At 40.0% G+C, this 142073-nt stretch overlaps 6 protein-coding genes and 1 long non-coding RNA gene across 15 annotated transcripts; 4 read left to right on the top strand and 3 right to left on the bottom strand.

Annotated features, from left to right (window-relative positions):
• Positions 1–24332: 24332 nt before the first annotated feature.
• On the top strand, positions 24333–43359 carry LOC109983360 (protein shisa-like-2A). The gene is made up of 3 exons (XM_020633050.3): positions 24333–24615; positions 32759–32895; positions 38178–43359. The coding sequence occupies exons 1-3, from the start codon at positions 24434–24436 to the stop codon at positions 38363–38365; spliced, it is 507 nt and encodes a 168-aa protein (XP_020488706.1). The 5' UTR covers positions 24333–24433; the 3' UTR covers positions 38366–43359.
• Positions 43360–53576: 10217 nt separating this feature from the next.
• On the top strand, positions 53577–59303 carry c6h19orf44 (chromosome 6 C19orf44 homolog). Its single transcript, XM_020632463.3, has 10 exons — positions 53577–54018; positions 54105–54281; positions 54366–54463; positions 54629–55133; positions 55471–55795; positions 56284–56363; positions 57700–58144; positions 58452–58541; positions 58705–58871; positions 58994–59303. Exons 1-10 carry the CDS (start codon positions 53911–53913, stop codon positions 59093–59095), a joined length of 2097 nt encoding a protein of 698 aa, XP_020488119.1. The 5' UTR covers positions 53577–53910; the 3' UTR covers positions 59096–59303.
• A 420-nt stretch (positions 59304–59723) lies between these two features.
• akr1a1b (aldo-keto reductase family 1, member A1b (aldehyde reductase)) lies at positions 59724–68283 on the bottom strand. Of its 3 annotated transcripts, none has more exons than XM_020632475.3 (9): positions 68145–68283; positions 64873–64968; positions 64272–64391; positions 63511–63662; positions 63203–63398; positions 62884–63083; positions 61039–61111; positions 60773–60859; positions 59724–60031 (listed from the first exon to the last, which is right to left on the bottom strand). In XM_020632475.3, exons 2-9 carry the CDS (start codon positions 64951–64953, stop codon positions 59966–59968), a joined length of 975 nt encoding a protein of 324 aa, XP_020488131.1. In that variant the 5' UTR covers positions 64954–64968; positions 68145–68283; the 3' UTR covers positions 59724–59965. The 3 variants fall into 3 exon arrangements, with proteins under 3 accessions (XP_020488131.1, XP_020488155.1, XP_020488139.1); XM_020632499.3 differs by having other exon boundaries at positions 64873–64988; positions 68145–68273; XM_020632483.3 differs by lacking the exon at positions 68145–68283 and adding an exon at positions 65980–66106.
• Positions 68284–71206: 2923 nt separating this feature from the next.
• uhmk1 (U2AF homology motif (UHM) kinase 1) lies at positions 71207–84853 on the top strand. The gene is made up of 9 exons (XM_020630631.3): positions 71207–72522; positions 72703–72832; positions 73822–74008; positions 74089–74286; positions 74850–74944; positions 75050–75126; positions 75212–75310; positions 75408–75496; positions 76121–84853. Exons 1-9 carry the CDS (start codon positions 72216–72218, stop codon positions 76265–76267), a joined length of 1329 nt encoding a protein of 442 aa, XP_020486287.1. The 5' UTR covers positions 71207–72215; the 3' UTR covers positions 76268–84853.
• A 1785-nt stretch (positions 84854–86638) lies between these two features.
• Positions 86639–95773, bottom strand: mep1ba (meprin A subunit beta a). Its single transcript, XM_020630735.3, has 15 exons — positions 95638–95773; positions 95474–95501; positions 95135–95185; positions 95001–95044; positions 94071–94149; positions 93868–93985; positions 93540–93718; positions 93221–93439; positions 92082–92231; positions 90356–90571; positions 89066–89322; positions 87900–88110; positions 87237–87413; positions 86900–87150; positions 86639–86788 (listed from the first exon to the last, which is right to left on the bottom strand). Exons 1-15 carry the CDS (start codon positions 95677–95679, stop codon positions 86747–86749), a joined length of 2064 nt encoding a protein of 687 aa, XP_020486391.2. The 5' UTR covers positions 95680–95773; the 3' UTR covers positions 86639–86746.
• On the top strand, positions 88117–89544 carry LOC114920268 (uncharacterized). Its single transcript, XR_010666554.1, has 2 exons — positions 88117–88614; positions 89033–89544. It is a non-coding gene; the product is annotated as an uncharacterized lncRNA (long non-coding RNA).
• Positions 95774–97754: 1981 nt separating the features above from the next.
• On the bottom strand, positions 97755–116589 carry s100p (S100 calcium binding protein P). Of its 7 annotated transcripts, XM_065956062.1 has the most exons (7): positions 116500–116546; positions 116202–116329; positions 115602–115767; positions 102684–102789; positions 100760–100930; positions 99800–99995; positions 97755–98888 (listed from the first exon to the last, which is right to left on the bottom strand). In XM_065956062.1, exons 2-7 carry the CDS (start codon positions 116214–116216, stop codon positions 98604–98606), a joined length of 939 nt encoding a protein of 312 aa, XP_065812134.1. In that variant the 5' UTR covers positions 116217–116329; positions 116500–116546; the 3' UTR covers positions 97755–98603. The 7 variants fall into 7 exon arrangements, with proteins under 7 accessions (XP_065812134.1, XP_020488428.2, XP_065812135.1 ...); XM_020632772.3 differs by lacking the exon at positions 116202–116329 and having other exon boundaries at positions 116500–116589; XM_065956063.1 differs by lacking the exons at positions 115602–115767; positions 116202–116329; positions 116500–116546 and adding exons at positions 109265–109388; positions 109631–110201.
• Between the last annotated feature and the right edge of the window lie 25484 nt (positions 116590–142073).

Raw genomic sequence — 142073 nt, 5'->3', positions numbered from 1 at the left:
GAGACGGGGAGGAAGGACAAATCATACCAAGTGATATCTGATGCAGATTTGCTTGATCGTGTCTGAAAATGTCGGATCAAAATTATGAATAATAAAAAAGTTCCAGACGTGTTTAACCTGACTTTCACTAAGCCTGTCATCTTCTTCTTCTGCTGCTCTTTTGTCTTAAAAGTTCCCCTAAACTTTAAAATTATGCTTTTCATAATAAACTTTGATATTAAAAACAAAGCCTATCTCTGAGGCTGTTTTATTATTTAAATTATATATTATATATTGTAATTGCTTCCATAGTCAGGTGTCACTGTCAGGTGATTGTTGAGAATGAGACATGTCAAGTGGGAAATCAGTTCAGCTCGAGTTGACTGCATGAATTAGCTCGCGTCCCCTCGTTTATGTAATTATTCTTGATTCACTGTAAATCTCAAATTTAGACCAATAAGAACAAAATTGAACTGTATAGCCATCTGTCAATTAATATGCGTGTATCTTCCTCTCTCTCTTTGTCTTAAGACAAAACTGACATGTGCTGGCAAACACGATCACAAACAGCACGGGAAGATATTAAAATGTTATCATGAAGCGAGAGAAACCAAAGGGACTACAACTTCAGAGGCAAAGTATGGAGAGGGTTGGCAAGAGTGGGATGCATATTTCTTTTTAATCATTAATCAGAATCACGTTATGTGTATCAATTTAGCAATTGTTTTGTTAAAGATCATCAGTATGTTTTCTTGACAGATTATCTCTGTGTTTGGAGAGAGCAGGTTCGAAATTTCTCCAAGTTCTCCAGAATTACCAACCATGCCTTAGGAATAACACATTTCTGTAAGGCTCGAGTAGGTAATTCTTCACACCGTTTACTTCTTTTTTGTCATTTGTCCAAATTTCACCTAGGTTTTGAAAGAGGAAAATCAGCACTACCTTTATGACGACAACTGCATGCTGAAAAAATACACAGTTAAAAGCCCAGTTATCATGCCACATATTCAGAGAAATACACATTTTAAATCCATTTTCCCTGCAGGGTATCAATCATCAATCTTTCTTTGTATAGCGGGAATTCATAACAAATTGTAGCTGAAGACACTTCCCAAAAGAGAAGGTACAGGACCATCAAATATAACCTTGCCAAACCACATCAAGAGTGAACACTGAGAAACTGAGGAGACACCATGGGACACTGAGGGGACACTGAGAAACCAGGGGACACTGAGACACCATGGGACACCAGAGGACACTGAGACACCATGGGACACTGAGGGGACACTGAGAAACCAGGGGACACTGAGAAACCAGGGGACACTGAGACACCATGGGACACTGAGACACCAGGGGACACTGAGGGGACACTGAGACAACATGGGACACTGAGACACCAGGGGATGCTGAGGGGACACCGAGACACCAGGGGATGCTGAGGGGACACTGAGACACCAGGGGACATTGAGAAACCCGGGGACATCGATATTCAAACATGTCTATGCAGTTCTCACAATGTGAAGGGATGAAGTGTTGAGCTATAGATTGGGTAATTATTGTCCCACATGGAGGGAAATTGGCAACAGCTAATCTGTGCTGTTGTCTATTGTCCTGAAGTGAATGCAATTAATTCAGTCGATCTTGCTCCCTGTTCCTTTTAGAAAAGCTTTATCTCAGAGAGAACAGGGTGCCCGCTATTAAAACTGAGTGACTGTTTATCTGAAAAGGACTGCAGCAGTGTGCAGAGAGGAAGTCTGACTGAGTCCAATGACAATCGGTATACAGTATAAAGGATCACATACCTCTCCTGCGTGGCAGGGAAGGGCGTGCATGAAGGCTTTACAGTTCAGATGGATTTCATTCAGTAATGTATGTATAAATGCATTTTGAATAGCCAGGGGGGATTAGCACAAATGCATTTGACTTGACTTTCACATAGATGTACAGAAGCGGTCAGACCTGACATGTAACATGAGATCTATGACAATTTCTCTCATTTGTTGACAAAGCTGTCATCCACTTTTGATAACTGTGGCAGGATGTAGGGTTGTTCAAGTTCGATTAGATTCAATTCTCATTTATAACAGGGGAAATAAGTAGATTTAGCATAAAGATTGTATGCTAGCAGCTCTTTTATATAGCATACATTTGTAATGTTACTTGAGTTGTTTCAGAGATAGCCTTTTGTGAATATTGCAAATAAATTAAAATATTAATTACATATAAAACAACTTTTCTAGCAAGTTTTAGTGAAAACAGCTGCATGATGATAACTGCCAGCATTAAATCCTCTTGAAGGTCAGAGGGCCCCACAAAGAGTTATTGGGTTAATCTGCTGCCAGACAAGAGCCAGATTTATTAAGCAAATGCTAGTTATGACAACAAATGTGTTTTCATAATGAATATACAGTTCAGGGTAATGACAGCTGACACTAAAGACTGTATACAAAGTAAATGGTTAATGGAATTGAGCTTGTATGGCGCTCTTCTAGTCTTCTGACTGCGCAAAGCTCTTTTACACTGAAGGTCACACCAGCACATTCACACCCATTGTGACAAAGTGGGTGAGACGCTCTTCTCTTCTAAAGGGGGCATCTGTGGCTCAGTTGGTAGAGTAGGTTGTCTCTCAACCGGAAGGTTCGATCCCCAACTCCTGCATCAACATGTCCGGTGTGTCCTTGTTCCTGTTCGTCGACATACACAAATGTGTAGGTGTGATCTGCAGTGTATGAGGGCTTTGAGTAGTTAGAAGACTAGAAAAGTGTTATACAAGCTCAAGTCCATTTACCATTACTTCACCTAAATCTTCATTTAATATCAAATGACATTATTCTTTACAGTTGTGTATTTTGCTCTAATTGATTTATGCTTATGTAACATTGCAGCACTTACCATCTCGGGTAAGCAAACACACAGTCTTGATTTAGTTCAGTCATTTTTATCTAATTGTTGAGAGCTGCTGTATTGACGTCACGCTGCATCCGTGAAAACGAAAACAGACATTTAACTTTATGATAAAATAGCAAAGGCCCCTCAGGTCAGTACAGTCCACAGCAGAACAGACTCCTGTGTTGCTTTGAAACAGTCATTCAGGAATATGGAAAGTTCAGTGATTCTGGTGTTCAAGTCCGTTGCGTTTCCTCTCATTGTTCCTCCTGTAGTCATGACATTTTATACCTTTTTATAGCATCAAATTACATACCCAGAAACCTCTCAGGAATAGATAATTTGAACACAAATAAGCGTGATTACTATCGTTTGGCTTAATGCGTGAGATCAATGCATTAATAATTTTTAATTGCATTAATCGGCTTCTTTATCTCTCTCAGGGCAACATCATTAATCCACTGTAGCGTCCTCCTGCAGCCAGAGGGATGGAAATACAACACCACCTTGAATGGTTCATTTCACTTTCAAACACTCCTAGGCAACTCAGTTGATCAAAATAAATAAAGTAATATCCTCTTTGGGACATCAAACCTTTCACTTTTATACATTCCCCCTTAAGATGTGTTTATTTAGGCTACTTTTGATTGGTAGTGACTATCTTTTTCTGTGGTTAAGGTAATGTCTTAACTTTCAATCTATTAGAAGTTCCTTATTTTATTTCAAAATAAAGCAATTTACAAATAAATCTAAATTAATTACATTAAATATTGAAATTCAGTGAAAAATTGCATTTTAAATGTATGATTTTTATTATAATGACAAAACCAGGTTTGAGGGAAATGTGTAGTTTGATTATATTTTGACCCATGTCCACCTGGTAATATGGAGGATGCAGTGAGTCAGAAGGTGAAGCTCTAAATCTATTGGCTTTAAAGAAGACATATTATGAAAAATCCACTTTTACAGTGTTTTTGAACATATATGTTACATTTAAAGAGACACACCCACAAAAACGGAAAGTTCTGAGAGAGCTGGTTTATACAGGGTCACAAACCTCCTCTGGTGCTTGAGTCATGTTACATTTGACCACATGACCAAAGCTCAGCACAGATGTTTCATTTAGACCACAGGGGCAGTGGCGGTTCTAGACCACTTTTACTGAGGGGGCCAAACTGGGGCCAGTTGTTTTGTCAGAGGGGAACATTAAACCCAGGTGAAAAATAGACAAAGATGATCGCTTTAAAAAATATATATTATGCCAAATAATAGGGTACATCATTAAATACCACAACATAAAATACCATGATTTATATTTGTTTCAGTAACAGAATTAAATACTAGATTGTGAGTCCAGTTGTTGGGTCAAATACTGTGTATGTGTTATGAGGGTGGCTCGTCCTTTTGGAGGGGTGGCCACAGGGGGGACCAAGCTCAGTGTTACAGGGCCCTGTCTAGAACCGCCCATGCACAGGGGACTGTTTGAAAATGTAGAAAAGAGGTATAAAATGTCCTCTTTAATTGAGGCAAGGTGTTGGGCTGTCAGTTCTTGCAGTCTATCGGTAAGACTGACAAGTTAAACTCGTTTGCAATATGTAAAGGAAGTCAGGATTGCATACGACTTCCTGCATTGATGACATTTTTCCTCTTCATTTCCAAGTCGATGACACATCTCAATGTAAAAGTTGAAGAAAATGTTTCATTCAGCTGTTCAATTAGTTGTCTTAAGGCCTTGCTTTTCACAAACATCTGTTTACTTATTAGACTGAAGAAGCTAAGAGAGATTGGGAAACATCAATGGCTCTGCTCAGTCCCATAGAAAAAATGCAGAAGAACCATACAAACTGGATCCTCATCAATATGCCTAACGTTTGCTCTGCAGCCAACAACAAGCCTGACTGCCATGCTAACCACAACTAAATCCACGCATTAGTAACACTGACCGAGCTTACAAGCAGGATACTCCAAGTAGAGACGCTGTTGATTGCTTATCAGGGCCAACCAACTCACTCAGATTTCAATCTGAGTGAGTTGACTTAAAATTAGCTAAACTGTCCCTTGGCAGAAACTTAGCAGCAACCACCTTGATATGCTTTAAATAGCTCAATTGGGGCATAGTTCTATGGCTGCCTATGTGGTCTACATGCTTTTGCCCTGGAGATTGCTGCTTGTCCCTGACCAGTTGCCAAGCATGATACCATATGGCATGATACTCAAGCGGACACAGTGTGCCTTCAACCCTCACTTGAGAGAATACCAAAATAGCTTCAGAGAAGGGAGAAGCAATGTAACCAAGATTCTGGCCCCTATGGAGAATCATCGAGGAAGTCAAAGAGCAAATTGGTTGCAGTCCTGTGTTATAGATTTCAAAAAGCCAGTTGACTCCAGCCATATGGGTATAACGATGGGGGATACTCAAGGCCTAGTGTTCCCCCAACTAGTTTCAGGTAGAACTATGTATATGGGCACAAGAGGTAGGGTTTTGTCCCCAGGTGACATCAGCAAGGAGTTTGGCATCCAGCAGGATGTTGCAAGGGGTCACCCTCGCCCCCTTCCTGTTAAATATAGTCCTGGACTGAGCCCTAAGGCAGGCCATCAGTGTATGCGAGCAGGAGCTCTACCTCACTATAACACCAAGGAGGTGATGCGTCCATATGTAGTCCTAGACAACACCAGCCCACTATGTCACCGGGTGTAGCAAGCACAGGAACTTCTGTCCAGAGTGGAGATAAGAGTGCCAAGGTTGAGCTAAATGCCCAGGAAAAAAAGGTCATCCCTTACGCCATCCGTCAATGCCATCTGGGCCTGATTGATTATGGCTATGAATGCTTGACCCTAAATTGACTAGGTTGAAGTTGAGGCTGACGATCATTGCAAAAGGCACATGGAGCTCCCAGTTAACTGCACTGAAAGCCAACACACAGGCAACGACCACAAGTAAACCTCACATTAAAATAAGTGGAGTTTCTGAATGGAGATGCAGGAACAGAAAGCTATGAGCTCAGGTGAGCAAGCCAGGTATGTGGAGGGTATAGATGACTGAAGACTTTGCTGGACTCCCATCTGAGGACGACCAAATGAAAAAAATTATGATTCAGCAAATAGTTTGATCATCCTGAGTCTTGGAAGCATTTTGCAGTCTTACTATCCCTGACTTTGAACTAATTCGTGCAGTTTGTTTTTTGTTGTTTGTCTGAAAGGTTGGATCCATGAGATATTTTTGAAGACAAATTCCCAATGTATATTTGCAAAAGTGCAGCAATGAGCAGTGACGTCTGATGCACAGATTATTTAGTTTATGTATTCAAGCCAGAGAGGAATTTTAATCTTGCGTTTGGCCAAAGCTCCGATGATTGAGGTCGCTTCGTCCTTCACAGTGTGTCCTCAGGGTGAGAACGTGTGCAGCAGCCAGGTCAAACAGATTCAGTTTGTCAACATGATTCACCCTCCCATCTTTTTTCAGATGTGCATTTCTCCCATAGGGCTTGGGTTGTAGTTGGAATCATGGTTTTTCTACAGCGGAAAACACATCCCTCTTACAACACACAATTACACACACCCTGCTTGCATTTGCTCATGTAACATACGTAAGAATCATGAATGGAAGCCTGTGCATTGGCATGTTGTCTTTGTGTGCCAGCCGAGAGCTGCGTATGTGTGAGTAAAGTGTGTGCTCGTGCTGCGATCACATGTTTTGCCAGACTCCATGGTCACTAATCTCTCTCTTTTGCCAATATTCCCACTCTATCTGGTTTCATCAGGCAGGGATTACACAGGATTAGACAACCTCCCAGAAACTGACATGCATTCATTCATTCATTCATTAAAAACAAAACCCAAATGCAGTTGCTCACACGCCCTCGATTCAGACAAATTGCACTTATTATCCCTGAAGCAAAAACATGGCTTTACATGTTAAAATGCCTTTTATATATGTATGTGCAGTTATTACAGTGAGACATGCATGTTCAGTCTGGATTGTTGTCCTGTGTGCTCTGAGATTACATAAGATCGTGGTCATATAGAGCCCGGATGTCATCAGGGTGGGTGTTGTATTGTTGTAGTTTAACAACCTTATTCTGCCCTTTACCTCAGAGCAGCATGCGGGCAATCAGTCTGCAGAGAATGATCAAGCTGCAAAGCTTTTAAATGAAGATTACAGCTCTAGAGCACTTTGTTCAAGATACACACACTGTACATACTCCACAATGTGGCTGTATTAAATAAACTCTGTAATGTTTTGATTAACCATACTGACAACTTAGAGTGAAAGTTGCATATTGATGTCAATGGAAATTCTTAAAATAATACAAATAAATAGTTTGATGACCTTTCTGAAACATATGGCTTTTTCATGAGGAGGATGAACTAGTTTGGGTGCAAACAAGACTGAACTAGGTTGTTTTCTGTTTTTTCTTATTTACAAAGCCACACTCTCATTGTGCTTTGCTAATGCTCATTAAACATCTGTTTTGGACAGATGTCATTTCAAGTAAGCTGCACACCAGATGATTGACATGCCTCTCCTTCAATCAGGCGACAGAACAAAACTACTGACAGCTGATGGGATAAAGACACCACTACATGCTGAGACTGGCCTTTGCTTTCCAGATTTTCAGACTGCAATAAACATGGAAGTGCATGGCAAATTTGTCATTCAAATATTTTTGGCAGTGCTTACAAAAGTTTGGCCCCCTAGTGGGCCTTGATAGTTTTGCAGGCGGGGTACAGGAGGGCGTTTGCAATAATAAAAGGTTTATATTTTTGAAAATGTGCATGTTTTGTTGCTTAACAGATTGTAATGTGAATGTGGATGTTTCTTTACATGGCTTTGACCTTATTTCACATGGAATCTCTTATTAATAAATTACAATTGTTAATATAAGTGTGATTAAAGGTTTGGCTCCCAGCGTTTAAATAAGGTCTGTGGTATTCTCAAGTTTGGGAATGTCTTATCTACCAGAATCCGACCATGCAGCTGCAGAAACCTTTTTTTTCTTTAATATAGGCCTATATATATATATGTATATTGTATTTCCTAATCTTAAATCCAATTGACAATAAAATCTGTCCTGCTCAAGCTCTGCCATTCACCATATGCTGTTTTTATTGAAACAAGATTAAGAGTTTGCAGCCATCCAGCAGCTCTCTGCCTGTCCTCACTACTTAAGCTAAAAGCCGAATACACAGAACAACAGAGAATGATAATAATGCTTTTCTTTTTGGAAAGTATTCGAACACAAATTTGACACAAGACGTGAAGAGGATGCTGTGCGTCCTCCCTGAAATTGACATGAACGTTTGTCTCAAATTCCATGGTATGGCTTGTTACTGGTTTCCTGCAAAACCACAAATGCTTCTCACAAGAAGAATATACAGCTGATGAGCAAAGTTAGCCAGTTCACTCCATCAGAACTTGCAACATGATCAAAAAGCTTCAGAAACCATGGTTAGATGTGTCTGATCAATATTGTAACTTGAGCAAAGAGCTCACCTTTCAGCACGATAAACCAGCATTCTGACTTTAGAAAGGACTCTGGGTTTAAAGTTTCTCTCTCTCTCTCTCTCTCTCTCTCTCTCACTCACTCAATTCAATTCAATTCAAATGAGCTTTATTGGCATGACAGAGCAACAATCCATGTTGCCAAAGCAGTCCAGAAAAAAATTTGATCAACAAATTATTACAATATATAGGGTATACAAATATAAGAAATATGATTAAAAGAAATTAACAAAAATATGAATCATTTTTACAGTGTATTTCTAAGAAACATTCAGTGTATTTTGTCTTAGTATGCGACAATCATAAACATATTTAGCAGCTCGTACTGCACACAGACTTTTCTCTCCACATACATAGAGCAGCTTCTGAGGATCAGGGAGATGGATAAAGTCAGGATATTTATTATCAATGTCATTAAAGAGAGCCTCTCTTAAATCTTTATGTCACAGTGGAGGAAGTGAGATTCTGTCTCCACTTGTCCTTGATGACGTAGTGAACACAGCCTGGCCTCTCTGGGTAACCAGTTCTGTCTGTGACGGCCTGTTTCTATGGCCAGACTATGTCCACTCAGTCTCTCTCTCTCTCTTGTATTCATTTTCTCACTGGCATACTTTTCTTTTCCTGTGAGCAACAGAGTGCAACACTATTGATGCTCTCCAGGAGCCCTGATCTCTGTAGTAAATAATATTAGGCTACATGAAGGCCATTTTTTTACTCTGCCTTTGAGTTTCTGACGTTGACGAGCATAATCCGGCTTTTATTCTCTGAGGAACATGGCTGCCTGCATTCAATTTCATAGTATTTTTTAATAATATGGGCTGAGATATTTCAGTCTACGTTACAGTGATGGATAGATCGACATCGAGTGATTGACCTGGCCACCAAATTTATATTAAAAAAAGATAAATATGTATTTTAGACTTCTTGATTCCATGACCATTCTCTGTGCATTGACCAACAGGAATGCTAATTTTTATCTGTCAATGGCTCATGCCAAAACTCACAGCCCAAACCCCTGTGGGCCTGGTTCACAAAAGGATTGTGCAGCTTTTGCAACGGCTTAACCTGAGCAAATTAGACGCCAAATTCATAAGGCACAAAGGGTGAAAAGCATCACATTGGCACACACAAACTTTTCAGAGATAAAGATAACAATTCAGCCTCTGTATGACTCAAAAATAAACAACACATATTACTTTGAGATTACTGTTATTATTTGAATCGGGGTGAAAAGAGTCTGGGGCTGGCAGTCAGGGTTATAGGCATGATGGGTATGGGAGTGCTCTTTTTTAAAATTATCTTAACAAGCGGCTCCTTTGTTGTGAATGTGGAAACTTGATTCACATCTGTACAGACTCAGCTGGAAAGTAAAAATGTAAAAAAAAGCCTCCCCTCCCTCTCCAGCTCATCATCTTCATGTGGACTGATCATATGTCAGGATGTCAGGATGACAGGATGTAAGCACACAGTGTACTGATGACTTTGCTCTGACCTCACAGAGAAGAACAAGTCATGGGTGTGTTTGTGCTGATCATTAGCACAAAATGTTTTCTGTATTGCACCTTGAGATGGAACAGAAAGCGAGGGAAAGTGATGCACATTTCATAAAGCTATTAACAGCTGTGATCCAAAGACCTTATCTAAGTGAGTGAGAAACAGCATGTCAAGATAGCTCAGATTTAATGCTTAAACCTGTTTTTTTTTTTGGGGGGGGGGGGGGGGGGGGGTTAACCAGTGCTGACAAAATGCTACCTTGTACTTTATTTATCTTTCCTTAATCTAAACTCAAAGTCCTTAAGGTTTAAATCTCTTTTTCCAGCGAGACCTGACTTAGAAAGCACAGCAGGTACAGGAGACGACATGATTTGATTGAAGAATCTTCTGCAGTTTATTCCAAATCAAGACAGCAAAGTAGAGAACATCTTTGCTCTCTTTGAACCTGTAGAGGACATGACCTGGTGGAGCATGGATGAAAACTGATTGAATTATGAGTCTGGAGACATGATGGTAGGTTAGAAAACCATGTAAACACAAAAATAAAAAATATGATGACAAAATTTCATGATTCAAATGGAGAAAAAGTCAAACATAGAATCTAGTCAGACATTGTGTAATTATGAACACTACGAAATCAGCATCTGTGTGACATGCATTGTTTGAAATCACATGCCCACAGAGTTACATCAACATGTGAAGGGCCTTGATTAGTGATTGGATGCACCTGTGGAGGTAACCACATGTAGACAAACTCAACATGCATGTCTCACTTGAAAAAAGTCATCGATAGATTGAAATGCCTGCACAAATCTTTTTTGTCTGTTCTGCCCAACTACGAGTCAAAAATATTGTTTTTCATGTAGTGTTTGGAGAACATTTCTCCATGTTCTCCTCAGCTTGAGAAACTCTTCATCCTGTTAAAAGTCCTCCTCACCACTCTCTTAAGGGCTAAGACACTCTGTGCATAACTTTCATCTTTACAAGGATCTAGTCCTAACTTTGAGGGGAAATTCTTAGAAAATGTCCTGAGAGTTTTCTTAGACTTTTGTCACTAGGAGCAACTCTTAGTACTTAGGAGACTTTGTGACTACTGCTCCTGGGTGTTTCGCTTTTTCTTAAAGCCGCAAAGGGAAAGATCAAGTTGATAGTTCGTTCCACCACCAGGAGGCGATAGAGGAGAGTCTAGAGGCCTTGTTGTGAAGATTGGATCAGACGCCTTTCATTGACACAGCGTCGTGGGCAGGAGGGAGTGAAGACCTGGATTAGAGAGCTCAGGTGAGGAGGAGCTGTTTTTGTCGCTGTTTTGTAAGCGAGCAGCAGCTGTTCATAAAGTTTACAATAAGAAGTGCAGGAATCTGTCAGTGTATTGTGGTACGCATAATCTAAAAAGTGGTATAGTGAAGACAATATTAAAGTATGATTAATACGGAAAGAGCCGACACAAGTATTTCCCTGGCAACCATATTTAAATCAACTTTATTTTGAAAATAAGATTGCATACTTAATCTTTGTTTCTTCAAATGATTTGGAAAAGTTATCTGAAAGAAAGCTTGTCACCTATAAGTGGGTCGTCTCTCAACCAGAAGGTCAGGGGGTTTGATCCCAAGCTCCTGCGGCCAATGTGTCCAAGCTGCTCCTGCTGCTTCGTCAGCAGTGTATGAATATGTATGAATGCGATTAGATAATACTGATGGACACATAGCAGCCTCTGCCATCAGTGAGTGAATCTGGTGTGACTGTGTAGATGTGACCCCCAGTGTAAAAGCACTTTGAGCATCCAGAAGTCTAGAAAAGCTCAATATTAGCTCAAGTCTATTTTCCTTTTACCATCTTTTTCAGATAAACTGTACACTTCAGTCATCAGTTTGTTCAGATTGAGCCTTTCCATGTCCCAGTTAGCTTTCTGATCCGTGACAACACTTTGTGTTGACAGAAGGAAGTCCTGGTGTCTGAGCAGGATAAGAGAACATGTTTGTTGAACACTTTCAGTCAACTATTTGTCTCAGCGAAGAAAAGAATGCCAAGTGATGAGAAGGACTTGAAATGATTGAAGTATCTCATCATTAAAGTCCTCCATGCTGGCCAAAGATATGATGGAAAGATGTTTTTCTTTCATGTCTTCAGGCTTCAGTATGAATAGTATGAATAGACATACCTCATTTGGTACAATTCTTAGATCCTGAGATCTCATCGAAGCCTGGAGGGAATATATTTAATTTGGTCTCTTGGGTTGAAGGATGAACTCATTAGATTTTAGTGGTGAAAGATCAAAGCTTTACTTCAGCTAATGAAAATAAAATGTTGCTGTAAGTCCAGAGATAATATACTAATTATTGAGCAATTATGAATGTCCAACACATTAAATGGACAAAGAGAAGACAGCCTTTAGCCAAAATGACAAAGGTCAACTACACTGAGATATCAATTTATCCAAATTAAACACTTTTCTGGTCATTAGTCTCGTCCTTTTTGCCATTCTTTTATATGTCATGAGCCCTTGGAAGAAATCTAATTCTAAATGTTGCCATTATTATGCTTAATTAAATAACAAAGACCCCTTAGAGACCCTTAGAGAGGTTTTATGTCAAGTATTCTACTTCAAAATGTGAGCCTTGAATTGCTAACTCTCTGTTTCATTCACCCATGGAGCTATAAATATTCATTAATTTCAGGAAGCTGCTTTCATGTATTGAAATGAGTGTTACATACAGGATAATAAGGCTATTCATGCTTTCATTGATGTTCTATGCTAACAGAGGATGCTTAAAAACTCTTTGTTTACCTTTTCTAAGATGAACGCAGCATTATCTTTTAATGAGGGTCAAAAGTCCAAAAACATTAGTGGTATGAAAAAGCAGTACGGCCAGAATCATTTACATTTTTTTGCCGGTAGAAAATTAAGAAACAGTTTTTTCCCCTTGAACAATCACACTGCAAGACATCAACACTGAGCTCCATAAACCATCCGTGTTGAATTCATTGTATTATATGATATACGGTGACAACAACAGGAAGGACAATGTGTCCACTGTCAGAGCCAGCTAATGATCTCAGTGGAATTCAGTAGACAGGTAAAGTAAAAAACAAAACAAAAAAAAAACAGTGTTATCGTCTGTGAATGATGGAGGAAAAATAACAATGCTGCCTCTGAGCCGACGTGTTGTCAGAGGTTTCATTTCAAATTTCAGCAGGTGATGAAGTTATACCTGAAAGGCATTTTGTCTTAACAGGAATATACGAAAATACAACATTAAACACCATCATTTCTCAATAATTTATTATGTGGTAAAGTGGTGTAGAAGTGTTTTCCTTTCATATGTTGCATAGCCTTCGAAAACATGAATGCTTGGGGGAGGACTTCAGTTTTCCAGATGGCTAATGATGCGTTCTATTTACCTCGTATCTCGGAGATGGGAATGAAGTCACACCCAAGTTCACAGTTATCCAGATGCGAGAAGGTAACAGGTCGGACAAGCAACATGAACGCCTCAGGAGTACCTTTGTTTTGTTCGCTTATACGAGGTGATAACAACGCACTACATGATGGTTTGTGCGTGAAAATAACATGACAACATGTCCACAGATAGAACTTGCAAAATACTTTTGGTGTGATTGACTTAATTACGCAATAAAGAGTTGCTAATAAAAACAATAGTGACAGCCTAAAGGTTACTGTTGATGCACGTAGCAGCCATGTTGGATTTTAACTAAGGCTACTGAAGGTTCTCTGAGTTTCCAAGTCGGAATCTGACTTCAGGGAGGCGCTCCTCATCACGGATCAGACCTGAAACTCAGAAATTCTGACGTTCCAAGATCAAATTGAATGCACCACAAATGCTATATAAAAATCTTCAGCATGCATATATACTAAAATAAATCTTTAGCTTTAGTAGTATGTGTCAGGGATGTCTGTCTCTGGCTTGTAGGCATTAATTCAGTAAGAGCCTGCACAAACTAAAAAAACACAGTGGTAAGCTCTTGACTCTTCACAAAAGTTGACTTCAGATCTTTGGATTTTGTTTTGCCATTTACAAAATGTATTGTTATAATGAAAAAAGTCAAATGGAGTGACCTGTGCATTCAGTGCTGAAATTGTTTCCAGATCAAAAATCTGCAAGACACAAAAAAAGGATAACTTCAACACCTGTCCAAGAAAGAGAGTAATGCTTATATGCGTACCAGTGGAGACGGGTATGGCCCTGGTGCTCTCTCGTCTCGTGCTCTCGTCTCATGTGCTGTCGTGCCCCGCTCCTCCAGAAGTTTACAAGGGCAAGTGCGTTGGGTCAAGAAGCAGTTTCCGGACTCGCGCATTGATTCAAACATTACCACCACGCCAAAAGAAGACGAGGGCATGTGTGAGTGAATATACAGCACACAAGAATGGCAATATTGCTTATTTTTTATTTAGTCTTGAATGTATATGCATAAGCACCAAGTATGTTTGTAATATATCACGTGACAATTCAATTACATGATTTCTGGAGCTTTATTTTGAAAATTAAGTAAAAGTTACACGTTATTGCTTTAAGTTGTGAAATAAGCTTTAGCTAAAATTGCTATACAAAATTCTTACCTTTAGAGTTTCTATTTTCTCTAAAGTCACATGCACAGAATTGTTTTTCAGGTGTTTGTATATTATAAGTTGTTGTTGGATTAGTGAAATCATGATTTGATATCTTGTGAGTGCTTCTAAATCGGAAAGTGTGCTATATCTTTCTTTCCAAGTTATCTAGGTTTTTAATCACAGTTTTACAGCTGAGATAAGGATTGTTAATGATCATTGATCTTTACTAGGAGAGCTTCTGTCTAGTTCTGAAGACACACTCAGTAAAATCATTATGTAACGCTTTCCTCCTTTGCTTTTTGCATAGCATGACCTTTCTCAGAGCCAATGTTGTGCCCTGAAAAAGGGTAAAATGAATAAATGGACTCAAGACACGATGCTTCCTCTGTCAGCGTCATGCAGAATGATTTAATTTATCTTTTTCAAAATGATCCACATAGTCACAATGGTGCTTTCTTTTAACATTTCTTTTCACAGGCAAATATGAAACATAACAGGTAAGTACAATAAAATAAAATTATCAACTGTGTTGAAAATACAAACAAAAATATCTTGTTTATCACTTTGCTTCATATTTCTTTCTTTAATTTCTCATTCTTCTGTTGAACAATTTCTTCCTCACAAAAAAATATATATATGCTCACCGACACGATTAAACATGAATATTCTCAACCATGACTATTCTTATAAACACTTTCAGATTCTTAATAATCTTAATATGCACATACATCCAGACCTACACACACGCTCATGCCAATACTGACCTCGTGGTGACGTGTGCACGACATACAACACGGAGCTAACCTAGCTTAGTGTCTCACTGAACTTCCATCAAATGTAAATACAACGTTTTAAACATCAACCTTTCTGTAAGTTCCTAACAATAAACACGAAAACATCCCTAGAAACATCCTTTGTAGATAAACACAGATATATATTATATTTTTACCTGAAAAAGGGTAAAATGAATAAATGGACTCAAGACACAATGCTTCCTTTGTCAGCGTCATGCAGAATGAGGCATCACGGCTGAGAGCTCCCCCTTCCGGCCTCGGCAGGCATAACTAATCAATCACATGCATTATCTCTTGATTGCACCTGTTTTATGTCACTAAAATCATATTTATTTCTCCATGAATTTATTTATAACTTCTAACTCAAATAAATGACACCTATCACACCAACACATCCCCTCTTTGGACGCTGCTATCGTAAACAGCTGAGTCATATGGTATTTGATGTGGATCACAACCACTACATTACTTTGTGGTTAGAAATTCTGACCTTTATAATTAGCTCCCTTTTGATGGATTCTTATTGTTGAAGGCTATTCTGCTGTTTTTGATGATCCCTTATATGGCCACAGAGCCTTTTTCACTTCCACAATGTACCAGAACACAGAGGGGATTCAGGTTGTCTTTTTGGGCTGAGAATGAAAAAGTAGTGAGGTTTTAATTAATGTTTTTTCCTTTTTATTATCTTTTTATTAGATCGGACATCTGAAGAGAGACAGGAAATGTTGGGAGGAGAGAGTGGGGGATGACATGCAGCAAAGGGCAGAGGTCAGATTCAAACCCACAGCCACTGCGACAAGGACCTCAGTCTCTGCACATGGGGCGCACAACAATATCGTTAGGCTATCAGAGCTCCCCCAAAACAAGCAGTGAGTTTTGATGTGGAAAAGTTCCTGTGCACAACACTGATGAATGATGGCCAGGCAGCTTAACACAAAACTCACTATCCAGAGAAAGAAATCACAGCAGCGTGACCAAAATGTTTGAGGGGTGGCACAAGGTTTGTGTATCTACAAGCCAAGCATGCCAACTATCTTTGAAGTTCACTATGTTTTCTAACACCTGATCCAGAGCACACCTAGAAGTTCTGCCAGAGAGCAAAGATGTTGGATAAATAATTCAATTCCCTCCAGAGGCAAAGAGCACATCTCTTCTTCTGGATGGTGAGCTATTTAAGTCAAGTCAGGTTGCCTTGTCAGGCTGATGTATCCGTGCTACAGTTCAAGAGGAACTTGGATTATGTTGTAGCCGGGAGCGTGACCATACATTGTTGAGTTGGAGCTGCATGACAGGAGTACACACACACCCACACACATGTTTAAATGATAGCAGCTATTTGTTTCCACAAATCGTATAAGTCTAACAGTAAGACACCATCATTATAATATATAATCATTCATGGCTTACAGGTAATGTCACACACTTGAACTGCCCACCTGGTGTGTAAGAAAGGTTTTCCTTCTACGTACGCTACACAGCAAATATCAGTCTCAGATTCCATCTACATGTTTTAACCAGTTTTGTGTTTCATTTTTAAAATCAGAAACAGTTGTTGTTCAATATGATGCACTAACCGACAAGGAGACATGCCCGGTGTATTCATCTCCAGAATTTAATCTGACACCGTGTCCTAACTTCACGCCAGTGTTATATGTTGTGTTCTGTTGCGCAGCAACGGACGCTCGCTGTCCACACTGCATGCCTTAAATAGTTTATTGAATTCTATGCTCTGTAAATTTCAGTATCCCCCCTTGCAAAGAGAATAACAACTAGTGCTTTTGTACTGAAGCTGGACAAACGGATGTGTGGTACTTTGTTTTAACGAGCACCTGACTCAAATATCAACTCAGAGGCTCGTCGGTAAACAGCTCACTGTGAGCTGAAAAAAAAGTTAATTTTCCTGTGTTGACACAAGTCAATGCTCAACATTTAAAGGGGTCATATTATGCTTTTTCTGGTTTTATATGCTCGTTATAAGTGTCCTGTGCATGTTTAGGCACATCTATTTGCAAAAATTCAAAGTCCGCAGAAACGCGGCTTCTCCTACGTCCTCCTGTTAGCTGCAGCATTAGCTGCATGTAACACTCGGTTCTAGCCCCCCTCGAACAAAATTTGCCAGTGTGACGTCTTGTCAGTGTGAGATCACTGATCTAAGCCCATTGGCTCGTTGTGGCACGCCCATTAACTTCTGTAGCACGCCCACGATATGCCGTAGCCTGCGGTAGCACAGTAGTGCTAAGGTGCTAATGTTTATGCTCCACTCGGACGGAGCCAGTGGCTGCATTCCCAATATGGTAAAAGGGGCGTGACATTTCCGAGAACCGTGCTGAGCGACTGACCAATTACGGCACAGCCGACAGGCCGACCAATCAGATCAGACTTGGCACACGTGGGGACTCTGAACGTGGGCACTTCAGAGCCTTAGAGAGAGAATCAGAAGCGAGCCGGTGCATGGAGCGGCAGTACATGAAAACAGACACTTTTTTATAACTTTAGCTATTGTGAACATACTTTAGTAGGAACATAGATTAAATATACGAACCCCAAAAAGGGCATAACATGACCTCTTTAAATCAGGGATGTGGATATTATCAATGCACCGTTATTTCCCCTTTTGTAAGATGAGCTACCATGCTCTGTAGAGTGAGAAAAGCGCGTCAGTGCCCTGTAGAACCCCCTTCGTTACCTGTCCGTTGACATGAGTGACAAAGAGGAAACCCCTCCAAACATTGAAAGTGACAGCTGACACTGATCCTGATACTCTCATTAGCTAAGGTTAACTAGCTAATGTTAGCTAAAGCATCAAGTTAATTGTCTTAGCTCTGGATTGGGCTGTGGCTCAGTTGGTAGTCAGTCGTGTCTTAACCGGAATGTCGAGGGTTCGATCTCCAGCTCCTGCAGCAACATCTTCAATGTGTCCTTGGGCAAGACACTTGACCTCAAGTTGCTCACACTGTTTCAGTGGCAGCCTATGAATGGGATTACTTCTGATGGTCCCTTTACATAGCAACCTCCACCGTCAGTGTGTGAATGTGTAGGTGTGACCTGTGGAGTAAATTCACTTTGAGTAGTCAGAAGATGAGAAATGTCTATACAAGCTAAAGTCCATTTATCATAAAACTATAATCATAATTTCCTTCATGTTTCTTGTTTTCTATTTGTCTCTGGTATTCCCTGCAGCTTTACCTGTTTTAAGATTCTCTAATAAAGCTCCCTATTCCCACACGCCTTGACTGGACTTAATAGCTCAGGTAATGAAGCAGGACCCGGTTTAATAAACCATAGGGACATCCAAACTTATTTCTCATATATAATCCATCTCACTGCAATCCACGGCCCCTAATGGTCAATTATGAATCACTGCTCCCACACATCAAGATGAATAAGTACTGTTTTGAAGCCACATATGGTTTGATTTATTTATGCATCCATAAATTATTGTTCACGGATTCAGTTCCATATGTGCAGATAGCCTCAACATCTCATGTCACTGAATGAAATATGAACATGTGCCTGAAATGAGCTGTGCAGTGCGTAATAATAATACCTGTCAAGTATTCAGTTAATTAAAGTAACATTATGTATTGGAAAGCGCATACCAGAATATTGAACAAGGATATGAATAATTACTATTCAATCTGACATATGGGGTCCCACGTTTTAATAACATCACACTGAAGCACTCTTTGGAATGTAAATGGACTTGATAGCGCTTTTCTAGACCTTTAATTACTCAAGGTGTTTTTACACCGCAGGTCACACCTACATATTCACACACTGATGGCAGAGGCTGCTATGTAAAGTGACCATCAACCCATTCATATACATTCATACAGCACCGACAAAGCAGCGGCAGCAACTTGGCGTTAAGAGTCCTGCCCAAGGACACATCGACAGTGTGCTGCAGGAGCTGGGGATCGAACCCCTGACCTTCCGTTTGAGAGCTGACAAACTCTACCAACCGAGCCACAGCCACCCTCTTTAGTACACCTGTGAATCCTAAAATTGAATATGGAGATGAATCCTATAGATCAAAAGTATGCTGACGCTGTCTCTGAGTCTTTGTTTGGTGTCAAATTAATGTATCTTTGTCTCGGGTCTTTACATTTTATGTTGTAAAATAATCTGCCGTAATGTAAGGCAAATTTCAGACTCTGTCTTTGACCAATGTTCTATCAATCAATAAATCAACATATGGTCCCATGTGTTGAATGTCTTTCAGCAATAGAGACAATAGATTTACGTTTAGCTACATATCATCACAATCCAGTCTCTACTTTATCCTTTCACTCTACACTTTGCTGTTGGTACTGCTCTCTTTGTGATTTGCCTCTGAGGAGAGCGAGCCAGCTTGTCTCTATGCTGACTGCATTATCCTTATTTTCTCACTGTCCATATGCCATTAAGCTCATTAGGATGGATTGACAGTTGAGGACCATTACCAGAAAAAAAAAAAACAGCAGCGAGGTTTTGCAAATAGAAGCTGGTCGTTAGCGATGATCCTGAGACATATCCATGTGTGTCGCATAGAATATATTTTCTATTTTCTTACTACAGCGACCCTACGTCACAAACTACAATCAGTCCTTCCTTCTTTGTTATGATTGTACCTGCAGGGTTGCGGATTTCGTAACAAATGGTAAATGAGACCGGATGTTGTGGGACATTCAGTTGTTGTTTTTTTTCAAACTTAATTGGCATACATGTATTTAAATACAAATCATTCTGGCATATTGAATAGTATGGGTGATGAAACATAGTCACAGGACTCTGGTTTTTAAAAAAAACATATTCTCTCTCATTCAGTTTTTGATTGTTTGCAGCCAATAGAGTTGCACTCTTAATGTCTTTGTATGCTGAGCTTACATGACACTAAAGGCTTTCTGATTCTGATTCTGATTCTGATGATCAAGTAATCAATTAATCACTCTTCACAAAAAAAGTTATATCATGACACTTGACAAAAGCAGGTTGGTATATAGCCTACTCCAGTGGTTCTCAAACTATGGTGGTACGCAGGCTCCCTGTGGTGGTACGCAAAGGAATCTCCACAATATAAAAAAAATAAAACGTTCAGCATAAAACGCCTTTTTTTTGTTGTACTCTTGTCTTATCTGGCTCGTATCTATTGGGTTGTATTTATAGCAAATATGTTTTTCTCTCTAAATTAATCTAGTTTTTGCAACAAACAACTTTTATCTTCTCAATTTATGCTCACACACGCACAGACATAAACACCACCAGGAGTACGCCTCGCGTTTTGAAAAGTTCCACTCGATATTCCGTTATTTATAGGAGTTCAGTACTGAAACAACAGAAAGCAGCTGTAGGCCTACATTAACAGATATTCTGTTGGAGTTCAGCACAGAATCGGTTGCAAGCACCTGTACATTAACATTTTTATAACAGAGCCAGAAGATGCTTCCGTTGTGATGCATTTACAAGACTGTACGGACAGTCGCTCACCCTCTCTCTCGCTCTTGCTCTAAAGCTAAAAATGTGATTCTGCTCTATTTTGCTGTGTCTTATATGCGCAGGGGTCGAGAAGGATTTTTTGCTATGTTGAACAGGGTTCATATCAGCCCTATGTTCCCACAGCCCAATGGTCCCACAGTTCTAAGAATTTTCTCAAAATTAGGCCCTATGTTCCCAGAGAGTAGGGTTAGGGTTAGGGTAAATTACCCTAACCCTAACTGATAAAAAGTTATGAAAAAGGAAATGTGGGAACATAAGGCAAAGAGCCTGCACTCTCTCGCACGCCTACACTCTCTCACGCGCTCTCTCTCTATCTCTCTCGCAGCAATTTTATGAAAAAATGAACAGGTCGGAAATATATTTGGGCCCAGGTATCATGTTTTTGTGCACTAAATAATCTTAAACAGGTTGTTGGTATAAACCTGTCATTTTTATTGTGCTGCACTGAGATTTGGGCAAATGTCAGAGTTGTGTGGAGTTTAAGTGCAGGTTCTAGCGCTAGCCCTTATTAGTCCTATAGTGTGGCTGCCAACAGTCAATAATAAATAATATTCTTTTTATGAATATATTTGCCTCCTGCGTAAAATGTGTGTAGAAATAGGTCTACAGTGTATTTTAACATCTACCATAATGGTGGTACTTGGAGAGCCAAATATTTTCGGAGGTGGTATGTAGTCTAAACATTTTGAGAACCTACTCCAATTTGTTATAATATAATGGGGGCCTAACATAAATCCATCATGAACAAGCACTTGGCCACAGTGACAAGGAAAACTGTCTTTTAACAGGCGGAAACCTCAGGGGACTTTAAACTCCTCTATTTCAGCCCGGCTCAGAACAGGCTGTTTGTGTGCCGCTTGGTTTTGACAGGCAGACGGGTGGTTCAGATATAACTGATTCTACCCGACCTCTGTGTCTTAAGCTCAACAAGCAGAATCGTGGAAAAAAAATAGGATCAATATTGGAGAAGCTTTTGAAAATTGGCGAGAGGTTGGAGCTCAGAAAGGTTTCAAGACTGATGCAGAGCTGGCTAAACACTGAAGCTTCCATGGCAACCCCATTGGGCTTTGACTCTAGCGAGTAGGGGGCGGGGGAGACGGCTCTCTCTAATATTTTAAATTTAGACTGCAGAACCATTTTTTAATGCTACAAGTCAGCGTTACATATTGCTTTTATATATTATATAATTACAGGTATGACTTTTTCATAACTAGGTAATTTCTTGAGATAACAAAAACAACTTGTATTAACTCGTTACCACAGGAAAACCAGCGTTGTTATCCATATTACCGAGATAATTTAGTTGAGAACACGAGAATACATTTTTAGCGTTATAACGGGAAAACAAATTAAACTAGAATTGGCAATTCCTGAAGAAATTGCAGTGTGAGATCTGGCATAGCTGTGAGTGGAAGCAACTATACGATCACAGCCATGGCCTTTGCAGCCATCGCTACCACAGTCTCTTTTGCAGCTTTTTCCACCTCCAAGCAGAAGCTAACATTGCAGCTAGCCTTGAGCACCACCTGTAGGTCACCTGTTGGTGACTGTTGATACCTTCATAAATGAGACAGCCTGCTACGTTCGGGAATCGGAACCACAACCATCAGATTACCTGAATAGCGGTTTTACCCACTGGGCTACGTAGAAGTCACAACACTAGCAAACAATGTCACACTATGAGGCAATGACAAATCACTGGAAGAACTTTTGTTTTTAGACCTTAAAAATTAAACACTTTTACTTTCAAAATGTTGAACAGAAATGTAAAAAATATAGAGAAGTGAACTTCCAAGTTGAATACAGCTTGCAGCACAGCAAACAATCAGTATAATCCAAGGACACGCTGTGCAAATATTACTTTCCTAAGGCTGATGGTAAACGAGTTATGAGCCTTGAACACAATACTCTTGATGACTGACCAGATGGTAGCGCTAAAGGATAATTTATGAGTATGTTGAGCATTGTATTATAAGTAGCCATATGGCTAAGTTTGAATACTATAGCACTTTTTTGAGATATCAGCTTTCAAGACCTGCTCCAATTGATATTTAATATTTGAAAAAAATAATTTAAAATCAGTCAAACATTTGGGTGTTGAGAAAAGCAAAAGCCCTCACAACACACATGAACTGGAGTCTGCCTGCTAGTGAGTAGTTTATGTAGTTTGTCGGGAATTGAACCCAGTATCTTCGAGTTAGGTGTAGTTGTCAGCAGCCTAACACCTAACTTCCACCAGATACGTGTGCATTGCGTGTCTGCTCCGGTCCGTTTCGGCTCCATGCACCCTCGTCACAGAGAGAACAGCTGTCAGCTGGAGTGCCGAGACAAAGGAATTCCTGGTAATTTAACAAACTAACTCGTGACAGTATGAGATAATACGATGTTTGTGGTATAAAACTGAGTGTTTTGTTTTGAAAATTAACCGGATGTTTTAATGTTGCTTCGGTGTCTGACTTCCCGTCCCGCTTGTTCTTTTCTGTGCCAAATTGATGCGTCAGGCTCCAGCATCCGGCAAAAATAGAAGCCCTGCGTATCGGCTCCAGAGGGCTCTGGACTGCCCAAGCTGAGACGCAGCGCAGCGAAACCAGTGGAAGCACACACATTGAATAAAGTAAAAACCTCTCACCTCCGCTGCCAGAAAGGAGCGGAGACAGACCGAACACGCATCTGGTGGAAGTTGGCTGTAAGCCACTGCGCCACAGTAAAGACAAGGATTCAGCAGCACTTTGACTATATGAGGCAATGACATTACATGGAGAAAACTCATTTAAACTTTAAATGCATCAAATTTTTAATATTTTAAATAAAATCACACAATATCCTGATGATTTCCTGAGGACTGTTGACAAATTTGGTGACGTTTGATCAAACATTTTGTGAAATAGAAAATGTTTTTACTGATTACAGTAAAACGTTTACTGTCTTTACAGGCACATCGTTTAACCGATCTTTACAAAATTGGATATGTGGGGTGTGGAGTATCAGACCGATTTTGGTATGATTTAGGTAAAGGCTTGATGAGTTACAGTAGTTAATTGATTATGCATATTTTGAAAACTATAGTGACGAATCTCTGAATTGACCATAGGTTGCAGCACGGGAAACGATCAGTACCATCCAAGGAACACGCTGTGCGAATATTATTTTCGTACAGCTAACTGTTAGCAACTTATTAGCATTTAAAGCAAAACGCTTAATATTTCACCACATGTTGAGCATGTTACCATTAGGAACCATATTCTGAAGTTTTAATACTTTATTAGTTTTTGAGTTATGATCTTTCAAAAATGTGTCCCATAGGGTTCCATTAATTTTTTTATAATATTCATATTAAATCACTGTAACATTTTAGCATCAATACAAGTAATAGCGCACTTCTCCTCACCAAGCTTTACCATTTACATTAGTGTGAGAGCTGCCAGCTGTAACACTAAAGAGCGAAGATATCTAGAACTAGTTGCCAGCTCTCACACTAATTAAAATGTAATAATGCATGTCCTCTTAGGGCTTCCATAGCATGTATGTTATTTATTTAGATACATTTCTCGTGGATAGGGTGGGTGGGGGAGTGAGTGAGTGAGTGAGTGAGTGAGAATAAGGGGGGATCCGGAGAGGCACGGTGGGAGTGCAGTGAGTCTGTGAGTCCTGGAGAGTGACACACACTGACGGAGATGAGAAGAAGCAGCATCGCCAGGAAGATTTAGTGCGAGAGTCCCCTGCTCCGTGTTTGATATGAGCTCGAGCTGCGAAAGTTACTACAGCAAAGAAAATGTGCTCGTGGGGGGCTTCACGTGCCCGAAAGCGGACAGTGACAGCACGGCACTTTTCTGCTGCGGTTTCAGTGACTTGAAGTACTGTTGTGATGACCCCAACAGCTTTTTTCCCTACGAATATGGATACATGTGGTGGTTAAGGTAAGATAAGAAAACCGCAGACAAATAAGTATGGTGCATGGATTTCGTTTTACAGCGGGACATAATGTATGGGGGAGGTAGATGCACCTGTGCAGTGTCATGATGCAGCATGAGCATGGCGCACCTCGTCTCTTCATGCTTTCTTCTGCATCATCAGTCAAGCTGCTCAGACTGGACTTGTATCATATTCAAGACATTTTAACCATTGAAGATGTTTAGTTTGCTTAAAGAACATAGGCTACATGTTCGGGTTACAAAAACAATAGTGCTCGCAGGAGTTTCTCATTAGAAACCAACCTGTTGACATTTAGATGTCTTTTATCTCTTATTGGTCCAATTTCAAACAAAATCATAATAATTTTAGTAATTAATGTTTAATTTTGTCATGTTGGAGTTCAGTGCCATGTAAAAAAAAAGAAAAAAAGAAACACACTGTAGGGATGCACCAGTCCATCTTTTCATCTTCAGACATGGTGACCTTAAGGTGACTTCCATGCAGGACTCATGTATAGCTCATGTTAAAACAAAGGTGTCCAAGAATATCTTTGTTTTAAACAAAGTAAAGTTTCTGTTGGAATATAAGGTACTGAGGATTTTGTATTACTCACTTATTTTGCCTTCTCTTATTTTATCTCTTATTTCTTATTGTTGAAGTGTGGGGTAACACTTCAGTTACAAACATGAAACCATTATTTATCTAACAGAAAAGAGCGGTAAGAATCATTCACGAAGTGGACTATAGAGAGCACACCAACAGGCTGTTTTTAAGGTCAGGTTTATTGAAACTGAACAATTTAGTTGAAGACACTAGTAGTAATGTTAAGAGCAAACAGCAGAGCATAACCAAAAACTCTCCAAGAGATGTTTGTTTTTAGTTCAGAAGATGAAGCACATGGGAGAAGATTTCATAAGATATTGGATTTCAGTTGTTGGAATAAAATTGTGGAATCCTTTAAACAATGACTTGAAGAGCAGTGTGAATATATTTCATTTTAAGAAAACGTACAAGGAGAAAGTTATTAGACTGTCAGAAATTGGCAGTTACTGTGTTTTTGTGTGTTTTTTCCTCTTTATTGACGTGAAGTCTAAGACTGGACAGACCATCGAGATATCTCTTGTTTTCTCTTTGAGTGATGGGCGAGCAAAATCCTCCCCCTGCTCCTTTCCCAGCATCGACTGGGATAAATAATTGTGAATCGTTTTCTGTGAACGTTGTGTGTTTTGACATGTGTGGAACAAATAAGAAAATGAGAGTAAATGAAATGTTTCTTAATGAAAGTCATTGGCCCATTTGATATAGGGCAATATGACATCAGGGATTTCAACAGGGTCCTCACATAGCTAAACATGAATATCTTCTGTCTAAAAGAGGAAAATCAGAGGAATGCAAGAATCTCTTTTTAGTCTTTATTGTGAGACATTTACAAGCCAATGAGAAAGAATTGAGACAATCATCAAAGCAATAATTGAGAGGGCTCATCTTCTTCTCATTTCTGTCTCAAGTGAATTTCTGCGACCAACATATGAAATCTTTGATCATTATTGTGGATCTCGTCTGTTCAGTGTCTTGTTTTTATCTTAGTTATTGCTCTCACTCGTGCTGCTGCAGGTGCTCTTTGTTTTAAACCTGAAATCTTCAGATTGTGAGGCAGCATTGTTAACGACTAATGCTACAAGCTCCAGATCAGATTCAGTGTTAGAAGATCACTAAATGGAGAACCACTGAAAGTTAGAAGGGTTTTCTACAATGACTTTCCCAAGGTGCACTATGGAGTTTTGGTAGAGGAATGTGAAAGTTGGAGAAATGTACAGATTCTGTGATTTATGTTCATAACTCTATACACAAACTGACCTCAGGGGAACATTTGGTCCCTGTAACACTGTTTGAAGATAAAATGCTACACAATAAGTTATGGCGGGGGGCCCGCAACAGTGAAACCATAACGCTCCTTTTTTTTCTTTGAATAAAGTTTATGTATTCAGACCAATTCCAGATATTTGTCCATTGTGTCCTATTAACCTAATGCGAGAATGGGACAAATTACATTTCCCATCTGACACCAACCTCTTCACGTTGGGCTTTACAGCTGTCAGGTCTATGTGCACGCATATTTTAAAGTCAGGTCCCTACAGTATCTGTCAAGAAAAACAAACATCCCGTAAATCAATCCTCAATCAGGGCTCGCTGTGAGACAAACAGTCTTTATGTCTCAGAAATGTCTCTGACACAAATGACACAATGGACAAATATTTTGATTTGGTCTTAGATACAAGCTCAGTGTTCTAGGAGACTAAAAAGAAGACATCATAAAGATCTTATCCTAAACTTGACTGTACTACGAGATGTCATGACAAAGACCTAAACTGTACCAGCACTCAAGTGTTTCCAATCAGTGCATCCCGATGAGAACTATTTCTGCTAGTCTACATGTGTAAAGATAGTGATGACAAGACTTTATTGTGAAAATATATTTGTTTGTAGAAAATCCTTGACTTGATGAGTTTAAAGTTCAAGACAAAATGGAGAATGTAATCTATTTTTTCATCATGTACTGGTAGATCTGGCAGAAAGTTAATAAAGAAAATAATTCAGTTCAGTTTGATTCCCTGAATTCATAAATAATAAAATAAATAATCAAATTAATAATCCCTCTAGGGTTGTTTGCCCGTGTTATGAAATCTGTCTCCAGTATTTGTTCTGCAATTTTCATTCAACGGAGGAGAGAGGGAAATAATAAGTGGTGCTCACAAAATTTCAAAGTGGAATTAAGTTGTAAACTTCAACCTCTTCTCTCAGAAATCCTGTTCTGTTAATCAATATGAAGAACAGTAATTATTATTATTGATGTTTTTGTCTACTTTGGATCCCAATTAGTGGTTACCACAGTAACAACTATTCTTTCTGGGGTCCATACCCCATACACAAAGAAAACAAAACAGAAAAAAACACCCAAAAAAAGCAAAATTTTCATCCTTAGTAGTGAAAAAACTAGGGCTGGGCAACGATTAAAAGTTTTAATCGCGTTAATCGCATAAGTTCCTGTGATTAATCGCGATTAATCACATTGTTATACGCAAAATCCAACAATGAATTAAAAAGTAGTGTACAGCGCACTTTTATTATAAATGTACTTCTCAACTTAAACAATGTAATCAAAGCAAATAAATACAAAACTAAAGCTTATTGCATTCGTTGCAGTCTGGACGCAGAGTGTGTGTGGGTCTCCTCTCTGCTTTCTGACTGCAGCTGGGTCTGCTGTGCGAGCCTACACTGACAGCCTGTGAGTGCTTTTGGAAGGAGGAGGGGCTCACGGCAGCACCCGCTGCTCGTTGAGGACAGTAACTGCAGAGCAATATGTGCTTTCACGTCAGTTTCTTACACCAAAAAAGTCTCCAATATCACCAGAAAAAGTCGCTAGATTTGTCACTAGTAGCTGTAGATAAAAAAAGTTGGGAGTTTGGAAAGTAGCCAGATTTAGCGAGAAAGTCGCCAAGTTGGCAACACTGTTTCCTCTTTCCTGTGAGCGCCGCAGCAGACATGCGCAGCACTAAGCAACATACTAGGCTCGCTCACGATGGAATTTTACAAAATAAAAGCCAGTGAGCAACAGACTTTTACAATAACAAAATAACGCGTTAACGTGCCCAGTCCTAGAAAAAACAAATAAAAATACATTCACAGACGAACCAAGGACTGAAACTGTTCACGTCATGAGCTCATACAGTAGATGGTTAAAACAGCAGTTTACCTAATAAGGTGTCACACGCCTTTTTCAAGCTGGCAACACTAGACAATTTTCAAATCTGAATCGATTTTAAAAACTTGGGAGACCGCTGACTTTTACTGATTTTTAAATATCACAATGCTCCGATAGGACACGCTAGACAACTCGGCCAAACAGGGAGAGACCACACACCTGCAGCTTGTTGTAAGATTTCACAGACACGAGATCTCACAGAAACTCGTGCGATCCAACGTGACTTCAGAAGAAAAAAAAAAAATAAGGATGAGTGACATCGTCAGCTGGCTGTCCTTCTGTGTGTGTTTTGTTTTGAAACCTAAAATGAGAAAATACAGATGAAATCCTTGCTGAGAAGATGGATTATGTGCAGCTTTATAAAATGTGTGGCACAAGCTGAGGGTGAGTTGTTAAAGTACGCAAAATCCGGTTGGTGACGCTTCCAAGTCTGCTTGGTCTCATTGGCTGCTGCAGGTATTCCGTTGGAGGCAGTCCGACCAGTAAATATCATATTTATGGGCAAAAAATAGGATACGGCAAGCCTTGAATCGGGTCACACCGCCCCTATCGTTCTGGGGCAAAAATCTAGTATGTGGCAATCAAATATCATTCACATTCATAAACAAGATGTTACATGAAGAAAAACTGATTTATATTTAATAACTGCGCTCCTTGATGTCTTTTTTAAAACTCATCTTATTAGGGAGCTGCGTTAAGTGAAGCAACAATGTGAAAGCTGGGAGTAAGTATGCAGGTTTTCTAGAGATATAAATGTTTTTTTTAAACTGGACCAGGCTACATGTAAGTCTCTTCCAACCTGATCCATGCTGCCTTGCATGCATCCCTTCCACACTGTCCCTCATCGAGCAGTGCAGAACCAGACGGAACCAGAACCACGTTGGGCTTTACAGCTGTCAGGTCTATGTGCACGCATATTTTAAAGTCAGGTCCCTACAGTATCTGTCAAGAAAAACAAACATCCCGTAAATCAATCCTCAATCAGGGCTCGCTGTGAGACAAACAGTCTTTATGTCTCAGAAATGTCTCTGACACAAATGACACAATGGACAAATATTTTGATTTGGTCTTAGATACAAGCTCAGTGTTCTAGGAGACTAAAAAGAAGACATCATAAAGATCTTATCCTAAACTTGACTGTACTACGAGATGTCATGACAAAGACCTAAACTGTACCAGCACTCAAGTGTTTCCAATCAGTGCATCCCGATGAGAACTATTTCTGCTAGTCTACATGTGTAAAGATAGTGATGACAAGACTTTATTGTGAAAATATATTTGTTTGTAGAAAATCCTTGACTTGATGAGTTTAAAGTTCAAGACAAAATGGAGAATGTAATCTATTTTTTCATCATGTACTGGTAGATCTGGCAGAAAGTTAATAAAGAAAATAATTCAGTTCAGTTTGATTCCCTGAATTCATAAATAATAAAATAAATAATCAAATTAATAATCCCTCTAGGGTTGTTTGCCCGTGTTATGAAATCTGTCTCCAGTATTTGTTCTGCAATTTTCATTCAACGGAGGAGAGAGGGAAATAATAAGTGGTGCTCACAAAATTTCAAAGTGGAATTAAGTTGTAAACTTCAACCTCTTCTCTCAGAAATCCTGTTCTGTTAATCGATATGAAGAACAGTAATTATTATCCATGCTGCCTTGCATGCATCCCTTCCACACTGTCCCTCATCGAGCAGTGCAGAACCAGACGGGCAGCTCTGTTCAGAGTGAGCTGGATCCTATTCAGCTCTTGTTTCCAAGCAATGGTCCAAACTTTTGCACTGTTGCACAGTAATTGAGGTGAGACTAAAGCATAGACTAAAGATTGTAATATTTGTTTTATCATGTCTCCTTTTAGAAAATAGTCGTTCTTTCTGATATTGGAAATGCCTTTTTTTGCCTTTTTTGCAACTTTATTCTTAATGTAAGTTGTCCATGAAAGTTTTTCATCTATTGTCACATCTAACAGTGTGGCCTCTTTACCCTGCTCAATGGGTTCCCAATGTTCAAAGATGCACAGCTACTAATCTGTCTTCAAACCATGTCAGGAAACATACATCACACGCTTTGTTTTTGAGATGCCTGTTCTCCTAAACACGTTCAGAAACCAGCATCAATTCTTCCTGAAGAATTTTGTTTAGATCCTAGTACTTTTCTGCAGATACATAAAGTGTAGACTCATCGCAATACATAGCAAATTTCTAACCCTAACCCTATACATATGAAAGATCATGTGTAAATATGAGAGAGGTCCCAAAATGCTGCCCTGGGGAATTCCACATTGCAGACAAGCTTCCATTAAACGTTACACATTGGTGTCTGTTGAATAAGTAACTTTTTATCCCATTAACAGCTGAAGGTCTCACTTATCCAGAGTTAGCAGAGAGAGCTCCCATGATTCCCCTTCAGCCTCGATGTCATCTTTTTCTCTCCAGGTACAGAGTAGGTGTGCATATGATAATGATAAGGCATGAACACAGAACACATCTTGAAGCACACAAGAAAACGTAGTGGGGTAGTGACAACAGTACATGTTTTAAACATTTTGCATATCTTCCAGCATAATTTTCCTTTTTGTTTCAGCTGGTTGAAAACAACAATCTTCCATGCTGTTGTTTTGCTGAAATTACATTCCAATTTTCTACATTGTTTTCTCGCTAATGAGAAACAAAAATGATCCGTCATCACCAATATGCATGGGACGATAAGCATGAACAGATTTAATTTAGCAGGATGTTGTTTTTCTTTCATTCGGTTTCTAAAGAGTACAGCAGGAGGAGAAAAAATATTATTTTCTCTGTTTGTGCAGATGATTCTCAAGTTACCATGACATGTTCCTGTAAAAGAGATCTACATTCTGTAATTTGTCAAGTGCACCTGGATATGCGGGAAAATATCATATTATTTTCCACTGCAGCAGAGAGTAGACAAGCAGATGATGCCTGCATCACAAATTCAACTCTGCAAGACTAAACTGAACTAGGTCTTATTTTTACCAATAGTGTGACATGACAAGTAGAATCAATGCAATGTAAATGTGATAACTGTAATAGGCCTATAAATACAAGAGCCTGACCAATTAATCGTCCAGCCAATAATATCGGACGATATAAGCTTACTATCATATCAGCTAATTTGATCACAGATATGTACTGATATTACTAGATTTACTCACCAGTCAAATAGCACTTCATTTGAGTGTTTTATTGCATTATACTAGCAGTTCTCTTTCACCAGCAGAGGGTGCTATATGGATTACAACAAGCATCATCACTCTCTAGAGTGTAAGGCGGTGATGCACGAACATGTGCAGTTACTTTCCAGTTTAGTGACCATCTTTTGTTAGTTATAAATCTTTTCCACAAATGCTTGATAACTGCACTAAAAGGATCAACCCAATAAATGTGTAAATCTATCTCTATGGATAGAATAAAGATATTGGACGATATATAGGTCGGTTGCTAATCCTAAAATTTAAAAAAGTTATCCATTCAGTAGTAGTTCAGGTGATTGGGTCTCAGCATTACCAAATATGCATGCAAAAGTTAAATCAGCAGCCTTGTTGTTTTGCTTTGATTCTGTCCGGAAGGATTGACCAGTTTAAGTCCTTTCAAAGACTTGATGAATGAGGGAGCCAACTTGACTTTAACCTCCACTATAATTTAGAGTGAATTTCTATTTTCTGTACACGCGTTCTAGATTTTCAGCATGGGAAGCGTTCTGGTTTTCGTATGTAGTACATTTGTAGTCCGAGCTGTATTGAACAATTACGTTTCTATGCTTTGGTGTCCATGTGTTACTGCCATGCTTCTTATCTTGTAAATATTTAAAATCTTTGTTTTTTTTATTGTTTTGCTTCATCAGTGGCCAAAAAAAGTGTATACATGTATTGTAGATATTTATGAAACTGATGCAGTGTGACACATGTTGATGGTGTGTTTGATCAAAAGTGAAGTCCCTGGCTTTGGGAAACTTTTGCAAGTTTGATCACATGTGTATTCATTTGTATTAGTAAAACACCCTGTAAATAACTGCCTATTCATACATTTAAACCACACACTTCCATATGTGGTTTCATACCCTCCCAGGAGGTGCACACAGCTCAATTATAATCTTTTGCAGGAACTGTGTTTCTATTAACTTTTCTGCCCCTTTTAAAATACCTATTTCTCATAGCAATTGCAAATGAATCAAAATTGTGCAAGAGGGTCAATTCATGTTGCCCAGCTCAGTTCTGCATCTTTTCATATACTTTGTATGCAAACTGAGCTGGAACATGTTGCCTTGAGTATGGTCTGATTTTATTTTATGCCTCTACTTCTATCTCGCTGATGTTGTGACGTTAAAATGATACTTCTGCTGTGTCTTTGTTCTCCGTTTTTTTCTAGTCTTGGAGCTCTTGTGGGTCTCTCTGTAGCAGCTTTGGTTCTTCTGGCCTTCATCATCACTCTCTGCGTCCTCTGCTATCTGTTCATCACCACTAAACCCAGAGGCCTGGACAACGGGCTGCCGCTCCGAGCACCAGGTACCCACAGATGTCTCTCAAACCTTTTGGCTGACCAAAAGGTTTGAATTAAAGAAACTACCTGTATCTACTAAACCATTTTTTTTTTTTTTGCCAAAAACGTAGTGCTAATGCATTCAATGCTCTTTAGTGCAATCAAACAGCTTTGTTAAATATTTTACTTTGTTCATCTAAAATGTGTTTTCATATTTATTGTCCAACTCCAAAGATTAGGGCAAGTTTACCAAAAAAGCCATTTTCATTTACTTTTTTGAGGTTTATTTTTGGGCTTTTTATGCCTTTTTTTTAGAGACAGGACAGTGGATAGAGAGAGATATCGAGGAGAGAGAGAGTGGGGAATGACATGCGGGAGAGGAACCACAGGTCAGCTTTGAACCCAGCCCTCCTGATTGTAGGACTATAGCCAAAGTTCATGTGGTGCGTGCATTAACCGCTATGCTACCGGCAACCCAAGCCATGTTCATTTCTGTCTGTTTATCTTTTATCAAAGTAACATCAGTATAGAATGGACCGAGTTAATGAACCACTCTTGAAAGTAGCCTGATGTTGCTAAGTATAGGGAGAGTCAAACAGTATATTTAACCAGCAGGTATAAGCGAATGGAAGTTGCACTGCTCTCGCGGGCGCTGGTAACATAGTGATTAGTGCATGCATGCCCCATATACAGAGGCTGTGGTCCTCCAGGCGGCCAGCCCAGGTTCGAGTCCGACCAGTGGCTCCTTTCCTGCATGTCATTCCCCACTGTCTCTCTCTCTCTCTCTGATTTCTGACTCTATCCACTGTCCTTTCTCTACAATAAAGGCCCAAAAAGTCCTCAAAATTTACTTACAAAATATTAATGTAGAAAACCTGATTCTCACTCAAAACAAGAACAAAAATATTTTTCTGATGTCTTTTTAAGAGACTTATCACAATATATTTGGGCTTATTGTCAGCAAATAAATACTATAAAAAATGTACAATTTAAAAAAAACTACAAATAAAGAAGTTCTTAATACTTTGAAACCGCCTTCTTGCTTTCACACTATAATTGTTATTTCATCTATTCATTGCAATACTCAGTATTTTTACAAGGACAGTTAAATTAGACCATGAATTGGATTACCTTCAATGTATCTGTATGGAGAAACAATTTATTAGCAGAAGTATGCCTGACCGTCAGCTACCGATGTGTCATACCAAAATATAATTATGGACAACTTTACAGCTCTGTTCATGTTTTTATGTCGTCGTATGCTCCCACACATTTATGCTGTTGGACTTCAGGGTCAAAGCCTGGCACAGGAGCTTTGGAGTTTGTAGAAAACACCAAGGCCAGATTAGGGCTGATTGAGGTGAATACGCACAAGAGTAAATCCACCCCCTACCCCGTTATTTAGGTGTGTTAGTCTCACTACAAGATACTCAACTGAGTACAATTTTACACAGACGTGGGTGGCCTGTGCACAGCACTGTCAGTCCTTATGTCATGGTGCAGGTGATAACAGGAAACATAATCTGGACAGAAAATGAGAAGATTAACCGCACAGCAGAGGACTGAATTTCTTATTATTATTTTATTTAATTGCATACTTAATACACACAAACAACGCATTTCACCTTTGCTGGTTTGTTCAAGTATGTAATTAAAACAAAAGAAGAAGTAATCCAGCCTTCTTGTGTGCGGTGAATCTTGTCATTAGTACATTTTTAGCCGAATTTACATGTGTACATGTACAGTATTTCAGAAGTCCAGATTTAGTCTGAATCATACAATAAATGAACTGTCGCAATGTTGCAAGGTTGGTGAAATGCAGGAGATGTAGACAGGTGTGATGTGATCAGATGTATTAAAAGAGGGTAGTTGGGTGTATTGGAGCTGTTGTTGAATGGCATGGTATGCTGGAGCTGCACGTTGTGTGCAAGCAGGTTAGATAGCGCGCACGCACATAAGCAGGTAGGCGGGCAGAAGAACTGTGATCCTGAGCACAACAGTAGGACATTGAGTATAATCTAGGAGTAATTATCGATCACTATACACACTGGATGACTGACACATGTCTCCGTGCTGTGGCTGAGACAACAGTCTAGCACCGTGTGAGTAAAAATAAAAATACTGCAGGGTTGATGAGTAGCTGGACCGCAGGAAGACATGTTTGGCAGGTGTGCATAATCAGCAGGGATAGAGAAGCGAGGAGAGTCTGGATGGTATTCAACTCCAACACTACATAAATACTGATACAGTGAGATAGATAGATGGGGGACAGGGAGAAACGTGAACTGCAGAGGGGATTAGGTCCACCGAAAAATAACCCTAATCCAGTGGTTTGTTGAATACAATTTTGAAGCATCAATTTTGGCATTATGGCCTTTTCCTTTTTTTTTGTTGGAGCCAGTGTGTCCGTATTTGGATAAGAGGTTGAAGCTGAAGAGGAGCAAGGTGATTACAAATATTATGTTTTGAAACTGTACAGTCTTTGACCATGGAGGTTCATTACCTGGCTCATTAGTTGACCTCAGAGTTTACCACAGGATGAGATTTTGTTTGTGATGGTCATTCATTTACTAAACTATAAAAGCACTTTTTAGAGTGTGGTGTTGTGGCTGTTTTATGACACAAACAATGTCACTTAAAAAGGACTTTTCATCACAGGGCCTGTGGGGAACAACAAACAACATTTCCTCGCGCCAGCGCGCTGTCACAAATAAATCTACACGAGTAACTCAGAAAGGGCTAACAAGCCAGATTCTGCAAGCACAGACGAGACACCTTCCTAGTTAGTGCTTACATAAAACAAGAGAAGGCACAAAAGTATTTGGTGGCTTAATTAGCTTGGGTGACACCTTGCAGAGACTGTCAGTTAAAAGAGTTCCTAATATGCACAACCGTGAGCCTTGATGTATTTCAAGATACATTTTATTTGTCCCAAAGAGAGAGAAATTTGTCTTGGGCTCTTCACCCATGCTGCAGCCATAAAAAGACAGCAATCAACATCATTCACATTAAAGATAAACTTTGAATATTATTAATTAAATGTCCAGAAATATTCTAAAGGAAGAATGTGAGACTTTTTGATCCAGTAGATGTCGCCCTTGGGCACCAGCACTAAACCAAAGCAGTCTCCTGTTTGGCGACACTTCCGCTCTCCTCTAGAAGCACACCTCCAACCCCCCTACACTCACAATCGCACAAAGGAGTTCTCATTTAAAACGCACCATTAATCGCAAGCGGTTGACAAAATTGTCCTTTGCTCGGGCTGCAATTGCCGTGACCTTCATTGTTGTGTTAGCAGGCTAATGTTAGCACACTTTGGTTAGCTCGTAGCTTCACATTGCACATAAAGAGACACGGAATGACCAAGGTCTAAACACACTTACTTGACATCCAAATAAGCAGTGAGTATGTTATTCTTATATTCTTATTTTCTCTAGTCCTTGAAAACAGCTTTATAAGCAAAAGCCTTCATGTCCATGTAAACATGAAGTATACACAGCTCCGACAACAACACAGCTGGCGGGACTCAAGCTTCTCACTCATTGTAGACAGTCATGACTCAAAGAGACATTTACAGGATATACTTGATTTCTGCTGTATTTATGGGTAAAATGTTGCACACCAACTCTCTCTCTCTGCCTGCCTCTCGCTCCTCTTGCTCTCTCTTTCAGGTATTTATTGTGTTTTTGGTGTTGAATTGTATACTTTTCCTTTGTATCAGAATGACAGCTATAGGACATGTTTTCTTGAAATGTGTCGGAATAATCCCATAAGGGATGGGTAATATGAGGCCAGAAATGAAAATAAAGATGCATTCATTCATTCATGAGGAGACCTGTTTAACAGTTTGATGGTGGCCTGTGGTCATCGACTCATTTACTTGCTTGTGTACACAGCTGAGTAATTCAAACAACATCCCTGTTACAGTGGGGCGCCAAAATCAAGATAAAAGAAAGTTCCACACAGCTGATATGAATGATTCATTTTATGTTTGATTTTTGTTTCTATAGTGAAATATGATGTCTTATATTACCTCCATCCTTGCAGCAATTTAACTGTTGAATTGTTTGACCAACTTCACATCATTCACATTTTGTTCCTGTTACGCCGCCTGAGTCCAGCCCTCTGTTGGGCTCAGGATAATCCTCATGTTTGGATCAAAGTCATCCCAATCCTGATCAGAAGCTTTGAACAACACAAACTGCACATCTAATCAAGTTCAACCAAGATTCCCTAAACTTATCTGCTTTCAGAATCCTTTTTTTATTCTTATAAACAGCCTGATATCAAGATGTGTTCCTCTCTTATCATTTTAACCACATCAGATTATTCTTTCACAACTGGGCCTAGGCTTTAAAAAGGTTCATTAGTGCCTCCTAAGGTGACTGCAGGAATTGCAGTTTTTGTCACTTCCTTGACAGCTTCTTTTTCACTAGCCCATCATCATATATTGTGTCTTTCAATGTCAGGTTGTAAAAAGGCAAAGAAGAGGACCCAAGTGCAGATAACTAAAAGTAAAAGATGTATTGCAACAATAGGCAAACAAAGAGTACTTGTTTGAAAAGTCCAAAAAGAGAAACAAAAAGAGCCACGAAAAAAACACTGGGAGGTAAGAGTCGTATCACAGGAGTAGTACTTCTTCTGCTCTGGTATGTTAACAACAGTCCAGTCAAAGTTAAATATTTAACTATTCCTTTCCTCCCTTGTGCATTCTCCGCACTCCGAAACACTTAACATTGGCTTCCACTCGTCCTATTTTCTACAAACATGACATCATAACTTTCCTCTCCAGTATGAATTTCCTGTATGATATGAGACTTTGCACTACCCTTTCTGTCTGACTACAGTTATCACACGATCCGGTCGGATGTTTTTCCATTAAGTGGAGGATGCTGTTCAAGTTACTTTGTCCGATTCTCAGCGGGCTTACTATTAATTAACAGGAGCAATAGATGAAATTAAGTGACAACAAGTGGGAATGAACGCTACTAAATAGAGACCGAGGTAATCAGACACAGGTGAGACTAACGACACAGGTGAAGACAATCAGGGCAATCAAAGCTGGAGGGAAACCTGACAAAGCAGGAAACACAAGGATAAGAAATGACAAAATAAAACGGGAAACACTAAAGACTAAACTTGGAAATAAAGCAAAAAAAAATACACACAAGGGAAACAAAAAAACACCAAGGAAGACAGAGACCAAATTAAACAGGAAATCAAATCAAAAAATGAAAATAAACTGCTTTAGGAGAGGCAGTCACGCTCTCTACATACCAGGTAATTATGTTAATTTTGTCTTTTCCAGGCTCGACTCTGAGTCCACATTCACCAGGGCCGAGTCATATCAGCGCCCCTGCTGAACCGCAACGTCCCAGGAAACACTTTTTCAGGACAAAGCTGGACTGTGACAACCAGCCCCCGGACCCTGACCGCCTTTTCCAGCGTTGTTTCATGGCTACTGTGACGTCTATCAACGTTGAGGGTCCTGCATAGACCGGTGAAATACACATGAGCAGCTAAATGAACATTGATAAAAACCATTTGGTGACAGCCTCCTTGCTGCTACTGTGCAGTATTGTTTCTCAAGATGCACACTTTTGGAAAAGAATAAGTGAATTGGGAATGAAAATGTGTTCACTGTGTCTTGGTGAAACAGAACAGTATTCAAGCAGTGTGAAGGACCCCCAGCTTAGAAAAGTGCCACACTTTTTGCGTATACAATCACATATTATTATAGTGGTTAAAAAAAGCAGAAGAAGGTCTTTACATAATGATTTTTTCTAACTGTCAAGTACGGAATACACATCATTTGTTTGTTAGCACATGGCGCTCATGCATGTAAATGTGTCTTGGCTCTGAATCATGATTACACATTGACATCACAGACTTTGAAATGTCTCTGTCGAACCTGAGAGGCAGCGCTGTGACAAGTCAATGTCTGGCTGTGGTTAAATCTCGGGGAGGGCGACGAGTTCACTCACATGCTGTCTATTTGATTCATTTGTTCCTGTTCCTTTTTTCGCCTAGCGCAAACCCCTGAGTCCAAGCTCTGCTTTTTCAGACTGATGGGGAGCAGTGGTTAATGACAGAGGTTGGACAATTGATAGTTTGTGTTTAGAATAAATTAAGAGACGATAAGTGGGAGTTTGTTCATGCATAAAAGATAAAGAGAGCAACAAAGACTAATGCAAGGCAAGTTTATTTACTAAGCACATTCCAGTAAGGGCTGCAGGGTCGTACAGTGGTTAGCGCTGTTGTCTCATGGGCGAGGAGGTTCCTGGTTTGAATCCCCGTCAGACAGGAGCCTCTCTGTGTGGAGTTTGCATGTTCTCCCTGTGCATATGTGGCTTCCTCCAACAGTCCAAAGACATTCTTTTAAGGCTAAGTGGTGACTCTAAAATTGCAAAAATCCGTTATATGGTTTGTTCTCTATTAGTGCCCCAAACTGCTAACTAGTAAATGTCTGACATACTAGCATGCTGACCACAAAAAATAATAAAAAATGTCTTAATTGTCAACAAGAGCCTGTAGGGGCGCACTCAAACTAGGGCAAAGTTGTCCTGTACCGTAATTAAGCGCAATTACCTTACCGCCCTTCCATCTCCTTCTCATGTCTCGAAAATTGAGGAAGTAGCAAATATTTTATTTAACATTTAGGTGTCACAAAAATGTATGTGCTTTTTATAGCTGCTGTCAGTTTGCAAACGGCTTATTTATCCAACTTCATTTCACTCATCTGACTGTTTTAACATCCACTAACGACAGTCTCAATTCGATCGTGTTTCAGTCAGTACAGTGTGTGTGTGTGTGTGTGGGACTGGGGTTGGTGACTCGCAGTCTCGCATGTTCACTGAACTGTAGTACTGCAGGAGCCCTGATTCTCTCTCTCCCGCGGCATCAGTCAGTCATTGGCTTATTATTCACCACCGGCCATTCTCAGTACGATCGCGAGCAGAACTAAATGTTCGGCCGTGTTTCAGCTTATTAAATTCTGATTCACAGACAGAGCTGGGTGGAGCATTGAACGATTCGGTGAACAAATCTTTTGAACGAATCATTTTACTGAACTGATTCTACTGATTCAGTACACTGAAAAGAACTGCTTTTCATATCACTTGTGCTCGTGCATTAACTGTACCGTGCAAAAGCACACCTCTTTGAAGCGTGCCAGGGCCAAGGAAGTGTATCGAGCTTGAGCACAGATCGTAGCACTCACACTAGTCGAACGAACTGGACTTTAGGATTGAAGCGTACTTGGGCACAGAACAGATTAGAAGTAGAAGTAGACTAATAACATTTATCTTAAAACATCACTGTGCCTTAACACAGCTTCATAGGGGTTAGCATGATGGCTTTATATTTTTCTTTTAATCACACACTTCTGTATCGTCCACTTTGTAGTGAGTTCCCGTGTTTGTTGTGCTACACTGAAGACTACATAGGCTACTTTGTTGTGGACGCAAATCATTGAGTAATGTAATATGAAACGTTGTGTAAAACCAAGCTAACCGCTAACCAAGCATTAGGTTTCTTACCATCCTGTATTGCACTGAAAGAAAACAAAGTGGCGACAGAATAAATAGTGCTTTCAAAATGACTAGAGGAGTGTGGTATTTTCATATAAAGACCTGTTGCTTGGTGGTAGAGTCAGTGGACTCTCAACCAGATCATCTGGGATTTGATCCCCCGGTTCTTGCAGTCGATCACTTGTCAAAAAAAAATTTGGGGGCGAGATTCTGACCCCCAAATAGCTCCTGCAGCTTCATCAGGGATATGTGAATATGTATGACTGGGATTTTTTATGATGACAATTTACAAAGCAGCCTCTGCCGTCGGGCAGTGCGTTAACATGGACTTGAGTATCCTGATTTTTCATCCCATTTTTTGTGTTCGTGTAAGTAAAGAACATATCCCGATATCAGAAACTAAGATCAGCTCTCATCTTAAATTTGAAAAACCTGATTTTGCTACCTGGGGAACTACAAAATACAGCCGAACACAGTGGAATTTATACACCACGGTACCCCCGGCTTCTGACGGCTGCTTTATATCTGCACAGCCTCAGCCAAGTGAATGTGGTGTGAATGGGTAAGTGTTACCTGGTGTTGGTAACACCTACAGTACCCATTCACACCACATTTACACTGAGAAGTGCTTTGAGTTGTCAAAAAGACTAGAACAGTGCTATACAAGCTCAAGTACATTTACCTTCAACCTTATAATAATCTTTATAAAACCTCCTGGCTATGGTGATTTTGGAAACAGATTGAATGCTAGCACTTAGTCTATGTTTAAATTGGATGGTCACATTAAATAGTGACATTTTAAGGCCCCGACACAAATCAAGGAGATTGTCTAGTTTTTGCAGTGTGTCCGGCTTCGTCGCTTCCCGTCCGCACCCATCCGCACCCGTCCGCACCCGTCAGCCTTTTTTTAAGCAAGAGCCACAAAACAATGGGACTGATGTCAGAGACTGCACAAGCTTTAGTGTTTTTTAAAACTAAACTTAAATGATGGTTATATCATGTGGTCATGTGTTTAATCTTTTGAATAAGATTCAGATAGGATGCTGAAGAGGAGGAGACGTGCAGCACAGAAGGAGAGGCTGTCTGTTCATTCAATCCTCAGGGTACGACAGGATTTGGGTGAGTTGAGGCTCATCCAGGAGCTGCTTGTGAAGTATAACGACCGCTTCACAAGCACGACCCACATTTCTGCAGCTGTTTCAAACACACCTGGTACGTCCATATGTTGGACATTTCTTTTCAGACTAGATATTTCTCTCCGATGTGCCAGTAGCGATTCGCCCAAGTTAAAAATGTTTTAACTTTCTCGAAGTTTGCAAGAACAGCAACAAGATCCTGCGCTGGGCTCAACTCAGTGGCGCGCAGAAATACTCTTATGCGGAGCAACACAATAGACAATGAACGGGCCTGACAGCGGCATGCAGCGCCCACCGCATCCTTTCTGAAAGGTCCTCAACAGAGCACAGTAGAAAAGAAGGTTCTGGTTGCTTGGAGTTGTAGCAGTTTCAGTAAATTTGTGGAACTAGTTGAGTTGGTGGAGTTACAATAATCTGTTGTTGATTTCAACTTTCAGTATTGCTGATATTCAGTTCAACATCACTCCCTCTTGTGTGATATTGCTTCAATAATTGTATTTTTCTTCATTGTTGCTTATGGATTTTAATTTTTTGTATTGCAATTTTTTTTTTTTTCAGATCTTCATTGGGCCTGACAGATGTGAAATAGCTTTATAGCTAACTCTGGCCAAACGTTTGTGTTGTGCATGTCCAATGTCAAAAAAACCCAATAAACTTCATTGAAAAAGTCATTGAAAAGCAGCTTAAGCCTGGCTCAGACTGTAGGATAATCGGGTAGCGGTCCAATTCCTCCTTCACGACAATCGCAGGGTCGTCCCAGAGTCAAGGCTGCTCGGAACCGATTATCTTCTCAGATTATCTTGTAGTGTGAGTCGTATAAACATCCAATCTTAGCATCCCCATTTATTTCAAACATGTTTAATATTAAGTATTTAGGGTGTTGACGATTACGACATGAAAGGGATTGGCGGATGTCGAGTGTGACTACAATCACGAGACCTCGAGAGAGAGTCGAGGGAGAACAGTAACTAGTGGATGCACAAGACAACTGTAATGCATATGACATTTACAATCTTACCCCCAGCTCTCACTAAAGAATATACAATTCATGTTACGCGTCTCCCCAGACACTTCATCACCCAAAACTTGTTGGCTCCATTGTTTGGGTGAGGTCGCGTGAGGTGGTGCTTTCCTCCTCCGATCAGGATAATCTTAATAAAGTACTGTAGTGTGTGATGTGCCATGGTTTTCATATCTTGTAGTGTGAGCGTGCTTGAGATTATGGAGAAAAAAATCTGTTCAGATTCCTTTTCATGTGCGTGATGCTACCTGAATTCAAAATCGGGAAGGATTTTAAAACTGCTGTAGTGTGAGCCAGGATTAAAGGCTTCCAAAACTGCAGGTCCTGGTGTTACAATCAGTTGCAAAGAAAGAATAAAGAATAAATGTACCCTCAGATTGCATATGTAGATTAGTGTGAACAATGGCTAAAGTCCCCACAAAGAAGAGAGAAAAAAAGAGAGCTCTTTTTGGGGGAAATTAAATGAATTCATTAAAATGAGTTTCTTTTATATTTCATTTGAGCAAGTTTTTGTTTTTTGGGGTCATAATCTGAATGTACTCATTTTTAAATGTGTGTTTTCTTTTGATGGTATTGTAGATGACACCATTGTTTCATGTTGAAGCGGTAAAATCTCATGTTGTCTAATCACTGCTCAGTATGAAGACAATATATTTGCAGGATATCTATTTGACTGAACTCACATGATAATGATGGACCTGAATTGTCAGGGCTAATTATGGCATTGTACTTTAAAAAAATACATTTTCAAGTGCCTCTTACTGATGAGTGTATTTTTCAAAGTTATTAAAGTGATGATCTACACATGCTTTCAAGCTGTCTTTTGTTTTAAACTTGCTCTTCTAGAAGCAATTTCAGAATTTTAGTCAGAAGTCAAAAATGCATTTTTTTGTCTAAGCCACAAAACCTGCTGTTCGAGCTGCACATATATTTACATATATGAGCCCATCTGCACATCCAACAAATCAACATATCTCTACACAACATGTCACTTACTTCGTATCACTTATTTCAGATTTTTTTTTATATCCCAGATGAAAATCACACACACGCAATGCTCAGTTACATTGTCAAATCTTCCATGTTTGAATCTCAAGATAGAAGATTCACTGAAGTTGAAAACATGTCTTTTTGAAGCAGTAGCTGGGTACATCTGTGAACGATTATTCCCCCCTCAAAGCCCCCTCTTCAGAGACTCAATGTTCAAGATTGAAAACACCCTGCTTGACATTGATCCAGTGTAGTTTTTGGAACATATGCATCAATTTTCTAAAGTAAGCGAGAAAAAAGGAGATGAAGGCTGGAAGATATTTTTAAGACCACCAAAGAGACCTAAAATCAATCCAACACAAGAACTCACTCGGAGGACTTTAGAACTGATACGCGGGGGATAATGAATCAAGCAGAAGTCTTTTCATCTTGTTGCGATCAGTGTCCCATGGTTAATGATAAATGGTCTTCTGACTACTCTAAGCAATTTTTACACCGACCCATTCACACCCATTCACATACAACAGAGTTGTGAATATCTCCGGAATCTCTCTGAGCTGTTGAAAAAACAGCCTGTTGGCATTAAGTTTCCAGTAGATGTCGAGGAGGAGCTGCTACGTGCTACGTACTACGGATGAGCGTATTGCATCATTTCCTGTCCTGTTCTCCGCTGTACTGTGTTGCTCAGTAATGATCGTTAGAGCTAAAAGCTTAATTGTTAATTTTGCCTAGTTTCTTACGACTGTTGTTTCCAACACACTGTACGTTCAGACAAACAAAAGTAATCGAAAAGCACTCTTTCTCTCGAGCGACAAACCTGCTTAACAGTTTTGTTTATTTTAGCTACCTACTCTTAGCCTAGCTTAGCAGTTAGCTTTATTTACAATGGCTTCTTTTTCTGTCTCTCCCTCTCCTGCTCTACGTGTCAGATGTTAAGTTACTCCTCGTCCTCCTTTAGTGATAATGATACATGTAAGAAATGTAGTTTATTTTTAGCTTTGGAGGGTGTCTGAGTTAGAGAGACGGCGCCGCACCATTGAGTCAGAGTCATCGTATGCAGCAGTAGTTAGCCAGCCACCTGTAGCCGGTGCGGGCCGACACAGCTTGGCTTCCCCCCCGGTAGCTCCCGAGCAGCCAGGAGGCAGTGGCTGGGTTACTGTCCGAGGGAAGCATAGTCAAAAATCGAAGCACACGGTTCCCCACCAACCACTTCACGTTTCGAACAAATTTTCCCCACTCAGCGACAGAAAACTCCATAGTCCGAAACGTGAAGGTAGCGAAGTCAGCGGGCATAGTTAGGTGTATACCCGGGGCCAGAGCGGGCGACATCGCATCTCATTTAAAGTTGCTGACAAAGACTAAAGGTAGATTTGATACAATCGTAATTCATGTCGGCACTAATGACTCCTGACTACGCCAGTCGGAAGTCATTAAGGTTAATGTGGAGTCGGTGTGTACTTTTGCTAAGACGATGTCGGACTCCGTAGTGTTCTCTGGACCCCTCCCAAATCAGACCATGTCCGGGGTCCAGGAGGCAAACACACTCTGTGTGTAGACTTAACTTTCCTTTTTGATCAATCTTATAGTTAGGGCCGGTGCTGGTGTAGACCAGCTCTTAGTTATGCTGCTATAGGCTTAGACTACCGGGGGAACTAGCACCTTGAGCTCCTCTCTCTCTCTCTCTCTCTCTCTCTCTCTCTCTCTCTCTCTCTCTATCTCTCTCTCTCTCTCTCTCTCTCTCTCTCTTGCTCTCTATGCATATACAGTACATCATATTACTGCATGTATCTATCTGTAAATCTCAGTCACTAACCACCTACTTTCCTGGGAGCTCTTGAGCTCTCAGGGTCCCCGAGATCGTTGGTTGACGGCCTGCCAGAACCCCCCCCCCCCACCGGATTGTTGATGGACGGCTTGCCTCCCCCCACCCCCTTGCTCCCTATCTCTCTTCCTGCATCTTATCCCATTTCTCCCCCTATCCCTTTCCAAGCCTGGCACAGTCTAGGCCTGTGAAGGCTGTTTCGGCCGAAGATTTCTGCCTTTTTAATAAGGCAGTTTTTTCTTACCACTGTAACTTTTGCTGCTTTGCTAAAGTGCTCATGATGGATAGGCCGGATCTTTGTAATATAGCAATAAGTAAGGTCTTTTACCTGCTTTTTGTAACATAACAATGAGTAAGGTCTTTTTACCTGCTCTTTTGTAATGTTAACCGACAAAGAGTAAGGTATTTTACCTGCTTTTTGTAAAGTGTCTTAAGATATCACTTGTTGAGTTGACGCCATACAAATAAAAAATTGATTGATTGAGTAATTGCTACTGATGGCAGAGGTTAAGTGAGCCAGCAGGCATTGTCCTGGCAGCAGAGGCCGAGCTATCGAGTAGACAGAGCTCCCCCAACCTTCAGTGAGGTGATCTGGCACTACTACCACCCGGTGTCCCTGACCCTCAGCCACCATCATCGGACCACCGCCGTCCTCAATAATGCACAGCCTGCTCCGACCTCCACCTCAGCTGCAAAGGAAGTGTGGACATTAGATCGGGAGGAATACAAAGGTTGAAATCCTTCCTGCATCTTGTCCCATCTGGTAAAACAATTTAATATTATGACCATATCTGTAGAATAAATGGACGCTGTTTAAAAGAAAAAGGTTCTAGTCATTTAATGAGCAAAAGAATGGATAATATTCAGCTGAATGAAATATCTCACATTTGCTCAACTAAAACAACGTACCAAAATCAGGTCATTTCTTTTGCCCTTGTGACTCAGAAAAAGTCAACCATGCATTAATCTCTTCCAGACTCAACTCTTGTAATTACCTTTTATTAGCAAGTGTAATGTCCAAAGACTGCATTTAATTAAATATGCTGCTGCCAGGCTTTTAATCCTTACCAAGAGACATGACCACATTACATCCGTGCTTGCCTCCCTTCACTTGCAACCTGAGAAATTAAGAATTGATTCTATTTTGTATTGCTTGTTTTTAAAGCTTTAAATGGCGAGGCCCCACTTAATATCTGTGACCTCCCAACTCTTCCTGAGATCCTCCTGCATGGCTCTATTAGCAGTTCTTAAGACTCGACTGGTCACCGCGTGACCATGTCTTTGAAGGTCAGTTCTGTGCTGCGGACGGAGGACGCAGCCGGTGGGTGTTGACAGACGAGGGTGCACGGGGCCGAAACGGACCGGAGCGGACACGCAATGCACACGTATCTGGTGGAAGTTCGGTGTAACCCGGCGTGGGTGAGCTTGAGCATAAACTGACTTCTCGTTTGATCTTGGCTGCATTTTTCAAGACCAGAGGTCGCCGTTTGGCTCAAACAGGTCGTTTGGAGATTTTTTCTTCATGACATCTTCTTCCTCTCGCCCAACTAGGTGTTTTGCTCTCTGAGTCTGCCTTCTCCCCTTTAACAATCAGGCATTGTGCAAGAAAGCCCCCCCCAAGCCCTTCCAGAGAGGGGGCGTGGTCAGACACAGCTCATTTACATTTAAAGCTACACAGAAACAGCCTGTTCTGAGCCGGGCTGAAATAGATTGGTTCATGTGCATGATCAAATACAGGATCAGAGTGGATTTAGAACAAGACACTTCACAAACATGTTTTTGGGGAGCTCTGACTTATTTACACTTGTTGAAAAGGAGGAGAATATGTGACCTTTAAGTTAGGAAATGCAATAAAGTCAGCCGGAAACAAGAAGCATTCAAAACAACAGTTATGACCTCAAAAATCATGTTAATTGTTGGGAACTGTGCATCAGACAGGAAAGATTATGATATCTTATTTATAATAAACTAATTAATCTTGTTTTTGAGATGCTGTGAACCAATTAGTCTTTCCAGGGAACAAGGAGAGAGTGTGTCTCATACTTGAGTTTGGTTTTGATTTTAAAATTACAGCCACTAGATAAGGAAATCCTCAGAGGAAATGAAGACAACCTATTTATTGCATTGATTTCGAAATCCTTTTTTTCTTCTTCTAATCTTCTCATGGAACTATGTGGCCCTTGAAGTCATGCGAGAATAATGAAAGTCCCCTAGTCTGCAATGGAGGTTTAAACCCAGCAGCTTTGCAGGTTATATTTGTAGGAAAGGTTAAATTCAAGTTGTGTCTCTTGAAGAAATCTTTCATCACCTTCATCTTGGAAGATAACACATTGTGTAAAGATGTCAGCGAGGAGAGAAAAAAACAAGCTGCTTGTTGTGATTGTTTGAAGCAGCAGAATGTAACTAGAATTAATTATTCATGAAAGCCTCAAGGTTAAGGTGTGAAGAGGACTAATTGCTGAGAGTCTTCCACGCTTGTCAACTTCTCAAAACTGTTTTGCTGCAGCTGTGGTTCCACTTCAGACGTGTGATAAAATGAACATAGAGCTTGGAGTATGATCACTTCTGCTGCTTCTATACTTCAAAAATGTACAGGAAAGGATTAGGAAGATGCTTCGATTAAAGTGAGCTCATAGACATGAATCAGTGACTACTATTAGAAACCAATGAAAGAAAAAACTCATGTTGGCCACAATGAAATAAATATTTATGACTCCTACATTCTAACATCACAGGTCAAAAAGGAAGTGAAGTGCATAAGCCAAATAGTAATGTTGTAGTCAAGATCCACAATGCTCACACAGATCCACAAATGCATGCACAGATCTGCAAATACAGTATGTACATCAATTTTGAAATGTTTACTAGAAAGTTATGAACACAGTGACCTGCTGTTGTGCCTTTATCACGTATTTGTGGATCTTTTTTTTTTACATTTGTGGCTCTGCGTACGTATTTTCAAATAGTTTTGCCACACTAATGCCGCCTTACCATACATGGGCGGTTCAGTTGGTTGAGTTGTTGTTTCTCGACTGGAAAAACAAGGGTTTGATCCCCAGCTCTGCAGCAACATGTCCAATGTGTCCTTGGGAAAGACACTTGAAACCCTTTAAATGGTGCAGGTGTGTCACTGTGAGGTGAATGAGATGCAGTATGAAATGTTTGTTTGTTTACATTATCATGAATTAAAATTGCTCCCGCTGCTTTGTCAGCGTTGTATGAATGGGATTAGTTACTTCTGATAGTCTCACTACATAGCAACCTCTACCATCAGGGTGTGAATGGGCATCTGTGGTGTAAATGTGCTTTGAGTAGTCAGAAGACTAGAAAAGCACCATGTAAGCTCGAGTCTGTTGACCATTTAGCATACTGGCCACATGTTTCAATAATAGTGGGTGAAATTAGTGCATAATTTGGCTTTTTCATATTAACAATCCATTTGTTTGATTTAATTAATAATATGACTTGATTGAGGTCTGACTGACATTTTAATTAATTGCCTGTTTTACTCCAAACTGAACCGTTTTTATCAAGCTGTGAAGAAGACGTGTTTAATGAGGCAATCATTGAATTTCCTGAAGTAATAAATCACCTTCTCAAAGACTTTTATTAATCAGAGGTTTGGCACCAGTAGACTCGCTTTGTGCTGATCATTAGAAAGAAAGGCTGATTAAGACACTTCAGAAACTTTGGTTAGGCCTTTACATATTTTTAAATCATTCTTTAAAAAATGGATGAGGTGTTGGTGGCCTATAGTGCTTAGCTCACTGTATAGGGACTGTTGTTCTTGAAGCGGGGAGCCCTTGTTTGAATCGGACTCTCTGATTGCGACTCTTTTCTTGCATGTTATTCCCTCATTTCTGACTCTATCCACTGTCCTGTCTCTCTACAGCTGTTTTCACACATGCACTGCTTCAAAAAATCTAGAAAATGTGGCTGTTTATAATTAGAGCTCCTCCTGCAAATATAAATAAAAATGAGGTTTTTTTTAGAAGTTATCTGCAAGTGTGAAAGTCCGTCACAACAATTACTCATTAAAATGTGGTTGAGAAATGTATGAGCATCCCAGAGGATGTTTTTTTCTGATTGTATTACTTTGTTATTTTAAGGATCCCTTGACTTTACCTCAGGGGGATTTGTGTCAATGTGTCAACAATAGCCCTCATGTTTGGTTTTATTTAAAATGAATAGTGATCCCTTTGCAGGTTGCGTTAGAGAGCTGCCGGCCCTGTAGGTGGTTCGCTCAAACTCGTGCTGTACATGGTTTGGAAGCCTTGCTCATGGTGAATATGGCCATGTAAACCAATTCAAGGTTCAACCAATACAGCAGCCACCATCTACGCATCTGTCAGACCAATTACTGTATATTGACTCCCCATCTGAAGTTTCTGTACTTTTTGAGGTGAGGGGTTGCATAATACTCCAACAAAAATGATACCTGCTTCATCGGAAAGAGTCTCCGCAATCCAAATTCAGAGAAAGATTTAATCCAAAACACATTATACCAATACAGGTTCTAAGATTGCTTCAAATGTACTGCCTCTGTCCCGATATTTTACTGTATTTCGGTAATATTTCATTTTTAAAAAGATTTATTTCGCCGCTTCTGACACATGGCAACCGCACCTAATTTTGCTAATTACAAACTTCCATTTGCTTTTCCTAGCTTATAGAAGCCAATGAGAGGCTGAGTTGAAAGGAGGTGTCTGAACCTATTCTGACGTCTGTACACCAAGACAATTGCTCAAGAATGTGCTGACGACTGATGTGTCTTGTAGCCAATGAGATCCTGGACATGTGAATATGTTGCTTTAATCAATACCTCACATCAGGAAAGAAGGAAGACGTTTTTAAAAGGCAAACAGACGACCGTCTGTGACAAAGCCCTGTATTATATCAACTACAGTTTACACATTTAAAGGATTTTTGGAAGAATTTCAACACATTCTGAAACAACAAGATTATTTGCTTTAACGAAAAACATATTTGTGCTTGTAGCACGGTTCAAGAACAGCAGGAACTTCTGTAACCATACTGTATTTCTGGGTATGGCCGGTTTTTACAGGATTTTGTTTTCCTGAGGTCCCTTCACCAGGTCAGAATGACAAATTGTTTAGTTCTTTAGTACATGCAGGCATACATTTTCATTGTCAGTATATCATTGTGAGCATGTTTGTAACCTTTTAGCACTTCTCAGCCTGAACACAATCTAACACAGCTTCCCATATGGCTTTAGAAAAAAAATGTTCAACACCCTCAAGGCGCTAAATCTCCCAGAAAATAAATCTTGTGACCTTGCTGACAACACAGTGTATTTTCTTTTTGACAGTGTATTGGTCAGGTGCAAGGACAGGTGCAGGGGGCGGTTTAGCAGGCTGGTACTGAGTAATGTGAAGGTGGTGATAGGAACAGGCAATAACAACACATTGAATCATTTAGGAAATGAAGTGAGGATGATAAAACCCTGTGGAGGGAATTGCCTGAAGCCTTAAGCCCTGAGCGAGAACGCAAGCAGCAGGGACATTGATGGCATTGACGTGATTGTTGATGGCAAAGTAGAGCTCAAACAAGGTCATTGATTTTACACAGAGGAGCAGACTCGGAGCACTCAGACCAAAGTTCTATATAAAGAAATTCAAATGATAAACTAATATCATAATTTACGACAAAAGAATACTTAAATACATACTGAAACTACACGCTAATGAGATACAATGTGATTTTAAAGTTACACAGACTGCATGATTTCTACAATGAGTGAGGACTGTGGGGTCTTTATAATGTCTGCGCTCAGGAACCAATTAAGTCCTCATGTGCCCCTGAAGCTGGTGGGTTGATTCTGCCAGTTCTGTTGAAGGAAGACAATAAGCTGATGATGACTGACTAATCTTTTGAGTAGGAAGCATCCAGTTTCCTGCACACATTTTTTTCCCACATCAATAATACTGTACTGTACATTTGACATTGTCTTCAAACAGTAGTCTGACATTCCTCTGGTGCCACCTTCAGGAAGAACTTTGCTCTTTTTTTGGATGGATTCTTATTCACTTTTTATTCTTAAAATGTTTTCATAACATAAACATCATTTATGTCTGACTAGAAAAGAGTGTGCTTTATTTATTTTTTATATAAAACTGTAACTGCAAAATAAAATAAATATTGTGTAAATGAAATGTATCAGAATGAGACTTCAAAATGTTTTTTTATTTTTTTATGAGGTGATGCAATAACATGATAAGGAGTGACAAAGAAAAAACAGGAGTAAGATTATGAAGACAGAAACAACACCATTGAAGGCCAGCTGCACTTGATGGAGTTAAAGCAATCCGGTTCACACTCATTACTTTCTGTGCGAAAGGAGATCCTTACAGGTGTGTGGTGTGAATACTGGTTCCACATGTGTCAGAGAGCGTTAGAGGAGATAAATAGATAAGTGAACAGCTAAAGAGAGTTATTGAATGATCACATCATAATAACAACAAAAAATGACTATGACACAATTATCAGAACGAGAAACAATTAAAAAAACCCTCATACACAAACTCACAAACACACACACACATTACACATACAATGAAATCTCATGTTTTACATTATGTTTGTATTTAAAGTCTATATTTGATGTCAAGATGCAATAGTTTTGAGCAAAGATTCAATATATTAAGATTAGGTTTTATATATATATATATGACAGCATAGTTATGAGGTAATGATATAATCATAGGGCATTAGCACTCATACTGTGTTAAAGTACAAAGAACAGAAAAGAATAATAAGAGGGTAATAAAGTAATTATATGGTAATGGTGTAATGATGGTGTATAATGACCCCCATGATGCTTCAGAAATTATGATTGAAGGAGCCCGACCAGGCCTTATAATACATCTTCAGATCTTTATCAAAATGTATTTTTCAAAAAATATTGATTTATATTTGATTTTTAATTTCATGTTACACTGTATTCGTGACTTTTCTAACTTGAGCAGTCATTGTCTCTCTTTGCTGGTCTTTGAGTGTTTCTCGTTGGTCTACTGTTGGATATGTTAGAGAGCTTCAATATGTTCAACCTTCAATCAATTCCTTAGGCTATTTAAAAAAACTCAAGAAAAGAACATTTTACACTCCCCTAAGATGTCTTGGTGATTCGTTGATAGCAGCAACAAATAGCCTAATCAGTGTAGTGCAGGGTATATGCAGGTATATGGAGTTTACCCACCTCTAAATCTCTTCTGATTCCCACCATTTATTGATTGAAAATATTTAGTAGTTTGCTGCAATTATTTTCCAAGAATTGTGAAGGGATGACCTTCTTACTCTTTCTCTAATTGACTAGTACGTACTAACTGAACGTGCATTAGTAGTCTCACATGTCAAAGCCCGTTTTTCCTGTGCTGGACAGGTCACCAAAAAACATTTTGGGGAAAAATTAAGAGTATACCCACTTCATCAGCCACCACTACACCACTGCAGATAATCTATGTTTTTTTTACCGGGCTTCATGTGATTTATGGAGTAGAATTAAGATAAAAGTTATAGGGTCGATTATAATGGGAAGAGTTAAATCACTTTTTAGAATCAAAATGCAAAAAATAATTCTCATCAAAATTACTTTGTAGTAGAAGGGAACTATAAAGCCCTTTACATTTCTAAAAGAAGATGGACAAGATAAAATGATTTTATTCATTGTATTATTATTATTAGGCTATTGAAGGCTAATTGGGTCTGAATTGTGGCCCACACTCATAGTAGGGAGCAGTAATGCAGAAGGAGTGAAGGGAAATAAACAAACAGTGGGACGAGTAGCCTACGGAACAAAGCCAAACTGTCTTTTAGAAAAAAAGAAAAAATTAGCCTATAATAATTGTTTTACCTATTTATTTACTTTTTCCTTGTACAAAGGGCAGGTTTATACGTGTAGCTTCCTCCTGCACCTTTTCATTCTTTGCAAAGGCAAAAAATGAAGTAGGTCTTTTTTTAACATCTTAAAAGGAATGAAATAAAACAAATGAAATGAAATGAAAAGGGTAGGGTGTATTATTTACAGTCTCGTATTATCACTTTCCTGATGGCGATTTTGCTCGACACACAATTATTATACTAAATGTAAAATGAAATAGGTTAGGAAATGAGGGAGAATCTAAAACCGCGAGGTGGCAGCAAATGCAACCAAATGGATGCCGACCGCCAACATTTTAGCGACGAAGAAGAAGTGGAGAGAAACGCTTCCATGGAGACGAGAGACGCCCGAGTGGTCGTTATGATAAAGTATTCAACATCATGAGCGGGTTTTTTGTTTCCTAATTGATGTGAAACTGAAGATTTCCGTGAGCAGCCTCAACGTGGACTCATGAAGTGTGTTTTTCCAGTGTACAAACTTCAGTAAGCTGGTTTTGTTATTGGTGTTTAGCCTATAGCTAGCTAACAATACTGTCCCCGACGCATGTTGTAAACTGGTCTGTACTTGTTAAATTAGCGTTTTAATAACGTTCAAACATGAAGGCTATCATTTAAAGTGTAAACTGGGAAGAGTGGTCAGGGTAAAGATGTGGAAACGAGGCGGCCGAAGCTCTGCTCTGGACCGAGCTCAGGCTCTTCTGTCCGCCAGGAGAGAGTCTGTGCAGGAGCCTGCAGCAAAAACACGGACTCATACGGTGAGTTTCAAGATGTACACATGTCTCAGTGTTCATTTTGGAGCTGTATTAACATCAGCATGTGTATCTCCTCTTCTGCTCTTAAGGATAATATGGGTGGGTCAGTGCTAATAACCAGAACTGCTCCCCCAAACACTCAAACTCTGCTCTCAGATCTGAGTGACCTGTCCTCGGTCAGTTTAGCCCCTGAGCATGAAGCTGCCACTGTGGGCTCTGCTGCTGCTGCTGGAGGGACGCAGGGAAGAGAGGGGGACTTTACCAGGGTAAAACAACGTGAGATTATAATGAAGTATATTACATTAGGGTATGGAGCCTGGAACACATTACACTTCTTTTTCTTCTGACAGAATCTCCGACCTCAGAGCTCTCTGGGTGGAGGAGGGAGCAGGTTCTTGAAGAAGGCAACGCAACCTGCAACAAACAGCAACTATGATCCTGATCCCAGGTAAGGTTCTCTAATGTGAGAGATACCATTTTAAATTTAACACCAGTTTTTTTTTTTTTTTTTGCATGTATCTGCGTCTACTAAATATTTCCATCTTCTAAACGCACCTCTGCTGCTTAAATCCATTCTTGCGTTTTCCTCCTCTCCTCTTTTGACTCTGGTCAGATATGTGTCATCTTCACAGAGAGGCTCCCAGAATGCTGCTTTGAGCAGGCTTGCTCAGATTGAGAGTCGTATCCGTAGCCGTAAGCAGGCTCAAGAGCAGGCTGGACAGGGGTCAAAGAAATCTGAAGAGGAACTAACCTCAGACCTGGGAATCTCACCACCACCACCACCAGCGGTCCCATCCTTGGATACCGCTGAACATATCTCAGCACAGTCCAGCCTGGGAGGGAAACGTTTCCTCAAGAACAGCACAGCAGCTGCTGTTAGCAGTCGTGATGTTAGGCCTCTAAACGACCCAGATCCTGGTGTCAGGTCCAGGTCCAGAGCTGCCGCTGAAGTTTTCCCTTCAGCGAAATTGAAAGCGAAGTCATTAGGAGTAGTGAGTGGTGTGAGCCTGGAAAGTGATGAAGAGGACATGAAGAAACTGCTCGGAGACTCGCTGGGTTCAATGGAAAACAGTTTCTTAATACCAGAGAGAGCCTCTTTCAAAAGGACAGTGGACAAGGTACCTGTAAGCTTATTTTAAAATGCTTAGTGTCTATAAAAGTTTACATTATTATTTCAATTCTAACTGTATAAACACTATTTCCAAAGATCTCCTTTAAATAAGAGAAACAGCAAGTTGGTTAATTTGGGTTACATCCGGCCTCTGTGTCTTAATTGTAGAAATCAATATAATAAAAAACAAGTCTAGCTTATAGTCCAGTTGTTTTTTATTTATAATTTTAAACTTAGGCCACAACCTAAAATAGCATTTCAAAAGTTCTAATAATAGTCTACTTTGTGAACCCTGCAGAAGTCCAGACACTGTTATTTCAATACTATCCTGTCCTCCCTGACAGATGTCAAAGATTGACTTCGCTCCTGCTGCATCGCCCTCCAATGCTGCCCCTCCTCGCTCTCCAGCCTCTCCTTCTCGCCACAGTTCCCCATTTCGTTTCACCGGCCAGCCTCAGGCCCACTTCAGCCCCTCTGCACTCTCCCCGTCACCCTCTCCTCCACGTGTCTCCCCTTCTCCTCCAGGGAGGATGAATTCCTCCCACAGGAGGTCAAGTCCAGTGCGATCCCTCTCCTCGTTGTCGGGCCGCAGCGAGGTGATGTCCCTTGAAGAGATCTGCCCTGTTAGGTCTGCTGATGGAAGTGAGATGAGTTCAGTTTCCTCTGAAGGTGAGAGAAGTTTATCAGTAAGTGGGGCATAAATATCAACAGTGTTTTCTCTGTGATTATAATTTTTAACCAATGTCTTCAAATGTTCTGCCTAAATTTATGCATACAAGAGAGGACACATGGTGATTTTTTTCATTAACCAAGTTTTTTTATTCACTCCTTTACTTCATGCATCCTAGAAGGACAACAAGGTAATTTAACCATCCCTCTGTAAAAAAAAAAAAAGAAGAAAGGCTAAAGCCATTTTCCCCCATGTAATAACCGTTGTCATGCTTTCTCATAATGTATTTTTTTTAATTTGATTGACACCACTAGATTTGACTCAATCAATACTAGCAATAAAGAACAACACAGATTTCTAGCTTTGCTTTGAATGTTTTTTTTTTTTTATATCTAATGCATTAAAAGTAGTAGCTGCTAAAACGACAGTTCTTTGGATGCTCATTGTTGTTCATGAAATTTTATTGTGCTCTTGTGTTTTTTCGCAGACTTTAAGATAAATGTGATGACATTAGATGATCTTGTTCCTGCTTACCTTGGAGGTCCTGATGATACACCAGGAGAAGAGGTGGGTAATGTCAGGAGTTGATGAAACATTGTGGAATAATGTAAAGATGCTTATTAGTTGTTGTGGAAAAAGTAAAGCTGTTTGGCTGTGAACTATGATGCCATAATAAATTCACAAGTTTGACAATAAATCAAAAGGGAACTCTCCACCCGTAAGGAAAAAAAAGGAAGCCAGTGTAAAAAAGTACAAGTATATAAAATTCCACAAGGGTCCACTCAAGGCAGGCTTAATAATAAACATAATAGTCTGATTCAAAAAACAAGTTTTGGTATCGATGATCAAAGGTGATTTCTTTATTGGTTTACACAATGTGGGGCGGGGGTGTTTTCAGTCATCAGTTTTGAATATTTTCCACTTAAGAGTTTAGTATACATTTGTGTAATTGGGAGCGTGGTTATGTTGATTGTAGCTGCTATGACATTGTAGCTGTTTGCCAGGAGGCTAAAGATCAGCCTCTTTTCCCGTTTGATCTGATGTGAAGAAAGTATTTATTTATTTTTTAAATGACGACCACCATTGTTTGGCTTCATAAGGCCTCTTTAGAAACCAATGGATGATGTCACTGAGACTACGTGAGTGGTAAATGGCACTTGTACTTGTTTTCTAGTCTTCTGACTACTCAAAGTGCTTTAACACCGCACGGCACACCTACACATTCACACCTATTCACACACCGGAGACCATCTGAAGTAAAGAATCCCGTTCATACACATTCATAAGCAGGAGCAACTTGGGGTTAAGCGTCTTGCCTAGGCACACATCAGAACTGTTGCTGCAGGAGCTGGGGATCGAACCCCCGACGTTCCGACTGAGAGACATGTGGCTGCCTCTACCAACTGAGCCACAGCCGCCCTCATGGTTATACTGTCTGCATAAACCCAGAGAGTAATCCTTATAAACTGGAGATCTTCTTAAGTGAGCCAACCTTTCAAACAGCCTGAATATTAAACATTTCTACATATTATTATTTGTGTTTAGGGAGAATGATAAGTTTTGCATTACAGTTTTTTATTTTCTCAGAAAAAACATTGTAAATCATAAAATTGTGACATGTATTTGGGTCTAAAACTCGCAAACCTGTTTTCATCTGAAGAAGTAGATTGCTGAAGTACTTCATGATAATGCAGTTTGTTATTTTGTCTTACGATTATCTTTTACACTAAAATAGAACTTAAACATATTTAGATAATATGGTAGAATTTTCAGATTTGGTTTTCCTTTATCGCTTTGGGGTTATTGTTGTGAGAAAGAAACCATCAGTTATACTCACACCTTCACTAGTTGGGGGAATGTGTAATGACTGAAGTGTTTGCTTTATTCCTGCTGCCTCCAACAGAGAGAAGCCAAACACAGCCACCTTCAACAGCTGCAAAGATTGGAGGAGAAAGAAACAGAAGCACAGCAGCAGATGGAGGAGGACTACCACAGTGACTTTGAGAGTGGGAGTAGGACAGATCCAGATAACAGCGCCAGCCAGGTTTCTGAACACTTGCAAGGACAGGGAGACGAAGACAAAGTATCAGAGGCCTGTGAGAGGACTTCGGATTCAGACGTATCCCACGGCGGGACAGATTATGATTACTCGAGCAATTTCTCAGACACAAGTTGCTCCTACAATCCAAGACCTGCAGATCACAGTCACTCAGCCAGCAGAAACAGGACCTCTAGGTCTTCCAGGTCTTCAGTATCAGATGGCAGCAGGTCAAGAAGGCGTGCTTCATCTGGAAAGGACGAAGCAGTACGAACTCCGCCTGATCCACTGGCTGACACATTGCCTGCTGGTCAGTATGCCCAAACCATCACGACCACTTCTAGCCCTTTTCAGACTGCTGGTTTTTCCTTGCGAAAGTGCCGTAGCTAAGCTCAGCTGTCATGACGTCTTTGTACATTTATAATGATGTCCCGGTCTGAGTTTGGTGGTAGTCCAGCGCGGGCAGGCACGCACGCACGCACGCACACACACACACACACACACACAGTCTGAATAGGGATAATGTTTCAGGCTTCATTTGGACATGTGACATGTGGAAAGATGTGTTGGAAGTGCTCAGTATTGCTCTTCTTTGTCTTTTGCTCCCCTCTCTGTAGGTATGCCGTCTTTGGGTCCTGCAGGAGGGAGGGCTTACATGTATCCAAGCCCAGTGGTCACTCATACCGTCAGTGCAGAAATGGTGGAAGGTAAGACGTGTTGAAAGAGAATAAAATACAACTTCACAGATTAAACCAGTTCCCACTCAGAGCTCGTTTTCTTGGCTCTGAGTGGGAACTTCCAGTTTCGATCTGATTCTCATACATATGTACCAATACTTATTCTTATATTGTGTTTATGTCCCTCCTTTAGCTCTCAGCGCCTTCAATCCAGCTACGTTTGCACTCAATGAAATCCTGAAACAGCAACTTACAATGATGAGACGAATCATCGAAAGCAACAGACAACTTCACTCCAGCCTGGTGCAGAGCCTGGAACCGCCAAACTACAGATACACCACACTGGAGGACACCAAGGAGGTAACACATGCCTACACACACACAACCACCAGTTAGGGGATAGTTGTTGGAAAGTTTGATTGCAGACATTGACCTATCAAGAGAACAAGTTTGTTTACAACATTTCTGCATTGTTTCCACAGTATATTCACAGACACAGAGCTCCCAGGCTGACAGTGGAGGAAGCCTTAGACGAGGTGATGCAGGAGATGAAGACGACGACCATCATCACAGCTGAGCACTGACTGAGAAAGTGTGCTGGAACATTTCATCACTAATGTGTTAAACAAAAGTCTTTTGCTCTGTCCTTTTTCTATCATGAGTTTTTTACTTAATTGTTGCATGATATTTTTCTACTTTAGGAAGGAACAGTTATTTTTTTATCAGTAATAAAACTTGTCTCAAAACGTTTTTGAAGGTCATTAAACTTTCAGGTGTCAAAGTTCAAATCAAGCCATGTTAAGCATTCTTGTTTAAATTGGATAACTTTGTGAAACAGATTAAATCATCAACACTTTCAATACAGAAAACATAAACTGCATAAGATCAAAACTTATTTTCAGTGTTATAGAATATTTCAATCATTAATAATTATCTGAAAACACATTCAACTCCAGATCTTTCAATTTCAATAATTAAATGTTACAAGTATGACTCAAATATCACTATCTGATATTGTGGCACAATAAAATGGCTTTTAACATATTTCCCTTAAAAGTTTGTGTCCAATGTTTTGAATTTGGACTGCAGTACCAATTTTAAACACTAGGTGTCAGAGTTACATATTGCTCCTTTAACTCCATATTGATGTAAAGTATTTTTTTTCTAACATTAGACAGAAAACTAACAGCAATCAAGTTTCTAAACAGACAGTGAGGTAATAAAATGTTTATTAGAAAATTAACGTACAGTGAGTATACAGTCATACCAGATTCCCATGATCCTTCATCACCAACATTAACTTGAAATATTCTAATGATAAGCGCTTGATTTGACATAATCTAAAGACAAACTGTGATGCAGGGATCTGAGAACGTATACATGATGTGGGGAGATGGACACGTGGTCATATTGAGAGTTGTTGAAGGCACAAATTCAGGCTGTAGTGTGAGTGATCAGTAGGGGTCGTTGAAAGGGTAGTAAGGATGTCCTGCATCCCTGGGAACACGTTTTCCTTCAACCTGCATTTAACGATCAGCTGTTAGTACATTTCTCAGGGATGACTAGGAGTGTAAACACTGTAAACCACTAAGTCTCTAACAATCACACTTAGATCAATCAGAACATTAGGACCATTCATTACTCTTAAGTTACAGGCTAATGTTTTGTTAAAGGTAGAGTCAGTAGCTTTTCCCTAAAAAATTAAATATAGACCTAAAGTAATGCTGCTCAATCATCACTTCTGGGCCTCCATGTGTGGTGGTGACTGTCTGCAGATACTTTGTCCTCTGTCTGGATTTTCATGTTTTGATTGACTCAGGACGTTTCTGGGCAGGGAGCTGATGTGTTTCCCCGAGCCAATGACGGTGCACAGGTGAGTTTAGGAGTAGATACAATTCAGTGATTGGACACGATTCAAACAGGAAAATATGACGGATGTGGACGTAGCAACAAGGAACAGACATGGAGTTAGTCTTCTTTCTGTTGGACTGGCACATGCAGAACACCGGTGGTTAGCTTGTGCTAGCGTGCGGCAGCTTTCAGTGATGGTACAAGCAGTAAACGTACGCACCATTTCCTGCAGTGAGTGTGCACCTCTGCGGGCCCAGTTTGTTTACTGCAACAGTCATTGCCACTGACTCCACCTTTAAGTTGTATGACTTGAGCTAAAGTAACGTTTCCAGTAACGTGTTGTGTGTAAATAAAACACAGGACTTTCAAAGACAATCATAACAGATAAGGTGTGCATAAATCCTACTCACTTCAATCATTGGCACGATGTAGCGCCACCCTTTGTTCAGTGCTGTTACACTTTTCATTTCCTCTGCTTCAAGGGTGAAGTCAAACACCTGCAAACAAACGAGATGATGTCAACACCTCACAATGTCACTTGATTATTGTAAAGTCGTACCACAAAATACAAAACATGTGCAGGACCTCAATTTCCAAAAATCCAAGACTCTGTTGAAAACACAAATAAAGCCTCATGGTTTAGAAATGATCTGCAATGACAGAACGTTTACTCTACCTGAATATTCTCTTTGATGCGGGACTCTGTCACGCTCTTAGGGATGGTTACCACTCCTCTTTGTGTCTGCCACCTGCAAATACAACAAACTATGAGATCACTGTTGTTACTAAGCATGCCGCTGGTTTTCATTTGGCTAGTTATTTTTTTTGTAGAGTCAGACTGATGCTGAGGTTTTTAGGGACTGACACCAACAAGGGTATGCAAAATAAAAATCCTTCCTGCATATTATCCCATATGCTCTTTTGTAAAGCATCTTGAGAGCTATACAAATAATGATTGATCGATTGAACAAAGATTTTCATAAGGACCCCCTTCCTTTTAGCCACAGAGAAATGTGACTGAGCTCAGTATGTGCAGGTACCACATGTTGAAGTTAAATCATAAACTCTGCTCTCTATGGGGATGACATGTACAGTATGTTGTTTATGTCTGCATTAAGCTAAAGAGGATTTATCCTCGGTCTATATGTTTTTTTATCAACAATTCATTACATTAAATAAATTAATACTTCAAACATTTATTAAAAGTAACAACATGTTAATAAAAGTTAATTTGATGAATGCCAACAGAGAGTGATGGAGAATAAATGATGAGCTTCATACATGGTAATTAAGTAATCTTAGCCATTTACCCGAAACAGTTTAAAGCTCAAAAGCTTAAAACGTTCGACCTTGTTAAAGTGTGTAGGGTAACATATTTGATATGAGACACTGTGTTTATTTTCAACTATAACAGCACGGTTGTTTTTCCTCTTTTACAGCTAGTTTGTCATTTCCCCCAACAAACGGAAAATAATTCAAACAGACCATTTGAAAAAGGTAATGTATATGTGGAATTCAATGGATCTGTAATACATTGAGTCAAAACATTTTTCTTGTTTTAGGATCTCATATTGGAAAACTCTACAATTTTTCTCAATGTAAAGAAATCTAATTTTAAAGATCACCTGAGAGATTAAGGGCACACTCATAATTGACTGGTCCAAAGCACGTTTGACCCACAAAGTCCAGTTCGTTTGACTTTTGTGAGTGCTCCGTTACATGCTTAAGCAAGGTACACTTCCTTTGCTCTGGCACGGTTGGAAGAGGTGTGCTTCGACTCTGTACAGTTGCTCTTGAAGGAGCACAAAGCACAGACACACAACGTGGATAAGAAGTGTAATCTATCCCAGCCTTACATTATCAAGAAATCCTGAAGTGTTACGGCTGTATGTGTCTGACTAAAAGGCTTCAAAATAAGCCACAAAGTCAGTAAAGTAGCAGTCATGTTCTCTGTGTTGTTCTCTGATGTGTGGAAGTGAAGTCGTCCGCGATTCCCTTTTTTTTTTTTTAAATTCTGGATCGCCTGTCTTGTAAACTAAGCATGCTTTGTGATCACATAAAGCCATGCATGTGTTGTATTAGGATGTAAGCTAATTTTTACACACGTATAGGCCCGAAATACACACCTGCACAAGCAGGACCTGTGGACATGCACTAATGAAGAGATGTCAGAGTGGGGCTGCTACACACTGCTATGGATGTTTGGGGTTCAGTGCCTTGCGCAAGGGCCCCTAGGCAGTACACCGAAAGTGACCTGTCACCTCTCCAGCTACCAGACCAACTTCCACAACCCAAGTCCCTACAGACTGAGCGGCCGCCACCACCCAAATGTACAAGAGGTAACCGTGCTCAGACCTGATAAGTTACTGTGTGAGTGCAGGCCAGTAGGGGAATGGGAGGGCGGCAATCGTGCTCCAACAAGGTACAGGGGAACAGAGCCTAGTATGAGTGTGTTTCCTAAAAACACCCATATTTAGACAGGTGGATACAATCTGATGAGTCAGCTGAAGAGTAAAATCACCTCAGGATTATCTGGGCAGGAGATTTTTTATATTTCTCTGCCAGTGAGGCTAGCACCGGCTCCTGAAGCAGGACAGGCTCATCAGGATGTTTCCAGGCCCGGTCAGGAGAACCCAGAGGGCTGTAGGCCGTCATCACCAGGCCCTGGTCCCGGCAGTGAGCCAGCAGCTCTACCTGGGCCAGGTAAGGATGGCCCTCTACCTGCCAGACCAAAACACAGAGATGCCTGCATTAACTGAAATACACCAAACTTGAAACATCTCCTCACATTTCACCTGTTTGGAGTACGGTAGTAAAAAAACAGTAAAAACACTGTGTACCTGTAAGACAGTGGGTTTGATGCTAGCAACAGACAGAATGTCATCAATCTGTCGACTGTTAAAGTTAGACAGGCCGATGGATCTGACGAGGCCCTTCTCCACCAGCTTCTCCATGGCAGCCCAGGTCAGCTTGTAGTCTATGTTATCATACAGCAAGGTGCCATCCTCCTTTCTGGGGAAAGCAACGTCTCCTTGTCTAAGAGGAAAAAGAGGAAACCACATAGTTAAGTTTAGAGGTAACAAAGGACAGGCAGAAGTGGAAGACAGAAAGTTGTCTAATATTAGACACAGAAGGAGGTGTAGCTTACTGGAAGGCGTAGGGCCAGTGGATGAGGTAGAGGTCCAGGTACTCCAGCTTCAGGTCCTTCAGAGTCTTCAGGAGGGCCGGCTCCACGTCCTCAGGGTGATGTCGGTTGTTCCACAGTTTGGATGTAACGAACACGTCCTCTCGCCTCAGGGCCTGGTGCAAAGACAACATGTCGGATGTAGTGTGTTACATTTCAGGGAACAATAAAGTTTTGTTAAAGATGGGTTTTTTTTGTCCTTTTTTTTTTGCCTTTATTGGATAGGACAGCTGAAGAGAGACAGGAAACGCTGGGAGGAGAGAGTGGGGGATTGACATGCAGCAAAGAGCCGAGGTCAGATTCAAACCCATGGCCGCTGCAAAAAGGACTAAAGCCTCTGTCCATGGGGTGCGCAACATAACCGCTAGGCTATCAGGCGCCCCTGGAAAAATAAAGTTTAGACACCGCAGAAAACCGAAAGACAGAAATCCCTGACCAAAGAATCCGCCGACTTCCTAAATATATTTTGTCATTTTGCATTATGGTCTAGAAGAACATTTATACGGAAAGCTTTAGTTTTGATTTTAAAAATGGACGAATTAGGAGCGTGCCCCATGCATGGAGGCAACTGACATCCAGAGGGGCGACCCGGGTTCCAATACGACCTGTGGCTCATTTCCCGCATGTCAGTCCCCACTCTCTCTCTCTCTCTCTCCTCGATTTCTGACTCCATCTCCTGTCCTGTCTCTAAAATAAAGGCGTAAAAAATGATGAAGCAGTTTTACCTTGGCAGGGCCGAGTGTCTCCTGTAGAGCTTCTCCTATCTCCACCTCATTTCCATAAATGGATGCACAGTCAATGTGGCGATAACCAGACTCCAAGGCCCAAACAACTGCCTGTTTCACCTGAAAGAGTGGTCAAATAGGACAACTTCTCAAATAGAACAAAGACTCAAAAGGTTGCACAAAGCAGACTTGCAGACATGGCCATTCATTTGCTGAGTGTTCAGATCAGGGAGTTCACATTTAACCTTCTACAAGTATTATTATTATTCATTATTTGTCCTGAAAACAGGAGAAAACACTCATTTGGTTTTGAAATGTCATCGCTGGGAGCCTAGCTCTCTACCGAACCAACTCAAAACCAGAAACCCTTTTAATTTATCACAAACTCTACAGGAAACATTTATTAAAAACAATAAGTCTAGCTTTAATTTGAGAGGAAATTTCAACAATCAGACTAAACATGAAGAAATAAGTAACCAGACAGCAGAATGCATGATTGTTTTTCTTATTATGACATTCATGTAAAGGACAGAAATCATATAGAAATAGTTTTTTTTCATTCAGGATTTATTTATTTCAAAGACTGTAATGGTATAATTACCTGTCCTGGTTCACTCTTCCATGTCCCCAGTCCAAGGAGGGGCATCTTCCGCCCCGTGTTGAGAACTGCAAAGTCATTCATGCCTCTCAGAAGCACCTTAAAAGGATAAGGAGAGCCTGATTCAGTCAGTGAGCGGAGCTACCTCTGATGTTTAAAGCTGCAGTACCAAGAAAGTTGTAAATAAGACAAAAACATTTTATTAGAGCTAAAGGTCACATGTTATGCAATGTACACTTCAGCATGTGTCCTTAGTCTGTCTACAAACCCCCCAATTATGACAAAAGTCCATCCTCTCCGTCTTTTGCCTGCTTCACTTTTCAGAAAATGTGTGCTCAAACAGGCTGTTTGGAAATGTTCCCTTCATGACATCACAAAGGGCAGTAACCCCTCCCCCAGGTGGGTGACACTCCCACAGCTAGGTGTTTGTTCTGCCCTCTGAGTCTGCCTTCTCAACCTAAACAATAGGGCATGGAGCGAGAAAGCCTGAGCCACCCAAGCATTTCCAGAGAGGGGCGTGGTCAGACACAGCTCATTTACATTTAAAGCTACAGACTGTAAAGAAAACACATCACCAGGATCTGGAGGTGGCTGTGTGTCAAGCTCAACTGGATTCATATCCTGAATCCATTTTTATTTAGAAGAGACTGAAGTCCTGAGAGATACAGCTGTGGGAGGAAATGTTTACAACCACTCATGTTGCCATATTGCAGCGATAGATATCAAACTGCATTTAGATTGTTTTCAAAGAAGCTGACTAATTCATGCATGGGAGATTTTCTCATCTCTTTATCCAAACCAAAGACCGAGCAGACTTAAGGAGAGCAAAACACCCGAAGGCCAGTGTAACCAACTGACTTTCCTAGAAATAAAATGTTTAAAACAACCAATGAAAGGACTTTAACATGGATAACTGTCAAATCCCAAAGCAGCACATCTAAGTGACTTCCTTAAAGAATCAATGTTTAAACTTTATAGCTGCAGCTGAAGAGCTCGAGTCAGGAGACAGAGGCATCAGATGCCGATGTAACAATGAAATAAAGGACTTACATAAGCAGGAAGTGTGTCATTGTGTAATATAAGTTTCTGAAGTTGCAAAGGTTCACTCACAGTATCACCAGTCCGTCTTATCCTGGTTTAAAGTTGTTTGAATAAGAATTTCTCTTTGGCCTGAACGACAAAGGAAGGAGGAAGTGCTGACTTGCATTTCCCTCAAAGTCAGGAGACTGAACTTTTTATAAAAGGTTCAAAAATGCTGTAACTATTCAGCATGCTCTTAAAGGGGCAGAGAAGAATTTCTTTCAATCGTACAAAGATATATACAGTGCATAAGAGAGGAATCTTTGCATGTAGCAACAAATACAAAACATTAAATGTTTATCTTTTAAAAAAAAAACAATAAACGACTAAAAGCTAAGTGAGAAATGTCTGATGTGTTTTTGGTGTTCACAAACTCAGGTCTGAGTTCAAGCAGCCACATCAATCATCAGTCACTGAAAACATTTGACTAAAAGTGTTATCACGATAAACAAAACTGTCATATCAGTCGATATCGATAATTATCACGATAAATGTCGACATTTATTTCAAATTGAAAAGCTCCTGAGTGAAAGCTGAAGAAACCAGATGGTTAAACGAACATGACAAACTGTACTTGAACCAAGGAACATAATAATCATGTCACAGCGCTGATGTCACAGTTTTCTGCTGTGCAGTAACACGTACTGGCCCGGTGTTAGTTGAGGGTCCACTAACACTCGTTTGGGATGTTTTTTCTTCTTCTTTCCTTTGCTTTGTTCTAACAGGTGATATTGTTTAGCCTCAAATGTCTTCTGCTCTAATTAAAGGTGTAAATCGATCAAACATTTGTTGTATTTATAGTGAGAAAAACTACATCACGATCATTTTCGTTATCGTTTTCTCACTCAGGCCTAGGTTCACGTCCTCGTCATGTTAGATTAAATCATTTACGCTTTCATCTCCAGTAGGGCAGACTTCAGCAGTGAGTGCTTCTTTTGATTCTAAAGGGCCTATTTCTACACAACAGCCAGGACAACTCACCTACACATGCTATATCTTAAAAGTAGATTAACCAAGTTAGATGTTAATGAATCAGACGGATATCTGAAGTGTTGCACACAGTTTGAACCAGCTTGACCATGACATAAAACGACTTCTGCAAACCTTTTGATTGTTTTGTGACACCCACCATCAGAAATGATAAGACTGTGTGCCCCCTCATCACCGGTGTAACATGTATACAAGACGTGAATAGACGTTCATTTGCATGTGATTTACCAAAGAACACGTTAAGAGGTAGTTCTGAAGTCATACAAGTTTCTAATAAACATCAGAGACTCCCCCTCACTATTCACCTTCAAGAAATCCCTAAAAACTCACCTCTTCAACATCGCCTACAACCACTAACAAAATGTTCTCATCCTCTTTCTTTTTTGACTATTTCTTATTTGTTTAGCATCTTTGAGTACTCAGAAAGGTGCTATAAAAGTCTAATGTATCATTCTTCTTATTATTATTATTATATAATTATATAATTATATAATAATAATAATAAAATTATAAAAAAAATATATAATAATAATAATAAAACTGTAATATGTGCAAATAAAAAAGCACAGTATGGTGGCAGAGATGATTTATTTTCAGCTTCTGGTCTCCTTTAAAACTCAATAAAACTCTCCTCTGCTGCATGTCGCCTGTGGTTCAATCACATCTCTGCTGCACTTTAATCACGTCACTGTATTTGCTGCAGTTCATCTCAGCACTGCATCTGAATTGAAAGTGAAAACACAGACGACAGAAAACCAGGTCTGATGTGGAGGAAATCTGAAGCGATGTCAAGCAGCACTCATGGCTCCTGACATCTCTCAAGACAAACATAAATAAAGCATATTCATGAGTTTTTTTTCCCTGACATGTCAGCAGATTGAATGTGAAGTCCAGCGGTAGTCTCACCTTTTCAGACACTGACCTGTGTCTAAATAACAGCTAGCTAGATTTAGCCTCACCTGGAAATGACACTCAAACGTACTCGCATTTGCGTCAACACAACAAAGCACCCCTAAATCTTCAAGAAAAGCCATTTTCAATCCCGGGGACACTCACCGTCCTCCTCCTGCCCGGTGTCAAAACATAAACGACGGAGTATCTGCTGAAGGACCCGACCACTGAACGACTGTATGATCGTTTCCGCTCAGTGTTTGGATATTAAATTAAAACATTGAGATGTCAACAGAGACCCTCCCCACACTTACTGTTTTCAAGAGTTCAAAAACCTGCGTCTCTTCTTTCTCTTCAGCTGAGCAGGACGAATATGCAAATGTGCAAGGCTGCTGTTTTCTGCTCAGTGTTCAAAAACACCACCTCATGTCGGTGACGTTTCCCTTTCCGGGATGATCATTCCTCCATTTCCGGTAAAACATTTCACCCCCCTCCCTCCCCTCCCCTTTTTAAATGACATATTTTCACAGCAAAGGATAAAAACATTAAAAACAAAACATTCATGCCAAGAAACTTGATATTGTAAACCATTGTGAAAAAATAAGTAATACATTTCAATAACACAAGATCATCTTTACTGCTCCATCATCATTACAACTTTGATATTTACAGTCTCAGCAATGAAAGTAATGAAAAATAAAACAATGACAATAATGATAATAATAAAAGATAAAATAAGGATAAGTATATAGGCTATTCATTTTCACCACTATTATATGTGCTTTTATTTATTTAGTTTTTAGTTTTTATCTGTACTATTTATATTTTTGTTCATCTTTAACGTCTCTTCCTTGCACCTCGAAAAAAAAAATGAGGATATAGTCCAGGTACACAAAAACAAAGAGCTCGAGCATGTCCCTAAGAAAGTCATTTACAAGAGCTTGGAAGACGGCTGGAGCGTTGGAAAGCCCAAATGGCATTGCAAGATTACATTTCTTGGGTCCAACTTTTTGAAGATGGATGCACCCTGCAGGTGCTCAAATTCAGTGGACATGAGAGGGAGTGAGTAGCTGTTCTTCACCGTGATCTTAGTAAGTCCCCTGTAGTCCCCTGTCCATCTTCCCCACAAAGAAGAACCCCGCCCCAGCTGGTGACGTAGAGGGGAGAATCAGTGGTGTATAGTGCAGGGTAAACGCAGGTACTGAGTATACACATTTAATATTTCAGTCTCTGTAGAGTATTCCCACTTCTAAATCCCCTCTGATTCACACCATGATTGATTGACGATATTCAGTAGTACGCTGCTGAGGACAAAGGAGAGCAGACATAGGCAGTCTAAGTTTTCGTGTTAGGACCAAGTCAATAAAACTAGCAGCTGCCCCTGAATCAACAAATGCTTGTAGGTTGAACCGGCCATTACCCCAGAATAATACCAAGGGGCAGGAAGGTGTGGCGGTTTGCTGCCCAGGGGAATTTATTCAGACTCTCTCTGTTACGCTCCTTCTCTCTCTGTTGCGCTCACAGGTTTGGTTGTTGATCCGAATTTCCAAAGAGATCAACTCCTGCAGTGAATCTGGCACATCGCGGGAGTCTAACTCGTCTTTAACCATCTCTCACAGGGAGTAGATGAAAGTTGGTGTGAGAGCCTCCCAGTTCCACCCAGACTCAGCAGCTGGGGTGCTGAAGTGAGTGGAGAACTCTGAAACACTGAGCCCTGACATAACCCAATAAAATGCTTCTGCGTGATCAAACATTTTCCTCATTTCGGCCATGAAAAAGGCAGAATCAGCACAGGCTGGTGTCTGCCTGTCCCAACTGGCTGTGACCAAAGAAAGCTTTATCTGAGATATGGAAAATTATGTATGCTACCCGGGTTCGTACAGTGCAAAACATAGAAGGTTGCAAGCCAAGAAAACAGGCTCCCTTTTCTGAGATATGGAGAAATAAAACCACCACTGCCGAGCAGCTGATAGGCAACTGAATTATATTAAATGAGAAGAACAACCAACATTTCTACAGCTGAGACACCAGGCCCGTGTTTAAACAGAAACACATACAGTAGGCTAGGTCCAGAATTCCCAGTACCAACAGACTGTACTTTTAGACCTGATGGAAATAGTAGATAAGTCAAGTGGTGCTTATTCACTTCTAAAACGCACATGAAGAACTGAGAGAACCTTTCACTTTCTCTGATGGTGAGTCAATGAATCAGCACAGACCACTGCAACTCAAGGGAATATATAAGCTGGGCCACACCTGGGCCGAATCAGAGCCAATCAGTGACTCACACACCTGACACTGACAGAGAAGTGTGAGCTTCCTCACAATCTAATATTGTTTTGATACCCATTATTTACAACTAAAAATCATACTGAATCCATTAAAAAAACAAAAGTTGGATATTGAGTGATTACACAAGATACAGAAAAGATAGCACCACTTCAAATAAAAATACATTGTATACATATACATAAGCATTTACATATACATAGCCTATATAAGTAAATCTATATGCCTAAATATACACACATTTTATACATACAAGTTGATTGAAAAAACTGAGCTCACATTATGGTCATGCTTGTGTTACAAAGTCTGACTGAAGATGGGATGAATGACCTGCGGAAGTCTGTAAATGAAATTTAAAACAAATATAGCTTAGTGCGTTTTCACAACTTTCTCTGTCTTAAATGATGGGGCCGTGTAGTAACTGATCTTTTTTTAATCAAAGCTCCATTGACAATCCGTCCTTTTCATATATTATTTCAAATAATCAAAACCAAATGTAAAGTGATATAACCGTCCTTCATCTTGCCTTTCAAACATGTTAAAGTGTTTGTTCCTGTAGTTTGACTATTTGCCCTGTTTTTCACCTTATGACCATCAACCCATAATACATTTAATGAATTTACTTTATAAAAAAAAAAAAAAAATTTCATTAAATTCATTCATGTTCATTAAACAAGGTTGAAATAAAAAAATGAGAAGTGAAATAATTGGAAAAATCAAACAGTATTGTAGGCCTAGTCGAGTCACCAAAAGAAGAGTCAGAGTGGAGTCATCATTAGGCTATGAGTGATTTGACCACATAGCTTAAATGATGTTGAGCAGATGTTGTTTCTTTTTCAATTGTGTTACATTGATGTGTGAATGTCTTCTTTAACTATTTACTTTAAAATATTAGAGAAGCTGTTTAACAGTTATTTTAAATGCTTAAATGTGTGCAGTTTAGGCTATTTTATTTAAGGCAAATTATCTTGGGACATTTCAGCATCAAAAATAAAACCTGCTTCAAACTCAACCGGACAGAGGAAACTCTGCACCTCCAGATAGGACTGAAAGTCCACATCTTAAATAGGCTCATGTTTTGAAGCCCGATCCGTTGGAGCTGCACATTTCATGGAAATTCCATGGCTGGTCGTGTGATAGGCTACTTTATGAATGTGGGTAGAAAACACATTTAATGTATTAACATAAGTTTCTGGAGATTTAAATTACAGGCTGAATGAAGTTTTGATTAATTTTAGGCTATTTAAAATTAATCACATGAGTTTTAATTTTGACCAGGGCTTACTCCAGACTTTGTATAGGATATATTATAGGCTATTTTCCTCATTCTTTATCAAAATGAGCAATTCTAGCCTAATAACCTATGTCCCCAATACATAAATCAAATGAATGTGCATGGTCTTAGATGAATGTTTTCTTGCACAGTAAAACAAAACTATCACATGATTGATCAAATAATTGTTTTAGCAGTATGTGTTTTAGATATTTGGGGTGGCCAGAGTTTTGTGAAGTCAAAGTGGGCTCACTCATTTAGATGACAGAGACTCTTCATGGACCCTCCTGACCGGCAGGGGGCAGACAACAGGACACGATAGACCGTAAACATACAGGGAGGAGTGCAGAACCGGAAGTGAGATGATATCAACAACCTAGGTGACAAGTTAGGGAAAACTTTCCTTAACTCGAAACCTATATGCTTCCTAAGTTTTACATACGACATGATTTGTCGTGATAGTAACAGGTACGTTATGAGGGAAGTGTTTCCCTTTGTGTGACGGAAGTTGTAGCTTAATACTCAAACTCAGTGGTTAGTGAAGCCTTTTGAAGCCGCTCGGTAAGCTCACTGTTATCTGTCAGCTGACCCCTGTGACTTCATATCAGTATATAAACATTGGTCTAATATGCACAGGTGTAGCTCTGCGTGGGGATTTAGTGTAGCTGTATTGTCTGCTCGCTGTCGTTGACTCGTCCAGGTAGTTTTTATGTGTCTCTGACAGAGCAGCCACTTTGCAATGGTGCTGCAGCTGCTCCCACCTGTCAACTAGCTGGCTCCTCTCCTCCTCGTCTCCTCTCCTCTCCTCCTCTCCTCTCCTGCAATGGCCCACTGCGGATCTTCCGAGCCGAGCGCTGCTAAGGTCCAGACTCCGCGTCCCGACAGCATGGCGTCGTCGCAGGGCAGCGTGGACCAGAGCATGAAGCCCGTGTTGTTCGAGATCTTCGGGGAGATGTGGACCGTCCAGTCCCGGCTCGGCCAGGGAGTGTCGGCCTCTGTGTACAGGGTCAGCTCGGGCACAGCCTCCACCGCCGCTGTCAAGGAGTTCCAGGCCGACACTCAGGGAGGAGACTACGGGTATCACAAGGAGAGGTCCGTGCTGGAAGACATCCAGGGACATAAAAACATCGGTACCCACATTATTTCACCAATGCAATCAGAAATATGATCTCATTTCAGTAAACAGAATGTGTGTAATTGTGATGTCTCACTTTGTAAGCGTTGGTTACAGAAGTAATGTGTTTTAAAAATGAAAACTTTACCACTATACAGAGCATGAGATGTATTCTGCCTGATGTGTTCTCTCTTAGTGACGCTGTACGGCGTGTTCACCAACCACAGCTGTACGGGTGTCACCACCCGCTGTCTTCTGCTGGAGCTCCTGGATGTCAGTGTGTCCGAGCTGTTGGTCAGAGGCAACAGTGGATCTCAGGATGGGAGGTAAGTGAAGTGACTTCCTACCTGTCATGTAGTAAGACTCTGATGAGGGGCGGGAATCACAGATAACTGATGTATTGACGATCATAAAATGATACAGCACAATAGCTGATAAACTGAAGAGTAATAAATGGCCCTAATAATGTAAACCCCGGGATGAATGTATTAACTTTCTGCGTGTCCCAGGCACAGCGGTGAGGGTGACGTGCAGACACACAGACAGATGAGCACACTGGAGCAGTTTGGATTGATAGCTGTATTTTATCAAATTGAAATATACATTTTTTTGGCCCCAGCGATAAGGTAATTGTATCACAGGAGTCACAACAACAAATATTGCTGTATCGCTTCCCCCCTGTGGCTCAGTGGTAGGGTCGGTCATCAGGGGTTCGATCCCCAGCTCCTGCAGACACTTAATCAAGACATTTACTCTTTAATTCAGCCTTTAGTAAGTTTCAGAGGTGGTTCTTTTATTGAGCCTACCCTCACTGATAAATCCATATTATGAATGTAACCTTGTCAGGACACAGTCAGACCCTGGTGTAGTAGTACACTACATGTTTATTTGGCCATTTAATGTTTTATTTAACCTTTTATTTAACCAGGAAAAAGTCTCATAGAGATTAAAAATCTCTTTTTCAAGAGCGTCCTGGCCAAGACAGGCAAACAGCACAATTACAGGGTTTCAGACACAAAACACTTAACAACAATGAACATAAATACAGGAATCACAAAAAGAAGCATTCATCAGAATCTGTCATAAGTCATTAGCAACACAAGACTTTACAGAGATGAGACGGGTATCTCTCAGTCAAACACACAAGATGACACACAGGCGCACTGACAGGTAAAGATGTGCTGCCATCTTGGAGATTTCTTTTTCAAAGGGAGGGCCACCCTTTGAATTGAAATCAGTAAAGGTCTGTAGGATGGTCTTTAAGGATAGCTTGAGCTTCTATTAGATTAAGAGTGTAATTTCTTTTTTTGGGCAGGTCCCAGCAGGGCCATTCCATGTGGCTCGTCCAGCACTGTGCCCGAGATATCCTAGAGGCCCTTGCCTTCCTTCACAGGGAAGGCTATGTCCATGCTGACCTCAAGCCACGCAACATCCTCTGGAGCGCTGACGACGAGTGCTTCAAGCTCATCGACTTCGGCCTCAGCTTCAAAGAGGGAAACCAGGTGGGTGTGTCTGAGGATTTGTAGGGCTGTGAAAGTTAACTATTGTATTTCTAACTCTCTACCCACCTCGCCTCCTCCAGGATGTCAAGTACATTCAAACAGATGGGTATCGCGCTCCAGAGGCTGAGCTTCAGAACAACCTCGCTCAGGCTGGGGTTGAGATGGAGGGGGACTCGGGCTGCTCGTCCGCCGTCGACATGTGGAGCCTCGGTATCATCCTGTTGGAGATGTTCTCAGGAATCAAACTCAAAGACACCGTCCGCTCGAAGGAGTGGAAGGTAATGACAAAGCTGTTCAGAAATCAAGTATGTCCTCTGTAAATATCGCTGAGTCATCAATGAGTCTGTCTACAATGAGTGAGAAGTGTGAGTCCCGCTGGCTGTGTTGTTGTCGGAGCTGTGTTTACATCATGTTCACGTGGACTGGACGGCCGACTCCTCCCCTTGTTTATAAATCTGTTTTAGACAAGGACTAGAGAAAAGCTTGTTTGGATGTCATGTAAGCGTTTTTAGATCACGGTCATTCTGTGTCGATTAACATGCAATGTAAAGCTACGAGCTAACTACAGTGTGCTGACTCGCTAACACAACAATGCAGGCCAAAGGCATTTTCAGCTCAAGCCAAGATCCAAGGTCGGCGACATCTACTTGATCAAAATGTTGCACATTCTTCCTTTAAGTAGAAAAACTTCGGGTGTATTAAAAGAAGAAGAAACAGAACTCAGGAAAAAGTGAAAGAAATGAGTTGAATGAGCTGTTATCAGTAAGAAAAACCTAAAAGAAATCGAAGCTTTATGAAATAAGACAAATGATGAACTTAAATCTGCTTCCTTCTCTTCTAGGATAACTGTGCTGCCATTGTCGACCATATTTTTGCCAGCAACAGTCTGGTGTCTCCAGCCATCCCTGTCTATCACCTCAGAGACCTTATCAAAAGGTACAGTGTTTCACTCAGAGCTGGGCAATCAGTGCAGTTCACATTGTTATGATATGACCACATTGCTTCATATTGTGTTTTGACCTTTTGTTACTCTGTCTTCAGCATGCTCCTCAACAACCCAAAGCAAAGATGCACGGCTGAAACTGCCCTGCTGAGCCCATTCTTCAGTATCCCCTTTGGTATGTGTCAATATTTGAGACCTTGAACAAGATGATAACACTTCTCAGTGGTTACAATATTTATGTGTGTGTGTGTGTGTGTCAGCTCCTCACATTGAGGACATGGTCCTGCTGCCCTCTCCTGTCCTGCGTCTGCTAAACCTGATCGAGGACAGCCACCTGCACAACGACGAGGAGTATGAAGGTACCTCTTCATAATTGTTTTTTTTTTTTCATGTCATTGAAGTGCATCGGGTTTAAAGTACTGAGAGTGAATTGTCTCATGTCGTTATTTTGCGCAGACATCCTGGAGGACATGAAAGAGGAGTGTCAGAAGTACGGCTCGGTGGTCTCTTTGCTCATCCCCAAAGAGAACCCAGGAAAAGGACAGGTTAGACTGTGTGCCCTTAACTCATTGTAAACATTTCCATTACACTGAAACTACAAACTCATTTTTACACACTGCTTTATTTGTGTTGTACAAAATACAACTTTAGTTCATACAAAAATATAAAAACGGCACGCACATCCGAGAAAGTTTAAGTACTGGGTGCTGAACAAAAAACATCCAAAGATAGAAAAGTACTGAGTCCGCACACCAGAAGCTGCTCCAATTAAATTAAGTTTAATGGAAAAATCACCGCATGTAACATGCGGGACGAGGGTCAGTACATCACAAGTTTCACCGTAGGCTGAGAGCTCAACTATTGTACTGTAGCTAGTAGGAGTGCAAACTCCACAGAGTGAAAACAGATGGTACTAAAAGAGCGACACAGCTGCTCAGAAACTGCAAAGGGTAGACTTCGCTGAACACAATCGAAACCATCACAAAGGAATACTTTAAACTTTTTTCTCTCTGGGAGACCTCCAATATCAGACTGCATCTTATAGACCGGTCACTTCATATTTAAAGTCATGCTGTATTACCATTACCCGTGACATCGCCCAACCCTTTAATGCACACATGGAGTCATTTACCATCTCGCTCATCTGCCTGTCCTTATCTGTCCACCAGGTCTTCGTCGAGTACGCCAACTCCAGTGACTCCAAAGAGGCTCAGAGGCTGCTGACAGGCCGCACCTTTGATGGAAAGTTTGTCGTTGCCACCTTCTATCCTCTCAGCGCCTATAAAAGAGGTTACTTGTACCAGACTGTGCAGTAAAGTCCTGAAGCTGAGTTTATACCTCTGCACTATTCACGTTAAATAAAAAAAATACGTCTACATATAGCAGCATAGGGGAGAAGTCTTTATCTCCCCATATACATGCAGATCATTTTCAGTGAATAATGTGTAGTTAGAAGTTCTGCATGCTAGCTCTGGTTTTCTGCAGTACATTCAGGCTTTCATGCAGAGTGTGAACTGAAGACTTCATTTCTGCTGCTTCCAGTGCATTACTCTTATCAGTGCACAACCTTCTAGTGCTTTAAAGGTCACATGTTATCCTCCTTTTCAACCAGTTCAAATAAGTCTCAGAGCTCCCCAATCATCCTGTATTTGATCATGCCTATAAACCCCTCTATTTCAGCCCTGAAACACATCGTGTCTGTAGCATTAACTGTAAATGAGCTGTTTTTGACCACACCCTGGTCCATGCCCTGTTGTTAACAGTGAGAAGGCAGACTCAGAGGGCAGAACAAACACCAAGCACACGAGGGAGGAGTTACTGCCCTTTGTGAAGTCATGAAGGGAAACAGCCTATTTGAGCACACATTTTCTGAAAAGTGGAGCAGGCAAAAGACGGAGGGGATTGGCTTTTTTCCTCATAATTGGGAGATTTGTAGACACACTATAGACACAAAGTGTATTTTGCATAATATGTGACCTTTAAGGTAACCTGCACTTTTCTAACTTTTCACAACTCTGGACCCCGAGTTTGTAATCTGGGTTCAGCAGTTCACTTTCTAACTACTATTTCACTCTCATTTATTCAGAAGTTAGCAGGCTGCATGATAAGGACACACAAATCTTCCCTCATGAGAGTCGCAGATCAAAAGCCTTTGTCCAATGTTCAGTGTTAAGAATTTGGAAATGTGCTTAAAGTTTTGATGAAATATTGCTGAAACTCTAAATATCATCAGTTAAGTCAGGGATGTGATTACAAACATGTAGCAGGATAACACTGAAGTCTCCCAGCACTGATGAATCAACTGAGGGTTTCCTGTGGTGATGAGTAGTTTTGTTATTTTATTGTTTCCTATTTATTTGAGTTCTATACATGTTAATGAGAGTATCAGTGTGGTACAGCAGGATCTGCACTTATCCTCTGCTGGCTTCTCAGGCAGGTTTCAGGGAGATCCTGCCTCTTATCAGGTGGTAGTTTTTTTACTCACGGTCTCTCTGCCTTCACCTGAGCACAGGCGAGGCCACAAGGCTCTTAGTGCCCTGTTTGGCATTTTGACTTCAGCACTGAATGGGAATGTAAGGAAGTGAGATTTATTTTTGGGCTTTCTGTGCCTCTATTGTAGAGATAGGACAGAGTAGGAAATCAGGGACAGACAGAGACAGTGAGGAATGACATGCAGGATTGGAGCCACAGGTCGGATTCGAACCTGGGCCGCCTGCTCGGAGGACTAGAGCCTCCTTTTATGGGGCATGCACACTTACCACTACGCTTCCAGCGCCCCAGAAGTTAGAATTGTTATAAGCAAGTTGAAAATGGTCAGATTTCTCGTAGATGTGCAGTCAGGAAAAACGTGATGCTTGAGTAAAAATGTCCTTTTCCCAAATGGAAAACAAGTCCTATGAACAACAAAATGAACAAAGTAGCTTTAGGTCCATCAACAATAAAAAAAAAAATACTTCAAGCAAAGCTTTTATATGATATATATGGTGGAATATGAATGAGGGTGTATAGAGCCGTGCATGCAGTTCCTTTGCAGTACATGTTCAGCTGTTTCTCCATCGTGTGAGGAGTTATTTAATACCACTTAATGTAGAAGATTTTGGTTTCTGTGCTTCTATCACTCTTGGTCTTTAAGTAAGTTTGTTCATGAAACTATGCTAATAGCATTAGCTCGTATTGAGCCTAATCTATCACTAATCTGACAGAAATGTTATGAATGCTGTGCAGTCTTGAGACACACAAAATGGTATAGTTTTGTGACATTGGTTCTTAAAGGACCTGAAGACAGGTTTACTGTCCAGAAAGAAGCTGCATGATTGGGTTTGATAGCGGCTTCAGATTCAGCCTACTTCGTAGTCTTAGGTGATGTTTTGTTGGAAAATCCTTTTTGTTGTAGAAGCAGACATTTGTTTAATCTCTGGGTTTGTTTTTTTTTTTCCTTTTGGTTCCTCAAAATAAAATGCATTAAATATGTCCCAGTAACCCAGCACCCTATCACAGGGAATTAAAGACGATTTCTACACAAGTGCCCTACGACATTCAAGATAGCTAACCAACCAACATGCTGCTAAAACAACCACCGGTGCTACACCAACATGAGTTTTTTCCTTGTGTAGCCCAGACCGTTTTATATGCCTTAGAGAAGAGTTTCCCTCCCAGCAGATGTTTTTCTGTTCGTTCACAAAACCAGACTTCTGGAGTCACGAGCAGTGAGCAGTCATGTGTTGGAGTGTCTCCATAGAGACGCTAATTATCTTTTTTTACTGATTTATTGTGAAAGAAACATGCAGCTTTTTGAAGGCCTGTGGCTGCTACACCTCAAAGCGACACCGACATCATTATGCTTGATGCAACCAACCACAGAACATCATAATCTGACAGCGTTAGATTTAATGACTAAAAACCAAACAAGCTAACCACACACTCAACTAGCTTCAACTGCTTCTTAGCATTTATCAGGACTGTTCAGCCTAACGCTGAGTAAAGCTCGGTCGCAACTCTTGACCCTACCATTTAGCCCTGTCTCTGCATTTTGCACGTTCACATCATGGGGTAGGATGTCCTGATTCTTGTTGGAATGGAGGAATGGGTGACGTGTTGGGCCTGCATTGACCCCCAAACTGAGACTCTCCATAGAAACACTCCAAACCAAATGTTATTGAGAAATCTCCCAGAATGCCTTTCCGGTAACGTCTGTTTACATAATGCCATCGACGACTACTGATGATGCTTCAGGGGTCTTAAAGGGTCCTCTCATTTTGTGAGGGGAGATTTCACCACTACCCCTTGTAACTCTGTTCTGAGGGGCAAAGGGAGCTTAGAAATGATGAAGATTAGACTGAGCCTATAGTCACATCTACAGAAGAGAAGAAGAGTGAGAGAGCTAGCACAATGACTGAATACCTACATTTGAGTCATAGTTACTTCAGTTAACAATTATTAACTACACGGCCCACAGTCCTGCTCTGAAGTCCGGTGTGTGAAGACTTCAAACTGGTTCACTTGTGTTGTAAAGCACAAATAGGTTCAGCTCTGTTCAAAGGGTTATTGTAATTTGAGTGAAACAGAGAAGTTCTTTTTATATAAGACTATATTAAATACTTCTAAACGTGTGAATCGAGCTTCGCCTGAGACCAATTTATATTAAATAATGTGCGGCTGCTTTCTCCGTTATTAACATGTTTAAAAACAGAAACTATAAGAAGCTGTGGTTTTGTCTTCTAATAAGTTCCACTAAAAACATATTTTTCTACGAGCTTTATTTGAATGTGCCTAAAATGTGAATTCCAAAGTTTCCTCTCGAGGGTAGCTGGCCTCAAAGTCCGTACAGCACTTTGAAATCGGTGGTCAGCGTCGTCCGTTTGTAACCAATGATCATTAAATGAAACCCCCCCCATGTTTAAAAGTAAAGAACAACATTTTCTTCCAAAGTTACTTCATATTTTTTTCAGTTTGTTAACGATGGTACAGAAAGTTGGTCTTGGAAAATGTCCAGAAATCCCTTGAAGGTATTCAAACTTTGTTTTTGGTGTTCAAATGATTTTTTTTTTGTAGAATATATTTAATAAGAGCGTTACATTCTGTAGATCACAAAGAGCTACAGGGAGAGTTTAGATTGTGAAGAGAAACACTTTCTTTGTCGGTAGATGAAGCGTGATGACCAATGAGTATGTGCGAGCTGTGCTGTGTTGTTGTCATGGTGATGATGAGATGTGAGTGTGTGTAGGACCTGAGCTGAGTTGTCATGGTGATGATGAGATGTGAGTGTGTGTAGGACCTGAGCTGAGTTGTCATGGTGATGATGAGATGTGAGTGTGTGTAGGACCTGAGCTGAGTTGTCATGGTGATGATGAGATGTGAGTGTGTGTAGGACCTGAGCTGAGTTGTCATGGTGATGATGAGATGTGAGTGTGTGTAGGACCTGAGCTGAGTTGTCATGGTGATGATGAGATGTGAGTGTGTAGGACCTGAGCTGAGTTGTCATGGTGATGATGAGATGTGAGTGTGTGTAGGATCTGAGCTGTGTTGTTGTCATGGTGATGATGAGATGTGAGTGTGTGTAGGACCTGTGCCGTGTTGTTGTCATGGTGATGATGAGATGTGAGTGTGTGTAGGACCTGTGCTGTCAGCTTTTAGGCTGAAAATGATGTGACCTATAAGGAGGTTTGTTATGACTCATCACTTCCTGCTGATTGGAGCTCTGTGATGAAGATTAAAAAACTAGAACTTGATTGTTGAAGTCTACATATTTTTAAATGAATGCACCACTGCTTGAAAATGTTCCTGATGAACACAAAAAGAGGACACATAACTAAATCATAATTTCAAAGTGGTGCAGAAAGCCTTAAATTGTGCATAAATATTGATCAAATCGAGGGAAAGATGTTTCTGGTGCTAAAACTGTTCAGAGGGAAAACCTCCAGATCTCCTACAAAGATGTTTTTCAAATAGATTAAACTTGTCAGCACAGTTTTTGTGCATTATAAACATTATACAGGGAAATAAGTTTGGTTGAACTGGTCAGTAACTTGCAAATTAGTCTTAAGATCAGTATGAAAAAAAATCGTGATAAAATCGTGATCGTGATTTTGCCAAAAAAAATTGTGATATGATATTTTTTCCATATCGCCCACCTCTACAATGTGGTCGTCCACATCTTACACTTCCACAGCTCAGTCCTGTGTCGTCTGCTGCCTGAAAAGGTTGCAGGTGCAGGCTCCATGTTTGTTTGTTCTGGCTTATAGCCGTCATAAATCTCTTTGGAGACATGAATGATATAATGAAAAACATGACATTAAAAGGTGACTGAAGACCCTTAAATCATGGCACAGGTCTTAATAATATGTTACACTACAGATTGAATGTTCTGTAACATGATCAGTCTATAACAGGTTTATGGATTGGCTCGATGATGGAGGATGGTACTGCCTCTCAATCTAAGCAGCACAAGCATTTGGTGTGTATTCATATTAAAAGGATGTTTTTGGTTGTGTATGGAGTTGAGGTTTCTACTGTTTTACAGTTTACATAGAGAAGGGAAGAGCAGGTTTCTGTTGTGACGGCTGCAGCTTAGAAGTATGATGTGACCGCCCTGCCTTAGTGGGTGAATGAGAAGTGAACGCACTGATTCATCCAGAGTTTATCAGTTCTTCCCTGCAGGTCAGACTTGGTCAGCTCGGCTTTATTCCCTAAATTACCTTAACACTAATGCACCTAGCGTTTTTTTCTGAGTGCCAGCATCAATTGTTTGAGGGAGAGCGTGTTAGCAACAGAAAGCGGCCGCCTGGAGAAAAAGAGCAGCGCCCAGCTCCGAGCGTTGTTGACGCCGTCAGCACTCCTTTCCAAATGAATAATATTCACTGTAGTTTTGCCTCCTAGCGTCCGCCATGCTAACTGGCAACATACATAAAATGTGTATTTCATCTTCTTCTCTTGTCATGTAATGGCATTAAGGTGCGTTACCACCACCTACTGAGTTTGAATGAACAACCCTACCACACATGTTCTCTAAAATTAAAGCACAGCATAGACTTTTTTCTACCCTGGCAGACATCCGTGACTCACGTTTGGGTCCTGACCCACCAGTTGGGAACCATGGCTTTAGAATATTTGAAATATTCAGTTTTGTATTTATTCAGCCTGTGAGTATCACTTTTTGTTTCTTTTTTTTTGCCGTGAAAACATGTTCTTTCTTTAATTCATCAGAGGGCGTCGTGGCTTTTGTTCTAATGGAGGAGTGTTGTGTGCAGGTGAATGAATAAACCTTCCACCTGTATGAAGCTGTGTGCACACAAATCTAAAACCACACTGTATATAAAACACCTGGTGTGGTATTCATGTGTATATTTGAATTGATCTCAGTCGTGTTAAAGCTGTATAAACAAAGTTAAGCATCACTTGTAATATGAACACAATGATCCAAGATCAAATATTTAACATTTTGTCACCATGGATACATTCTTGTGGTCAGACAGGTGCATCATTTGATACAAGTTGGTGACGATATGCAAATTAAGACGGTCACTGTTTTATCAGCAGATACAAAGAATCCTTCTACTACTAATGGGATTTAAAAAACTATCTTTGTATACACTTCACATATTATCGTCTGATAATGTACCTGAAACCTGATGGTTGTATGTGGGCTTGTGAATGATTGTACTGGTTCAGTTCATTGAATAGCTGACTGTAACTGACTACACAATCAGAGGCTGAAACAGATTCTGGTATTGGTGTCGTAACATCTCTATTTTGGATCTTGATCTGCCTCTTCCTCTGTTTGGTTTTAAATTCTGTGTGAATAATAAGGGGAATGTGTGCACACACATCTGAAGAGGACTCTGTAAATGTTTTTGATTGAACTGGCTTTTCAAAGTCTTAAGAAATCAAACAATTACTTTGAGCTGTGAGTCAGTTTGTCTTCAAGTATGTGTCCTCCAAAGCAACATGTTTATGTCCTCTCTGTGGTATGGTGCCTCACAGTAGCTCCTTTGAGCACTGACAGATTGAGGCCTGTGTTTGTCACAGCAGCAGGTTTCAGCACATTGTGAATAAGTGTGTGTAGATTATTTAGACCAGGTGTGTGTGTGCACTTACGTTGAGGTTAATGTAGCAGTAACAAGCTGTGTTCATGAAATGTGTGTCAGACTATTTTCCTCCACCACAAAGTGTGTGTGTGTTCGTGTGTGTGTGCGCGTGTGTGTTCATGTGTGTGTTTAGTGTAAACGCTGAAGTGTTTGCTTTCCAAGGCAATCTCTATTCATTTATAATCAGTCAGCGTAGAACCAAAGAGTGAATATGCAAAAGAGCAGCCAGTAGCTCATAGTGTGACGTCTGTAGTGTCCATTCCTAATAACAAAGCACACGAGATTCAAGGCTGCTGATGAAACTCTGAACACCACAGACGAGAAGAAGGGAAGTGGCGTGCAGAGAAAGATTGAATATGAAAAAAAAAAAAAGTATTACTGCTTTTCAAGTTGTTCTAGCAGTGAATGTGAAACATATCGACCAAGTACTGAAAGTTCAAACATCAGAACGGTAATTCCATGTGATCGACACACTTTCTGTTTTTCTTTACCATTGGGATTAAAAGGTGTAATAAGTGATCGATCGTTGCCAGAAAACCAAACGACACTAAGTTTGGAGAAAACTCAACTACATATGACTAGTTTCATGTTACACATAGTTCTTTTATCCATTTCTTATTTTGAAAGATACATGTAAATAATGCAGCTTTAAATATCAAGACCCTCTGGTCCAACCTGAGAACTGAATCAGGGATTTCAACCTAAATCTGACCTCACCACTATTTATTAACCTGCACAAAAATCTGAGGGCCAAACATTTTCAATTGAACAATCAAAGAATGAAAATAAATTAAAAAAATCAATCAGCAGGAGAACTTGCACATGTATTGCTGTAAACATTCAGAGTCTGATTATCTGCACAAGTCTGCAGTGTAATATTTAAAGGAAGAATGTGTGACTTTTTGATCCAGTAGATGTCGCCCTTGAGCACCAGCATAAAACCAAAACAAACTGCTGTTTGGCGAGACATCGGCTATTCTGAAGCCTCCGCTCTCCTCCAGAGACACACCTCCAACCTCCCTCCACTCGTGTTCGCGTGAAGGAGTTTAGAGCAAGTGGCGGACAAAATCGTCCTTGGCTCGAGCTGCAATTGCCTTTGGCCTGCATTGTTGTGTTAGCGGGCTAATGTTAGCACACTGTTAGCGCGTAGCTTCATATTGCACATAAATTGACACAGAATGGCCGTGATCTAAAGACACTTACGTGACATTCAAATAAGCAATGAGTATGTTCTTCTTTTTCTCTAGTCCTTGACTAAAACAGCAGTAGAGGAGTCGGCATCCCGTCTATGTAAACATGATGTAAACACAGTGCTAACAACAACACAGCCAGCGGGACTCAGGCTTCAGTCATTGTAGAGACATTTATATAAGACATTCTTGATTTCTGTTATATATATGTCTCAAATGTCGCACATTCTTCCTTTAATCAATATCAAAGACAATCCTTATGACAACAGTTTCATTTTCTGTTTGTTGAATGTTGTGCAAACGTTTGATTTTGATGGTTCAGAGAAAAGTTTAACAGTTTATTTTAATTTCCTTCCTCTTGTGTTAACCCATCCTCTGTAAGACGTCCTTTATTTGTAATGTCCCACTGATCTGAATGAAAAATGATTTCTACTTTTTTTTTCGTGTGACAATCTGCTTAAAGGAAGCACACCATGTGAGAAGGTGACTGTGTGTGAGACATGAAACATGTCCGGGCCTTTGTGAGTTTTTTTTTTTCCATGCTTTACAGCCTTTTCTGTTGAGAGTGAGTCATAGCACTTTTCTGTTGTGTCCGAATATCTCATAATAAAAAAGATGCTTGACTTGACCTGATTTTTGTCTGGTGTGTTTGTGCCATGTGTGTGATTGTTAGCTGTAATGGTGAACATCATGTAAACACCATCATCTTTTTTTAAAAAGATTTATTTCTGGGCTTTTTATGTGTTTTTCAGAGACAGGACAGTGGAGAGAGTCAGAAACTGGGGAGAGAGAGAGAGAGAGAGAGAGCGAGAGAGTGGGGAACGACATGTGGAAAAGGAGCCACAGGTCGGATCTGAACCCGGGCCGCTCGCTCTTGAGGACGATAGCCTCAGTACATGGGGTGCACTCAATAACCACTAGGCTACAGGTGCCACAACATTGCACCATCATTTTCCTCAAATAGAGAATATTCTAGTCACAGAGTAAATAGTTCAAAGGCCTTTATTCTTACTGGCAGACCTGTCATATGTTGATGCATCTTGAACATTAGAATTTTATTTCAGTCAATGTTGAATTTGATCAGCGTAAAACCGTTTAGAAAAAACAAAACTCTGAAATTAAACAAAATAATTTTAAGCAAAACCTATTTAACTCTTCACCAGTTCATGTTGAGGTTTAGACTTAATGTGTTAGATGTTGCTTCTATTTCACTATTTGGCTTTTTTAGAGTTAGAATTTAACAAAGGGATCAGTCAGTGCCGTGGACTGAAGAGTCCGACCGATGAATTGGCCAGCAGACAATATTGAGTGATATTAGCATATCAAGTGAATATGGGCATCGGCTAATTTTATCGCAGATATGCACCGATATTTATGGATTTATTCATCAGTCAAATACCATTTTATTTGCCTAGCAGTTCTCTTTCTGGTTGTCACCAGCAGAGTGCGCTATGTGGAGTACAACAGTCATCATCACCCTCCAGAGTGTGAAGTGGTGATGCACATAGATTTAGTTATTTTCCAGTTGTGTTTGAGGGATCAGTGCAATAAATGTGTATATCTCCATCAATCTCAACAGATCCCAATATACTGGTTTCAGATTGTTTTCTCCTTAATAATGATATCGGTATCAGGCCCAAAAATGTAATATTGGTCTGGCCCTAACAGACTGATGTCATCCATCTGTTACTGCAGGGGGCTTTGGAGTCCATGCTGGAAATGCTGTCTCACCCTAACTTTCATTCTTCCTAAAACCAGACTGAGAGCTGGAGCTAAAAGGTTTTATGACTCTTGACAAACCGTTACACCGTGACCTCCTGTCAATCAGGTAATCACACGCCTTATTGTGAACAACTCTTATAACTCTTCATAAAATCCAAACGGAAGAGTTATCAAAACATTCACCTCCCGTACAGTGTGCGCTGTTCAAGACATGAACTAACCAGACCTATTTATTTTTTTGAACCAGGTATGCAAATGTTTAATGGAATTGAGCTTGTATTGCACATTTTTCGTCTTCTCAAAGCACTTTTACACCGCAGGTCACACCTACACATTCACACCCTGATGACAGATGTCGCTATGTAAAGTGACCATCAGAAGTAACTAATCCCATTCATCAAGACTGACGAAGCAGTAAGGGAGCAACTTGGGGTTAAGTTTGTCTGTCTATAACCAAATGTAAGTGAGCCAGGAATTAATACATGTTTGATGGTTTGAGTGACATATGAGGTTATGAGGTCTAAACAATGATCTTTCACTGCTACGTTTTTCATTCTGATTTTGCCTAAGTACCCTCACAGCTCACATTCAAAGTCAAGCTAAATATATTCAAGATCATTTCTCACTCAGCGTTGATCATGTTATCATACCCCTTAGTATGGCAATGAAAGGAACAACGTATTTGACACGCTTGAATTAAAAGATTTATTATTCTTCTCTCACACGTTCAGGTGAGAATCTGATTAAACAGTTGTAGAGATCAATGAACTCTCTTCTCATTTTTTCATTGGTTCAGACTTCATGCAGTGGATGACGATGGTAAACCTTTTGTTGGTTGCTCCTGTAATTAAATAGAAACATGTTAAACATTAAAAACATGACATCATTGTTAAGGCACTATATTATTGTTTATCTGGATTTATATGGTTACTGTCTCTAATGATGAACTCACAATCACGTCCATGAATTCTGGCAGTTCCTTCATGATCACAGCATGGTCGCTCTCCTGTTTACTCTCTCTTCTCATCCTCCAGGTGTTTGCTACGACCAGCACGGTAATAACCAACATGGCCGCTCCCACAGTACCTGCTATGACTGTGACCATCGTGTGGTCATAAACCGCTCCCTGAGGTGCACCATTGTCTGCAGCCTTCATCTGTTTGGTTTCAGGAAGCGCCTGAGTCTCCAGCAGATCAGAAATGTCTGAAGACAAACAGAGACAAGATGATCTTATATTGAAGAGTTGTGTTTGAATGGTGGTCCTGTCTCATGTTGGAATGACTCCACACCTTCCAGACTGAAGAGGAAGTAGGCATCGTCTCCTTTGATGTAGTTTCTGCTCTTCAGTCTGCTGTGGGTGATGAAGGTACTCGTTCCGTAGCCTGGGCCTCGATAGTAAGAGCTGCCGTCTGATGAAGTCACCTTTGAGCCCACCTTCCTGGGATCATCCCAGTAGTACTCATAACCTGGAAGAGGTGCAATTCTCAGTTTCACTAACAGGAAAAATTCACAGAAGACCCAAGTCATGGTATAAGGAAATTAACGAGGGTCTAGTCAAGCATGCCTCAGTAATACAGGTAGAATATGGCCTAATCCTGCCTTGCTCTTCTGTGTTTGGAAAGTTACTGCGCTGTGATACACTGTTAATCATTTCCTTGAATTTGCTTTCTAACAGGGACATTTTTTCACCAAAAGTACCAGAGATTTCAGTTTCTTTTTTCGCATATCATCTCTCATCTCATTTCAGCCACTAACTTGGCTTAGTTCAGGCACCAAAAAAAACAACTAAATTAGTTCTAGGAAATCGTGGTTTGGGCTTAAAATATTGAGTAACATTAACAGCTGGTTAACTTAAGAGAACAACAACAGTAGTCTTTAAAAACCTTTTAAGGTATGCAGAGGGGCAGGTGAAGGCGGTACTAGTTTGGTAAAAAGAATCCCGATTCTCTTACCATCAGAAGACATCTTGTCAGGATCAGTGGTGACCATCCGGTGCATGTTCATGTGCTGTCTGACATCAGACTGCTGATCCATCAGGGCCATAGTTGCCATTTGCCACGGACACGGCCACTTGAGTTTATGGTCATTGGGGCCTGAGGTCAGGTGGAAGTAGGCGCCCATGTAGCCTGGACGGTCACTTCTTCCATTAAGGTACACACCTACCTACAGACCAAAGAGTCAAAGTTAAGGCTGGGTACTTTGGAAGAACCAGTCAGAGTACTTAATCAAATAAATGTATGAACCACTTCCTTAAAATACATGTATGTACACTGCCTCACTGATGACTAAATGAGAAAATATTCTTGTTAGCTTTAACAGGTTTAACCCTTTTTTCTCTGCTATTTTTAGGTGAGTAGTTCACTGGCTGTAGTTGCTGATTCACAGTTAGACAGCTAGTGATACTCCTCTGACTGATGAGGTAAGACGCTATGCTGGGAGATGACCTAAAGTAGGTAAGAATACACCTGTGTTCTTTTCTTAGTTTTTGGGATTTCTTCTTTTATTTTCAAGACTGTAATTAGTGGCACAATGCAGATTATGCAAATTAGAGACATTATTGTTCTGCTTTATTTTTGTCTTGGACAGGAGCTGTTGGGACAAGCAGGTACCCCGTGGCGGTCCCTTCACTTCCCTGTACAGTAGTGCACTTGGGTGTCAATGCAGATGGTGTGTGGTTTTTCACGAGTGTGGTGTAACTCCCCTACATTTCAGCTGAAATTTCTGGTCCATGTATCTCTGTAATGTTTACAGATGTTTTATAAACCATCTCTTAAAGGTTTACAAATCATCTGGTCATCATGCAAGACTGTGCAATAAAGTGTTAACATAACATCAATTATAGCATTATAAATAATGTGAAACACTATTAAGTATCATTTCATTGTTTGTTAACAGTAAAATAACTATTAGCTAAAGTTAATTAACTATAAATTTATTATTTATTGATGATGGTTGTTGTAAAGTGTTACTGTCTTTTATCAGTGTGTTATCACGTTCATGTTTAAATCTCTGTAACAAGGCTGCAGGTGAACTTTCTTTATTCCTGCTACAGTCATTCTTTACTGGACGTCTCTGTATTTATTAGATTAAAAACACAAGATATGAAAAAGGAGTTTACCTGGAAGGAGTAACCTGCTGGAGACAGGAAGCGAGGGCTGTACAGTTTACTTCCCACCGCTGTGGTGGCCATCAGGCGGGTGATGTTGCGGATGTGCCAGATGTGCTGAGGGCACTTGGTGGATGATAGGTTGATGTCATCTATAGAGAAACCTCCTTTTGATGCACCGTTTCCCCGCACACCCTCAAACACTACACGTGACTTATGTATCACATTCAGATTGATGTTGTGCAGCTCCCAGGAGCCCATAAAACCCCCTAAAGAGAACAGGATATTACAAGTCTGAAACTATATTCAACTGTAACAATCATATCACTGTAGTGTTATGTATTAAACAAAGAGCTGGTAAGCTTAAAAACGACATAAAAATTATCCAGAGAGAGGCCTTTTGTGTTCTCTATCTAAAAACAGAGTTTCATCTGCACTTAAATTAGATTTTGTAAGAAACTAAATGTGTTTTATGATGGATTTTTTTTTTTTAGAAAATCTGCTTTTGCAACTGATTGCAATACATATTGTTTCTTTATTGTACAAATTTTTCTTTTTATGTTTTTATTTTTTCATCAGCTGTATTGTTGAGTTGAAAAGGACTGCTTAGATGACAAAAATGTCTTTTGCAAGTGACTGCAATTCATATTTTTTTATTTATTTTAAATTACTTTATGCAACCTTTATTTATACTTACCATCGAGGGGCACCTCATCATTTACGATGACATCATCGAGTCATTACAGACTCAATTAAAAGCATTAAAAGAAGGCCACTAAAGTGAACAAAGTGTGGGATTTCTAACTTAGACAATTAAGGAATAAGTAAATACAAGAGTGTATAATGAAGCCAGCTCAGTGAGTATAATTAAATTGAATACCATAGGTTTGGAGGTTTAAAAAATATGGTTTCTAAAATGTCCAAAAGGTCAAAATTAATTGTCCTCAAGGAGATGTTGGATCTTGTTCCAAGAGTCCAGTGCAGAATTAGAAAAAGCAGTTTTTCTGACTCGAGCGACATTCAACAGTAACTGGTTTGAGGAACATGTCTGGTAATGCCCAAAAGAGAAATGCACAACTTCTGTTCTGTATGATGGAAATGTTCCTATGGGAGCTTTACAAATAAAAACATGCCAATGCATATACGTCTTTCTTTGAGAGAGGACCAACATTGACAAACAATGATGTGTATCCTAGGCGTTAAGGGTTGTGGCAGGTGTTTGTACTCTTTAGGTGCTGTTATTTTTTGTCTTAATGAAAGCTAAAGACTTTTTTGTGAGTGACGTCGTGTTGCATTAATTACCTGAAATACTCTTGAAGAGCTTCATTTTTCCGTTGGGGTTGGCCTCATCGTATTCTCGCACCCAGATATTGAGAAGATCGTCAGCTGCCCCGCTGTTGTGAAGGAAGAACTGCAGACACTGAGCTCCAGGTTTGGGGTAAAGCCAGCGACTCTCCAGAATTGCATGCTCCTCGGGCTCAGCAGAGGCCGTGCTGAAGTGCATGAAGTAGCCTTTCCCTAAAGATGGCGAGGGACAACAGTGGGTTCATGTTTGGCTGCAGGGTTTACTTACATAACTGGCAATAGTTAATTTATAATGATTAAAGAGATAATTCGAATTGATAAGCAAGCACAAGCGCTGATATCTTTGACAGCTAAGCCTGAGCAGTAAATCATAAAGTTCTGTATCTGCTTTTGTTTATCAACAACTAAAGGAATCAACCCTTCATAATCTGTGTCTAATAAATCATTAAATCAGGACTTATCTTAAAACTTCAATGAGGATCTGAATATTTTTACTGCAGGTCTGTACCTTGTACATGTTATGTCATATCACATCAGGAACCTTTATTTTGAAAATATCTTCAGACAGCAAACAGATAAGATGAGAAGAATATGAGCTTTTATTTTATATAACTGCTGACTGGACAACGAAACAAAGGTATGTTTAGAGAGAGCTCAATATCTAAAATGAATCTCTAGTGTAAGTTCAAGAAGACTTTATATTTGACTTCACGTCGGGTCCATCTCCTTCATCCCTCTTACACTCTCACTCTCATATTTCCGCTGTCATTTTCTCGGGCGTATTTGGTACTCAGCTGTCTCATTAGCTGGCCTCATCCAACCAACAGCAATAACAGCATGACGCCCTTCCCTCACTGTGAGCTTGCCGTCGCGCTGCTCCCCTTTTAAATATAAATAAATAAATAAATATGATTCTTTCTCTGCCTTTAGCTCCTTCATGCTGATATTTCGTGAACCCCTCACCCTCCCCATCAATCATCATCCATCAATTCTTCACCCATCCAGTCTCAAGCTTCACCCCCAGTCACTGTCTGGACTCCACGGGGGGATTTATTCTGACCTTCTCCAAACACATCAACCTAAAATTTAAAATTGTACCTATTCATTTGTAATGTGACGTTGGGTATCTTAAAGTTTTCCCAGAGGGATAACCACTAAAATTGCAAGGAAACAAGGATGCAAGGAAACAAGGAAAACACATAGAAGGTGGGAAATATAACTAAAATAGTTAACTCCAAATAAATAGGCTCCCTTTTCCCTGCAGGGCAGCTGATAAAAAAACTAAATTAAAGGGAAGAACAATGCTGAGACACAAAGGCCACCAGGCCTGTGTTTCTAGAGAAACAAATTCCCATCACCAACAAACTATACTTTTAGAGCTGCTGGAAATAATAAACAAGTCAAGTGGTGCTTATTCAGAATCACACATTTTCTATTATTTTTCTATATGGATCAGCAGAATAGATCTGCTTTAATTTTAGATTATCTATAGTTCTAGATCTAACTAGATTAAGTTATATATTCATGAAGTCAGCTCAATAACAAGATTAAGATACTACATGTAAGTAAGTCTAAATAAAATAACTGACCCTTGATTGCTTTTAATAAGAACAACTTGCACACATTTCTTCCACTTGTGTCTCGGTGCACAGGATTTAATAGTTCAGCATCAAAACATGCACCTGTTTAGCATTTTCTAGGTAACCATAACGACGGACACTACCTTTGCATTGGCCCATGTTAGAGAAGTCGGTCTGAGGCCCTCCGCTCACAGAACTGCGTTGTTCCCACTGTCTGTGTCCTGGACCCTGAATCATGCCACAGATGTTGTCCTCCTCAAAGTCACAGCTGTCCACAAACGTAGAAGACCGGGCTGTGAAGACAAAACAGTGTCACCGCGAGTCTCATTAGTTTACACTCTGGTTATTATTGGGAATGTCCGGTAATATGAATATATTTATAGTTTATAAAAGATGGTGGATATTTATCTGATAAGTATAATATCTCAAATTACATTTTTGCAAATAGATACCATGAAGTAATTATCTTCACAGCATTATTATGCTTCATTCATTTTTGGAAAAGGGAATGGAAAAGGAAAAGTATCTACTTCAAATTCACAGAATTATTGCACCCTCTTCATTCGCTTTCGAGACGGGATCGGCGGAGCCAGCAGTGGAGCTCAGCGGTGTGTGTGTAAGGCAATGTGAATTTATAGACTGGGCGACCAATCACTGCTGCAGAACCAATATGAAAGTCTTAAGGCGTAATGACGGCAGAGCTTCATTACGGCGCTGTAGCAGAAAAAGAGCTTCTATCTCAAAGGGAATATTCCTGCTGAGATAAAAAGGTTAAATAAAATAAATTCATCTAATTTATCATTTAAATGTCTTATGTAAGAATTTGAATTAGTAAACCTTTGATCAAATGTGTTATCAAACCCTGAGCTTTTTATTTTATTGGCTTTTATTTGCCCTGCATTAAAAGTGTCAAAGAAGATCAAAATTTTGACGGGACACACCAACCTCAGCCTTATAACTGGGTGGTCAAATTCCATGTGAAAAACAAAAGTGCAACCACATGGATATTTTTGCATCAACTCGCAACAGAGCTAACAATGAAAAACATGTCGGCTGCCTTCGGTCTCCTGAAGAGCTGAAGATAGTAAGAGGACGTTTTGGAACTGTCGGCTAATGAAACAAAACTGAGACATCTGCCTTTACTTTGTGCTTATAGTTCTTTTACACAGTATGATGCCTGATGTGTTCCTTCCTTTCTGTGATATTTTTAATGGTTGGTGTAACTGGCTAACCTCTCTGGTTTAATACTCTATGGACAGAATGAAAGGTTGGGATAACTCACTGCAGTTGTAGAGGCGGTTGAGCTTTGTCAGGTCACTAGCACTGAAGCCCATCCTCTGACCAATCACATCCCTGAACTTGGCATTCTTGGTGACGATGGTTGGCTCAGAGCCGATGTTGAAGGACGTCTTGCTGTAGTGCATCACAGAGCCGTAGTCATAGGGAACGCCAAGAGCGCTGGACACTGTGTCATCCCGCGTTTTAAAGTTGTGCTCTTTACCTAAGAAGAATAAAAAGTTCCATAAGAAACATGCCCTTTGTTTATGATTGTTGTTATTTAGCACTGAGCTGTAATTCAAGATGTGACAGGTCAATGGTACCAGGTGTAATTTGGTTCCATATGATGTTGACGTAATCATCGCGGTCAGCTCTGGACTGCTCGTGCCAGAAGCCCAACGCGTGCAAGAACTCATGCTCAACAGTTCCCAGGCGGTCACAGTTGTTACCAATGGACAGTCGCTGCTTCCCCACGTGTTGGTTTCCGACAGAGGAGGAGCATCTACAGACGAGGGGAAAAAGATAAGCTACATGTTTGACTAAATGGTCTGTGAAGCCCTGGAGACAAGGACTACATTTAGATGATAAAAAATACACCAGCCTCATCTCAAAAGTTGTGTAACGTTGGAGTGTACTGGACATTTTGCTCACCCGCTCCCTTTGTACACAGAGATGTAGTTCTCCTCTCCTTTCCATGGTGTGAAGTCAATGCAGGTCTTCAGTCTGTACTGCTCAAATACCTTCAGGATCACTCCCTTTGCATTCATCTCTATAAAAACACATCGGGAAACGGCATTCTAACTTGGTGCATTCACAAAATAACAGCATAATAAGTACTGTGAAGAGTTTCTTACCCAGGTTGTCCTCCAGGTATACGGGAATTGTTGTTGGCCAGCGATACCTATCACCCAGGATGGAATTTCTGCTGAGTGTCTGATTGGAATAAAGGAAAAGAAAACATGTCTATAAGCCATGTACAAAGACATATATATTTGGGAACACTATTTTTTTAACACAGAGCTTTCCTTCACTGCAAAAAGTTTTCATAAACAAGTCAATGAGAAAGTTGATGGTCCGATGTGTAAGATATCTACTGAATTAAATTATAAAACTGACCTTACTACATCATCGTTAGTACAGTTTGCAGTTTATGAATCTACTGCTCTCAACTGAATTGCATGTGTCTTAATTCTTAACTCCTAAAGGTACATTTCAAGATATGTTGTTGTTATGTTCACAGAGGTGATTATTTTAGGTGACGCAACCTGTCAAATTAGCCAAGGTCATGTTTTGTTTCTGTCTATTTATTTTATTTATTCTTTCTTAAAGTCATTTCCTGTTTTATTTTGTATTTATTCTCTCTTTGTCTTTCAGATACTGAGTCTCATATTTCCCCGCATAATTCTTCCCCAATCCCCAATTGTATCATCTTGGTCCAGCGTTCTTTTCCTGTCAGTTTTTTAGTCTTTTGACCATTGCCTGCCTCTTAGTTATTTGTTTGCTTCTGTATTTTTGGATTACCTGGATTACCTTCGGTAGACCTGGACTGTTTAATAAATGTATTGTATCCAGTCTTGTGTGAGCCTACCTTTTGGGGTCCTCTTATCTGTCTATCTGTTAGTAGGTTCATCTGTGACTATGACAGTATAGGAAGCAGTCTTTGTAATATGATATGTGTGCAAATATGTCCTATCCCATCCTCAGAATTAAGACACAGATTTCTGGATCGTATAGCTGCAGCCGTTGGCCTGTGAAGTAATTAGCGTCTGTTCGAACTATCTTACCTCATCTTGTTCTATGTCTCCCTCCAGCAAGTCCAGCCCGGCAGCTGCAAAGGAAAAAATGCTTTGGTTGATGCAAAAGAAAAACTTTAGAACAATTTTTACAACCAAGTAAATTTAAAAACAAGGCGACAAACCTTCATTGACGTTAAAGATATCCCAGTCATGTCCTTGATCAGCATCAGTTTCTGCAGATTAGGAATCAATAATAAAATTGGATTATAGCAAGTATAAAAGTATTTCTTGCTCTTAGACAAGTGGAAGAGATTTTATGACATGTTTGATAACACCTGATTCGTTATGGCTCAAAGCTTAACGAGTTTATTTCAAAGCTTTCAAGAGTTTGTGTTGCAGGGATTTAACATGTACTCCATTTTTACTTGAGTGTACTTCAAATTCTACCTTTATAAAACATTCATATGTTGTCCTCCTGTTGACAGAAGTTACCACTGAATATTTTCTCAAAAGTGACTCACCTGTGTCTCCTGATAGTTTAGCTGTCGCCTAAATAAAGAAAGAACATCAGTCCATCGACAGAGAAAATCATAAATCACTGAACTTTTACCGTATAGTTTTTGCAGAAATATATATATGTATATATATATTACTGTTTGACACAAATGTAAAGGCTTGTACGTACCAGACCCAGACCAAATAACAGAACAATCCACCTGAGCGTCATGACTCCAGCTGCAGATACACAAGCAGTCTGAGTCCAGCTGTGACTGAACAGAGCTGCTCATGACTTTTTGTACAGGACAAACATGTCACATTCACATGATCTGATCTTCTTTATGACTCAGGTCGACGGAGATTAAATGCTGGTCCAATTAATTATTAATTAGATATCTACGATTAGCTTATCTTAGTGTTGTAGCTACACTAATAAAAATGTGTGTGTGCAGGAAGAGGGTGTTTTAAGTTCAGAGAGCAGACATTTTCTTTCACATCTGGAGGTAATAACAGTCTGGTGTTACTGTTGAAAACTTATTTTATAAAGCATCATGTTCAAACTGAGGAGAAAGAGGATTCAGGTTTGTTTTCACGAATATTTTTTCACTGGACAGCGTTCATTTTGGCAGCTGCTAGTCTTTCAACAAAAAATACTCACTTTTTATTTTAAGAATTATTTTTTATCACATTTTAGTAATTTTTTGCCCTTTATTTTAGTGTAGTTTTAAATCATTTTTGTCCAGTTTTAGTGGATAGAAAGTCAAAGCATTTATGTTGTTATCAAAAAAAATCTCTCTTAAAACTCATTCAATAAGCTATCAAATAGTAAACATTAATATAATCATAAAGCTCTCACAGGAAACTACTTCTCCACTGTCAACACTTTAAGCCCCTTTAATATCATACTGAAGAAAAATACCAACGCACTTTGAATGCTTGGACTTTAAGTGGGCTTGTAGTGGGGTGTTTTTAAAGTGTGGTAGGAGTGCTGTTACCACAACACCTGGCATATATTTTAGCACAGAAGAGCAACAGATTTAACCTTTCAAAATGCTTTTTTTTTAAATCAAAATGTAAGTCACGTTTACAAATACAAAACAAAGGTTTTATTAAAGTTTTTCTTAGCTCGTTTACTTCTTGTCTTCGTAATGGAAAAAGATCATTGAGAAACACGTCTCATTATATTATTCGTTAACAACATTAACACTGTTGGCAGTGTTGGGAGAGCTTGGCCAAAGCTCAGGATCTCTGGGCTGTTAAGATGTAGGCCTGTAAGTCAGTGGACGTCTGACATCGTGTCTATTAACTGAAAAAGCTTAAACCTTAGTGAGTGTATTTGCTGGCCCTGTTCTACGAGGGTGCAAAAGCATGCATTGAATCCTCATTTTAAATTTCTGCACCCTCAATTGAAGGGATGCATAAAAAGAACAATTATTTTTATTACAATAAGTAATGAAGGCTTTCAAATGACAACAGTGACACACATTGAGTTGATGTGTCCATGATCTGATGTCATGAGAGGTGCACATGACCTGTCTGTTCACCGGGGGCCCTATGCGGGGGCCACATGCAGGACCCATAACATATACGCTATTTTTCATTGCTGTTGCCGGTCACTGAAGCTGCACCCCCTTTAATCTAGGATGCACCCTCAGTCATTTTGTTCTAGAACCGGGCCTCCGTATGTGTCTAATTTCTAGTCAAAAATGTCTCATAATACTGAATAAAAACCATGCTCCAGAAAAACATCTTATTTCAAGATATTCAGAGAAAAAGATAAGGCCTGAATTACTGAAAATGAGTTAAATAGGCTTTCAGTACAGTAAGCAAAATGTACATTTATTGAAATGAGATCTTATTTTGTTTCAATAAATCTAGCTATATCTATTTCTTTATCAAGAAACTGAAGTTAATCTTTTTGCATTTGCATTTTTTTAAATACAAATTACAAGTTATCCAGGCCTTATTTTTTGCCTTTTAAAGGTGTTTTTTTTTTTCTTTTATTAAATGTAATTAGATATATATGACAAGCTTGTTGGATTTCATTTGGACTTTGACCTGTTTTGTGGATTTAGAGCTGCCACTGAGTGAAACACTGAACTCAATAATAAATCTTTTTTGACGTTCAGTGAACGCCTCAAAGAAACCAAACCTTGTCAATCTGTGATGGTTGCGACTCTTTGGCCAATCACAGAGCTTGTGAAAGTGGTAGTCATCATGAAGCAGTCCCCATAATCCAAATGACATGATATCAAACCAGTTAAATAATAATAACTGTAGAAGGGAAATAACATTGTCAAGGGGTTAACATGAAAATAGTTTATTTCATAATACAATCAGCCATGTTACTCAACACGGTTAATAAGAAAATCTTAAAAAAAAAAAATGTTCTTGCCACTTTAAATATTTTTCTCATTGTTGTTAAGTGCTCATAATGGAATAATGTTGGGTCTTAATAATACAGCAATGAGTAAGGTGTTTTACCTGCTCTTTGTGAAGTGTCTTCAGATAACATTTGTTATGAATTGGCACTATACAAATAAAGATTTATTGATGTTTATCAGCCTTTGTCTTCCACTCTCTGTCAAACAGACATGTGCTGGTGAAACAGTGAGGGAGGGGCAGGGGGAGTCTGGAGGCTGGAGGGGAGGAGGTAGCTGAGGGATGAAGGAGGTGTGTACAATGTGAGAATTTGTTTTGGTCTGAAAATCTGCACGGAAAGTTGCAATGTAAGCCCTTAATAGAAATATATGAAAGTGGTCTAATCTTACTATCACTAAGGCGGATGAGCATGTTTGCACAAAGTTGACGTTGTCCTTTAACATTTAGCCAACACAGAAAAAGGCACTTTAAAAATCTCATATTGGTAGAAATCCTTCCAAAATTGGTGAAAGGGCAACAAAAAGAATGGAAATGTTTTTTTCACAGCTCCCACCACCAGCATGCCTAACTTTTATCATGCTTCAAACCAGCGGTTCATCTGAAAAGATCGAGTTCAACCCCAAAAATGAACGAGTCCCTTGAGTCTGCAGGATTGTTTCTGAATGTCTGTGAACTCAGCATTCAAGCCGTCCTTCCTCTTTGTCTTTCAGTACTGGAGCCCAAGAAGCAGCTTTACTTGTCCATGCTGTGTCCGTATATCAGGGACTTCCTTCACCTCTTAATACGGCTAATTCTTTCGCACATGATGGACAAGGACTGTGTAAGCTTCACCATGGCAATGATGACGGTTCCTCCAATCAGGGTGCAGGTTGGCCAGAACAAGGAGTGGAAGACGGCGACCCGGCCGTAGATCTGAGTCAGGATGGCGCTGTCCATTCTGTCTGTCGGGTCCACAAAACACTGAACACTGTGCTGAGGCCTGAGGCGCTCAGAAATGTTATGAACAACGGCATGTGTGGCAGAATAGTCCTTACGGCACTTAGGGATGTAGAAACACTGAATGAGGAAAGAATAGAAAAGAAAAACGAGAGTTTAGTATAGTACTGGCTGATTATGTCTGCATACATGTGTAAGACAACGGTACTGACGCCGGTACTTTGCTATTGTGGCCTACGTCATTGTTAGCACTCGTGTTGCACTCAAGACCACAGTAATCAAGACCAAGACATACCCGAGACCAGAGAGCTCCTAGACAGAGACAAGACCAAGACATTTAGGGATCGAGACGTAGTGAAAACCAAGTCCATAAATTTCAATGAAAATCATCATCTCGTGTTCAGCAGGCATGTCACTCACTTAGTCCTTAACACCGGGAAGGTTGCGACCATAACCAGGGGGAAAAATCTAATTACACATTAATTGAAGTTATTTGTTTTTTTTTAGAAAGGGGTGTTTTCTTCTAATCACAGATTATGACGTGGTAAAAATGGCTATGCATGGTGGTCTTGATTTAAAGTTCAGAGTCCTCCCAGTCTGAATCCCAGACAAGACCGTGAAAAAAAAAGCTTTTGATTCGGAGACGAGACAGAGACCTTCAAAAAGTGGTCTGAAGACCAAGACCGATTTCGAGTACTATAACATTAGTAAGCACTACATACTTATGAGTTGGCGTGTCTGCAACACTCCGCAGTTTGATTTCTACTTATATTGCCAGTTTTCTGGTTCCACCACATTCTCTGCTTGCTTCATGTTCAGAAGATACAGTATATCTGAGATATCTGAGATAAAATGTATGGATCAGTTGTGGCAAAGTATGGGTGGATTTCTTTCCCCACTATGTTGATTGACAACTTACCTGTATATAGTATCATATATCATTTGTGTCTTTAAAATAATGCTTCCTCTTGTTTTAACTCAACTGAATCCAAAGACCAGTATAAAACAACCACACCATTTGTGTGGTGTACCTCTGGATTGCTGTCCTGCGTCTCCTCGTTGTGAAACAGTCGCACCACCTTCCCTGAGGAGTTGAGGCTGACGTAGACCTGCAGACACGGGTAACGGGAACTCTTCCAGCACTCTGCTCCACAGCTGTATGAACAGTTCACATCCCACACGATGGTGGAGTTCACGATGGTGCAGCTGGCCTCACCTGTCCATAAACTGGAGAGAGAGAGAAACGACTTGTAATTGGGGCTGTTGAACCATACATTTTTTCTAATCACGATGAATTGCTAAACTTGAATACAGTTTAATCAACAGTGATATTCATGCCCTGCTTGATTCTACGATCGTGCCTAATCGACTTCGCTGTCTTTCTATGGCCTTTATCACTAAGAAATTTTTAGGATCAACCAATCACAGCTTGGTTGTGTCAACGATTAATTGCATTTCATCATACAGTATGTTTGAACCCCAATTATTTGCAATCCAAAACTGCTTTTGTTGGGCTTTTATTTTGAATTTGCGTAGTCTTGAACTAAGGGTACTTCCTGTTTGGGTAAAGAAAATGCTTTTATTTTGAAATAAAAAATAAAAATAAATAAGGTAGATCTGAAGTTTAAACAGCAGTACAAATGAAAACAGCTAAAAAAGATAAATGTGTCTTATTGCACAAGGTGGATATTACTTTTGACTTGTCAACTGAGCCCTTTTAATAAAGAGTTCAACCAAAGGTTTTTTTTGTAAAATGAGGTACACAATGTGTAAAAAAAAAAATGTATTCATTTCTGACCTTAATCGCAATGAACGTGTTAATGCTTACAGCCCTACTTGTAACGCATACTCTTACACACTTTAAATTGTTTAAAAAGTAGTAAGTCATTTTAAGTAGATATGCAGATGAACACGTGTTTGTAATCAATAAAAAATAAAATGCATATCTTGACTAAAAAAGTCTATAAGTGGCCATGTGGCCTGCTTTCTACCTGTCAGAGTAAGAGCGCAGTATGGTGATCCCCACCACGAAGTACATCATGACAGAGAGCAGGACCATGCTGAGTCCCAGCAGGATGGCTCTGTCCTCTCCGGCCCTCAGAGCCGTCACTGTCTTCCTCTTATCCAGCACCTCATACACTCGGATTTTCTGGTAGATTGATCTGAAAAAAAAAGGGGGGGTCAACATCAAAGCTGCATCAAGACATATTGAAAAGTCTTTCTTCCATCTTTGAACTTTTATTTTTTAACATTTATCATATTTAAGTACCTTCTGTAACACTTTTTTTTTTTTTTTTTAAAGGTTTATTTTTGGGCTTTTTGTGCCTTTAATTGAGAGACAGGACAGTGGACAGAGTTGGAAATCAGGGAGAGAGAGAGTAGGGAATGACATGCAGGAAAGAAGCCACTGGCCATATTCAAACCCGGGCCGCCCGCTTGGAAGACTAAAGCCTCCATACATGGGGCGTGCGCACTAACGATTGCACCACCAGCGCCCCAACACTTCTTTTAAAAGCATTATTTTTCTAAATAATTCGTTTTTTTATTTAAACAGAGAGAAAGATTGAGTGATACTGATGATAGTCCTCCTCTTCCCACGGTGAACAAATCAACAAGTCATATTCCTAAGACATTTTGGGGTCCTTTCACTATATATATACGGGTATAACATCTGCCTTGAGTCCTTGCATCACTTTATGTCCTAGAGACCTGACAAGCCCTGTGTTAGTCTTTTGTGATAGATTAATGAATTTAAAGAGACAGAGCATCTTAAATGAGGCTAATGTAGGAGTTAGAGCATTAAATCCTCTTCCTATTCGACAAGTGCTGGTGATTTTTTTATCTTTTGGATGAAACTCAATATTTATTTATTTATTAACTTTAAGGGGATATTCTAAGAAAATGTCATGATTTTAAGAATTGTGTCACTAGGAACAACTCTTTGTACTTAGGAAGCTTTGTGAAAACGGAGCTTGGAAGGATGGGTGATGGGAGAAGTTATCAGTTGGCTGCAGTCTGCAAACTCACCACTAGATGTCACTGAATCCTATAAACACTTGTCCCTTGGAGTACATAGTTTATAGTGTTATGTGCGGCCCTGGTCCTCTCCCCTTGTGCATTTCTGGTCTCCCGCCTCCCCCTACCTGTGGCGCCCCTTTGATCAATCTGCGATCAGGGAGGAGGAGGGGGATTTAGAGGAGCCAGGTGGGACAGAGCGGGGTTGGCAGACACGCACACTTTGGGGCCGTGGTGTGGTGAGGTGATCGTTCCCTTCTCGGGTAATTATTTTCCTGTTGCTTTCTCCCAACCAGGCTTGTTTTGTTTTAATCCATGCATGTTTAGATTGCTGGGTTTTGTTATTTTAGTTGGGGCTGGAGAGACTGGTAGTCCTTCCTTCCTTCCTTATAGTTAAGTTTTGTGATTAGGTAGTTTAGGGGGAGGTGCCGAGAGCGACAGCCCATTATGTGGTTGGCTCGGCACTTTCCCATATTTTGTTCTGTTTAGCCAGATCTCCAGTCCTTTTGGTTTGTTTGTTTTCTTATTTAGGTCTACTGACGGGGGGCGTAAGATCCTTCAAATAAAGCTAGGGGTTTAAACAGTTAACATTGTGTGGCGTCCCTTTCTTATATGTTCTGGTTTCCTCCTTTTATGAATCATTTATGGTTTAACTTAATGTACGTGAAGGAGGCCGTAACAAATAGCGTTCTTGATCCTGTCAGTGCTTAAACCTTAACTTAAATTGCAACTCCAACACCCCTATCTCTGTCAAGTAACATTTGAAGATGTTTTAACGTGTTCCCAATGTGCATGTGCAGTTTTCTTAAATCTTCTTTGTAAAATGTAGACTCTTCTTTGTCCTAACATTTTTAGGAATTAAACTCAAAGCAGAACAACAAGGCGAGGCTGTATTCACACCTGCGTTCACTTCCTCCATCTGTTGCTTTACTTCCTGCCCACAGAAACATCTTCTCTGAGGAATGAGGGAACTGTAGTCCTCTACTAGCTGGAGGGGATGACCCAACTGAAGAAGAAAAAACATTGTGTGAATATGAAAATGTTCTTCAAATACTCTTAAAACACCTGGAGAATCTGTAATCCTTTACAGGCCAGGAGAAGTAAAACTCTCCAGAAACTATATAGTGCTAATATTTTGCAACAGCTCAGATCAATAGATTGAGAATACAAAGCTGCCTATATTTTAAGTTGGGTTGATTTGACATAAAATGATGTATATTCTAGTTAATAAGCTTTCAATCGGGTTTAAAAAGAAAACACATCATGTCTAGAACTACATTAGAGCTGCCACACAAATTCAGAAAAAAGAACAGAAGTATGATGGAAGTAAAAAATAATTTGGCCTGGTAGTCAGGGGCCAGACTTTTATGACTGGGTGGCACAACTGGGGTACTGATGCAGGGGTGCACACAAACACATAAAATATATGTATCACAAAAATGTCTCAAAAAGAAGATATATGTTCAGAGTCATAATTTAAAATTCTTAAAAACTGCATGCAAAAATACATTAATTGACGATGTTTTTTGGTTATGTTAATTTGCTAGTTACTTTATTTCAAGTAAGCCAATGTGCGTTCATTTCTTATGCACCTTGTCATATGAGTATGAATAAAAGAAAACATGCTACACAGAATTTTTTTAAATAGAACAGCCTGTTGCAAAAAAAACAAACAAACAGAATAATTGGTTGTAACATAAGAACTGCCTCTGAAAGGGGAAATCACCAATCACAGTTTAGGATATTTTGGGGTGGCCAATCAGATTTCAAGAGGGGGCCCATGCCTTCCGTGGTCACCCCTCTGGACACACCCCTGCTTGTAATAGCAACTCTTACTTTTGATTAAAACTTTTTCATCATGTTATAGTAGCTTAAAAAAACACCCTTGCAGTTATCACATAAGATCATGTCAAAGAAAACATGTTCGGCCAACTTTTAATTAACTAACAGTGGCTGTATCTCTACAGAGTGCATTCCTAAAACAACAGTACCAAAAATAACACCTGCACTCAAGTGTACACATGAGGACATCAAAGAGTCAGGCTGCTTGTTACAGTAAGATTAATGTTCATATGTCATCATCACTGAACAGGTCCAACATCCCTTAGTTATTTACAGTGCAGGCTGCACCAGTCTCTGTCACCAGTCATCAATAAGAGTGCTGCACTCACTAACAGAGTATACAGTGTTACTGTCAGCTCTGTCACCTTTCACTTTGTAACCCTTCCCCATCAGAAATCACATCTATCCATGCACGTGTTTCTTTTTGTTTAATTGTCTTGAAACCTGTTTTTTTTCTGACATCCCTCTTTTCAGGATTTCCTGTTCTTTGTGTGTAAATTAATCAGAAGTTTCTCTGGCTATTTGAGGTTCTCTTTATTGTTTTGTGTGACCCTCCCCATTTCTTAAACCATATTGAACTGAATTGGTTTTATCCACATATTTTTTTCAATCTCGGGCAGTCAAACAATAAGTTATATATTTTTGGGCCTTTTTGCATTTATTGGATAGGACAGCTGTAGAGAGACAGGAAATGTTGGGAGGAGAGAGAGGGGGATGACATGCAGCAAAGATCTGAGAACAGACGGCCGCTGCAATGAGGACAATAACCTCTGTACATGGGGCTCGAGACATAACCACTAGACCATCCAGCGCCCAGATTAATCACATTCTAAATGGCATGTTTCAAATTCAATTTTGCAATTTAAAATAGTTTTTTATGCTTTTATTTTTGTACAATCTTAGGCTAAGGGTACTTTACTGCCTGTCTGGATACAAATCTGCTTTTAAACAAAACAAGGAATCTTCTGTGATTGGAAGTTATGACATTTACTTAACCATGAAAAAAAAGGAACCTGTTCGATCGAAAAGTAAATAAAGACCGCTAATGGGAACGGTATAAAGGTGAGCTGATTAATATCACAAGTTCGATATTGCTTTTCGCTTGCCAACTGTGCCGTCTGGGAATTTTCTAACTTATATGGAAATCCATCCATCCATATGGAAATGAAGCTTATTGGTAAGTCAACTACGGTGCATCTTTCTTTTTTTTTTTAATTTAAATTATTCTTAACATTTTTATGACATCACAATACAAACAAAAGTGAAAACCCACAACCCAATCCATGGACATAAACCCCCCCACCCCCACCCCAGAACATACAAACAAACAAACACACACACACACAAAACAACCAGAGAGGAGGTACACATATTACAAATAGTTCATCTAAACCCTGTGCCAAGGACACAAACAGCATACATATCATTATACATCATCAATGTGTTAGTGCTACATCCAAGCTGTCCGCATTAGAAATGTCCATAAATAAAACAAGAAAACCTACGGTGCATCTTAAGAGACATAGTAGGAAGAGATCAATGCGATACTCAAAGCGAATTTGGACCTTAATCACATCACAAACAACGTGTAAACCCAGACTGCCCTATCGTTAAGACATCAATTAAGAAACTCATTTGGGACCAGAACTTTGAATAGGCTTTATCTTAGCACACATACATTACATCACTCCCTTTCTAACTGTAGTAATTATTTTTGTACTAGTCAATTAAACAAACGGTCTTTATATACCATCTTAGGACATAACTGCCTAACTCTAAATGTGTCTGCCTCAAATCGAGTTCAATGTGACATCATATAGCATGCCCACATATCTTCCCGTTAGTGTGAAAAACATGCATCCTAAAATAAGAGTAGGCCTGACATTGTGTGTGCAGGAGTCTTACTTGACAAAGTGTTGATTTGATTTATGAGTGAAGACTGTGTTGACTGCCTACATGCCTGAAGCAGCGTGTGTCTATGACTTATTTATATTTGTCCAAAGAGAGTTATCTTTGTGAACTCATGGAAAAACTCAAGTGGCAGATGTGAAATGGTATGTGGACCGTCCGTCTTAGGCACATAACTGCCATTCCTTTACAGTGTAAGACCTTCCACTAAACACGCCCTCTTATAAAAGGTTACATTGTGAAGGTCGACATTGTCAGAGACCCCAAGAATAAGGTGATGAAAGCATTGAGATTGAACCTAACAGTTGTATTTGTCCTTCGATTCTACCAGAGGGCTTGATAATGGGCCTTTATTTTGGGGATGTGTATATTAATGTTAATGTGCATTTGTTCAGATCCCTGCTGCTTATGTTTTTGCCCATAAACTGTATAAGGCGTGCATGTGGTCTCAGTGATGTCACTCGTTGGTGTCTGAAGAACCCTTGGAAAGCCAAACGATGGTGGTCGCCATATTGGAAATGCTGTCTCCACCTGACTTTCGATTAATCTAGAAACAGGTCAAAGGTGGAGTATAGGCGGGCCTTAAGTCTCCTGGCAAACAGCTACAAATCCGCTGATCATTCAACTCAGCTCCACCCTAACTATGCAAATGTAAAAACTCTCACTCCCAATTTCCACATACTCCGTGAGCACCGCAGACTGTCAGCGTTGAACACTAAGCCGCCGTTTGCTGCCACTCTTGTCAATGATTGTGTTTCCACAGTGAGCGGTCCATATCCGGAACATGCAGCGCCACTACGCTCTGCAACATTTCAAATACCAAGTAGGTCTAGTTTCGACAGTGCGCTGCAAGCACGCTTCAAGTTGGCCAGAATAGAACAACCCCCGACAGGATGTCAGACAAGAAAACGCACAGAGTGTCCGGTCAATTTCGAAATAAAACACGATATATGGAGTCACAATCGTATTTTCATCGCTTCATCAACATTACGGCAAAACAGAGAACAACAAATAATCCTCAGAAAAAAAGACAGAGCGACATGTTGTTTGCACGTTTTTCTCGTTAGTCCTGCATCATCTTGTAGTTCTCCTGTGATGTGTGTACAGATGCTCATGGCAGCGTTCGGCTGTGCTCATGTTCCAGAAACTGAATGAATGGGGCAGGGCGCGTGTCGTCTGATTGAGCAAAAACTTGTTGCACACACTGACTATGTGGAAATGAGGAGTAAGGCCTAAAAAAATCAACACAGATGAGTTATGAAAAATTCACCCGTTCTTTTTTTATCAAACCAGGTGTTAAACATGTTTATTCCTGCTGTAAAGTTGGCCATTTGAATGGGCTCTATGGGGAATCCTTGGCCTTTGCAGCCAGCCTCAAGTGGGCTGTCATGGAAATGCAGTGTTTTGCTCCACAGACTGGCTTCATTTTTCAAGACCAGACGCTTGGTTGACGCTTGATTTTTCCAGTTGTTCAAGGTTAAAAACAAATTGCCTTTAAATGCTGAATATCTTGTTTTTCCTTTTTTCCTCAGCAGAGTGCCTGCATGCCTTCTTTGGAATAATCCCTAAAAATCCCACAATTTAACCTTCAAAATCTATATGTATTGACACACATATGTTTATTCACCATCTGAAAAGCTATATAGCCTAGAGATCCACTGACAAAGATCTATAATTACATTTTTTAGCTTGAACTTGACTACTTTGAATGGTGAGTAAAGCAGATACAATAAGTCAGGGTGAGAGTAAGACATGATTAGAAGACCAAAACAGATAGGTGTACCAACACCTGGTGACTAAAGAAGGAGACGTCAACATGACAGGACTAAATATTGACCAAGGTATGCTTCACTACACACACAGCCATGCTTGGTTTATAAAAGTAAAGGAGCCATGATTGATGGACCACCTGACCCATGCCAAAGTCAATATTGACTTTTCCTGTATGAACTGATGTGAGCAGTATGATGGCTGTTGTGAGCACTGTTTCAGACTTTGAGCCTTTAAGCACTGAGAAGTTCTTAGCTGCACTTTAGTCGCAGCTCGACTGCACTGAAAGCCACGCTGGTGATAAGATGGTAAGTGGTGGGAAATGTCAACACAGGGAGTGTCAAATCAAAGTTAAAGACCAGTGATTACACACCTGGGGTTCAGGGGCCCACCAAACATTATACATCTAAAGGGTTGGAAGATGAATTCCAGGATGGCTAAATTATGTACAAACAAATTTAAAAAACCTGGGAAATGAACAAAGGATTGAGCAATGGGTACGAGGTTGTCAAAACATGACCTTCATTTCTAATATGTGGCTGGTAGGCTACTAGGCCATGTTAAGGTGAGAAACTTCTGGGTCAAAACAAGAAAAGATCATGGGATTATTTAAAATAATACATTTGGGTTGACATTCAGTTTAACAAAAGTATCAAATCCAAATGTTTTGCCCATTGCATCAACTGCCAAGAGATGTAACAAGCAGATGGCGGTAAAAAAAAGTAAACAGGTGATCAGGCTGTGGCGCCTGCAGAGACACCATTCTCCCTGTTGAAAGTTACTGTGCTATTAGATTAACTTTGAGACTAGTATTTTAAGGTGAAAAAGATACATATTGTTTTTTCTAGTGGAAAGGGACAGTCAAAAAAACACCCTATGAAATAGAAAAGTAGAAAGTAGCTATCTGCTGTGAATTATTTCCACTGAAATGATATTAAATCAATCGCAGAAACAGAAGTCGGGACATAACAATGGGATGATTTTGAAACCCAGAGCCACCCAAGCCCTTCCAGAGGGGCGTGGTCATACGCAGCCTACCTGCTGCTTTTAAAGCCACAGACACAGAAACAGCCTGTTCTGAGCAGGGCTGCAATAGAGGAGTTTATAGACATGATCAAATACAGGATCAGAGTGGATTTAGAACAAGGAACTACACAGGCATGTTTTGGGGAGCTCTGAGACTTATTCAAACTTGTTGAAAAAGAGGATAATATGTGACCTTTAAATTTTATTTTGTTAAAATTTGGGGTCATTTGTATGTCATTTATTGATAATATTTATCTTGATTTATTTTTCCAGTTAATATGACTAAAGGAACCTTAAGTCGTTTTAACACAAACAATGCAGGTGATATCAAGGCTCCATGCTTCATGCTTGTTAAGACAGCTCGGAAAATTAGTTGACAGTATCCTCTCGTAAAACTTTAATAGTATTATCACAGCTACAACTGGAACTCCTGTGCACTTTATGGACAAGTTAACATCCCAACCTGTTGTTTACAGTGGTAAACCAGATCTTATTGCCGGTCTGTGGAGCTTATTTTAATTTCAACTACAAGAAGTTCAGTGCACAGCTTTCATTAGTAAAATCAATCTTTCAAAAAATCAAGTGGTCCATCATCCATCCATCCATCCGTCAATCCATCCATATCTATCTTTGATAATGAGTAAGGTCACAATTAGCTCGTATAGAACAGTAAAAAACATGCGTCCATGTTATTTGCAGAGAGGAACAATTCTTATTATTATAATGTAATGTTTTAACATTTAGATTTCACAGTTCATTAAACTTGTGCAGTAAAAAAAGTGATCAACTAGAACCAAACTTAAACACTTAACTAAAAAGAATCATCAGGCTGGGCTCATCCCAATCAAATGAAGAGTAAAAATTATACAAAGCCATGTTCCAAAACACCAAATAAACATACTTTATTTGGTGTTTTATGATGAAATGGAACTCACCTAATTTCCGATGATGGTGTTGTCAATGGTCAGACTGTGAGAACAGTTTTCTCCTAACATGGCCCCTTACACTTTTCCTCACTTCCACCCATCAGTCCCTGTTTCTCCAAACTTATTCCTTTATCTTCAAGCACAAAATCGTTATTTCTGCTACCTAAGAGCTAATCATTCGGCACTTTAAACTGCCAAAGCTTTGTAAAAGTAAATACATTTCCAAAGTTGTTTTTCGTCCAGTTTCATCAACTTTGAGGAAACTTAACATTACATTACTTGGGAAAGAAAGAAAAACAACATAAACTTAAAAAGGAAACTTGTTGACTTAAAAAAAGCTCCAAGCAGAAGTAAATAGCCAACAGACAAAATTACCAGTTGAGGGAGAAAAAAAAGAAAAAAGCCATTAATGGTCCATTGTCTGGAGCAGTTCTCTAAATATTGACCGACAAGTCTTTCAGGCTACAGGTGACTGAAGCTCTGTAGCTTTGTGATCCACGGCTGTCCTGTCTGAGGTATCAGGTCTCTATAACAGAAGTGTAACTTAGGTCAGCGTCTGTTTGTGTGGATGTGGGAGGAGGCTGGGCTTTGTGGATATGGGTTGAAGTAAACAGGGAGGAGAAGGGCACAATCATTGAGGTCAGGAATTCTCTTCATTCTTAAAGGTCACATATTATACAAAATACACTTTGGTGTTCCCACACTAACATGTGTCCCTATCTGGTCTACAAACCCCCCAATTATGAGAAGTCCATCCTCTCCGTCTTGTAGCTCAGTTTGTGGTTGTCCTTCTTAAGCTTGCCTGTCAAATAAATGATGTGTTCAGGTTGATTCAGAAAATGTGTGCTCAAACAGGCTGTTAGGAGATTTTCTCCTTTTATGACATCATAAAGGGCAGGGAACCCCTCCCCCAGGTGGGGGTGTCACATACCGGGGTGACCCTCCGGTTTGGTACCCAACCCATGTTCCTACAGACTAAGATACTGCCACCCCTATGCTTACAAAGTCCTTTTGTATAGGAGTCCACACATCTACATGGACTTGTATTTACTGTGCAGAACCTGGACCAGGAGAGGTGGAGTTTCTGAGAATATCAACACAGTCTGCAGCTCCTTTTTTTTTTAGTGGATGTGCCTGAATCCGGTTCGCATTGCCAGCAGTTATCTAATGTCTGGCACCACACTCTAGTGGTCGCAGCAGTCAGAGACACACTTTGACCTTTAAAAGGATGGCAGAGAACTGAAAGTAAAGCTTTGTCTGTGTGTGTGTGTGTGTGTGTGTGTGTGTGTGTGTGTGTGTGTGTGTGTGTGTGTGTGTGTGTGTGTGTGTGTGAGTCTGGTGTTTTCAGTGTGTATGTACCAAAGGTTAGGTCAAACTATGATACAAACAAAAAGGGTGATGTAAGATACACACGAATATAAAAAAGTTAGAGGGAGAAAATAAATAGTTTGTTTTGAGTGTTTTTTTTTTTTTGTGTAGATAGGTATGGAGTTTAGCTATAACTTAAACATGAGGAGAGCTATCTGTAGTGTAATTTGTAACAAGTAGAGATACACCATGTGTAAAAAATATGGGCAAAATTACACCAATGTTTAAAATATTACAATTTGGCTGATTGCAGATTCCGATAGAGATCCTTTTTCACTACTCTTTTGTATTTCTGTTTTTAAAATGAGATGTAAGATTTGATGTATTTACCTTTTTGCTAGCAGTCCCTCCTCTTGAAATGTCACTGGAACATGTCTTACAAGCTGCATGTTGTAGATCTTTCCCAGAGAAGGTAAATGGTCTTGAGCTTGTACAGCGCTGAAGAGGTTGAAATGGATAGTGAAGTGTCCATCAGTATTAACTAAACCTTTCATACACACTGACACATTGCCAAGGAAGCAGCGTTAGCAACTTAGGGTTAAGGACATACTCACAGTAGGCAATCTAGGCTTCAAAGCCCAGTTCATATGACTAGTGTGAGTGCTCTGATCTGTGCTCAAGAATGCCACACTTCCTTGGCCCTGGCATGGTTGAAGAGGTGTACTTCAACACGGTACAATTGCTCTTGCGCCAGCGTGGACAACCTCCATTATCAAGAAATCCCGAAGTGTTATGGCTGTATCTGACTAGAATGACTCAAAATAAGCAACAAAGTCAGTAATGTTGCTGACTTGTTCTCTGTGTTGCCTTGGCTGCATGTCCTTTTTATTTATTTCTTTTTTGCTCTGTCTTGTAAACTAAGCACGCTTCATGATCATGTGAAGCCATGCATGTGTTGTATTACGACAACGTTATGTATAAGAGGTAACTGGCTCAGGCCCACAAGAGGAATGGGGAGGGGGGACAATTCTGGTTCAGCATGGTACGTGACCGCAGAAGCTGATAACTCAAATCCACCGAAAACAATCCGAGTTTGGACTGCAGGTGACGTCAAATTAAAAACCTTTTCTTTGAATAAGTAGTAATGTACAGTTCAGGAGCTTTACACTGTCCCAAACCAATATTCAACCAATGCATCAGTACATCCCTACGTTAAAGTCCATGCATGTTTTATGAGGTGGCAAGGGCACTTAGCGTTATACTTATCTTGTTATACTGTGAGCTCTATTAAAAAGCTATATATTCTCCTTTTTAAATAATGTAATAAAGGTCATGGGCAGCATGTCTTCTGCTCTTAAAAACCACAGAAGGAATGTTCTCTGTTATGGTCAACATCCTATTCCCTCTCCTGTCCCATACTACATCTTTAGATATCAATAGCCACATACCAACTTTCCAAACACACAAACACACACACACACACTTGCGCTTGCTGGCTTCATCTCAAGCAGTTCATGGGCTAATCCACTTGTCTCCCTTTGCAAACATAAATCTGACAGCTTTCCTGGAAGGTGGGGCGGTCGGGCATGGTGACGGCACAGGTGCAGCCATTCTCTGTAGCTCTCAGACGCACAGGCATGCCTGCCACCCACCCACTTGCACAAACACACACACACACAGTGTATCTGGGCTATGATGTCATGGTACAGTTTCTCAAAGGTTATTTGGATGGCATGTGTTTCACTGTGTGTTGTCAGCAGTTGCCTTTTGCCACCTGACTGTCGACAGAGCAGCAGAGAGAGTTTGACACAGCTGTTCAGCCTTGTTTAGAATCAAAGAGTTCCAGTCAAGCTTACAAAATTATACTGCAGTAAATTCCTGCAAAATCAAAATGGGGATACACATGGAGTAAAAACAAACCTCCTCACATTTCAATTGGTCCAATACTGAGAAGTGAAAGATGAAGACGCTCCCTGCCATGCAACCACTGATGTGCTGGTGGGGCAGTGGAGAGTAATAAAGCACATCACAATGTGAGGGTACTCTACTGTACTAAGTAGCCTCCAGGTGTTAATGTGTATAATGCCTACTGTACACTAAGGAGACATTGAAAAAACTTAGGAGGACTTTTAAAGACTTAAATGTGATATTCTTTGACATACTGGGACATATCACTCTAGTAGAGCATTCACACTTGCAGAACACTCCTGATATTTTCCAGGAGGAGCTGTACGTGTGAATGCAAACAGCCTGAATTATTCACTCAGACCAGAGTTTCTCCTGCCAGCCTCCTTCGATCGATACGATCTCCATGCACATTATTAAACGGCTACATTATGTTTTATGTTCTCCAGTATGTTCTTCTCCACTCTTTCATTGATATTCTGATTACAAACTACACTTGGCATTGATATAAAGGCTAATAATCTCATTATAGCATCACATAGCGGACTCTGCTGTTTCGACCACTACTTCCACGTGATTTATTTTACGTCACATCTTACCTCAGGAGACCCCCGGACTACATTGTACTTAGGACAATAAGTAGTTTTAATTTAGGATAATTTTGCCATCCTGCTTCTGGGTTAAGGTAAAATAACAGAAACTAATAAGAAGACAGAAATAGAAGAAGCGCTGCATCTCCTGTTCTTGAACTGAAGCCATAAGAGGAATTTTCTCTCTGATAATAACTTAATTTTTTTTATATCTGAAAACAGCTGAAATTAACACGCTATCATTATAAAAACCAGGCTTGTTAACATGAGTAAACGAGAAGAAAGCCAAGATCTCAGGAAAACAATAGAAATGTACTTTTTATCACAAGAAAAAGGAATAAATAAAATGTATATGGATGAGATCATTAAGATATTTTAAAGTTTTAAGGTCCTTTTTTTTTTTTTTACAAAAAATTGTATTGTATAAATATTGTATAACTATTGCAAGTTTTTCAACTGAGTTTAAACCCATTTTCTAGAAATAAATGATTATCTTCCTCACCATCAGTGCTGCAAGTCAGCCATCTCATTTTAAGGATATTCTTCAGATATGTTGGACCACGAAGGATGCACATGATGCATGTTTCTTAAAAGTAGGACATATCGGGGCGCGCTGGTGGCGCAGTGGTAGGGCGCGCGTCCCATGTGTTGAGACTCTCGTCTCGAGCGGTAGGCCCAGGTTCACTTCCACCCGTGGCCCCTTTCTGCATGTCATTCCCCGCTCTCTCTCCCTGGTTTCCAACTCTATCCACTGTCCTCTCTCTGCATTAAAGGCACGAAAAGCCCAAAAATAAATCTCAAAAAAAAAAAAAAAAACGTATTTGTTGGCCGCGTTTTTAGGAGCCTTCAAAATGGGACAGGCTTGTTTGAGAATGTGTGAACAGAAAGAGTAAAACAGGGGACCACAGGCAGAGAGAAATGAAGACTGGAGCAGTGTTTCAATAGATAGGATTACTGTTGGCTTGTCTGTGTGCTGTGTTAGAATAAGTGCTAATGGATGAGGGGGCAAGAGACAGCTGCTGTTAATGGTTCGGACCAGACTCCATGACTCCCACAAACAGTGAGATACAGTTCAAAGAATGACACGGGCTGCTGGGAACACATTTTAGTACTTGTAATCAAATTAGCAGCTGAATTAGCCAAGTGCTACAAAGAGCAGTCATGTCAACACCTAACTCTTTGTTAACGCTCCAGCTAACTACTAGCTAGCTAAACTCTTTGTGTGAGATTTAAAGCTCCAGTTATGAAACAGACTATAATGAATATTGATAACTCTTTATGACCTACATAAGCATCAGACCATCAGAAAGAAGAATGATTATTTGTATTTTGCTACTCTTAAAGGCAGAATATGCGATTTTTGATCCAGCAGATGTCACCCTTGAGCACCAGCACGAAACCAAAACAACTTGCGCTGCATTGTTGTGTTAGCATGCTAATGCTAGCGATCTTTGTTATGCTCGTATCTTTACACTGCATGTAAATTTACCTGAAATGACTGTGATCTAGAAACGCTTATGTAACATTCAAATAAGCAGTGAGTACGGTATGTTATTCTTCTTTTCTCTAGTCCCTCAATTAAACAACTTTTATACACGGGGGGATGAGCCGGCCAGCCGTCCCGGCGATGTAAACAAAGTGTAGCTACGGCTCGGAAAGCTCGGAAAACATCATAGAAAACGGGACTCGGTTGTTACACCCATTGTAGACAGTCATGACTCACAGAGTTATTTTCAGGTAGATGTCATAAGGGTAGATGTCGGTGAGCAAAGTGAGGAAACTGACTTTTTCTTCAATCTCATTCAGCAAATATTGGTAAAGAGGGATCTATTTGACTTTTAAAAAATGTTCTGAAAGAAAACACTACTTCCGCATAAACAGAACAAGATTGGCAAAGAAATAAGGCATACAGCTTTCAACCACAGGGGGCACCAAAAGCGCAAGTTCCTACCAGCTGCCTGCTAACTGATAACAATGCTGGTGCAAGCTGAAAGAGAGAACCAAAACAACAAGCTCAAAGATGCTAAAACACTTTGCTAAGAATAAATGCAGATATAATGGTCTGTATATTGCTCACAGTGATTAATATGTTTCACTTTGTTGATTGTTTAGCCATGGTCTAACTTAGATGTTTGATTTTAGAAATAAACATCAGAAATCCTCCATGTTTCAACATAATAAATCAGTTTGAGCTTTTACATGTTTTGTGCTATACTATTGGGACAGAAGTGAGAGCTAGGTTTGAACAAGATGGGATAAACAGCATGAGAATGAGCTTTTAAACCACTCAATTGAAGACAAATATGTACAAATTCCAACACATGATTGCAGTGATTTTAACTGCATTTCTGTGATTGAGAGCCACAATACAGAATCTTCACATGTTGTAGCTACTACAACACCAAGGCTGCAGCTCTATTTTATTCACTTATAACCAGACCTGAAGTTGTGCAATCTATCAAACCCTTTCAACACCCCAATGCCACTAAAGGACTCTGATCTAATAAATCCTCTCCGCCTTCTGTCAAACAGTCTAAACTCACCTTCAAAGGTTGCTGAAGTCCAAAAAAACCTTGCTGGCTGCAGGTGTTCATTCTGTATTTTAATCCCATGGCATGTAGAGAAGTGTCCTCTAGGCTGAGCCAACATGTGTTTTCTTTCTTTCAGGGACGGAGTTACCTTCATCACACTCCTCCCATTCTGTACACACTGAGAAAACAGCCATAATAACAACACTGCCCCTCACTGCTCACACCAATAATCAGTCTGTGATGATTATTAAAGTCTGTGTGATTTGGGGCAGAGACACAGGGTTTGGGGGGGGGGGGACGGGACGGGACGAAATGGAGTAAATGAGGGACTGACAGAGGAAAAGAGCAATTTTCAAATAAAATTGGACGGTGAAACTTGTCAATGTTGAAATACACACCATACGACCAAGAAAAATATTGATTCTAGTGTGACAGCATAACGAGTGCTAGAAGGACTAACCACTAATAAGCCTGGAATGAAGCCTCATATAAAAGTCTTCATTCTTGTATTTCAAATAAGATTTGACATGCCTGTTGATTAGTAGGCTATAAGACGAGTGGTGCACGACAGCGGTGTAAAAATGGTCTTCTCAACGAGCTACCTCCACGTACTTGGTGGTTGGCCATCGGCTGCTCTTTGCGGTGTTTTCCAGTGCAACTTTTTGGCCGAGACGTGAGGCGACGCCACAGGCAGCCTTCGTCACCACTAGTTCTTTGCTGTCTGCTTGGTCTGTCAGGGCCTTTGAAGTCATGATAGTGGGTTGTATAAATGACTTAGTTATAACCCGGTCTCTATTTGTACAACACAAATACGTGAAAGACCCAATAATACAGTTTAAGAATGAAATAAACGCAGGTATCAGTGCTGATTTGACTATAGGAAGACAAAAAAAAAGATCAGTGGGCTCACCCTGGGGTGCTGGCCTTCTTGAAGCTCCTCTGGTGAAGCATGCCGTTGTTTTTGTGTTGGACAATTGAAACTGAACTAGGGGATTGAGTAGAAACACACACACACACACACACACACCAAACACACACAGAGAGGGATGAAGGCATAAAGTGCAATAAGCAAACATAGAGAGAATTGGAGGAAGTGGAGGGATGGCATACTTCCTTGACGGTGGGAGAGGCTGCTTGTAATAAAGCATTTCAAACCAGCCAAATACAAATTCCACACAGGGAAGGCGTTTCTGTAAAAACATTTTCTTTGTGTTCTGTGGGACATTGTGTTCAGAGGTGCCACAAAAGTTCAGATAAAGAAAGGGCAAATTTTTATTGGGACTTTCTACCCGATCTAAAAAGCCTCTGCATGTTTCTAATAAGCTCCACGAGCAGAAACGTGCTCTAATGTTTTGAATTTGATCTGCTGTACCTATTTTAAACAGTAATTGTCAGAGTTACATATTGCTCCTTGAATGTATTTTTTGTTTCTATTTTTGGCAATATTGTAATATATTTAGCTTTATATCATATTTATTTATTGCTATAAATGTCCTTAATGTTCTGTTTTAACTCTGTAAAGCACTTTGAATTGCTCTATGTATCAATAGGGATTTTCTGACACACAGCAACATCTGCATCTTCTGCTAGTGCACAGCAATTTTCCTTGGAATGTATTAGTTATATCCTACATTTAAGAATCGTATAATGACACATTGAAACATGTGTTTTTTGCACGAGGAGAATGGACCAACATTTTCACTGTATACGTCATAGAACCACAGATAGAGGCTGCATTTGTTACAGTTAGTGCAGAATCTTTACAGTAGAAAGGGTGTAATTGTAAATGTATTCAATCATCAGTGTCACCGTTAAAAATTAGGATCTATTAAGATTGCAGTTTAAAGGCTGTAGCACTAGGTGGAGGCAGAGAGTGACTGAGATTGTGATGTAAAAATGAAAGGTGGTTGTATTCTGTAAAAACCCCATCAGGTGGCAGTGTGGAGTTAAACATGTACACACGCAGAGGGGACGCTGAATGTCCAGAGGAGGCACTCTAACCTTAACCTTCCTGGGCTTTCTCTCTCTCTTTCTCTTACACTCACTCTCTCTCACACACACACACACACACACACACACACACACAAACACACTCTCACACACTCTCACTCTAGCAGTGTTTTGAAGCTGGGTTCACTCAGGGCTTATCTTGGCGTTCTATTTTAGAACTCCACCCTTAACAGCTCTAAATGGACTTAGTGACTCCACCCCGCCCCCATCCTGCTGCAGGACTGCTTGTGCGTGTTTGTTTGTTTGAGTGTATCTTTTAATGTGTGCAGAGGTGGGACCGAAGAAAAGACGGGGAGAAATCAAAGGGCTGAGGCCTGGTGGAGGAAATGTAGGTCATGACAAATAGGAGGGAGGAAGAAGAATACAGATAGAGGGAGACAAGATGGAGGAGGAAGACTGAGGAGTACAAGACACTCTGCCTCCAAAAATCCCTCATGTGGCGAATGAGCAGCAGAGATAAAAGGATGGAGTACGCAGATCAGCACTGAATCGATCGAAGTGGCCCTCTGTCTGTGTGTGTGTGTGTGTGTGTGTGTGTGTGTGAGAGAGTGATCTGACCAATAAACATCCACCATCAGATCAGGATGCTTCCCTCCTCTCTTTCTCTCTCTTTCCACAAAGAGGTGACCTAAATACCAAAGCTGCCAAAGTATTGGAGGAAACTAAAAGAAACTGCGCACTGAGTGGGTGTGGATTATAGTCTGTAAATATTAATGGACAAAGCCTGAGTGACGTCACCCATCTGTTACTGAAAGGGGGTTTTGGAGTCCCATTGTTGGCGGTCGCCATGCTGGAAATGCTCTGCTTACTTTCAGTCACCTAACCACAGGTTAAGAGCTGCATCGCGTCTGCCTGGCAATCCAGTCAGCTACGCGCCTTATTGTGAATAACGCGTATCCTTCATCAAAACAAAACGGATGAGATATCAAAAAATTCACCCCCTGTACAGTGTGCGCAGATCGAGACATGAGCTAATCAGACCTTTTTCTTTTTGTTGAACCAGGCTGTGAACATGTTTGTCACAAACACACACATTTGAATGTGTGTGTTTGTGGCTTCTTGTGCTTCTGCAGGATTTTGCACTTGCTCATTGGCCTCCTTTTTTTTAAACACCAGAGGTTGCCGCTTGGTGAGGATGTGTAGATGGGTGGGTATGGCAGGGATGTAAATGTTGCATCAGTAATGAAACCTATAGCAGGCTACTGCAGCTCAAAGCCTGTTTCTGCCCTGTTGACACTGACACAGAGTCAAACCAGGATGATCAAAGAGGGCCCGATTACCCACTCTGTGTGTGTGTGTGTGTGTGTGTGTGTGTGTGTGTGTGTGTGTGTGTGTGGCTGGCTGTGTGTGTGTGTGTTTGCTAAACACACAGTAGGATGTATATAATTGTATAGTATATAGTCTACACCCATGTTATAACATCTCCAGAGATAGAAAAAAAGGCATGGCTAGTACACAAGTGTATCAGTTTTGCCTGCGAGCATAAAGCTATAATTTACAATCTTGTGTCAGAAGAAACAGACAGTTATGTTCTTTTCAACATTAAAAGTCACAACACAGAGTTCCTGCAAACCTTTGTTAAAAATATCCTGAGTTAAACAGAAAACCGTTGTTGGCTTGTAAACTGGACAGGGTAGAGCTGAAACTGGTAATATATAATCACTCCCATGATTCCCCACCAGCCACGCTGGCAGCAGAATTTACATACTGTGCATTTAATATTTTGACAATTTAAAAGGAGACAAAGCCTCATTTAGAAAACATTTTTACGGCAGTATTAATGCTGCACTCAAAATTTGGTTTTGTTGGTAAGACAGGAAAAATGATCTTAACTATAATTTTCACAATAAAGTGACAAAAAAAGGTCAAAAGATTTGTGTGTTTCCTGATAGGGAGATATAACGTAAAGTATAGTTCTGTCAGTACCATTTGGTATACTTAAGGCTGGGTGGGATTGAACCAGTTGTGATTATAAACATTTAATAAACATGGAAGAAGTCTGAGTGACGTCATTTCCAGCATGACGAAAATCTGTCTCAACCTAACCTTTAGTCAGCCTAACACCAGGCAAAGAGCTGGAGCTGAGGCGGGTTTTAGGCCTCCTGACAAACAGCAACACTTTTGAATGGGTGTGTATTCAGGGGCGTCTGCAGCCAGCGTCAAGTGGACACTGGAGGAACTGCAGGTTTTTGCACATCCGCATTGGCTTCAACACTGGATGTTGCCGCTTGGATGTGACAAAGATTTCTCCAAGAGCAATCAGCTTAGAGCAACATTTACATAATCTTCTCAACATAGATGAGGTCAAAGCCTGCCTTCACAGAAATGATAACATGATAATCCTTCAAATGTAAACAACACAAATGACAGTCTATCTTGAAAGATGTCCAGCAGTATTTTTAGAAAGTATGAAAAAGACCTTGCTGTTCCCTCAAACTCTGCTAATATTAGTATACTTCAACCTTTTTTGTTGTTGTTGGGATGCAAAGAACGCAGTCTTCAGCTTGTGCAGGAGATCATGCATTAACATTCTGCACATAATGTTTACCTGCCGTCTTTCAGGTGGGTGGAGGAACAGCGTATGGTAGCATTCTCGTGCCAAGATGGAACCCACTGCAGCCTTTAAAAGGACGCAACTTGAAGGTGGTAGCTTGTCAATACACTTGATACAAACATAGCCTACATTACACACAGACCCATGCTTCCTGTGCTAATTTGCTAATCCAACACCACCGTTTTAGCTCACATAAATATTTCATGTGAGAAAAATGGCAGACATCTTTAAAGACAAAATAACCCCACTCTGTGTGGACTTACAGAATCCCATTCGGGTTTGAAATAACTGTATAGTTTGTATCACAGCCTTGTGAATATAATGTGTTTTTATGAAATATGTTTTTGCTATTACTGACATGCTTTTTAGGTGCCCTGAGTGACATATTTTGCTCGTACTCAGTCATCCCTTTTATATGTTTGTATTATATTTTACAGGAATTACAGTTGTATCAAAGATTTCACAGGATCGTATCAACACTGGCACTGTAAACCGATCTCACTACCAGCTACTCTAGTAGATTTACACCTACTGTAGGATATCTTCCCACATGTTTCTGAGCCCCTAGGTCTTGATGGTTCCTGTAGATTGTTGCTGAGGGCGGCCTGCTGCCTTTTACCTGCCTGACTCAAATCAGACAATCTTCCTTATGTTATCATTTAATTATAATGGTCAATGTTAATCATTCATTTGTTGACTCTAACAAGTCATTACTTCAGTCTTATTGGTCATATTTCACATTTTTACCATTATTGGCGTTGTAGCTATACGTCTGTATAATCTGTTGTTGCCCTGTTTGTTTGTCTCTGTCCATCTCTCTCTTTCTGTCTCTCCCTCTAGCACATTTTCTCTACTCATCCTGTTGTGGCTTTCACATTAATAAATTACTACTGAGCCCGCAGGTGCAGAACAAGAACAGATTAGGCTGGCTACACACTGGGCGATTTTCAAATCATAACTGATTTTAAAAACATGGGAGACATCAGATATTATATAATTTTTTAACATTATTTTCTTAAGAACGCACACAGTAGATGATTCAGCCAGACCGCGAGACCACACAGCTGCTGTTTGAACAGTTTCACGGTTTTAAATATGGTAAATGGACTTGAGCTTGTATAGCGTTTTTCTAGTCTTTTGACTAATCAAAGTGATTTAACACTGTAGGTCTAATTAGTATTAACTAATCCCATACATACACATTCATATGCCACCGACGAAGCAGCTTGGGGTTAAATCTCTTGCCCAAGGAAACATCGGACATGTGGCTGCAGGAGCTGGGGTTGGAACCACAACTTTCCGACCTAAGGGACAACCGAACCCACCAACTGAGTCACGGCCGTGCCAGTGGCGATTCCACTGCCTCACAGAAACTCAAGTGATCAAACGTGAATTTGACTTTAGAATAAAACATTTTTGTGGACGATTGACGTCGTCAGCTGTCTGCACTAGCATGCATTCCAGTTTGCAACGAAAAACATAATGCTAGAAAATAATTTGGTTGAAATCCTGGCTGGAGAAGACAGTATATTCAAACTCAACATCCGGTTGATGATGCTTACCGGTCTGCTTGCTTTTATTGGCTTTTATATTCTGTCTGAGGAAGCTCGATCTAGAATCATAAATATCAAACATGTTTCGAGATCTGGGAGGCTCAGACTCGATTGAGAGGAATAACATACTGACACACCACACTTTATGATTATTTGTATCCAAAGAGCACCTCTCTTTGATACCTTATTGTGTTGAGTAGCACTTCTCGGTTAACCATTTGGCATGAATTCATCATTAAAGTCAGTGTATGTTTGATTCACTGTCAGTGGGAGAACTGAGCTTGTTATGTGTTCATGTGAGAAAATAAATGTGTGTGTGAGTCAGTGTGTGGGTGAGACTGGTGTTACAGTGTTTAAAAAAAAACCTGCCATCATCTCTCTGAAACCACAGAGCTGGTTGCCATGGGAATGCTGCAGGGAGCTCCTCATCCTCCCACCAATGGGCTTTAGTGATTTGTTACCGCGGGAAACCTGGCTTGTTGCCTAGGAGACCAGAGGCTGTGTGCTCTAGTTGAAATGGAGACTTGTTTCTGCTCTGCTGTTTCTAAAGATGAAACACATACAGTAGGTTTACACACATATGTGACTCTACTGGTGGATGGGGACGACATCGATATGTTCACAGAAAATTGGATGTAATCACATGTGGTCTGTTTGATTAACATATTGCAGCTAAAAAATGTAATTCTGTTTTATTGAACAATCTGTCAGAATCACTGTTAGCAATCCTTGTATGCTGATTTCCCTTAATCCTGGCTCACACTACAGGAGTTTAAAATCCTGCCCGTTTTGAAATCAGGAAACATCACACACACGAGGGGAACCTTAACAGATATTCTCTTCGATAATCTCAAACATGCCCACACTACGAGTTGTGAAAATAATGGCACATCACATATTACAGGATTTTATTAAGATTATTGTGCCAGGTGGAGGAAAGCACACAAATGTGACTTGTATAAGTTTAAGAGAAGAAACGTCTGCAGACAACATGGATCGTCTGTTCTTCTGTGAGAGCTGGAGGAAGGATTTTAACTGTCAGATGCATTTAAATATTCCATCGTATTTGTACTTGTTGCATCTTTCCGCCTTTCGTACCACTCTTCCCCCTTGTCTCTTGAGGTTACTGTAGTCACGCACTACTTCCATCAGACCCTTTCAAAACGTAATCGTTTATATCAAGCATGTTTGATATGAATCGGCGCGGCCTCGATGCTCTCTGAGATATTCGGGGAGGTTAAGATTGAATCTTTCTACCACTCACACTAAAAAATAATCTGGGTAGATAATCGGTTCTGAGCAGCCGTGAGTCAGAAAACACCCCCGCTGTCTTAGACATGCTTTAATACATATCATAAGGAGAAAAAGTCAATCTAAATCAAAATATGGCTAGAAATGTGCAATGTATTCAATAGCGTTAAGATAAAAAAAAAAAAAATCCAAATTATTCAATCAAATAGGTAGTTTGAAGTGACCCTCCAAAATCCAACCTTTCACTAAATGAGTCTAAGAGATTCTGCAGGTACTTCTGTGTTCATAGCGTCAGTTTATTCTGCAGCTGATGATGTAACCAAGATATCATTATTCACATGAAGCTGAGCATACTTTTCATTCTTGTTTACATGTGGATTGTGTCTGTTTCTATTGTTTTAATTAATACTACTGTGGAGTCAGCTGAATGTGTGCAGCACTTTGAGTCCAAGACTAATTTCTCCAAGGTGACAATAAAGTGTATTGCATCATATCGTATGATATAGGACTACGATTATTAAACACATCACTGATTCATTCTACAACATCTGCCTTAGACACCTTTATGGAACTCAAACATGACAAAATGATCACATCACGACAAGTGGCACAGCAATCGTTTAATCTTGATTATCTTGTTTTCATGATCACAAGAAACCAAATTTATACTTGAAATTGAAACTTGAATAAATGCCCAACACTATCACATCGTATCAAATCCATCATATCGTATCATACTTTTGGATCTATACAAGACTTGCAGGTGCGGACCCAGGGGTGTCTCAAAGTTATCCCAGAAGGATAACCACAAAATCGCAATAGCGATAGATTGGAAAGGAGAGAATAAACAACGAAACTGTTTAGAGCCACAACAGGCTTAATGAAATAATGCACTGAAAATGATTAACTAAACCACTGCTGCCAAGCAGCTGACTCAAAACCAAAATTGTCCAGGAGACCCAGAAAACACGAAACGAAAGGCCAAGGCTGCCAGGGAGACCTTTGATAACCCAAAAGGCTAGAGTCACAACAAACTCTCCAGCACCCCAAGTTAAACACTGGGAAACAGGCAATTGACATCAAATACACATAAAGGTCTGAGTTGGTGTTCATAGATACACAGACAACTTGAGAAGCCACAGGGAGAACTGTTCACGACCTCTGAAGGTGAGATAATGAGTCAGCACAGAGCGCTGGAGACTCAGGGTTTATGAAAGCTCCCCACACCTGGGCTTAATCAAAGCCAATCAGTGCCCCCCACACCTGACTGCAGTGAGTAGATTCTCTCACCACTCTCATGGAGCAGAAAGACTGAGTGCCCTCACAACCTCAGGATACTTAAAGTGAGAATTGAGAGAATCTGGTTTTTGTCGAAGTCGTCTAATAACATTACATGACACGCACTTTATTAGTTCATCCGCATACCATCAAAACTACTGAGGAAGACCCACAACAAATCAGTCTTCATGGCCAAACCACAGACCTGCATTTATTCACACCAAGATTACAAAACAACAGAATGAATTCATAAAAAAAACTAAAAACAGAAAAGTTTAAAAATACAATGTCAAAGCAACTTTGTGTTTGAAAGACCGGGGTCATACAACATTGTGATGGAGCATTGTTTGTGAAGTTTCACATTTCGATGTTTTAGTGCAAAGAATGAAGAGCAAGAGAAAGTATTCCAAACATGATGAATTATTGATTGTGTGCCATCTGGAGATGCAAATACCCTCCTTTTAATTCACCAAGGACATCACCTGAGAGCACGACAGCACTGCAATGCAGGGGGGGAGTATCACAACAAGTTTTTTTATAGTTCAGACTGCTGAAGGATACAATGTAGGACCTGACTTATTTAGGGTTTTCATCATGCATTCCTTCAGACAAGAGGTTTGGTCCTGTTTAGCTTTAGAGATCAGCAGTATATGTATACCAACCAAGAAGCATGAGAAAGAAACAAAGTCAAGGCAATAGAGCTGAAAGGGAAGTATGGAGGACATAGGACATATATAATCTATTCAAGACATAAAATACAACCCAGTGCTTTCATTGTTGCTGACAATGCATAAAGGGCCTTAAAGATAAGATGTGGTGGGCGGCACAAGAGCGTATCCGCACCACATCCAGCTGAGTGCAATTTCACACTTGTCGTCTGTGCTCACTGCACTGAAGTTAAAATATTCTCAACTTTGGGCAGCGCTCCGTAACGACACCTCGGTGCGTCCAATAGGAGGGAAGATCAGATCACAACAAAACTGTGCTTCACTTTCCTGAGCTCTGTAATAACAGTTTAAAGACCTAGAGGGACATCGGCAAGAAAGCTCTTGATTGGAAAGGAATCTCAGCAGTTTGGGCGTATCATTGGCATCAGAAAAGAAACTGAAATGTGTGTTGTGCTTGTGAAGCGGTCCATATCGAGCTGCAGCTCCTGGACGAGCCTAATCTCTACCAAATCCTGTCGTGCCCTGAAGATTTTATGAAGCCACACCCTCCTTGTTTTGTAATCCTCCAGAAGAAAGGTCAGAGCATTTTTTCACCGCATCCTACCGGAAACCGGAAAGGCCCACAGGAGGCTTTAATTGGTATCAAAAGAGTCTGGTTATTTTGTGACATGAATTTGTTAATATCACTTTATAATGAGATCATGTAAACAACTACATGTAATCCAAGAGGTGTAGGCGCAGCAGTAGTGTGTCTTATGACTATGTAGTTGCACGCAAATACCTTTGGGGGGCGCCAAAGTGCACCAAACCAAAGTCCTACATATTGTTGCTAAAAGCTGTCTACAAGAAGAGTGCATCTGAGTATACATTAAAATACACAAACAAGCTGAGTATTTTATATATGAGGTTCAACCTCTTTTTGTTTTGTTAGGTAATTAAAACAAGTGGTTTTCCTGTGAGGCAGTTTGGGGTATTTGCTCCACTTTGAAGCATGAGGAACACTTATCCTTGTAAAATTTGTTTGCATTACTTGAACAAAAATAATCTTTCATAATTGATTGTTATGTAAGACATCCATACAAAAAATGACATTCTCCATCTTGAAATCCCCTCTGTTGCATCAAGCCAAATAACAAGACACATTTTGGTGTGCGGCGCACTCTTTCCAAAAGAAAGAGGTCATTCTGTTCCCCTGAGTATTTTCTCTGCAAAGACATATACAGACAGACACTCTTAAAGGAAAACAGGACAAGAAAGGAAGGGCCCTGGTTAGACTTGATACATCAATTCCAGAGGGTCTGTGATAAGATGGACATGCAGCGTGATGGATGTGTTTCTTTGTCTGCTCAAGGACAAACTACAATGTTTACTTTCTTACAGCTTACTTTCAGACCTTTGCACAAAAACATTTTTCACTTACTCAGGAACAACTGTCAATGACATTTCTTACTCTACAGAGAAAAGCCTTCATTGTTATCATTATAATGGTAGTTGAACTGATCTAACCATTACCAATCCCCTGAAGAAATCAGCTATTTTCATAACACACATCAACAAATAGTGTCGCTAGCATCTCACAAAAAGTCCAATCAACACCTGCCACCAATATCTAGAACCTAAGCCTAATTTCTCAATATCGCAAGTTGCTGAGTATAACCTGACACACAGTTAATAGAGGTGCTGCTTTTCAGCAGGCATGGCAGGCCAGTGGGGGGCCCTCAAGGGCTGATAGACTTAAAACCACAGCAGTGGACCAAAATGTGCAAAGATTGCAACGACAGTAGGTAACCTCCAAAAGGGGGCCCCATCTGAGGAGATGGGTCTGTCTACTGTCTGCAAGAGAGGGGCGGAATGTGTCCCAGGCTAGGGGGTGGAACATGTACCTGTCCAAATCTCAGAGAACCACCCGAGATGTCAAAAACGATGATGATGATTTTGGCCGCCAAAAAGACCTGGAAGTTGTAAGCATTTCGACTTGAGTACAGACACAGGGAAGAGCATTGTCGTTAGACAATTTCTATTTCATTAAAGATAAGTATAAGTCACTCATATGATAGTAACACAGGGTTATATCACAACCGGAGTTGATAAGCTTTCTTTTAAAACAAACTTTTAGGGCTTTCACACTAGCAGTAATCTCCTGAAACACTCAGGCTATTTCCTGGAGGAGCTGTATATGTGAACGCAAACAGCCACATTTTTCATGCACGTTATCAAACGGCTTCATTATGTTTTCTGTTCTCCAGTATGTTGATCTCCACTCATTTGTTGACGTTGTCATTCCATTGGACTACTCGTAACATTGATATAAAGTCAAATATTCTCATTACAGCATCGTATAGCGGACTCCTCTTCCTTGTTGTGTTTTTACGTCACGTCTTACCTCAGTAGACCAACTCAGTAGATGTTAGTTTAAATAAGGATGAAATGTGACATGCAACTTATATCGTTAAATATTCATAGAGATTGATGTCATCTTTCTGAAATTATTAAATATTTAACCCCTTTACAAGCTAAGGCCAGGTTTGAAAAGATGACCACATTATAAGTTAGCTTGAAATGGAAATATTGTTAAACATGACATATATAATAATACTATTTATGTATAAATTAATTCATGTATTTTAATATTATATTTTGGGGCTTTAATGCCTTTTATGCTATAGGACAGTGGATAAAGTAGACAATCAGGAAAGTAAGTGGGGAATGACTAGCGGGAACGAAGCCACAGGTCGGACTAGAACCTGGGCCGTCCGCTTGGAGGACTTTCCTCAGTTAATGGGACACGACAAAATAAATGAAATAACTTTGTCAAATAATGATTCATTTCATAGGGCAATAGCTGTGTGATAGGCAGGATAACTAACCAAAATATGGTCCGCACCGGTTGCTGGTTGCTGGAGAGATGCCAGAGCACCTCCCGAGTACTGCCGAGGAACCCTTGGAGTAAGGCACCAACCTCCAACAGTCCCTGTGTAGCAGTGTGTAGCAGCCCCACTCTGACATCTCTCCACTAATGCATGTCCACATCTCCTGTTTGTACATGTGTGTGTATTTCAGGGTTTATGTGTGTGAGATGCATGTCTCTCAATAACAGAGTGTAAAACCTGAATTTCCCTTTGGGGATTAATAAAGTATGTTCAATAAAATAAATCAAACTGAATAAAGTTACCCCTTACATGCTGCAGTAATTAACAATCTCCCGTGTCTTTATTGGTCATCTCTGTTCATTGAGCGCCACTGACAAGCTGCTATCTATAGAGCTAAATATTTATGAATGAAATATAGTTCAAGGTTACCTTGATATGACTGGGTGACAGCAGGGAGGCTCTAATCACTTCAGATCTGTGTGTGAGGAGATAATCTCTCGCTGTGCTACCTCTCCTACCGCTAGAGGTCGATTAGGGTGGTAAATTACTTAAAGCCTTTCAGACATCACTTGACCCTGCGGGACTGTAGTGGTGAGTGGGGGCTTTACAACAGGACATGACATCTGGATGAAAACAGCTAATGATGCTGTAACAGTTTAACCAGAGATGTTCCAGGAAAGCTTTCTAACTCTCAGCACCTCTTCGCTTTCCGTCAGCCTCCTCCTGGCTCTGTGCCCACCTCCTGTTGAATATTTCAGGTTATCACTGATGGAGGAAGTTATCTGTCTCTGACTGCAGCACCAGCTTTAAATAGAACAAGGACATCAATTCACTGCTCACGCTCCCAGGGCTCTTGTGAATGTGAATGTGTGCGACTTTTTGTGTTCGTAATAAAGCCTCTGTAACAGGCCTTTCTTTATTATGAAACACACGGCTAAATGAAGGGAATCACTGAGCATGTGAATAAGCGATTGGGTGAAACTGCGGAGTTCTATGATGATATTAAAGGTATGCTATGTAGACTTTAAGACAATGTTTACATTCAAATATCTAAATTAATTAAGAATTGACTAAGCCTATGTTATATTTAATTTTTTGTTGAGTACTTACATTAACTCAAATGTTTCAGTTTTCAAAGCCAGAGGAATCCATCATTTCCATCATTTGTAACGGGACGTGTCTTGTCGCGGCAGCTGCCATGACGGACACAAAATGTTTATTGATAACAAGGAAACACTGGATGTTACGTCAAAGACTGCTGCATAAGGAAGCGAGAACTGCTACTGAAAGTTGCACAAACATCATGTAAATTAAACTTGGATACATCAACGGTAAACATATCCTCTTTCTCAGGTCGGTTTTTGCCTGTTTGTCTTGACTTCGGTCAACGCAGAGTTCGTTTTCAGGGGGGGAGTAGCAGAGAGAACTCCGATGATTCCCCGCTAGCCTCGACGTCATCTTTTGTTATTGTTAAGATTGAAGGCCCCCTGGTGGCGGATTTTACTGTTCGTTTAAAGATCAAATCCCAGATGGAAACCGAAGGTTGAATTCTCTGAACCTCCGCTGACAGGAAAGAATCTGTCCAACTTGATAAATCACACCGTATTCAGCAGGGCTGAGATCAAATCCCCACAGTGATTGATTCATTGTCAATTTTGTGTAAAAAAAAAAACAATCAGGAAAAGCTTATTGAGATTAAGAATCTAATTTACAACCAAAATAGGACAGCAGTACAATAAGCAAGGTACAGACAGAAAGTTGTACTATTAGCTAGAATAATACATTATATACCAATTTCTGAAATACTCAAAGACACATTACAGAGTTACAATAAGACAAAGCAAATTAAAAAAAACATTATACCAATGTCACAAAAAGCAACATTAGCAATTAAATATGTTCTGAATAGATTGGTATTGATCAGTGATTTAAATTGTGGCAGGTCGGTACAGTCTCAGACGTGTTAGGAGAGAGATTCCAGAGGGAGGGGGTAGTAATGGATAAGGCTCTGTCGCCCCAGGTTCGGTGCTTGGTCCTGAGTGATGGAGAGAGGAGGTGGGCTTCAGAGGAGAGCAGACAGCAGGAAGGAGTGTGGGGGTGGAGCAGTGAGGCAGGAGGGGGCCTAGTTGTTGAGGGCTTTGAAGGAAAAGAGAAGGACTTTGAACTGGATTCTTTGGGGAGCTGGGAGCCAGTGGAGGCTCTGGAGGACAGGGGTGATGTGGTCACGGGGGCGGGAGTGTGAGAGCAAACGAGCAGCAGAGTATTGGATGAACTTGTAAGAATATGGAGGACTTGGGATGATGAACCATATTAGAAGGCTATTCATCAATTATGGATGTGTTGAAGGCTTGGATCAGGGTTTCAGCAGCAGAGAAGGAGAACAATGGGCAGAGACTTGCTTTGTTTTTGAGATGGAAGAATTCTGGTGATATTATTGACATGTTGTTTGTTTGAGAGGTAGCTGTCGAAAATGACCCCAAGGGTGGAGTTATCGATGGTGAGACAGAGATTGGGGGGGTTTTAGTGAAGGATTTGAGACAGATGATTATCATATCTGATTTGTCACAGTTGAGTTAGAGGAAGTTGGCTTGCATTTAGTGTTTTATTTCTATGAGACAGTGAGTCAGAGTGGAGCAGGTTGCTATGGTGATGGATTTGGTGGATGTCAATCTTTATTTGTATAGCGCCAATTCATAACAAATGTTATCTGAAGACACTTTACAAAAGAGCAGGTAAAAGACCTTACTCTTTGTTTTATTACAAAGACCCAACAATAATCAATCATGAGCACTGAGCAACATGTAGCAAAGTTACAGTGGCAAGAAAAAACTTTCTTTAAGAGGCAGAAATCTTGGGCAAAACCAGACTCATGATGAAACAGTGCTGGGCTTGAAAAATGGGATGGGGGAGATGCAGGAAGAAGGAAAGACTAAGAAAGACTAAGTTCAATGACTCTGTTTGATAGGGTTGTTGACATTTTCGTTTTTCCGTCCTCCACTCTGCTAATATAATGCACACACTGCAACAGGAGCTGCATTTGTCAACAGAGCTGTCAATCATGGCCTCATACCCCTTTTCATTGCATCAAAAAACCAACAAAAACTAAACTTTGAAAGTGAATACTTAGACATAAGACCAGCATTAAAGGAATAACAAAAAGGACAGAAATAGTTATTGAAATTTGAATTTGCCTTTAAGTTGATAATGACACAAGATAATTTATTTACCAGTCGGCTACAATACAGAGACCTGCAGCAATACAACTCTGCAGGTTCTCAACCCAACCAGTTAGATGGATGACCTGAAATCAAGGAGCGTCAGTTTTAACACAGCCGAGTCCATGCTTTTGACCATTAGGAGGCTTGGAGGAAGAAGGACAATTGAACAGCTAGTCTACGGCAACTGGAAATGTCCTCAAATTGGAACATCAATGTCTTGACGCTCTTTTTCCTTGCAAGCAGTCACACTTCTGAATATGTGTTTTTAAAAATAATCTCCTTTGCCTCCCATTAGGACTGCATGCTTTGTTAAATCACACTCTGGGGCAGCAACATGACCAAGGTTCAGCTTCCCCTCAAATAATCATGAAATAGAACCCTTCATGTTCATTTGAAATCCTCACAGTATCTGTAACATTCTTCTTTCCTCGTCTCATCTCCCCTCCCTCCTCCTATAGCCCTTAGTTTCACTCTGTTACTCCCTCCCTCGAGGGAGAGGTTATAAGAGTCTTCAGAAGTGCTCAGTATCCAACAGAGACACAAGTTGAAGAGACAGTCAGACACATAGAGGATTGCAAGCCGGCAGAGATAAAGGCAGGCAGAGAAGACAAGATTGCAAGTCTGCAAGAGAAAGAGGGAAAAAAAATAGATGATTAAAAGAGGAGCCGGGCTACAATAAAGTTCACACTAAGTTAAAATGACCAAACAAAGTTCAGTGCAGCTTAGTGAACTCACATGTCCCTCTATTTATATTTTAGACTGCGTCATATTGCAGCTTCTCATTCTGTATTGAGCTCTACATTGTCTTCATAGAGCAGCTGAGCGATGCATAGAAGCTTCTATTCTTCATACACTGTTTTAATAAAGTATTAAATACTTAAAATGTTTCAGTCAACACTCATTAAAACTGAATATGAAGGCCCTGACATAATGCAGAAATACATTCTCAAGCAGTGATTTCTTGTGTGTGCATGTGTGTGTGTGTGTGTGTGTGTGTGTGTGTGTGTGTGTGTGTGTGTGCGTGTGTTTATGAGGGCGTTGCTCATGGTGTGAGCTGTGACCACTCTAGGCTACACTCCTATTTATAACTGACATTGGCAGAGTTGCATAAGGACACAGCAGCACATCAGATTGTTAAAGAGAGAGAGAGAGAGAGAGAGAGAGAGAGAGAGAGAGAGAGAGAGCGAGAGATGCAAAGAAAACAAACTGTTGTCAGCTGACATCTTGGAAGGATTTTATCCATCATGATTGAATCCTGAGTTTTAATTCATCAAATGTTTTTGAGAAGGATGATAAGAAATGACAAATATTTCAGCGCTTGACCTCTTATTATTATCTTATTATATTCTCATACCCAATTTTTCAAATATGGCACCTGTACAACAGTGTTCATATGCTTTGTCTAGTGGAATATTTGTATGTGAAGGACTCTCTTAAATATCGATAATACTTTTGCAGCAAAGCGGTTAAATAAAGGATAGTCATTCATCTATCCCCTGTATAACTTTTTAAATAAAGGTAGACATAGTGACATTTGACAAAGACACACGCTTTGTTCCTGCAGTTATAAATAACACCTGATTAGCTTTTTGATACAGGAGTTTGGTCAGATTTAGGCGTTATAACAATTGAGTTATTCCAGACTTTAGTGTATGTTTAAAAGAACGACCTCTGACCTCAGCTGTTGTTGTAAGCCAGTGCTGGGACTGATACTTGCTAGAGTGATCTAGTGATGCGTTCCTGATATGTGTTGGATCTTGGAACTAGAGCACTACTGTAAAATGCTGGAGATGAGTTGTTGTTCTGGATCTGATAATAAAACTTCACGCCGTGAATGTTTGAATAATTCTGAAAAGTCATGCCGAGAAAGTGCAGTACAGTGATGAGTGTAAGAGGGAAGGTTTTTGAATCTTATGCCTTCAAAGCGCCTACCTACAAATTGAATCTAAACTTCGAAGGAGGACATACTGGCTGCTTTGTGGTTGACAGAGAAACCAGCAACAACATAACATGTTTCCTTAATGTCTTGTGATATACAGTAAGGTCATTTTATGATTTAATTCTGTAGATAAATTACATATTGGTCCTTTCATTCATCCTGTACAAACTGTATATATGAATGTTAAACCTTATATCAACTTCATTTTGGGTTGCCTGAGTCTCCTTGTGTTTGGCACACTGAGCAGGTTGGAGGTGCTGAATGAAGTCTTTCACCTCTCTTAGGACATCAATAGTGCAGTGATCTCGCCTGAGGTTGTTTCTGTGCCTTGTGTAACATTGCACGCGCTCGGTTTGCAGACTGCAGCACAGCTTGTTGGAAAAGATACTGCAGCAGGAAAAACCTAAACAGGTGCAACCTCAAATTTAAAAGACATCACAGAGAAAAGAAAAGTGTATTCGCAGCGTGTTGTGCAAATGGACATGTGAACGTGGGAGAGTATGCATGTGTGTGTCTGGTGTTTATGTTTTGTATCAGTGCATGTACACACACTGCTGTGCTCTTGTGATTGTGTTATCTGAGCAGCTCTAATGTTAATCCCAGGATCAATAATAGCCACTCTTTCATGATCGCTTCACAGTGGCCTCGATCTGTCACACAGCATCATGTCAGCTTGTACACCCACACACACACACACAACCCAAACATATCAAATATTTCGCTTTGTAAGAGAGCAGATGTGAGTCATGCACATGAATCTGCCTCTGTATATTGGTTTTATACGTGAGGATATAATTGAGATTCAAGTCTCTCTTTGCATTTTATAAACTTCTTATCTACAGGTGAACTCACTGCAATCTTTGTCAGCCTCACACTGACCTTTACTATCGTACTGATTTTACTACAACCCCTCCTCCATCTATTTCTGTGCTGCAGCATCTTTAAAGGCACCTTGACAGTACTATCGGAGAGAGAGAGAGAAAAGGTTGCTCATTTACTTTCCATGCACACACTTTTCTCTGGCAAGGCCGGAAATCTGTTCTGGCCCCGGTGCAACTTCCAAGTTCTCGAACACTTACATAAAAGCCTCTTTACTCTGTAGTCACTTGGACAGAGTTGGAGGAGAAAAGCCACCTGGCAGGCTCTGCACTTTCAAGATTTAGCTGACGGGTACAGAAAACTAAATGGATGAGGATTTAGGGCACATTAGAAAAGGCATCATTCAGACTCTAAACAAACCATCAATTCATTTGTCAAGAGAAGGGGAAAGTCAAACATGTGAGCCACAAAATGCTCATTAGTGTAATTTAGAAGACTCAGCAAAGAGCAATACCGCACTTGTGTTTGTGTGTTAAAGACCAAAGTCAATAAAGTCAATTCTAATGTTTTTACCCTGTGATCTAAATCTAAGAGTTTAGTTATCTATTGGCATATGTCATAGGGACAAAACTGAATCATGTATTTTTGAATTCCTCTTTTTTGCTCCCTATAAAAGTTTGAAAGGAAGGGTTGGTCATTTTTTTTCAGATACACTTTTTAAGATGTTGGTTGAAATTGTCTTTAGGTCCTGACAGAAATTAATATCTCATGTGCTCTGAAAAAGGAACAAAGAAAATCCATCATCTGTAGCAGTTGTAAGCCTGTAAAAAGACCAATGTCTGCCCACGAGGTACCAATCTGATGAACCAATCAGGCACCTCCCTGTCTCCCTGCTCGTTCTCTACCCCTTGCGTGTACTAGCCCACACTTAAAGCACGTCACCGATGACAGAGTTTATACTGTGAGTTTGTTGTTGGCCGTTGTGAGTAGTAACATATTCATGTTCTTTTTACATGTATTATGATAAAGTTTAGTGTCTCCATGCCGCTGAATGACATAGGTTCTACACAATGGGAATGCTACTTTCAAAATAATTTTTGAAAATTACCAACCCTGCCTTTAATATAAACCAAATCTAAAGCATACTTGGAGTAAGTGATCTTACTTGGCACAGACTGTTGGTTATAAAACTGCTTTTGTTTATTAATATCTTCATCCAGGACAAATTCTACGCTATGTGATTTGCCATTTGAAGTATGTAATTGAATCCCTCATATTAGTATAACCCACCCATGGGCATGATTTGTCACATTAATTACTTAAAAATAACAAATGCTCTGCCTCTGTGCACTTCCTGTCAGCACCTGTGTTCAATTGGACATCAAGCTGTTTGTTTACACTTACTGACGTTGTTTCCTCCTCTCTAGATCCTTGCTTGTGTTGTACTTACTCACTAAGGTTTGCCACTTTGAATAAAAGCGTCTGCTTGGTGAATTTTAGAATTGTTAAAAATAATAATAATAATATTGCAAGTACTTAAAGCCACTGTGAGGAGTTTTTATCTAGTTGAAATCAAGACTGGTGCCTCTTTATGAGCTACAGAAACACAAGGGACCATCAACAAGATGATGGATTATTTCTTCATGCCTATTTTTAATGTCTTTAAACTCTGCGTAGGTGTCAGGTAGTACAGTTTCCACCATAATGCCTTAACTGCCATTCTTTTCTTTTTTTTACATTTTACACATCAAAGATTCATGGCAAGTGAGGTGTTTGACTACCAAAAGGAAGCACAATGAGATTTTCCATTTAACAAAACTCTACCTAAGCATTTACAGGACAAAGTCAGCAAAGAGATAAGAGAGGCCACTTCGACACAAGGAAAAAGTTCCTTGTAAGCTTCATGTCTTTCAAGGGGTCGTAAAATGTCAAACTTAAGTGTGGTCGGCCGAGCTTAGCATGCACTTACTCCATAGTCTGTGTCTATACAAACATGCATGTCATGTCTTTTAAGCAGCTAGTTCAGGCTGCCAGTGGCTTTTGGTTTAATGTTTAGTTTGTTCTTCTTTTAAAGTCTAATAATGTCATTTTTTGTGTTTGTATGTGTGTTTGCTCGTTGTTTGTGTGAAACTCTTTAAGTTGTGCTGCAGGGACACTTTTGAAAAAGAGATTTTGAATCTCCAAGAGTTTTCTTTCCTGCTCAAATAAAGGTGAAATAAAAATAAATAAAAATGTCTGAAGTGACGTAATTTTTTGTGTGAATCGCAGTACTTAGAGTAAAATGTACGCCACGATGATCTGCCAGAAGAAGGTCAGTAAAGTGGCACAGAGATGAGTCTGCCTCAATAATGTTTTGGGGCTATAATTGAACACAGATAGTCTATGAGTGCACACGTATAAAGTCTCACAATGACGCGGGCCGTAAAGGCTGCAGCTTAGTCTCTGCACAGCTTCAGTGCAAAAGTATAAATCTGGCTTTTGTCAAGTTGTGCTAGCTGAATTTGTTTGACTGCAGCTCCGTATCATTTCCCATAATGAGGAAACTGGTGAGCAGAGCGAGAGCATCGTTTGCTAAAGGTTTTCCACACAAAGCCAAACACTACTTAGTCAAAATCAGATGGGTTTCTGCATTCATCCAAGCTGAAAAACGTCCAAACTGCTGCACCAGCACTTCTTCTTTTCATTTCCCTCTGCTTCCTTTCTCAGTTGCAGATTATGCATAAAAAATATCCAAGGGGAACAAAAAAAAAGGAGCTCTAGTCCTAAACTATAAGTGGCACTGTGGTGAACCAGAATCCACAGCCTGAAAAGCCTTGGGCGTTTTTTGGATTCCCTGATATAATACAAGGATACTGACAGTCAGAGCACATGTGCTAAATGTGAAACTGATTTGATGGCAGCTTTTGTATTGTGATATAGATTTAGCCTAGTAGAAAGCTGCTTCTACTGTGATGAATATTATCAAGCCTTCTAGTTTCTGTCATCCAACCCATCCTTGTTTTGATGCAGACTTTCCTCTGCTGCTCTGAGGCTGCTGGCACTGAGCCCATCTCAACCTCTTTCACATGTTCACTCCGCTTCACACCAGCTATTTCTGGTTCTCTCATTCTCTATGCTTCTCCTCCTCTTCCACTGTGCTTATCTCTTTGTGTGTGAGAGAGAGCGAGAGAGAGAGTACACACTCCCTCTCAGCTCTTGGCTGCCTTCCTGTAGATTCATCATTAATTCATCCAATTTCTTAATGTTCCTCCTCTTCGTCACATGGCCTCACTGTCCCCACCTCTCCCACCACCCACTGGCTCGTCTCCACTTTGAGATTGAAGAGCTTCTCTCTGCTTTATTGCCTTCTGGATGAAAGAGTCGCTCCATAAAAACAGATGCCCAGAACTCTTATGAGATATAGGGGGAAAGATGTTTGAAATATTACTCTCTCTGCACCCAGGATGACAGTTTTTCATGTTCATTATGCGATGACAAAATCTGATGTTTAACTGCTAAAATAGTAGAAAACCACAGAAAGCATTTGCATTTTTTATATATTAAGATGCATGTTATATTTTTTATATTTTTATACAAACAGGACAGCAGAGGATAAGGATGCAGTCACTTTGGCGCCCCAAGAACACGTATATCATTTATATTTGACAGATAAAAAAAATTGACTTCATAACAATGACAATAGAGTTACATGATTGGGCCAGAGCACAATGTTCTGACCAACCATCTGTGAAAATCTGTTAAAATGTATCTTAAATTAAATGTTATAAAAACTTCTTGGTTGTTTTTTTCTCCTTTTTTTCTGAAAACATTTTCAGTATCAGCCACACAAATGGCTGAGTGAAAGTGCCCTTGTCAGTAATATCAGATATCAGTACGTGCGCTAGCTCAGTAGCGTTAGCGCTACCTTCCTGGCCAACGTTCACTTCTTCAGCCCGGCTCTGATCAGCTTTTGAAGCTGACTGAAAAAAAGTCTTGTCAGAAAGTTATTTGTTGAGGTTAAATGCTCCAGCCTCCTTTCTTTTCTTGCATCCTGACTTTTGTGGAGGTCTTGGCATGGCTACACAGTCCGACATCACTGGCCAAACAGTTTAGTCCAATGGACTCGCCCACAACGTTAACCAAAGAAAGGATCATACCATTTTAAGGAAGGAAGAGGAGGTTTCATTTTGAAAAATGATAAATAAAATAATAAATAAAATATGTGATTTTGTTGTGTTAATAAATCATGGAGAGTTGCTTAACAATAGGATAGATAATGTTTTACCTAATCATCATGAAGCTTTCTCATTTTTCCTCTCCCGAAGAGCGGCCTTAATCCATGCAGCTGAGTTGTAAACGTCAACAACATCACAAAGATGTGATCTTGTCACTCCCATGATTCCCCGCCAGCAGAATGCATCAGCGTGATCTGTAAATCCGTTTAAGGTTAGGTGAATATCATGAGCTGTATCTGTACATTTCCTTGCAAAACATAATCAGGATGACAAAACTAATAAGCACAAGGCTTAAAGCCCTGAAGTATTCTTTGGTGAGTCACAGTGTTGGAGTGTGAGTTGTTCAGATGGGATGCAGGGTGAAAACGTAAAGTGAGATTATGCCTTCACACCGTTCAAATGACCTTGACACCAGTGGTGAACTGCAGGGTATCGCAGAAATACAGAGTATTCCCACTTATTTTTCAGTCTCCATAGGGTATACCCACGTCTAAATCCCCTCTAATTCAAAATATTCAGTAGAATGCCATTTGTTTTTTAGAGGATGGTGAAGGGACTACGCAGTTTATTCAGCATGTTTGCCAGTTAAATTTATAAAACCTGCTCTTCTTTTGTGGTTTATGTTAAATTCATAACAACCCTTACTCTCTTAGGTCAAGCAGGGGAAGTTGAGTGTTTATGTGTAAATACAAAAGGCCCTTTTTTAAGTGGATCAATTATGCAAGAGTAGTCTTACATGTCACTGTTTATTACATAAGAGGCCAATTATCCTCTCTGCTGGACCAGCCTCTTAATATACATTTTTGGGAAAAATCATATATATATATATATATATATATATATATGTATAGCCACTTCTTCAGGCACTGATGATCTGCTCGGAGACGAGGACAAGAGAATAAACAGAAGGATGAACAGAGGAGAGAAGAGTTGGATCACTTTCTGTCGTAACACAGGATCACACCTTGTTTAATTAAAAAACCTTCTCCTGGGTGCCTTGAGATTTGTACTAATCTCTGCAAAGTGACTTTTATAATCTGATATCTATTGCACAGTCTGTGACCACTCCAGTCTTATATGTCCATGTGCAGTCCATATCTTATGCTGTGTAGAGAATGTCAAGTTCAAGATGACTGCTTGTGTAGCTAAACTGCAAGGTTAATGTTTATATAATATCATGATATATAAGGGTAGTATTTTTTTGGCTTTGTTGTAAATATTTTTATGTTCTTGAGTTAATATTTATTAACCAAGTATTTTCCTCTGCTATATATTTTGATTGGATCGTTTACTGGAGATGTAGAAACTATTTTCCAGCTTGGGGTCAAATGAAGTGCAAACCAACCAAATAACCAACCAATAACCACCAAACCAGCCAAATAACCAACCAATAACCACCAAACCAGCCAAATAACCAACAAATAACCACCAAACCAGCCAAATAACCATAACCACCAAATCAGCCAAATAACCAACCAATAACCACCAAACCAGCCAAATAACCAACCAATAACCACCAAACCAGCCAAATAACCATAACCACCAAACCAGCCAAATAACCAACCAATAACCACCAAACCAGCCAAATAACCAACCAATAACCACCAAACCAGCCAAATAACCAACCATAACCACCAAACCAGCAAAATAACCAACCTACGGACCAATAACCTAACCATGAAACCAACCAAATTACCAACCAATCAATAAACTAACAATGGAACCAGCCTAATAACCAACTACAAATTATTTGGCAAGCTAATCTTTGTAAAGACTATTGGATTAAAAAAGACAATGGACTACAAATGCAGATTGCATTTTTAACATTTCAAACCTCATAATCAACAATTATACAATCACAACAGTTTACACATGAGGACAACAAAGTCTGAAGGCTGCTTTAAGAATTCTTCAGAGGATTAAATCCTGCTATTTATAGATCTGAACAAAATCTGCTTCTCCTACCCACATTGGGTGGTCTATAGAAAATTCTGCATAGTTTGGACTTACATTTTTCAGTAATGTTTTGAGTACAAATGTGGAACACTGGACAGCAGATGTTGACCGTGTAGCACCATTGTATGGTAGGCCCTAAAAGAAATCTAGTAAAGCAAAGTAAGAGAAAGTAAAGAGATTAACATAAATGTTAGAGGAAATGAAGGACAGATAGGAGCAACTGCATCAAAGTTAGAGGAAGGGCAAAGACACTTGTCTGTTCCAAAATAACAAACAGAATAATAAAGTCAAAGAGAAATGTCACTCCAAAATCAGATCTGTTCCTGCCAATTTCCTTCTATTCCTTCCTGCTGCTTTTCCCTTGAGGATCTACTAAGAGGGAAGTGAGAGACTAAGTGTCCATGAGATGGTTTTTATTTGCAGTAATGTGCAAGGAGAGAGATTTCCAAAGTCTCTCTCTTAATATCAAAATCCTACGTTTATCTCAGTCTAGTTGAAGTAGTCTGTGTAATGGATATAAGATTTTGTACCAAGTTAAACTAATAATACATGTTAAAACTAGTGTCTTTCTAAAATGTAATATGTCCTTTAAGATTAATGTTAATTCATATTGCTAAGGTTAAATTTAAAAACATATTGGTAATTGATTGGTTTGGTCTTGAATGAAAGCCAGCAACAACATGTTTGTTTGTTTCTTCTTTATTTCTCCCCTTACAGGTAAGAATACTTGTTAAAAGTGAATAAAACCAAGTATAAATGTGTTGTAAGTTTCCGGGAACAAGTTAGTAATATGTTTACTGTATACAAAGTAATGTTAGCATGTTTATTAAGTGGTTTATGAATGTGTTTGCTGTGATGACTGCATGCTAGCTTGAATCACACAGACAGAGCGCAATAGAGACACGTGTAATGCGTCTACTGAGTGTGTGTTATGTAAGTTGTATCGGTCAGTTGAACAATTACAGTTACATGGTACAGTTTAAAGAAATATCACTCTGCAAGTGTGTATGTGTATAACTACTGAAGCAACTGAGCAAGATTAAAATGTGTTTACATAAAACAAGCAGTAGATTATACAGTACTGAAAAATGCTAGCCTCTTAAATCACAGATGTAAAGGTGTTAAACAGTGCATGTATGTTTGTCTAAGTGTATAATTGTATACAATGAAAATGTGATGTGTTATTGCATATTATTCATTACACCATTGAATGAAAGCCAGCAACAACGTGTTTGTTTGTTTCTTCTTTATTTCTCCCCTTACAGTACGCTGTACAGGGGTGTAACATCTGCAGAAGCCTCCTTCAACTGACCGCATGTATGATTTAGAATCAAACATTTTTGGGATAAAATACACTACCATTAATATCAGTAGTGTACCATAACATTTAATTCTCCTGCTAAGACCTGACAGACACACAGCTGTATGTGTTTGTGAGCAACACTGAATGCAAATGTGCAATTTGTTTGTTAACCAGAAAACTCGAATGGGGAACCTTTTGGATTTGTGCATGACATGAGAATGTTTATAATTTATGACCAGTATAGAAAGAAAACTGTTCTATAAAAAACACATTGAATAATCACAAAGAAGAACCTATCCTTTTATTTTGAAACTGGAATGTTTGTTTTTTGAATGAAATCGGCACCGCACACTCAAACCTCTGCTGATGATCCAAAAGACAGCAGCCCGACCATCAAATTCAAAACCCTTTTGCCACCCTTACGCTCTGCCAATAAATCTGAAGTGGACTTTTAAAGGACATTAGCGGTGGTTGCCATATTGGAAATGCTTTCTCAGGCTAACTTCTGGTCAACCTAGAAACAGGCAAAAGAGGTGGAGGTGTGCCTTAAGCCTCCGGGCAGACAGCTACAATACGACCATCCATCCGTGAAATCAGCCCCACTGCTTAATATAAATAACTGTTATCTTTCATAAAGTCTCATTTTTGAACCAGGCAGTAGAGGTGTTTTTCCTGCGGTAATTATTATTATTTTTTTTAATAGTAGGGTTTGTGACTTTTTGCAGCTAGCCTCAAGTGGGAACTCAAGGAGCAGTAGGTTTTTGGTACTTCTGCATCGGCTTGCCACTTGGTTCTACTTTAAACAACAGAGCACTAAGCCTCTAGTTAGGCTGTTCTCCTCTGAAGTCCCC

Source organism: Labrus bergylta, chromosome 6 (assembly GCF_963930695.1).
Source record: "Labrus bergylta chromosome 6, fLabBer1.1, whole genome shotgun sequence".
In the NCBI taxonomy this organism is placed as follows: domain Eukaryota; kingdom Metazoa; phylum Chordata; class Actinopteri; order Labriformes; family Labridae; genus Labrus; species Labrus bergylta.
The sequence above is the reverse complement of the archived record's forward strand: the minus strand, read 5'-3'. Positions and strand labels throughout refer to the sequence as shown.

Excerpts from the sequence above, each read along its gene's own strand:
- akr1a1b (XM_020632475.3), bottom strand. The coding sequence starts at position 64,953 with ATGAATGACTTTGCAGTTCTCAACACGGGGCGGAAGATGCCCCTCCTT. Across the intron at positions 63,399-63,510 it reads CACTGGCCCTACGCCTTCCA|ACAAGGAGACGTTGCTTTCC; the intron begins GTAAGCTACACC and ends TTTTCCTCTTAG. Across the intron at positions 61,112-62,883 it reads CCTGCCCAGATAATCCTGAG|GTGGCAGACACAAAGAGGAG; the intron begins GTGATTTTACTC and ends TTGTATTTGCAG.
- c6h19orf44 (XM_020632463.3), top strand. The coding sequence starts at position 53,911 with ATGTGGAAACGAGGCGGCCGAAGCTCTGCTCTGGACCGAGCTCAGGCT. Across the intron at positions 54,282-54,365 it reads GAGAGGGGGACTTTACCAGG|AATCTCCGACCTCAGAGCTC; the intron begins GTAAAACAACGT and ends TTCTTCTGACAG. Across the intron at positions 58,872-58,993 it reads CACTGGAGGACACCAAGGAG|TATATTCACAGACACAGAGC; the intron begins GTAACACATGCC and ends TTGTTTCCACAG.
- LOC109983360 (XM_020633050.3), top strand. The coding sequence starts at position 24,434 with ATGAGCTCGAGCTGCGAAAGTTACTACAGCAAAGAAAATGTGCTCGTG. Across the intron at positions 24,616-32,758 it reads GGATACATGTGGTGGTTAAG|TCTTGGAGCTCTTGTGGGTC; the intron begins GTAAGATAAGAA and ends GTTTTTTTCTAG. Across the intron at positions 32,896-38,177 it reads GCTGCCGCTCCGAGCACCAG|GCTCGACTCTGAGTCCACAT; the intron begins GTACCCACAGAT and ends TGTCTTTTCCAG.
- mep1ba (XM_020630735.3), bottom strand. The coding sequence starts at position 95,679 with ATGACGCTCAGGTGGATTGTTCTGTTATTTGGTCTGGGTCTG. Across the intron at positions 95,045-95,134 it reads TATCTTTAACGTCAATGAAG|CTGCCGGGCTGGACTTGCTG; the intron begins GTTTGTCGCCTT and ends TTTCCTTTGCAG. Across the intron at positions 93,986-94,070 it reads ATACCTGGAGGACAACCTGG|AGATGAATGCAAAGGGAGTG; the intron begins GTAAGAAACTCT and ends GTGTTTTTATAG.
- s100p (XM_065956062.1), bottom strand. Across the intron at positions 102,790-115,601 it reads GACTTCAGCAACCTTTGAAG|TTGGGTCATCCCCTCCAGCT; the intron begins GTGAGTTTAGAC and ends TTTCTTCTTCAG. Across the intron at positions 98,889-99,799 it reads CGCAGGACAGCAATCCAGAG|TGTTTCTACATCCCTAAGTG; the intron begins GTACACCACACA and ends TTCCTCATTCAG.
- uhmk1 (XM_020630631.3), top strand. The coding sequence starts at position 72,216 with ATGGCCCACTGCGGATCTTCCGAGCCGAGCGCTGCTAAGGTCCAGACT. Across the intron at positions 72,523-72,702 it reads CCAGGGACATAAAAACATCG|TGACGCTGTACGGCGTGTTC; the intron begins GTACCCACATTA and ends GTTCTCTCTTAG. Across the intron at positions 72,833-73,821 it reads AGTGGATCTCAGGATGGGAG|GTCCCAGCAGGGCCATTCCA; the intron begins GTAAGTGAAGTG and ends TTTTTTGGGCAG.